The following is a 115,628-nucleotide window of genomic DNA, read 5'->3' on the forward strand; positions in this document are numbered from 1 at the left end:
GCGGTTTAACATTTATTTATGATATACCGTATTTTCTTGAAATAAAGTTGCACCTGAATATAAGTTACACTTGTTCAAAATCGCGTTGTTCAGAGAAACAAACACAGAGATATGTTGCATCTCAGTAGGCCTATAAGTCGCACTGACAGAGATTGTATCCGTCAGGCATTAGGACAAGGGAGCAGCCACCCAAGTCCCTACTTCCCTTTATCTGATTAGGCATAGCTCCAAAAATGGGTGTGAGCGGCATTAAAGATATAGGGAGTCCCTAACCTTACCCTTCCCTAACCTTATCATGCTTATCAGGCAAATGTTTTAAAGCATCCATGTATTACTAAGATAAATTATTATTGACACACCAATGTACTCTCTAGGTTTTGTGTAGTGTTTTACAAGACTGCTGCCATGAACACACTGGCTGAGCTCATTGAGGCTGTGCTGCAGAGAGCTACTGTAACAATGCAGCGACTGTGGGGCATCATTCACAGCCGCTGCTTTTCCTCATTCCACTGCTCCAAAGCCTCGAGCATATAAGCTTGGAGGCCTTGGAGCAAGTTAGCACTCGTTCCTGATTTTGAAAAAAAAGGACAGAAACAAATGTTCCTAAAAACACACCTAGGGATGAATGGGTGAAATCTAACTGGGTATGAAGCAGTTGAGGTGGTTATGGAAGGACCTCAAGGACATGGGCCCCCTAGCGCTGCGGTACATAAGAAGTGTGACCCCTTCCTTTTTTACACTTCCAGTCTCAGTGTACAGTTGCACTGGTCTTGGAAATAAGGAAGATGTTACCTTTGAGTCTTCCAGATCACTTCTATCCTCTCTTCATCCACCAAGGGAATGCCCGTAGTTTCCCTGGCATCCTTAAAGGCCTCCAGCATCTGGCTCCAGATCCCTCCTCTTCACCTCCCTCAGTAGGGCCACATCACCGACATCCCACTCAAATATGCAGGCAGAGAGCTGTGCCATGAACAGCTTGTAGAGCGGTGACTGTCCGTGTGGAGACCTGCAGTAAAGCAACACATGAAGTGCCACACATCAAGCCTTACCATCAGGTCATCCCAGCCAGTGAAAATGGCAACCACTTAGGACGTGCCCATGGATGAACAGCAGTGTCTGTCCACATTGTGAAGTGATTTCAGCCAGCATACACTCAGTAAGTAATGTAGTAATAATAATAATATAGTAATGATAAATAGTAGTAACTATTTTAACTACTATAATAACTACTATAACAGTTTTGCACTGAACTGAAATCTAAGGATCAAATACACCGTAGATGTACATTTGTTTATAAAATTATTATGTCAATTTTTTGGTGCAAGGGAGGTTCAAAAACAGATCTATGATGTAAGGAAATCACACAACTCTGACAAGGTGAGAAAGATCCACAGTGAATATCAAAGTTGTTAATAGTACCGGTCTGGCAGAGGTCAAAACCAAGATCAGAACACTACAAAGGTACAGCTGGAACTCCTGATACTATGTTGCCAGAAAATTCCAGCCGTCCAAGATCAACACCCGCCTCATTGTCTTTTACAGCCCACAAGAGTTGCTGGCCAGACCGTCTGCAATTCACTGAGGTGCAGAGCAGCCTGCAGGACCACATCCTGTAGGCAATCCACAAACATAATGGCCAGGTGAAGAACACATCTTGTGATGCTTGAGGCTGATGATACTGCAGACATGGCTGAGGAGGGTACCGCCACATCTGCAGGTTATCCGTCATCAATGCCCTTCCACCCTGCTGTCAGAATAGGGCATGACCAATCCACTCATGTTGTTCCAGACTAATTTAATGAGCATATGACATGTTATACTTTTAAAGGGAGAATCTTACTTCAGAAGCAGTTGATGCTCTTCTTTGAGTGGCACTCAGTTCCAGTTGAGATGAGCAGATTGATTGAGGAACTGTTAAAAACACAGCAGAAGTTAATATCAACAAAAATGTATAGAGGAAGACCATGATATCTGCTGAAAAGCACCACAGAACCAGGTCAGACAGCTTAGTGGTATTGTGGAACCAACAAGCCCTCTATTTGCTAAATGGCTTATTATTTACCTCTTTAGTGTGGTAAAGTTGGTTTTATGTTTGATATTCAGAATAAAACCCATGTAACACTTCATTGTTCACATCAAGAAGCAAATACAACTGAGATATGCACTGACACTGTATGTCCTTAGCATACCACAAGGCTTAAATTTCAAAATGGGTATTTTTTTCATACCATTTTTATTAACTCTATAAATCTATTAAACAATTTAACCATTTGAAGTAAGAAATATCCCTTTCATGAAACAAGACTGTTTGGGAACTATACATTTATATATTTTATTTAAAAAAATATAAATCAAAATTTAAAATATATTCTATGAACATTCATTAAGTCTATGAACGTTTGATCCAGAGATGTCAAACCAACTCAGAATATTATACCCTACATAGCACAAGGCTTCTTTTTGGGGGGATTTTAAACTTGGTATTATTCGTAGAGAAACATATCAAATGTCTTGTGTCATAAAAGGTTTATTTTTGTAAGTATTTTAAAATTGGTGTGATGTCATAACTTCACATTTTTAATAGATTTATAGAGCTGATAAAATTGTTGTGGAAAAAAATACAGTTTTGACATTTAAGCCTTGTGGTATGCTATGGACATCCGTTTATGTATATCTCAGTTGTTTTGGCTTCTTAATGTGAACAATGCAGAGAGTTAAATAGAACTTATTCACAGTAGTACCCTTTTTTATTTTTGACTGGAATGAAAACAAAGCTTTGAGCCGATGATGGAATGGTAAGTTTAACCCTCAAAGCTTTGTTTTCATTCCAGTCAAAACTAAAAAAAGGGTACTACTGGGAGCCACTGTGATGTCTTAGATTGTTTACGCATGTCTGGGTGGGGGAATCGATTATGCATGTCTATGGGACAGGCGTGTTTGTGTACTGTGCAGTTTAGATTCAACTTTAGTTAATAAAAACTGCTTAAGGAATCCTACGCTAACGTCTCGTTATATGAAAGACTCTATTAACTTTGCATTCTTAGCAAATAGTTTAGGATTAAATGCAGATTGTTTACCAAATTATGTAACTGCATGCTAAACATGTAGTTTAAAGCCTCAATTATTTCATCCTGCTTTGGTTTCTTTAGTTTATTCCCAATTATGTCCCACCATGTGAGAATTTGATCATCAGTATCTATGATTTTAACACCTCGTCCACTAAGTTTGCTCAGTGTAGGCATAACTTTTTTTGCGCTATAAATCAAACAATAGGTCATAACTTCTTTTATTTTTCCCTTATATCCCTGAGACAATCTGACATATACTGTACTCAGGTTCAGTAACAGGACTACTTAGGATATTTACAATCCTTCTAGTAGCTTATTCATATAATTCATTCAAATGGAGACTTGCCTACCATGCCATAAATCAATGAAAATAGACTTACACACTCCTGTGGTCAGAAGGCCAACTTTAATCCATACACAGAATTGACTGTGTGAAGTCCTCATTCTGATGACCAATTGCAAATAATTTCAGAAAACTCACTGCATGGGATCCTGGGTTTCGGCACCATCTGTAAGGTGGGTTTTTCAAACTACAGTGGTTCAAGCTGTTGGAATGCCAAGGTGACTAAAGAAATGTTAACAGCAAGATGGAATAAAACTGTCCAGAGTGCAAGTTACAATCTTGTTTTATACTTCCCTTGACCATGTGACCACAACCAGGTCTGATACTTTGAAACTGAACAATCAGCAGACCGACTTTAACCTCAAATATATTCAGGTTGCGAGTCCCAGTACACAATCACCTCTGCCACCACCTATATCCCCCATGAGAAAAAATAACTGCAACTTATTCTAACTTATAGCCACTCCAAAACTATAATTTTGCTTCTTTTGAGTCATTCATGGGTGGACTTACTCCTATGCTTTGGATCATTGTCTTGCTGCATAATCCAGTTGCGCTTGAGCTTCAATTCATGGACTGCTGATTTCCGTTTTCTGGTTGAGAGCAGAATTCATGTTTCCCTTAATTATTGCAAGTCACCCTGACCCTGAAGCAGCAACACATCCCCACACTATCACACTACCACCACCTTGATGGACCATAGGTATGAGGTTCTTTTAGTGGAATTATGTGTTTGATTTACGCCAGATGTAACGGGACCCTTGTCTTCCAAACAGTTCCACTTTCGACTCATCAGTCCACAGAACATTCTCCCAAAAGGTTTGAGGATCATCAAGGTGTGTTTTGGCAAAATTCAGACAAGACTTAATGTTCTTCTGTGTTAGCAGTGGTTTTCACCTTGCCACACTTCCATGGATGCCATTTTTTGCCTGAGTATTTCTGATAGTAAAGTCATGAACATTGACCTTTATTGATGTGAGAGAGGCCTGCAGTTCCTTGGATGGTGCTTTTTTTGTGACTTCCTGATGAGTTGTCACTGTGCTCTTGGAGGAATTTTGGAAGGTCGGCCACTTCTGGGAGGTTCACTACTGTTCCAAGTTTTCTCAATTTAGAGATGATGGAGATGTTTTTTTTTGAGTCCCAGAGCTTTGTAACCCTTCCCAAGACTGATGGATTTCAATCACCATTTTTGGAATTTCTTATGACCGTTGCATAGTGTGCTACTGGGTGAGACCTTTTAGCCAACTTCATGCTGCTGAAAAAGTTCTAATTAGGTGTTGATTTTATTGAACAGGGCTGGTAGCAATCAGGGCTGGGTGTCTAGTCCAGCTGAACCCCATTATCAATGCAGTTTCCAGTGGCGTCACGGTGTCATTATTTTGTGTGGGGCACAAACAATCACTTAATCAATTATTGGACCGATCTTTGAAACATTGACTCCAGATGACAAATAAAGTTCTTCTGAACCCAAACGATTGATTATTTTTTGAAATAAAGCAATACTTATATACTTTTTAACTACAAATGTTCACTTCCGTACATTTCTGTGATGTGTACTCATGAGAGGGATTTCATAGATTTGGGGATTTAGTAACTAAGAGGGCAAAAATGTTTTCCACACAGGCCCAGTTAGTATTGGATAACTTTTTTGCTTCAATAAATAACATTATCATTTAAAAAGTGTATTTTGTTTTTACTCAGATTGCCTTTGTATGATGTTAGATTTTGTTTGATTTGTTTTAAACAATTTAGTATGAGATATACACAAAAAGAGAAGAAACTGGGTGGGGGCAAATACTTGCTGCAGCCCACTTCTCTTCAAGCGGAAATGTATTGCTGCATCCCAATTCACCTACTTATATTATGCCATTGAAGTGTACACTGTTTTTGTGATGGAAAAGTGTCTACTTTTTAGTGTGTATCAAAAGAATGTGCAAGTATTGGGACATACAATTATGTAATAAAATCACATCTTGAAACCAAAGACAATTTGCAATAAAAGCAGTTTTTTGTCTCATTACTGGCATTGAACAGAGACCCACAGAATAGGCAAACAGAGAGAGCTTTATATGTGGAGGATCGAGGCTCACTGCTGGCAGTCTTACAGACACAGACTGAGAGAAGAAAGAGACAGCTAAATGAAAGTGAGAGGGTGACTTGTTCAGCAAGGGGAAACATAACTTCAGTTTTAAATCAGGGATGAAAGCTCATGTGATAATCTGTCAGGACCCTCCCAAACCTAATTATCAGGGATTTAACTTTAGACTTCGAGGGGGATACATACAGGGGGTATGTATACACCTTGAATTCTAAATTCAGAATAGTGATTGATCAATATGGGGTTTTCAATGACCGATTCTATGTAATGTTTTCATATTACTTTACATGTTTTTTTAATCTCTTGTTGGAAAATTCATATTGTATTATGTGCAGTGGTCAAAGATGTGCTGATAACACCAAGGTTGCAGGTTCAGTCCCCACTGTATAGTGACTCGCATAAAAGCTGTTAAAAAGTTTAACTCTCAAAGAGATTAATAATAATTTTGAAACACATATATAAAATTATTATCACTTTAACTCTTGGATTAAATAAATATTGTCACTGTGTGAATATTTAATTTCAACAATGCCATTGATAACAGAAAATTATAGAATGCAACAGTTGGGTTCCGGAACTGAGAATCACATTTATTTTTTCCATCCCAGCCAGCAAAGTCTGCCAAAAGAGCCCTGTAGAGACCACATTGTGAAAAATGCAATAAAGGCAGTGCCACTGCACTCTCATACTACTTATTTGTATATATATTTAAGCAATATCACACGAGCAAGAGTGTGATATGGCCCTACATCAGCACTGCTGTGATTCGGCCGCAGGCTGAGTGCCGTAGGTAATTACAGCAGTGCTGATGTAGGGCAATATAGCATGATTGTGAGTGTGATACTGCTTATATACAACAGTTCAATGAACAAGTACATTTAAAAAATTATGAATAACCGAGTACGGTCATAAAAACGCATTTGTGCATGGAACTACTTTCTTACGCAATGAATCAGAATCTGCCATTGCTGGTAAATGATGCGTCCAAGCCTCCAATAGTAATTCAAAAAGTTCACTTCAGAAATAATATCACAGCTTGTTCTGTTTTTAACAAGTCATTGGATAAACAAGGATAGACGGCTGGATGTGTGTGTGTGTGAGAGAGAGAGAGAGATGGAGTGTGTGCAATCACCTGTTGCCACACCCAATCAGAGATGCTGTCAGCTTTTTCAGTGGAAAATAGACATCCAAGCAGGGGTATTCCTCTCTATTTTGCGGTAGCCGGTGCGCAAGAGTCATTCCCTATAGAAACAGCGATGTCCTCCGCCATTTTAAACAGTATATCCAATGTGGAAACTCTGATAAAAAGTAAGCATTTGAGTTCTGTAATAAATCAGTCTGTTGTGTCTCTCAGCATGAGCCTTCATCCTGAAGTTGTGTTTACTTCCTAGCTTTGGTAATGTATTACAGTGATCACGGAGTGCAGTTCTATGTAAACAGTGACTTACGCCTTTTTCACACATACTCCGTTTGCAGTGCGTATGCGGTGCGTATTTTTTTCCGTACCCATGTTAACAGGTTAGAGCTTTTACACTGCATGCGGATGCAGTCCGTCGATCCGTTCCAGTTGCGGTGCGTATACAGCAGTGCAGCGATGGTTTACGGACCGAGTCTATTTTTGCTGTGCTGCACCGCACTGAATTAAAGTGGCAGCGCATTGTTCACATTAAAATAGACATAGATTGTCAAGAAACTGTAATAATTTGATCATATACGCATAATTACAGTTAATGTGTTCTACAGTTACTAAATTACAGGGTCAAGAAAAACAAAAAAGTATGATTATAGTCCCAAAAGTTGCAAAATGCCATCATATATTAATTTTTTACCCTAAAAAAAGACAGCGTGAACCCAAATGCGTCTCCTTATTAGCAACAGATATAGCGCGATAGCTTTACTTCTGTCAACAACTCGAACTAGGCTACATGTAAAACAAAGAATCACAATTATTAAAATTAATTGTCATACTGTTTCAATGCCTTAAACAATCTCAAAGTTAACGTTTGGATTTAAAATCAAAATTCCTTACACATTTTTTATTTTGTGGCACACAGTAACTGCGGATCAGTAGCGCACTGCAAACGCAACATATGTGAAAGCACTATAGCACGTGCTGCTCCTGTACCGCATACGCACTGCACACGGAGTATGTGTGAAACAGGCGTAACAGATTCACTTTACGTCACCAACTGGCTCATATTACACACAAATATATCTTTTGCCACCACCTGCTGGCTAACATATGTAATTTCAAAAATAAAGCCAGTAACTCCTAACAGATACACTTTAGTTTAGAAAGTGTGTATATATATATATATATATATATATATATATATATATACACACTGGCAGCCAAACAATTTTAACAATGTACAGATTTTGTTGTTTCAGAAGGAAATTGGTACTTTAATTCACCAAAGTGGCATTCAACTGATCACAAAGATAATCCATATAGTGAGGACATTAACAACGTGAAAATTTACTATTACAATTTGAGTTTAATTACTTTTTAAAAAAAATCTTTTTTACAATTTGGGGGGTGTACAGTTTACACATCTAACAAATGTGTAAACTGTGTTATTTGTAATTCAGATGTTTATTGTAATTGTCATACTGCTATGTTGCTTGGAACCGCACCCAAGTCTTTCACCCACTGTTGCAGTTGTGTATATGGTTGAGTGAAAATAAAGGGATTTGATTTGATTTAGAAAAGAGTGTTATTGATCTTAACCACATTGAGCATTTGTGGGATCAGCTAGACTGTAAGGTGCATGAGAAGTGCCCAACAAGACAGCCACATCTATGGCAAGTGCTACAGGAAGTGTGGGGTGAAATGTCACCTGAGTACCTGGATAAACTGACAGCTAGAATGCCAAGGATCTGCAAAGCTGATGTAGTTTAAGATTTTTTTTTTTAGTAATTTTTCATGTTATTAATGTCCTGACTATATATTGTGATCAGTTAAAAATGTTTTTATTATTATTATTATTTATAATGTAAGCCTTTTAAAATATATATTTTATAACGTCTACCTTTAAAAAAAAATATTTTATCTACTTTTTTATCGACCAGTCAGTCTATGAACCCAAGCAGCCTTGACTGTGGGTCTGTTCCTTCACCGTGTGCAGGGTGTTGAGCAATGTTTAAATATCACTCAAGCGACCTACACTGGGCGTGACTTCATGTACTTTCGTGCAAGTCCACTCATATTCGCCTTTTATCCCATCATTTCTTGTCATACTTCCTCTCATACGACTTCTGGGACAAATGCGCTCCTTTACTTACTAAGCTCACTAAAGAAGCGAAAGCTGGACATATGATCGATTGGAGTGCATTTGAACGTTTTTTCGTTGAATATTTGTACCTGTCTTCACTATGTTTTCACACAGAGAATTTTTCACAATGTTGCAGTATTTCTTGACGATATTTCTGGGCTGTATGTCCTGTTATATACTGTTCTGTGCGCTCTGCAGACGAAGGCGGTGAGTGTCGGTTTGACGGGACAGTAGTATGTTTTATATTTTAATAGGAATAGAGCTTAATGCGTTTTTACATACTAATGTGTGTAGTCGTGCTTATGTTGTGCATGAGGGTTGTGTTTAATTATTCACCATTTGACGGATGGATTTGTTCGTAATGACTTTCGGTTTTATTCACCACATCAAAAGATCCCAGATAAGTTGGGCAAACCAGGAATCCAAAAGATGAATTAGCTTTATTTGCATTTTAAACAAGCATGTGCATCGCCAAAAAGCTTAAATACACATGATAGGTGTTGACAGTTATGTTCTTTAAAAAAATAAAAAATAAAAGTTTAAAAAGATAATATTGTTTATATCAATTATTGTAGCGTTTTTGTTTTGCCAAGAGTGCTCTTTTATAACTTTTAATGGAAAGACTATAGTATAGGCAATCTACTAAAGTGCCCACATCAAGAGCTCTGCCTTTCGTAATGAGTAGGGCACAGGGATGATCACTTTCGACTGGAATCGCTCTTGATCTTTAACCACTGTGAGAACTTCCGGGTTGGTCAGGTGTTCTGCTATTTAGTATTTTCTGTTCAATGATAGATTATCCCCTTGTTTTGTGATGTCTGTAATCTTTATGTCTTCAGTGTTTTTTGTTTTGCTAAATACATTTGTTCTGAGTCTTTGTAAGTCTCTGAGTTAGATGCCCTTTGAAACTTTTAAATCTGAAAGCATTATGGCTGTATCTGCAATGTCTTTATTGGATTGTTCAATTCAATAATGGAGCTGCATACAACATTTTAAGCATAAATAATGAGGCTCACGCCATTTTAAATTTTTATAGCTCTTTTCACAACACACGTCATATCAAAGCAGCTGTACAGAAAATTCAAGTCATTGTCCGTTTTGATAAAAAAAAACGTGATTGTAGATTATGCCTTATAATTTATAGATGCAGTTTACTGAACATATACATTTTGGATTATGTGGATTAGTGCTTCCATTGACTAGAATTGTATGTATTTACATTACATTTAAGCATTTGGCAGATGCTTTCATCCAAAGCGACTAACAGTGCGTTCAAGGTATACATTTTTTAAATCAGTGTTGCATTGGCATTCTAGCTGTCAGTTTGTCCAGATACCCAGGTGACATTTTACCCCACGCTTCCTGTAGCTCTTGCCATAGATGTGGCTTGTCGGGCACTTCACACATACCTTACAGTCTAGCTGATTTTCTGTTTCAAAAGTGGTCTGCACCCCGAGTCTTCTCTTTACTGTTGTAAATCTTCAGTTTTCTGCCAATGATCAAAACAATGAACAGATGAGTTTATATAAAAAACTGTTTATTTTTTGCCATTTTTTAACTAATATTGACCTTAAGACATGCCAGTCTATTGCAAACTGTGGCAACTCAAAGACAAACACAAAGATAATGTTAAGCTTAATTTAACAAACCAAATAGCTTTTAGCTGCATTTGATATAATGGCAAGTGATTTTCTAGTAATTTGCAATTTAACATGATTACTTAAGGATAAAGTGTTGTGCTAATTTTATTTACATCAGTAATGTCCTGACTAAACTTTGTGATCAGTTGAATGCCACTTTTGGTGAATTACTGGGGCAGTGGTGGCTCAGTGGTTGAGGCTCAGGGTTACTGACCAGAAGGTTGGGGGTTCAAGCCCCAGCACCACCCAGCCACTGTTGGGCCCTTGAGCAAGGCACTTAACTCCAGGTTGCTCTGGGGGGATTGTCCCTGTAATAAGTGCACTGTAAGTTGCTTTGGATAAAAGTGTCTGCCAAATGCATAAATGTAAGTACTAATTTCCTTACGAAACAGCAAAATCTGTTTAAAAAAATTATTTAACTGAGTAAATGTTGGTGGCCAATGTTTAAACAAAATAATTTTGTGTGAACTGGACAGTTAATGACAAAAAGTCTCTGAAATCCATCCTGTATTAACTAGGGATGCACCGATACCTGGACTGGGATCGGCTCCGATACTGAAGCTTTTAGATGGTCCGATGAGCCTGATCGAAATCCGATACTGCGTGTTAGTCATGTTTGTTACTGTCAAGCTCCAAAAATGACAAAAGCACCATAAAAACACCATTAAAGCAGTTCATATGACTCGTGCATTTTATTAAAAGCCACTTGAAGATGTGCGACAGCTCTATGAAGCACAAAAGACTGTGTTTAATAAGTAAATATATAGTTTGTGCAGAGCCAGCGCGTTAGTGAATGGTGATGCTTTGTTGACAAAAATTCAAGCACAGGCTGGTGATGCACTTACAGCTATTTTTAGCCTTCACAGCGTGGCACAATATTTGAGCACTGCTTAAGAACAGCATTCAAGTCCAGTGCAGTATCACATGTCTTATGATTGGAGTTAGCAGCAGCTCATCCTCGTGAAGTCTATCGTAGTAGAGTGAAGTGATCTCAGGCTGGCACTGGCTTCTGTTAGTAGTCAGTACTCGGTGACACATAGCAGTGTTAACAGAATTAATTTTAAATTAATTAATCATTATAATTATAAAATTAATATGAAGGTTAACAGCTAGCCAATGTATTGATGATAATTGACTACAACCAAGGAATATAGTCATATTTCTTGGTTGTAGTCAGCACTCAGGCTGTTGTATTTTGAACCAATTAAAGTTTATTTATTGAAACTGTTGGACATCCTCCCAATAATGCATTACAATAGTCTTGAAGTCATCAATGATTTTCGGTATTAGAACAAAAAGCATGCGTCATAACTTAGCAATATTTCTGAGGTGGAAAAATGCTGTTCTACAAACATTCTAAATGTGTTTTTCAAAGGACAGATTGCTATCAAATATTACACCCAAGTTCTTGACTGTATAAGCGGATGTAAAAGTGCATCCATCGAGAGTCAAATTATATTGTAGTGACTTATTTTTAGAAGTTTTGGTCCAATAATTAGTACCTCTGTTTTGTCAGAATTAAGTAGTAGGAATTTTCTAGCCATCCAATCTTTTATATCATTGATACTCTGCTAACTTGGAGAATTGTGAAATTTCATCAGGATTCCTGGAAATATAAAGTTGTGTATCGTCAGTGTAACAGCGTAATTCCACGGTTCCTGATAATGTCTCCCAGGGAAAGCAGATATAAGAAGAAAAGCAGAGGTCTTACAGAAATAGTTCACCCAAAAATGTTAATTCTCTAATCATTCTCTCACCCTCATACCCTACCAGATGTGTATGACTTACTTTCTTCTGCAGAACACAAATTAAGATTTTTAGAAGAATATTTCAGCATTGTAGGTCCATATGGTGGTCAGAATTTTGAATCTCCAAAAATCACAAAGTCAGCATAAAAGTAATCCAGATGACTTAAATGGTTAAATCCATATCTTCTGTAGCGATATGATAGGTGTGGGTAATAAGCAAACAAAGTGGTTTTGGTCGGATAACTAGGACCTAAACCAAGCTTATGCCTGTCCACAAATGCCAACATAATTCTCAAGCCTATTCAAGAGAATTTCAGGATCTATGGCTTCAAAGGCAGCACTGAAATGTAAAAGCACTTGAAGAGAAATGAAGCTAGATTTAGATAATAAGAGCAAGTCATTTGTAAATCTGATAAGTGCAGTCTCTGTATTATGATGGGGCATAAACCCTGACTGAAATTTTTCACAGATACTATTTCTCTGTAAAAAATGAACATAGTTTGGAGGACACTACCTCTTCTAGTATTTTTGACGTAAGTGGGAGGTTTGAGATCGGCCCATAATTAACCAACTCTCCAGGATCAAGGATGCAACCTCAGTTGTAAGTCACAAAGGGCCGCTCCCATTCTGATCAGCCTGAATAAGTAGGGCATGGGAAACAGACAGGAACAGTAGATCAGAGAGTCATTAATGTAGGTATATGAAGGTATTTGATGTAATTAAGTCCTGGCTTAATCAAGCTGAAATGTATTAAAGGACTTTTTTTAATTTATTTTTTCAGAAAAATAAAACAAATCACTCTCATTTGCAGTACAATACAGCATGTTGGTATAAAGGACAGATCTATTGTTTATGTGTGTTAACAGGAAGGAGGGTGAGCCCCCACTCATCAAAGGCTGGATTCCGTTCCTCGGGAAAGCTTTGGAATTCAGAAAAGACTCTCATCAGTTTCTCGCTAAACTACAGCAGGAGCATGGAGACATTTTCACAGTACTTATAGCTGGTATCCATCCCACACATACACACACACTCACTTAAACTTGCAGAAATTCTCTTGTTCTTCCACTCAGACACTGATATTGTGCAATACATGCTCATGTAAAATTGCAAAGGAATACTTTTGGTACTAAAAGTCAGCTGCTGTGTGGATAAAAATAGTTTTTGAGTTGTCTACCAATAATGTGGACAAGATTTTAGGTTAAAATTCATACATATGTAAATGAGAACATGTATGTTTAAGTTACTATAAATGTAACTTAAATTTTTTATTATCTTTAATAATGAAACTTTTTGCAGGTATCTTTAGTCCTTCAGTGCGACATTAATATATAAAAGTAGAAATATCCAAGTCGGATAGGGTCCACGCACTATATGCATAAGAGTTAATGAGAGAAGTAGAGATGTTTGATTTGTACAAACAGATTTTTCTTTTGAGTTGGATCTTTTCAAAGAATGACCTGGTTGATCTGGCTCACAAAACTGGCCCAGTTCTCGAGTTCAGCTCACTCATTTTATGATCCGGTTGTAGCAGTTCTCGAGGGAAACCTGTAACAACTTTAGTCTGTTTTGAGCCAATGCTTTAATATGAGGTCATAAAATGGCATGCATTATAGTTATACAAGAATTAGAAAAAAAAATGTGTTTAAAATAGTTTTTAGATTAATTATAGCATGTTAAACTGGAGAACACTGCTGTAACCACTTGACATGTCAAATACCTATTTATAAAATGTAGAGATTTAAATGTGTGCACTGCATCTGTGCCTGTGTGTCTGTTTAGGGAGATACATAACATTTGTGATGAACCCTCTTCTGTACCCATCTGTGATCAAACATGGCAAACAGTTGGATTTCCACACATTTTCAGACAGTGCTGCATCAAAAGCATTTGGTTACCCACCAATGAGGACTGATCAATTCCCTGGAATGAGTGATAGCATTCATAGGACCTACACGCTGTTGCAGGGTCCCGCCCTCAACTCGCTCACGTTCAGCATGATGGGAAACCTGCAGCAGGTCCTGCGACGGCTTTTTCTGTCCAATAAGGGAGCAGAGCCCCATGGTTATTGGCAGGAGGCGGAGCTGTATGATTTCTGCAAATGTGTAATGTTTGAGGCCACGTTTAAAACACTGTACGGACAGTCACCACACCTGAATCTGAATCAGCTGCAAGAGGACTTTGAGAAATTTGACGCCTTTTTCCCTTTACTAATGGCCCATGTGCCCATCAGCTTGCTGGGGAAAACCAAAGAGATCCGTGAGAAGCTTACAAGATTTTTCTACCCTCATAGAGTGGCACAATGGAATGCTCCATGTGAATTCATACAGTCCAGAACAGCCCTGTTCCAACAATATGATACACTTAAAGACCAGGATAAAGCAGGTGACTCTCTCACACAAACACCCACATGCAAGCTCACCCACACAAACTAAAGGATATTGTGTATTTTAAATTGTGTCTTGTCAGATACATCAGTGTTGTGACAGCATCAAAGATGCAAAACCATTACATCTGGGTTGTAAAGATAAGACAGAAAACTCATCTATTGGCTATGTTATCGTAAGGAGGTTTCTGTGGGAACCCATTAACTGGGTTCTTATCAAGAAGTTCCTATGGATGCCACTTACTATTTTTCCTCTCAGGAGGTCCCTGTGGGAACTCCTGCATGTAGCACAGTCATCATCAGGTCAGATCTAACAATGCACTCAGTGAGAAAGCTACTGAGAGGTGGATGGGGCCCATGTGACTGTGGAGAGTATTGTTGATGTAGGTGGGACTTTCCTATTCCCATGGTTCTTTTGGTTCATGCTTTGCCATTTTTATGCAATTAAAGCAAGCTTCCCTCAGTGGTCTGTAGAGTGGTTTTCAAGTCTAGTGATTGTCCGTAATGTTTTTGGTAGATTATGTTAATGCATGACTATTGTTTCCCCTCATATGACTAATTATGAGTTGGAATAGACTTTCCTGTTGTTTTCCCCTTCCACAGCAAAATGAGGAGTCTGCAAAGGATGACAGCTAATTTTGTCAGGGCTTTTCATCCAAACGTTTATGTTTTGTCAATAAAAAATCATGTCAGCCAACATAAAGTGCAAAAATCGATATCGAACCTAGACATTAGATTATTTAGGTTAATGGCTTTATGCGATTAAAAGCACAAGGGAAGTAAAAAAAAAAAAACACTATAGCATGATTCATATTACTTCAAGATTTTACAGCTTTAGTAGAGTGTTGACTATGAAGGAAAGTGGAATGGATATAATCTAAACTCAGGATATGATGAAATTTCTGGATGGACTCCTTCTGAATCTGCTCGACATAGCAGGCCATAAGATGAAAATCGCACACACGCACGCACGAGGCGGCATTTAATAAAAAAATGGGGCTGCTATTTGACCTTTTTGAGGACTCCCCACTGCCCCTCCCTGAGAGTCCTCCAAAAAGGTCAAATAGCAGAACCATTTTTTTATTAAACGAATCTAAGTTGCCCTAGCCTTCTTCATGACATCTTCTCGAATGGTGCTACCCTGCCCATCTCTGTGCACCACTCTTGAAATTAGGGCGAATTTGTCTTCCATCCCCTAAGAATGTTCTGTCTGCCAATCGTAACACTGGCTTGGACCCAATTTGTTTTATGCATCCCTATATTAATGTCCGCCTGTCACCTAAAATACAGAGTCTGGGGCAAAATGAAAATTGTTTTTAAGGTCAAGCCTAAAACGTTAGGTCAAGCCTAATCTAGAGGGGGTCCAATAGAATTTATGTAAAATCTTAAATTGCATATTGCATATTTTTAAGAATATTTACTCCTTCCTCCAATACCAAGTTTAAATCTTTCTCCAATAATCTCTTGAGAGAAGCCAAAGCTCCATCCCCCAGATTCTGAATTAGCAGGGAGTAATGCACTGATGCCTCGTAACCTTTTCCAAAAGCAGTAATCACCACTCCTAGAGTATCTGCCGCTCTAGGGGAGGTGTATGCTACTCCCAAATATAGTACAAAGCAAGTGGCGCAGCTGTAAATACATGAAGAATTGAGATCTGGGATTCCCAAAATGTTGAACCATATTTTCAAAGGATCTCAACACTAGTTCACCAAGCATATTAACCTCCCTCACAATCCACTCTGTCCAGCAGGAAGGGGACTTATTAATACATAATTTTGGGGTTCAGCCATATGCTTGAAGCAACATTTAAATAAATGTCTGAATTAAACACTCTGGACACTTTTGTCCATATCGCGTGCAAATGCGAGATAACGGGGTGTAACTTCTCCGGTTAGTTTGATATAATTGCTTTACAATGGAGAAATAGGGGCAATAACTTCCTGTTCAATACAAAATCAGGGAGGAGCTCTCTCAGGTGGAAGTGACCAATGAGCCAAATGTCTGAGACCGAATGCATAAAAATAAAACAACATCTTGGGTAGGCCTAGCCAACCTTTATCAATCGGACTATGTAACTTCTCTATGCTATCAAATTGCTTGAAATAAGAGAGGGGGACATCTATAGGGAGAGATTGTAGCAGGTGGTTGAATTCTGGAATACAATTCATTTTAATAATATTATCCATGCCAGTCATAGATAAATTTAATAAGCCCACCTGTTCTCATCGCTCGAAAACCTTTTTATTAAAGGGTCAAAATTAACCCTAACTAAATCACACAAATTTGCTGGGAATAAAATACCCAAATACTTAATGCCCTGTTTGGGCAACTGGAAGGCGCCCGGCTTAAATCAATTCATTCTGTATCCTGAGAACTTAGAAAAGGAATTAATAAAAAATTCAGCGGCAAATCTGTCTGGCCCCAGAGTTTGCCTGTAGGCAAGGCCTTACTTACCTCACCAAGCTCCTCCAAGTTTATCTCAGAATCAAAAGAATTTGTTGCTCAGCTGTCAGTTTAGGAAGTTCTAATGGTTCCACAAAGTTTCTAATATCCTCTTCCGTAGACAAAGACGTGGAACTATAAAGATCAAGATTTTAATTGCATTGTTAATATCAATTGCTGAGGTAAATATTTTACCACCAGCAGATTTCACTGAGGGAATGGTAGAAAAAGGCTCTCTCTGTTTTATATATCTAGCCAGAGGTTTTCCTGCCTTGCCCCCTGACTCAATGTATGACTGTCTTGCCCTGAATAGCCAAAACTCCACTTTCTGCAACAATATAGTATTATATCTGTATTTCAATCGGGCCAATTCTCTGAGGCCATTGGATGACATTCAGTGCTTCAGTTCTGCCTATGCACTTTTAATATTCCCTTCCAATTCCAAGAGTTCTTGTACTTTGGATTTTTTTTGTGAATGCAGCAAACTGTATGATCCGGCCCCTAAGAACCGCCTTAAGTGCCTCCCAAGCCACACCCACAGAGGATACTGAGGACCAGGGATACATTAATGTGCCAACTATATGATTTCCTTTTCTCCGTGAAACTGAAGTTGACAGCGCCAACTGGCGTCCGACACTCTATACTCAAACAGTCCATGCATGCTTATGAGAACCCCCGCAACAACTTTGCCATCATGTCCGGTGATTCTATACAAATTTTGTCAGACAAAATTACATGGCAAGAGATAATCGGCACCAACTGGCGTCCGACACTCTATACTCAAACAGTCCATGCATGCTTATGAGAACCCCCGCAACAACTTTGCCATCATGTCCGGTGATTCTATACAAATTTTGTCAGACAAAATTACATGGCAAGAGTTAATCTATAAAACAAACTCCAGCCAATAAATACAAAGAGCATGTAGATTCATCCATAAAACTGTCCTGAAGGTGTGTTACTCTACAAAATAAACTCCTGCCGCTAGGCAGAACCAGCGCAAAAAAATGCTCAGATTTGTCAAACTAATGTTCAGTGAGCCGATCCACTCGACTGCAACATGAGTGCAATCAAATTACTTGATCATTTTAATGTCTTTGCTAGAAATACTCCACTAAACAAACTCCAGCCTATAGGATTCATCCATAAAACTGTCCTGAAGATTTGTTACTCTACAAAATAAACTCCAGCCACTAGGCAGAACCAGCACAAAACAAGTGCTCAGTTTCCTCAAACAGTCAAGTGAATGTTCAGTAAGCCGGTCCACTCGGCTGCAACATGAGTACCACAAGATGACATACTCACTCCATTGACTTTATGAAGGACATCGCTTGCTGTAGGCATGTAAAGGTTTTACGGCCATCCTTAGCATCTATTCTCAATTTGGCCAGGAATATCAGTGCAAAAGTGACTTTTCATGATGTAAATGTTTTTTGCATTCCTTGAATCGATCACATTTTTCTTTTGTCGAATTTGCAAAGACTGGGAACAGGAAAATGCTGTGTTTTTTCAAGAAAGCCTTCCTTTACTCCTCGCCTCATGTAACTCGAGATCTTTATTAGATGATCTCAGAAATTTGGTCAGAATTGATCAAGGCTTGCCTCCCCCTGCAGATTGCCAAGCAGGTACCCTGTGAGCTCACTCAATTTTCATCTTATGGCCTGCTATGTCAAGCAGATTCAGAAGGGGCCCATCCAGAAATTTCACCATATTCTGTCCCTCTTCATCCTCAGGAATTTTGACGATACAGATGTTATTCTGCCGACTACGGTTCTCCATGACCTACAACTTCTCCCAGACACGCGCTAAATCCACCTTGGTCGCTACAAGATTAGCAGATAATTCCCTCTCCTATGTCTCCAGATAATCTAACCGTTTCTCGACATCCCCCACTCTTGTAACCACCTCAGGGAATATATATATATGGTATATATATATATACCATTGTGTACTTCAGCAAGGCACTTAACGCCAGGTTGCTCCAGGGGGATTGTCCCTGTAATAAGTGCCCTGTAAGTCGCTTTGGATAAAAGCGTCTGCCAAATGCATAAATGTAAATGTAGTACCACCTAGCTTCCCATCAGCAGTAATACCGGTGTTCGTCAGTTTCCTTTGGAGGTTTTTTGTTTTTTTTTTGTTACATAACCGACCAATCAAAACATGGTCAACCAGACTCTTCTCATCGACTAACCTTTGGTTGACTATCAAGGGGCAGCGCTAAAATTCAGTGACAATTACCTGACAACTAAACACAAACATGTCAAAGAAGGTACTTATTTTTAAATTTGAGATTGATTAAGTTGTGGTTTTGAAGGGATTGTCAGAGACATCTCATAGCAACCAAACTGATACGATGCTGGAATGCTATTGTTACGAAAATCAAAAGAGAGTGTAATTAACTGTGTTTTGAACACCCGTCTCTGCAAAACGTTTGATAAACACGTTTTATCATTATATAATGTTAGATCTTTGACTTGTTAATGGATATTATTCAATAAAAGTGAATGTTTGTCACTGACTGTAAACCTCCCTGCCCAGGGTGCCGTTTGCATGATGTAACACACACCTGCATCTCGACGAAATGGGAGTTGAAGATTTCTGCACGAATTTCCAAGTTAGATGTCCAACACAATGTGTCATTCCGTTGCACTTTCCCCAGTTGAAAGGTGGAAATTCAGACTCTCTCTCATCACAGGAACAGCAATATGGAGCATCACGGCTTTCCCCACAGTAGCGATCACTTGGGTAGACACACATACCAGACGTATTGCAGTGGACTCAACACGCTGCAAGTTTTTCAAACAGCTTGACAGAATGCAGCTAAATGAAACCGAATGCAGCATCTTCAAAACTGAAGTTCAACTTAACGCGCATATTAAAAACACGATGGTTATTGCATCTCCTGTTAAGCCAACAACGATTTGAAAATAGACAATTCAGACCGTCACTAAATAAACTGGTGCGCGTTTACTAAGATTACTACAGTAATCTGAATGAAGACACACGTTGTGCACATTCTTTCATCGAGTTATGCAGCGAATCTTCACATAATGACAAAATATGATGCATTATTTTTTAACAGATTTTTTAAACTTTGTAACAGATTATTTTATAACAGCCTATAATAATGAATAGATTATACACTGGAACAACAAGACGCAATGCAGCAGCCAAAGATGTTTGTCAGACATGTTATTTAATATATACAGTTATGAACATGTCATTGCCCCATTTAGCTTTTGGCTAACCGGCCAATGTGGCTAGTGGTATTTCAAAATCACTAGCTACTCTGTATTTTCCAAAATAAAGCCAAAATCCCCTGTCCCACAAATAATTATGAAACCAAATGGAGACTGTAACTGCATGCATTTGTTTTGAACATTTTATTGATATATTTGGACATATTATATGAACAAGAATGATATGAGTTCAGCAGGACACAAGCCGAATGATTTAAGTAATCTCTTGAATATCTAAAGGCAAACTGGTGTAGGACAGAACTGGAGGAAAAATTTGGCAATAATTTGACATTTGGTCTATGGAAGTCCAGATTTGATCCCTTTTAACCATTATAAACTTGCCTTTATTAAAGTTTACCATTGTTCTTAAATTTTTTAACAGTGGCATTTGTAATGAAGAGGCCATTGCCACAGGTAAGACCATGGAAAGTTGGGTTTGGATCAAATTAAAGGTGACTGAATGATTACAGAATAATTATTAATAATACAAATCTTTTAGTCTTATAGATTCACCCTAATTAAATATGCATATACCAGTTACCAGTTAGTGTTACTGCAGTAAAAACATTTTAGTTTGGATTATGTGTATTTTAAAATGCGTATCGATGTTGATGCAGGGCGTACTGTCTCTACCTCTTCAGTGGCATTTATAATGTCAGGGCTATCTAACATTTTGAGATGTTCGACTTCCTCCATATAGAGCTTTTTCCTAGAACGTTCTTTGTAGAATTCAAATGTGTCACATAAGTTTTGTGGTTTCTATTAGCCACCGAGATATCGAAGCCCAACTGAATCACGCAAGTTTCGTTCTGCACACTCCCAGAGCTCTGGTTCAATCTCTGGAGGGTTATCTGTACCCAGTACAGCACATTCATGATTTGGTTTCAATGTGTGCTAATCTGTTACATGCAACTCTTCCTTTCAGCATTATTTTTGGCTTCCATACTCTTTTCAATGGAACTTCCTGACATCAACTTCCTTTGAAAAGTGTGTGGTTTAGACACACATTCAGTTTCTGTCTCTCTTTTTCTATAGCACATCATTTTGCCATGCTGTGGGCATCAGTGGGAAACACTATCCCAGCAGCTTTTTGGTGTCTTTACCACCTCCTTTCCTGTCCAGAAGCCCTTGCTGCAGTGCTGGTAGAGATTGTGGATGTGGTTGGAGAGGAGAAAATTCAGTCAATCTGTAAAGAGGACATCACGATAACACGGGAACAGCTAGAGCAAATGATTTATCTGGGTAACACACACACACACACATTCTAATTCACATCACAGAAACAATCATACTGTGAACACAAATGCATTGGTTGAGTAGACCAGGGGTTTTCAAACTAGGGTCAGGGGACCCTTAGGGAGTTAGGGAGCTAGGGAGTCTACAGAAAATATTGGAGGAAAAAAGTTGTTAAAAATTAAATAAAGGGAAACATTTACCTAATTTGACATTATTACGGTTTCATTCTAGAGCACTATACAAACAAATATGAATTGAAAATGTTTCTCTTCAAGTTATTACTGTACATCTCTTTTGCTATACACTCAAAGGGATTGTTCAACCAAAAATTCTCTCGTCATTTACTCAACCTCATGTCAGATATGTGCAGTATGACTTACTTTCTTCTGCCTTATGTAAATGAAGATTTTCTGAAGAATATTTTAGGTCTATAGGTTCACATAATACAACTGAATGGTGACTAAATCTCCAAAAGCTCCAAAAAGAGATTAGCAGCATAAAAGTAATCTATAAGAGTCCATTGGTGAAATCAATGTCTTCTGAAGTGATCCAGTTGGTTTTGGGTGAGAACAGACCAAACTATAACTCCTTGTTCTCATTAAATCTTGTCATTGCAGTCTCTATGCATGATAATGATTTCAAGCTCGAAGACACTTCCTAGCACTTAACACATGGGGCAGTGCGCTATATGGCCACTGGAAGTGTAATCGAGCTTGAAATCACTATTGCCAAGAAGACTGCTGTCAAGATGTGCAGTGAAAAAGGAGTTATATTTTGGTCTGTTCTCATCATTGGATTGCTTCAGAAGACATGGATTAAACCACTGGAGTCTTATGGATTACATTTATGATGCTTTTATCACCTTTCTGGAGCTTTTGAAGATTTGATCACCATTCACTTGCATGGGGAAAAAAATCATATACATCTGGGATGGCATGAGGGTGAATAAATTACTTTGTTTTATGAACTAACCTTTAATGCAAAGTAAATATTTGTCTTTATAATATCACTCTGTATAAATGGGTCTTTATATGTGAAAATGTATAACTGCCTTTATATTTTAAGATGGGCGTCCCTTGCAAGGGGACCATCACATTTGGGGATCCTTGGCATCAAAAAGTCTGCAACCCTTGTAGTAGACAATAACTACATTAACATTCAAGTGTCTAACATGTCACTGATTTAGCCTTTTCTCTATCTGCAGAGAGTTCAGTAAATGAGAGTTTGCGTCTCTCCTCTGTATCAATGAACATCCGTGTGGTTCAGGAAGATTTTTGTTTGCGTCTGGATGCCCAGTATTCCATCGCCCTGCGGAAAGAGGACATCATAGCTCTTTACCCCCAAACCACGCACCTTGACCCCGAAATATACGAACAGCCTCAGGTAACACACATCTTTCTAAAGCATGCATTTTTTTTATTATTTGATTATTGATTTATTGAGATGTCTTGTGTGTTTGCCTTTATGTAGCAGTTCCAATTTGACCGATTTGTGAAGGACGGGAAGGAGAAAACAGAGTTTTTTAAATCCGGCCAGAAAGTCCGGTACTACCTTATGCCATTCGGTTCCGGGGCCACGCAGTGTCCGGGGCGTTTTTTTGCATTGAATGAGCTGAAACAGTTTGTGTGTGTGATGCTGCTCATGTGTGATATGCACTTGCCACACAGCCAGCAGGAGGCGACACCGGACACAAACCGTGTGGGTCTTGGCATCATGCCACCTGCCAATCAAATCCCTTTCAGATACAAAACCAGATATTCACAGGAGAGCCTTCAGAGAGGAGTATGAACTGAATGGCGGGGTTGGGGGGAGAGATCTGAAATATATGAACAGCCTCAGGTAACACACATGAACTAATTCTGGGTTCATTAAAAATAATAAAATAATTCAATTTCTGTAGTGTACCTTTAAGAATATATGTTGGAATTTATATTTAGCTAAATGTAGAACTTTCTACACAACATTTAAAACTAATTTTCATATTTTATCTTGTTCCTGGGTGTAAATCACACATTGTAAACTCATAAAGCGACAAAAACTGCACATGGCAGACAATTGTGGCATGGGTAGCAGCTTCAGAGCTGCTTTTTAATACAAACTAACTGCTGTTTAACTGTGATTTTAGCACTTAAGCATACACCCCAGAATTTTATCAGAATTAATGGACTGTTTTAAAATGCATATTGAAGAGTAAATAAATAAGAACCAAGGATGTAAGCAAAGATTCTAGATTGGGGGAACAAAATGTAAACATTTCAAGAAACCCATCTCCATCTTAGATTTTATAGTGATTATGGCCCAGCCTAGAACCTCCACAAAACATATTTAACCCTCTTATTGCATATATATATATATATATGAGATATAACCATTTAAAAAAATAAAATGTTTACACCATTTTGTCCAGGGCATTAATTGTGGCTTTACACATTATATTATGTAGATGTTTTTGTTCATCTATGAATTAGATTTTTATTTAAAAACACTGTTCTTACATTTGGCCTCTTTCCCATACTCTCATACACTTTTTTTTGTCTCTCACTGGTACTGCATCTTGCTTACTAACGTGCACACATATACAGTCACACACACATTCCTGTACAAAACAGGCATGACAGATGCAACAAACACAAACAAAATCAAAGGTACTATGGCCTTGAACATTAGATTTGTTTGTTGATACTGTATGTAAAATGTAATTTTCTTTTGAATATTTACCAAAATGTTATTACATTTAATTTACATTTTCAGACTGAATAAATGTTTACAGCAAAAAAGCTATGAACAGAGACTATCAGAGACTGACCACTTCTATTAATATGTATGTGAAAAAATTGGAACGTTCATCAGTGTAGAAAAAGTCCTCAGCTTTTAGATCACCTGAAAAGAACGCGCATGAGCTTTAGCTGAATAAGCCTGAAAAATAGTGTTTTTTTAAGAGTGACCTGATCTAATGGAGAGCAATGTATGATACCATTGTTGTCAGATTTTACTGCTGATTAACTACTGATGTTCTTTGGTAGTAATTGTCCTGTTCTTTTTTGAGAAGACGAAGTCAAGTTTTCAAAATAAAAATTGTATTTATTAACAAGAAAGAATAAGTACAAAAATCATTCAGCCAGCTGGGGATCTAGTCTGCTTCACCCGTAAGCTCCGCACAAAAAGATCCCATTTGTCCTGTGTTCCCTTCTTTTCTACATCTCTGACCCAGGGTGTGTTCCTTTGTTCTCAGGTTTTTACTCTTTTGATTGGCTTATTTTTGCCACCGGGGCATCTCCAATATTCTAAGAGATAAATTCCACACATTCCGTTGGTTTGTTTTTGCTGCAGTGGGATTACTGGTTTTGCCTCCCATTGGTTCATTTATATCAGTTTTTTGCCTAAAGAATTTCCAATGTGGGTACTGTTTCAATGTTCCCCTGCCTAAAGAATTTCCAATGTATAAACTGTCTCTAGGTTCCCCTCACCTCCTGTGTCAAAGAAATGCAGCTGCAGTTTCCTTTTAGCATTTTTGGTTTTACATATATTTTCTAGTTAGTTACACACATCATTCATCATTTGTTAACAGGCATACTTTGTTTAAGATTTGTCACACACACATATATTCTGATTAAGATTGCAACACACAACATAATCCTGACCAACCATTTTGGAGATATTCCCAAATTCAAGTAAATTTATGAAGTGCAGAGAGGCAGAGGCAGACGGGGAGTTTGGATCTAAATGCGGTTTAATTGAACAACGGTGGAAATAAACAGACATGCACAAATGAAACAACCACGATGGGCAAACTGAAACTAAAACATGAAAACAACGATGGAACACGGACTGGATTAACACGGCACGATAACCAGGGCAAGACAGGCAGCAGAGCAAACATCGGAACATGGGAACATCAAAACAGTGGGAACATCAGCGACATCACAACAGTTGAGACAACGAACGACAAGGTAATGGAGGAACAGGCATGGTTTAAATACACAGACACATGAGGTGAGGATACAAACGAGAAACAGGTGCGAACAATGACACAATGATGGCAGTGATGAGGGCAGGGAACTATGGGAAATGTAGTGCATGACAGTGACGTGAAACACGGGGCAGACAACAGGGAATTGTAACATAAATACATTTATGGCACTTGTTTACAATAGCTGCTCAGCCTGCCTGGGAGCATTCCAAAGATGGCCGCCGAGTGAACTGACTTGCAAAAGTGACTTTGCTATTAAGCACCCTTGAAAATACTAGAATCTGGATACAAAAGTTGCTGAAAGCGATTTTAGCGTTTCTGGAATTTGCACAATCTGAGCCATTAGATTAGCCACGGCACCCTTTTTTTTTTGCTAAACCGGCAACTGACAACAGTTACAAACAGCATGCCATAAAAACAGCATTAAGCCTCAATTCTCGGAAACGCCAAAACTAATCGGTTACCTAATGTAACCTCGGTTCTCTCTAGATGAGGGAATGAGTATTGCGTAAGCTAGCTTACGCTACGGGAAAGATTCATCTTTTCTGAGATATTGAAGCCAAAAAATTATCCTTAATTTTGTATCCATTGTCAACGCAGTGCAGCAGCTGCATACCTTGAGCAGGCTAGCTAGCGAGCTCATTGGTTGTTCTGCGGCAACTGCTGCAGCCTATAGACGAACTTGAGTGAACTCGCGTCCAATGAGAGGTGCTCGCGCCGTCACTGTATCAAAGCCCGCCAGAATGGGCGTGGCTAGAGTGCATATAAGCGTAAGTTCGTAGGCTGGAACCCTGGTTTTCATTGAATGAAGCGAAAGTCGCTCGTGGCGCGAGCACGGCCGGCTACGCAATACTCGTTCCCTCATCTAGAGAGAACCGAGGTTACGTTAGGTAACCGATTCGTTCTCTTACGAGAGGTTCTCTCGTATTGCGTAAGCTAGCTTACGCTACGGGAACCCATTGTCAACGCCATGCGCGCCAAGCATCCACTGCATGAGCCCCGGGGTGGGGGACCCGGGGAGCCCTTGTGAGTGGGGAATAATATTTGGCCGGCAAGAGTGCGGGCCAGTGTGTGTGTAATACATAAGCACATAGTGGGAAGGGAAAAACAGAGCGGCGGTGCCGGTCTGTGTGGAATGTGTCCCGTCAGTGCAGCTCACCAGGGGAGCTGTAGCGGATTAAACCGCTAGTAGTTTTGCCTGCAGGGCGGGCACTTCCAGATTGTAAAATCTGACAAAGGTGGAGGGGGAAGCCCAGCCCGCTGCCACACATATGTCGTGAATGGAAATCCCGCTGGACCATGCCCACGAGGAGGCCATGCCTCTAGTGGAGTGAGCCCTAATGCCTAACGGGCATGGTAGGTCTTTTGACGCGTATGCGGCAGCAATAGCGTCCACTATCCATCTAGACAGTGTCTGTTTCGAGGCAGCGAAACCTTTGGTGCGCCCTCCGAACGAAACGAAAAGCTGCTCAGAGCGTCTGAAAGAGGCGGACTGTGCAGTATACAATCTCAGTGCTCTGACTGGGCAAAGGAGATTGGCGTCGCGTTCACTATCGGATGCTGGCAGCGCCGATAGGGAAATGATTTGTGCTCTGAAAGGAGTACCGATCACCTTGGGGACATAGCCGTGTCTAGGCTTTAAAATGACCTTGGAGTCACTTGGTCCAAACTCAAGACACGCAGCGCTGACAGACAGCGCGTGAAGGTCTCCCACACATTTAATTGATGACAGGGCAGTTAGAAAAACGGTTTTGAGTGAAAGGTATTTCAAATCTACGGATTGAAGCGGTTCGAAAGGGGGGGCTTTCATAGCTTCGAGAACTATAGAAAGATCCCAGATAGGAACCGATGGGGGGCGCGCGGGGTTCATCCTTCTAGCTCCCCTGAGGAAGCGGATGACCAGCTCCTTTTTTCCCAGTGACTGGCCGTGCAGGGGTTCAGTGAACGCCGCGACGGCCGCCACGTACACTTTGAGCGTGGATGGGGATCTGCCCTTATCCAGCAACTCTTGTAAAAACACGAGCAGCGACGACACCCCACATGTCCGTGGGTCCAGGTCTCTGTCGGTGCACCATTTTGAAAACACAGACCATTTGGACACATAGAGTCTTCTCATAGAAGGGGCTCTAGCGTGTATGATAGTGTTTATTACTCCTTCTGGCAAAGCGACGGGTAGTCGTTGATCACCCACGCGTGCAGCGCCCAGCGCTCTGGGTGGGGATGCCAGATCGTGCCGCGAGCTTGAGAGAGGAGATCTGCTCTCACTGGAATGGGCCACGGGGCTGTCAGTGACAGCTGCGTAAGCTCCGGGAACCATGTCTGATTCTCCCAGCGCGGGGCTATGAGGAGCACCAGTGACGCGTTTCCCTGATCCTCTGCATTACCTGTGGCAATAGCGAGATGGGAGGGAAGGCGTAAAGCAGACGGTTGGGCCAGTCCTGGGCCAGCGCATCCTCGCTTTTCGGGAAAAATACTGGGCAGTGAGAGTTCTCTTCTGACGCAAAGAGGTCTATCTCTGCTCTGCCGAATATGCTCCATAACTTCTGGACTGTTTGAGCGTGCAGGGACCATTCCCCTGGGGAAATATTGTCTCTGGACAGTCTGTCTGGGCCGTCGTTCAGGTGGCCTGGCACGTGTGTCGCCCTCAGCGAGCGCAGGTGGCACTGGGACCAACTCAGTTTGCGTTTTGTAAGATGGAAGAGGTTCCTGGATCTGACACCACCCTGACGGTCTGAAAGGATCTGAAAGGACGCGGCTAGTCGCTGAACACGGCGCGCGCGCTGTGTAGATAAGCGAGCCGTCATCGCCATGGAGTCTAGTTCTATTCCAAGGAAGGAAATTGCCTGACTGGGCTGTAGTGAGCTCTTGGTCCAATTGACTGCAAGACCCAAAGTGTTCAGATGACTGAGGAGAACTATCCTGTGAGACAGAAGCTCCGTATGTGACTGTGCCAAAATCAGCCAATCGTCCAAATAGTTCAGAATTCGCAAGCCCTGACTCCGCAGGGGTGCGAGCGCCGCATCCATGCACTTCGTGAAAGTACGGGGTGCTAAAGACAGGCCGAACAGAAGGACGGTGTATTGATAAACCTGGCCGTCAAGGCGAATCTCAAGAATGGCCTGTGACGGGATTTATCTGAATCTGAAAGTAGGCATCTTTCAGATCGAGAGAAATAAACCAGTCCCCTGGCGCACATGCGCGAGGAGTTTCCTGACTGTAAGCATTTTGAGCGGTCTTTTTGCGAGCACCTTGTTCAAAACCCTGAGATCTAATATTGGTCTGAGACCGCCGTCTTTCTTGGGGACAAGAAAATAATGGCTGTAAAACCCGACTCAGCTCAGAGAAGGTGGCACTCTCTCTATGGCCCTTTTGCACAGAAGGTTTGCTATTTCTGAACGAAGCATGCAGGCTGCTTCCGTGTTCACAGTAGTTTCGAGCCCCGCTCTGAAGCGGGGAGGGCGGCGATCGAACTGTAGCAAATAGCCCTGTTTTATTGTGCTTAACACCCATTTGGATATCCCTGGGATAGCTTTCCACACTTTGAAGCGTAACGCTAGAGGGTGAATGGCCAAGTCGCCCTGATTGCCGCATACAGCGAGCTGAACAGAATGTGTGAGTGCGCTTACTGTGCTTATGCATGACTGCTCGCAGACAGCAGGGACAGGCTGTTCTGTGAGTGACTTCCCGATTCAGGTGAATGGGGAAAGAGTCACATCTGTTAAGTGATGCGCGAGCATAGTCACGGGCATGGGACTTACATACAGAGAGGTGTTTGCTGGCCGTGTGACAGAGCGGGCAGAGAAGGGGCGCGCTCACGGATTCGTGGGCACGTTTATTGACTCTAACACTCGAGCTGGCTGTGCCCGCTTTATGTGAGAGGGCTCTGATAGGGACACGGGAAGTGTAATGCTTGTGTGTAGGGGTGAACACTGGATTGTGGGCACATTTTCTACACATAAGGCATGTTTGCGTTTTACAAGATTTCTTTGGGTCGCCGTGAAAACGGCATTTGAGTGCAGGCAAGCGGGCAGTATCACCGGCTTGTTGGCTGCTGAATCCACCACTGCAGTAGCCTGAGAGAAGGGGACTGACAGGGGGCGAAGCTTTGACGGTGGTCCGGCCGCGGCGGGACTGAGCCGTCGTTTCCTCAACAAAGCTAGGAGGACTTCGGTTGCTCAGGTTTCAGCGCAATCTTAGGCCGAGGCCCGCGGGGGGGCGGCGGTCTGCGGCGGCTGTCGACGCTGAGAAGTCTGGCTTTGCTGAGCTGGGCACTGTGAAGAGGCTCGTGCAGGAGGCTGGTCACGTGTGCGGCCTGCAGAGGAGCTAGCGCGACGAGGCAGGAAGAGATTCATGGCTTGGGTGGCTTTCTGGACTTCCGAGAAACGGTCAACAATGCCACTCACCGCAGAACCGAAGAGACCGGACGGAGAGAGCGGCGCGTTGAGGAATGTGGAGCGTTCAGCTTCTCCTATGTCAGCTAGCGTTAGCCATAAGTGTCTCTCGGTCACAGTCAGCGCGGCCATGCACTTCCCCAGGGCTTGAGCTGCAGCTTTGGTGGCACGAAGGGTGAGATCCATCACGCTCCTTAGATCTGAAACAGCCTCTGGGTGCCTGCCTTTCTCATTCCACTCTCGAAGAAGGTCCGCTTGGAGGATCTGTAAAACGGCCATGGAATGCAGAGCAGATGCGGCTTGGCCGGCGGCGGCATAGGCGCGGCCAACACAGGCGGAAGTAGTTCTGCAGGCCTTAGACGGGAGCACTGGCTTAGACCGCCATCTCGCGGAGGGCGGGCAAAGGTGTGCTGCTTCCGAATCCTCGACCGGGGGGATGGAAGAGTAGCCCCTCTCGGTGGCGCCGTCCACCGAAGCGAGAGAGGTGGAGACATGGGATCGGTTCCTGGCCGAGAGGCGCGTTCCACGATTTAGAGAGCTCGGCATGGAGTTCCGGCAGGAAGGGAGCGGCCCGGGCCGCGGGCGCCGCGACGGCTCTGAAGAAAGCAGCCGTTGAGTCTGTTGGGAGCCTGCTCAGAGGGCGGTGACCACTCGAGCCCGAGGCGGTCGACGGCCTGTGTGAGGAGGCACGTTAGTTCTTCTTCAACTCCGGCGCGGGTCCTGCTGGATTCCTGGGCCGAGGAGGACTCCTCGCTGACCACTCCTCGCTGTCCGTAGCCATGATGGAACAGCAGCCCTTATCCTCCACCTCGTCATCCAAGATGGCAACAGTGCGGCCGCTCGGCGGCAACTGTGCGTCCCGGGAGGGGCGGGGAGGGTGAAAGCGAGGCTCGAGGGAGAGGCTCCGGCGAGGTAGTCGCTTCTAACACCGGTTCCGGCAGCCTTTGGGAGCGGCGCTTCTTTCTGCGCAGCGAAAGGAAAGGCGGCGTGGCGGCTTCGGTCTTGAGTGCTTCGAGTCGAGCCCGCAGGGTCGACCACTCGAAGCTCCGCAGGCGGTCGATCGGCCTGTCGTGAGGAGGCACTGCATGTTCTATCCTAGGCAGAGCTCAGGTGGCGGGTCCTGGCTGAGATTCGCTGGCATGAGGCGCAGGTGGTGCGAGGCATCTTTAAAAAGACGCTCATTGCTCTTTTTGTGAAGTTCGCTGAGGAACTAGCTTGCTCTAAAAAGGATACGTCGCCGGATGGCGTAGCTCGCAGGATGGCTGAAGGTGTGAAGACGGCGGCTTCTTCGAGCGCTGTCCAAGCTTGCTAGATGCCCCTCGAACGGCGACACGGATTCTGCAGTTCAGAGATGCGAAGAGCTTCGCTGAATAGATGAAAATCAGGGTTCCAGCCTACGAACTTACGCTTATATGCACTCTAGCCACGCCCATTCTGGCGGGCTTTGATACAGTGACGGCGCGAGCGCCTCTCATTGGACGCGAGTTCACTCAAGTTCGTCTATAGGCTGCAGCAGTTGCCGCAGAGCAACCAATGAGCTCGCTAGCTAGCCCGCTCAAGGTATGCAGCTGCTGCACTGCGTTGACAATGGATACAAAATTAAGGATAATTTTTTGGCTTCAATATCTCAGAAAAGATGAATCTTTCCCGTAGCGTAAGCTAGCTTACGCAATACGAGAGAACCTCTCGTAAGAGAACTGAGAACACACAAAATGACTGGCAGGCAGAAAGTGTCAAGAGACCGTGGATCGTGGACACATTTTTGTTTGCCGTTTACAGAGACAAATTAGATATCTCATGACACTTGTTTCATTAATATCTCAGTATGTTGGAAATTTTTTGCATGCCTTTCCATGAAAAAAAAAAAAAAAAAAACACGATTAAAACACCTTTAAGCGACGGTGTTCTTTATTTTTAGAACGGAGTTTTACAGAGAAGGTACTTTGATATTCTTATCCAAAAATCCATTATTCCCAACCAGGATACAAAATTAACATTTGCCAACCCCAACTTGCCAAATGTGAGTAAATCTGTGTAAAACTAACTGTAAGAACGATAATCTGACCCTCGCTGATGTGCACGATTCAAACCAATCTGTCTGCTAAAGAATATGCGATTCACACGTCCGCAGCTTTTTCACCCAGTCAAATATTTACCATCAGAAGTTTATGCAGGGTGCCCTTTTTACCCCAGAAATCAATGGGGCGACACATGTGGAATACTGCTAACATTTATCCACAAAAACGAAAATAAGAGCAAAATTCCTGATGTGTGTTCAATGACAGGTGTGGTTTCACGAGAGACTAGCATCTTGAGAGACAAATTACCTATGATGTTGTCTCAAATATGAAAGGAATAAACTGTTTAATAAATACAAAAATAGTATTTGTTTTAAATCAAACAGAATGTCAGACGTCAAAAATAAAGCAAAAAAGTAGCAGTAGTAGTAATATTTACACAAATGGAGTTTCATCGCTGGCAAGGCATATTAATGACCAGTAAATTCTAATTTTATCCACTATCAATTGAGGCGGCAAAAGTTAATTTTGGACCCTGTTCCCAACCCAATAACATGCATGCTAATATTCTCATTGACTGGATCAAGCAGAGATTTGTCAGCGCAACTAATGCAAAGACACCAGTAATCAGACAAGTTTATCATGGGACACTTTTACTGGAATGTTGGTAGGTCAGCAAGTGCAAAATGAACATTCACCACCTCAAAAACTAATGTACAATACTGTTTAACAAAAAACACTGAGTAAAAAATCTACATAAAAAAAACCTACAATGTCCACAAGTTTCTCTTTTACACTGAAATTGTAACAGTCAATACTTTTAAATACTGTTTTTCCCCAAACAAGCCACAAATAAGATGAAAATTGCTTGTAAATACGGAGCTGCTGCCACCTGTTAAGACTACACAAGATCACGGGCATGTCAACAGATGGACGGGCAGGTCAACAGATGGGTGGCTGAAGTTAAGGGTTACTTTTCACAGAGCAGCATTTATATGGAGCGATGTCCTTATGCTTGAAAACATGACTGTACAGTCTTGGGTCAGAAACCAATGTCGAGTTGTATCCTGTGTTCAAAAACAGCGATGACGAGCATGATACCGAAGCCCAGGAGTATCCCAGCATTCTGCAGGAGGAAGAAGCCATAATGACTGAAGCCTGCTTCACTTGCATCATTGTGTAACATCTCAGGTACCTACAAATATACAAAGACTGATTTGAGATTATGGTTTTAGTGGGATAAACACCATTAGAATCACTTAGTATGCATACTTGCAATATGCAAACACACCACTATCCACACACTTTCCATCCAGCACTGGCAATCATATTTTTTCTAAGGATGCTGAGGAAAGCTGGTCTGCCCCAACAGATCGGTTCACCATAGAGAGCATTCTAACATACTGCATCTGTGTGTGGTTTTTCAGCTGCATAGCCAATGATAGAGAGGTACTCCAGAGGGTTGTCCTTAGAGCACAGAAGATAATCGGCGTTGAACTGCCATCACAGGAAGACATCTACTGAACACATTGTCTGAAGAAAACTATCAGCATCTACAAGGACCACACACACCCATGCCATCACATGTTTGAACTAATTCCGTCTGGCAGGCGTTATAAGATATTTTATGCCCGTACATCAAGATTGAGGAATAGCTTTATTCCCAGAGCTATAAATGCTCTGAACCAAGCCACCAATAACTGTGCCTTTTTAAATGTTTGTAGTCTTTTAAAACTGTTGGCATAATCAATGGAATTCACAGAGACTGTTTTCCTGTCCGGAATGGTGTGGAATGGCCAAAACTGTTACAGGGGTACTGTCTGAACAATTACATTGACATTGTTATTTATTGTACAATTGTGTACACTGGGTATATTGCTGTTACTTTTGTCATTACCATTTCCATATTGGATTGATTGCACATGTTTAAATAATTATTTATATATATAATCTTACTATTTCTTATTTTTTAATTTTATTTTTATTGTGCTTCAGCATCTAGTAAGGAAGCTGCCAGTGTAATTTCATTGTACAGGTGCAATGAGAGTTGTACATATACAATGAGAAAAAATTATTATGTTTTTTTTATAGAAACCATTGCAGTAATTAGATTAACAGGACGTGGGCTTACCATGTCAACTAGGGCGACGTACATAAATAATCCAGCTGTGAGAGCAAAGATCCACATGGCAACATTCTCTGCATAATGACCAATCAGAATACCTATGATCATGCCCAGATATCCCATTAGGGCCGACAGCAGATTGTACAGAATGGCCTGTCGTACCGACATACCGGCCTTCAGCAAGACTGCAAAATCACCTTCAAGAAGGGAAAGCCGAGGGCAAGTGAATGACAAGATTTTGAAGCGTACAGATGTAAAAAAAAACCTTTTTTATATATATTAATCATTTCAAATAAATTTCATACAATGGGTTAATACACTGGTACATTTCAAATGTCAAAACAAATTGTCATCATGATGATATAATTAAATTATATATATTTATCTTACCCAGCTCATGAGGAAGCTCATGGCAGAATACAGCGACTGAGGTACTAAGACCACTGGACAACCCTTCTGTAAATGCTGCGCCTGAAATAAAACCACACACATCTCTTCAGTAAACACTGCCTTTGAAAATGTTTAAGCTAGAGACATGAAACCACATGTAAAACACTCAGAATATTATTCTTTATACAGCACAAGACTTGTACAGATTCATTATCCATATAAAGCTATTAAACTCAATGACTATAGAATTAAGTCGGTTTAAAAATTACTTTTTATTATATTGTTTTTTATATGATATTTTTAATTTTTAATTAAATTTATTTTATAATTCTATATTAATTGAGTTTAATAGGGATAATTGAATCTGTAAAAAAGGACTGATCGTGTACTCACAAATACAAGTCTTGTGCTGTATAAAGAATAATATTCTGAGTGTTTTGCAGTTGGTTTCATGTCTCTAGGTCAGGGGTGGGGAATCTTTTTTCCATTAAGGTTCATTGGAGTATTTACGAAATTATTCGTGGGGCAAACAATTGCTTGCAATTTCTGATTGTGGGTTGAATAATGTGCGCATAGCGCATTCCGTTATGTGCTCACACCAAACACACTAAAAGTTCTGTCTATTATACAATATTTTATGTTGCTATAATTTTTTTTGTGATGTCATAATATCAAATGGTTACATTTTTTAAATGATTTATAGGGCTAATAAAATTTATCTGAAAAAAAATAATTATTTTTTAATTAATAGGCTATATAGTGCAAGTATTTTTCTGCATTGAGGTATTTTATTACAGTTATGGCTATGGCTATTTGGGCTTCCAGAGCCCTTTAAGTGTCAAAAGCTCCCAGTAAATAAACACACTTGACAAGGCAGGCATGAATACACTGTCTATAACGATTCTAAGGTTGTTTTAAGCTAGTCTTCCTCTGGCACGTGTAAATATAGGTCCGGAGTTTTGGACTTGGGCACATGCACAACAGCACCACAACTGAAAAAGATCCTAGAAGAAACACTGAAAGTCATAACAAAACTAGGATATATTAGTAATATATTAGAGTAAATTATGATAAAATGTGTGTCCTTAAAATTTACCTATGGCAAGTCCATCACTGAAGTTGTGAAGTCCATCTCCCATAATGACCATCCAAGCGAGTGTGGCCACACCAGCCTGCTGAAAGTGTTGTAACGAGTAGGAATGTGTGTGTCTATGCGAATGTGTGTGAGGGTGATGGTTTTGTGAGTGATGGTGATGCAGTATGTGATGGTAGTCATGGTGATGATGATGTTGCTCATCTGACTGGCCAACGGTATCATGGAAGTGGGAGTGGCATTTGTTCTCACAGTCCAGGTCGGTGTAGAGCTCCGCCCCCAACATCACTTCCTCTTCCTCTGCCACACCACGCCCAGATGCACTGCCACCATTTGTTTCGGCAACTTATGTAATCGACATAGGCATTTTAACTTTGACTGCATCTACATAATCATGCACAAACTTTTATATTTAGACAGACATGATTACCTTCAAGTGCTTTGACGTCATTTTCCTCCAGTGATGGCACTTTCTCAGATTCCAAAACCTCCAGATCCACTCTCTTCTGCACCTATGCACAAACACACACACAATAATACTTTCAAAATACTTAGTTCACAGAATACTTTGCCATGCAAAACCCTTAAAAGTGAGCTTACTGATTATTTTTAATTTTTTTGCTAATTGCTAAACTTTTAAACAGAAAGAAATAGTATATGTCAAATAGCACTTTTGAAAAATCGTCATAAAAACAATATTGTTGAGTATCTTAAAAAAGTGAAGCGAGTCATTTCTGCGGCATTAGCGGTACCCAATGGAAATGCACAAATATAGACTTGAGTTTTCAAATAAGTTTCTCAAACACTCCGTCTTTCATTGGTCAGACAACACAAGTAGCCCCACCACAAACTTACACCAGTGGTTGAGCTAATGTCAGGTCGCTCAAACAAAGCAGGGTTTACTAAATATACTAAATGGTTTATTTGCTGTATAGTTGACTCTAAATATTATTCAAGGATATGATTAAGTATTTTAACATTGAAAAAAACACACTTCACCTGTAAAGGGGCATCACGTTTTCCATAAAAGGCCAAAATAAGAATGTGAATGACTATTTTCTATATGACTATTTTAGTCTATATATCGGAGTCCTGCAGATTCAATGGCTAGCTTATAGTGTATGTCCGCACGTTTTGCTAACCTTCTGTTTTTTGTCTTTATACATTTTGCCGAGTGTCAGGAAGTGCTCAATAAGGAACATGATGTAGACTCCGCTCAGCACGGTCAACCCTATCCACACAGGTCGAAGGGAATCCTCATCTTCTCCATGGTTATGATGCTCTGAGTGGCTGTGCTGGTGATGGCCCTGTGACTAAGGGCAGCCAATTAGAAAAGATGATCAGAAATCTCCAATTGCATGATATTACTTTCATTCTGTAGAGTGTACAGAAACATCTACGCATGTACATGTGCATTCTACCTAACATCTCCTTTCATGTTCCATGGAAGAAATTCATACAGGATTAGAACATCACTTTAAAGCTGCACTACATAACTTTGTGCTCTCTAGTGACATATGTAATTGATGGTTAAAACTGTAAGGCAATTTGCAGTAGAACACATTACGCGAGTCGTGTTTCGGCACTGCTCTTCTGGCGGACGAATCTCAAGATTTGAGCTCACCTGGACATCGCATGTATGCGATCATGACTGAGAAATATTCAGAGCCGGAGTCATTAATGTGCTATTTTCATGTTGATATGTTATAAAATTAAACATTTAAAACTGAAATATTACTTTGATGAAGATAAAAAGAAACTCCCATTTACATATTTTGCATGAATGAATTTTACACTTGTGTCGCTTTTCTGAAACTACACTCAAAGATGGGGTTAAATTATAATTTATTAAACATGGAAATACAGTAATATGCTTAAATATGCAATATAACAATTACAAGAAGTACATTTCAGAAGTTATAAATATTAGTAAACATGTCGCAGTAACTTCCCCCGACAGCTTAGACACATTGTGATCGGTTAACACTCGATTTCTCTAGCAATATTAGCTTCAACAACCCTACCAAACAACATATCTATGCATTAAAGTAGGTAAACAACCAAACGGATAACAGATATACAGTGAGGGAAAAAAGTATTTGATCCCCTGCTGATATTGTACGTTTGCCCTCTGACAAACAAATGATCAGTCTATAATTTTAATGGTAGGTTAATTTGAACAGTGAGAGACAGAATAACAACAAAAAAATCCAGAAAACGCATGTCAAAAATGTTATAAATTGAATGGCATTTTAATGAGGAAATAAGTATTCGACCCCTCTGCAAAACATGACTTAGTACTTGGTGGCAAAACCCTTGTTGGCAATCACAGAGGTCAGACGTTTCTTGTAGTGGGCCACCAGGTTTGCACACATCTCAGGAGGGATTTTGTCCCACTCCTCTTTGCAGATCTTCTCCAAGTCATTAAGGTTTCGAGGCTGACGTTTGGCAACTCGAACCTTCAACTCCCTCCACAGATTTTCTATGGGATTAAGGTCTGGAGACTGGCTAGGCCACTCCAGGACCTTAATGTGCTTCTTCTTGAGCCACTCCCTTGTTGCCTTGGCCATGTGTTTTTGGTCATTGTCATGCTGGAATAACCATCCAAGACCCATTTTCAATGCCCTGGTTGAGGGAAGGAGGTTCTCACCCAAGATTTGACGGTACACGGCCCCTTCCATCGTCCCTTTGATGCGGTGAAGTTGTCCTGTCCCCTTAGCAGAAAAACACCCCCAAAGCATAACGTTTCCACCTCCATGTCTGACGGTGGGGATGGTGTTCTTGGGGTCATAGGCAGCATTCCTCCTCCTCCAAACACGGCGAGTTGAGTTGATGCCAAAGAGCTCGATTTTGGTCTCATCTGACCACAACACTTTCACCCAGTTCTCCTCTGAATCATTCAGATGTTCAATGGCAAACTTCAGACAGGCCTGTACATGTGCTTTCTTGATCAGGGGGACCTTGCGGGTGCCGCAGGATTTCAGTCCTTCACGGCGTAGTGTGTTACCAATTGTTTTCTTGGTGACTATGGTCCCAGTTGCCTTGAGATCATTGACAAGATCCTCCTGTGTAGTTCTGGGCTGATTCCTCACCGTTCTCTTAATCATTGCAACTCCACGTGGTGAGATCTTGCATGGAGCCCCAGACCGAGGGAGATTGACAGTTCTTTTGTGTTTCTTCCATTTGCAAATAATCGTACTAACAGTTGTCACCTTCTCACCAAGCTGCTTGGCGATGGTCTTGTAGCCCATTCCAGCCTTGTGTAGATCTACACTCTTGTCCCTGACATCCTTGGGCAGCTCTTTGGTCTTGGCCATGGTGGAGAGTTTGGAATCTGATTGATTGATTGCTTCTGTGAACAGGTGTCTTTTATACAGGTAACAAACTGAGATTAGGAGCACTCCCTTTAAGAGTGTGCTCCTAATCTCAGCTCATTACCTGTATAAAAGACACCTGGGAGCCAGAAATCTCTGATTGAGAGGGGGTCAAATACTTATTTCCTCATTAAAATGCAATTCAATTTATAAAATTTTTGACATGCATTTTTCTGGATTTTTTTGTTGTTATTCTGTCTCTCACTGTTCAAATTAACCTACCATTAAAATTATAGACTGATCATTTGTTTGTCAGTGGGCAAAATCAGCAAGGGATCAAATACATTTTTCCCCACACTGTATATCCATCCAAAATGCAGCGATGCTGTGAACTGCGTGAGTGTGACTAACTGAACAGCGTAGTTTCCCCAGCTGGAACACGTGACGGCTGGTACTTCTTTGCTGTGTTAACAGTCATGACGTAAAGACGAATGGATGTACGTCATAAGCCAGTGATTTTGTGCCAAATCCAACCTGACAGCTCAAAATACAAATCATTTTTATATGCTAACCACATGTGAATCAGGGTAAGGTAAGGACATTGTTTTGAAAAATGATGTGCTAAAACAATAATGGCAATTTGTTAATTGTTAACCAAAACATTTTATGTAGTGCAGCTTTATGTGGAAGCTGAATGTGTCTTACATGTGGTATGAGGTGGAGGAAAGCATCTCCACTGAGAGTGCCCACTGCAAGGGCCACCAGAAAGCTTAGCAGGAAATTGAAGCAAACTCTGTTCATGAGTGGAATCAACACCACACCAACCAACGCCAGCAAACTGATCAAAGTGATGGCGAGAAAGCCTCCGATCCATGCTGTAAAACATATACTTGTTAGAAACCAAAATGCAAACACGACCCAGGACACGTTATGTTCACATTTAGAGAGCACAGACATTAGTAACTCCACACTGAGGAAAAAAACACAAAAGTATTGAAGATGCACTAGTTATACTATATATATATATATATTAGGGCTGTCGATTTAATGAGTTAATAACGTGCGATTCATTTGACAAAAAATAACACGTTAAAAAAAATGTACGCATTTAAATCGCAATGCTTTCCTGAGAAATTCCTGAGAAATGCAAGCTTGTAGTACCACCTGTTTACTCCAGAGGGAGTAAACCTCTATTTTAACTAGTTTTCTTTGGTTTATAAAGACGTTTTATTTGGTTTCCACAGTTTTGATAACTTAAAGGGTAACTAAACACCTGCTCAGAGTCTGACTCCACCCACTAGAAATATTTGAAAATGCTGGAAAAGTGGGCAGACCCCGGCGGGGATAGAGGGAACGAACCGAGTGCGGGGCTGAGCGGGGGGGGGGCCCCTGAGACTCGTAGTGACGGATTAATTGACAGCTGCTGTCAGACTCTATGTTAATATTATTCCTCACACGGTCGCAAGACGACATGTACATGAATCTGGCGTGGTGAGCTGGAACCTGCTTACATCAGCTGTCACCGCTTACGTCACGAAGTACCGCTACAGCCAATAGGAAAATTCAACTGCAGTAGCCACCGTTCAACCTGAAGAGGGCAGCACTCAGACGTTTTTACACCATATATTGTAGAATTAAAACACTTTATACACAAATGTCAAAAAAATTACTTGAATCAATGACCAGTACTAATAAAGCCCCATGCTTACAGATCATTAACTAAAAAAAGTTGGTTTAGGGTTTAGTTACCCTTTAAGTTAATATATTCTGATTAATCTGTTTATTTTTCTTGCCAAGTTTTTTTATACATAAGTTTTATGTCTATAAAGCCCCTATTTGCACTTTTTTGTAAAGATTTAATATATGATTTAAATACTCTTTGTACCTCCAACAACTCCAAAGCACTGAAAACCATTGTACTATGTAATGAATATAATGTCTTATAATGGCATTATTGTAAATTATATCTGTAGTATTGAGTACTATGTATACCCCTGGCTTGTTTCTAAAAAAAAATTAAAAATGTCTGACGCAGGTGTAAATTGACGGGTCCTTAAACAAGCCCTCATAATAAATCTCCAACTGATTGACAAATTTACTTGTGAAATGGATTGCTGTATGTCAATGATTGACTTATGATCAATAATATGGTAGTAAACAATACATTGTATTCTAAAGCCGCTTTTAGAATGGTCTTATCAATGATAACTCTTCTGCTACAAGAATGTAATGCATTTTAATTATCCGAATATTTTTTTATTTTATATAATATATAATTTTTTAATATTTAAAGATAACTATGTATAATTATTTCATCATTATATATTGAATTATTGTTATATGAGGGGCTTTCTCAGCAAATATTTGTATATGCGATTAATTAATCGGGACACCGTGTAATTAATTCGATTAAAAATTTTCAGCGATTGACAGCCCTAATACACGCGCGCACACGCGCACGCACGCACACACCTGCAATATCTAGCCAATAAAATATCTTTAAGCAGAGCACAGCTAAAAAGAATTATAGTTTATTCAATATTTGTTTTGCGAATATTTGCCTGGAAATCACAATTTTAAGATTTCCTGATATTTCCAGGTTTTCCGTGATCATGATGTATTTGCCAGATGCAAAATTATATTCCATTAGCATAAATGGACACCACCATGGGGGTAAACTGGGGTGGAACGGTCCAAAATGGTGTTCCGGCACCTCAGATTCAAAACAGAAACAAATATTGGCAGTTTATTTGCCACTTCATTCTGTGTCCTGCAGGCAGTCTCCAGTTGTTTTCTTTACACATTAGGTCTCCATTTAGTAACTTTACATTTCTTAAAAGTTATTTAAATATGCACACACACAGTGTCTCACCCACTTCCCACAAATTACTATGCAACTTAGAGGTGGATGATATACCGGTATACATGATAAAATTTGGCAAACGGTATACATCTTGGATTATCGTCTATATTGCGGTAACCCAAAATCACCTTTGCGTGGCAAGAAATGTGCACCTCATTCTATTCACTTCACATGTATGCGGTACACGTTCTGTCGGAGAAAGGGAGTAGGAAGTCGGGGTGGCTTCACGTGAGAATGAGAGAATTAAAGAAACAGGGTTTTTCAGGTACTGACCATTTTTCAGTGGCCGCTCAAGCGAAATTTCGGGCAGACGAAGCAAATTCAATGACATTCTTCTCAGGTTCTGAATATGCTTCTCATCTCAGTTCACTCAGTTGTGTATCACGTGATTATCACGCACGAGTCCACTCCAGCAGGCTTCCCGATTGTGCTCCACAGACAGAAGAACAGAGCGTGTGATCACTGACGCTACTCAATCCAGTTTCTCTATCACCAACAAACATCAAAACTTGAGTGACCCATTTAAATTCTTTTTTGTTGTTTTTTACCTTAAAGCGATATGGAGGAAGTCAAACAACTCAAACGGCAAGCGAGCATGACATTCTAACCAACAATGATGAGGAAATCAGCTAAAACAATGTGTCATGCGGCAACAATTGTGTCATCTGTCATGCAGATTTTTTAAACGACATATCATCACCCTTAATAAAATTCAGTTCGAATTATGTTAGATATTAGAAAACAAACCGGCTTTGCTTTCAGATATTCAAATATTGTCTACAGAATTACTTAAGAGATAAATTAAGTGTTTTTTTTTTTTTAAATCAAGGATAGGAAGGATATTTTTTACTCATGAATCAGATGAATTATTTCCTTTGTTGCATTGCTTTCAGAAGATGTCAAGTTTCTTGAGGTAAAGTTTTATAATTAAAATAATAATTAGAGGTCATTTTTCTAATTATATTTTTCCTTTTGATATTGTATAGATATTTGCAGGCCAAGTATCGATATTATAATAAAAATTTTGGTGATGTGAAACATAATTTCTCTTTGCCAAATCAATCTAGGAATTCAACAACAGCCCCTTAGTAGGTGCAGTTATCATGCTTTACACAGAATCACAAACACTTACTAAAATGTTTTACAATTTTACAGAAGTAACATTAACGGAGGTATTTTGACAAAAACGTTAGTATCACATCGCTAGCCTTTTAGGTGAAAACTATTATACTTTGTGTAATGAAACTGTCTTGTAATAAATAATTATTTTAAAGTGTTTTGGCTACTATTGTAATCATAAAGACTATATTTATTTTTAGAAAGACTAGCTACATTGACCTAAGCACAGAAATAGATAGCCATTATGGGCTTTTGGCTTTGCATTGTACATCGATATTAGGAAATAAACTGGCCTTGTTTTGTAAACTGGTACTTATATATTAACAATTTTAACAATGCATTTGGTCATTTGGAAACAGTTCTCTGAAGTCCAATGGAGACGAACGAGAAACAATATAGAGTGAAATATCGCAATACACCAAAAATAAAGAATGGCAATAATATTTTATCGTGACCTAAATAGCAATACAATATCGTATCGCCAGTTACCTTGTTATTCCCACCCCTAATAATAACACTAGTCAACAACATCAGCCTGAAATGTGAAATGTATCACTGTGGTAAGTTTGATTACCACTTTTTGAATACTCCAATACATTTTTTTAAACTATGTTTGTCAAGTTCCTAATAAAGAGAAAAGTATTCATGAGTATTTAATTAAATTACTGGATTAAAAAAAAAATAGGCATTACAATATATTTATTTAATTAGTTTTGATTGATTTTTTTGAAAAATGTATCGTTAGCGGGATATTAAATTTGTGATATCACGATATAAGATTTTGGTCATATCACCCACCCCTAATGCAACTAGTGCTAGAAGTGGGAAGAAATGTGTGGTGGCGGACTCCCCCTCTCAAAAATCACAATTTAACCCCTGCTAATAACAAATATTAATGTTTCTTATATCACAGTTATTGATATTAACTATGCAACTTTATATTAAAAACTCAAACTATGTTTAAAGTTACTTTTACAGATTAACACTTACCAGATTTAATTGAGGATATCCTTGGACTGTCATTGGTGTGATTGTGTGGATGGTTATGATGATGATGATGGTTGTGATGATGGGGATGATCTGAAAATAAAAAATAAAAATACAAAAAGCAACTTGTTACACAGATTCTGCTGATCAGCTGTTACAACTTGAGCTCAAAAACACAAATAAATATCAATTATAGGCTCAAGACCTAACCTGATTGTTCATCATCCTGCAGGAGGCAAGACTTGGAATCAATTTGCATAAGAAGGGCAGGGCACAGATAATTGAAGTCCTTCACAGAGAGACCTGTTCCCTTTGTCATGCCATGTGACTGCAGGATTGTGGAGGCATTTTGACACTGAGAGAGGAAAAGCAGAACTTACTTGAGCTGAAAGTGTGGTAGTCTTTATGTAACTGTGTGTACATCGGTGTAATTGTGCATTTATGTACCTCTAGACTGGGATGGCCGTGTTCATGCTCATCATGATCGTCGTATAAATGGGTAGGTGTGTACTCAGACTGGTGGGTGTGGTTAGTGTGTGTTGCATTAGGCTTAAATGAGGCTTGGTCCTGCGTTAAATCATAGTCAGCGCTATGATTTGTCCGGAGTGATTTGGTGATGTATGACGCCATGGTCAAAGGTGTAGTCAATTCCGGATTTATCTTCATGTAAAGATTGTGTTGTGCATCTGATTTACTCTTCTTCCCAGGAGCAGGATCAGGATGCAATTTCGGGACAGGGTCACTCTTTTCCATGTTATGGTCAACGTCAACCTTCTTGCTGGTAACATGATGTGTAAGTGTGGTAGGTTTGTCCACATGTGCATGCGAGTGAGCATGTGAGAGTGTATGATTATGTGCATTTCCATGGTGATGCACCATCACCTTCCGGATGTGGTCCAGCCCCACCCCCTTTAAAAGGTTGTGCAAGCCTTCTAATGAGATACTACCATTTTGGCCATACTTATTGAACAGAGCCTGTAGATAGTGCTGTTGCACCTGTTCTGCTAAACGACTACCTGTCTCTATGGTGACAGACCTGCAGTCTGAACCTGCCTCCACTGAACACGCCCACAGCAGTGCCAGTGAAATCACTGGCCAGAGGCGTGGCCATCTGCCAATCATGCTGGTATCCTATTACATAGAAAATATTACTTTTGTAAGTTGCAAAAACACTGTAACAACAGAATGTCAACATTACAATTATTAAAATATATGAGTCAGTCCTACAATTTGGTGACTTTGGCTTTGAAACTTTTGAAAAATGAAACTACATGGCATGGACTACATGTTTCATCATTAAAGGGATTAAGGATTTTATAAATCATACAGGTCAAGCTAAATGATTTAGCAAATTCAGATGTCCGTTGGGTTAGGTGAGCAGGGTCAGGGTAGAAAAGTTATTTTTATTACATACATTTTTCCTATATCTTTCCATAACAGGGTGGACATGTTAAGGTTGAACATTTATGACTAACATCACAAAATATAAGGACAACACGATTACAAACCAGAGTTGTTACACACTGACTTCATATAACTCAAAAATTATTTTGCTTGATGGATCTCACTTCCAAAGTGTGACCTCATTTCATAACATAGATCTTCATTTAAAAGGAATAGTTCACTCAAATATTAAATTATCTTATTTACTTACCCTCATGCCATCCCAGATGTGTTTAACTTTCTGTCTTCAGCAGAACACCAACAAAGATCCTTAGCATATCTCAGCCTTGTGGATCAATACAATGCAAGTTAATGGTGACCAAATCTTTGAAGCTCCAAAAGCATATAAAGGCAGCATAAAAGTAATCCATTCGATGGATACCACCCTCCAGTGGTCTTCTGAAGGGATACAATTGGTTTTGGGTGAGATAAAACCAAATTATAACTCCTTTTTCACTATAAATCTTGCCATTTCAGTCACTAGGCAGGAGCATTATTTCAATCTCGATTACAATTCCCAGTGCTTGACATAGGAAGTGTAATTGAGCTTTAAATTATGATCACCAAGGAGACTACTTATGTCATTTTGGTCTTATCTAACCCAAAACCGTACATACACATCTGGAATTGGCATGAGGGGTGAGGGGTGATTAAATAATGAGATAATTTTAGTTCCTTTACACTTGACATTGCGTTCTAATGCATATGGGGAGTGTCCTTCCACACAACCTAGTTGAAACCTCTCTACAATAATGGCAATATTGTAATATTGGCTAAGGTGTTTGAAGCCCGCCCTTTTAGGAGTGAAGCTGTCCGCTATAAAAGCAGGCACGCAAACACCATTCCTCAGAATTTTCTTCCTTCAACACCGTATCCTTATGAGCAATTGTATACTGTTATATTGTGTGCATTATATATATATATATATATTTATTTATTAGGGCAGTTGATTTAACGCATTAACTCAGTGCGCTTAATTTTATTAAAAATAACACGTAAAAAAAAAAATAAAAATGACAATGCCCCGAACCATAATAAAGAAGATTCCTGAGAAATGCTTGTAGTACCACCTCTTTACTCCAGAGGGCAGTGAGTGAAACTTTAGCTGTATGGGCAACGCACAGTTTATGCAGTGAGATGCCTCACATGTCCTCAGCTGACAGCTTCATTGAATTCTACCTGCTCAACACCAGTTTCATGTACAACAGTAAAGAGAAGAATCAGTGGTGCAGGCCTTATGGGAAGAATTGAAGAGAAAAATAAACTTTTGAAACAGGAAAACCAAAAGAAAATGTTACAGTGGGCAACAGATAATTGGAAAAGTGTGTTATGGATCTTAACCCCATTGAGCTTTTGTGGGATCAGCTAGACTGTAAGGTGAGTGAGAAGTGCCCAACAAGACAGGAAGTGTGAGGTGAAATGTCACTCGAGTATCTGGACAAACTGACAGCTAGAATGCCAAGGATCTGCAAAGCTGTCATTGATGAGAACTCTTTGAAGTTTAAACTGTTATAGTAATTTTTCACGTTATTAATGTCCTGACTATATATTGTTATCAGATGAATGCCACTTTGGTGAATATAAGTACCAATTTCTTTCCATAAGAGCAAAATCTGTACATTATTCCAAACTTTTGGCCACCAGTGTATCTGCGTATCACACACCTGAAGCCGGCGCCACTATAAGCAACCATGATTTAATCAAAGTTCCTTAGAGGAGCCAGAGGATTAAATCCACCATGGCCAGCTACAGTCCTGACTTGGGACCTAACTTTGGTTGGCGCTGGTTTTGCGGCATGAGGGTAACCTACACAATATTAGGCAGGTGGTTTTAATGTTGTGGCTGATTGGTGTGTGTGTGTGTGTGTGTGTGTGTGTATATATGTTTGCAACATCTTCATAACGAATAACGAGTCATGAAAATGATTGTCCACGAATTCTATTATTATTATTATTATTTTAGATAACTGATCGTTTACATTATACTGTATATTAATAACGGTGAACAAACATCGGTCGTTTTTGATAAGTTGTATTTTTTCCCCTAATGCATTTCCATAGGTGTTTCTGGCTCACTGCGCATCAATGACATCCGTTCACACACTGCTCCAACAGCTGCTTAGGAGCACGACACGAACGTCGTTTTGACATAAAAGCATTACATATATTATGTACACAGATCCGATTTTGTTTATCTTTTTTTGAGACACCCAGTGCGCACACATTTGACAGATGCGTCATACGAGGATGGACAACAGGCTTTACGCGGCCTTCAGTCGGTACGTTCCGCACACCATGTCCTAATCGTAAATCCATGCATGCTAAACGGACTTGTTTACACATCAACACCAACAACTGCTTACCGGGACTCCACACGCGCACCACTCTCAAAATTAAGCGCGTTCAAAACGACGATTCTGCACACAACACCAGATGCTCCTCCACCAGACCGTGTGCAAAATAAGCGTCATCATAACACAGGAAACCAATGAGTGCCTTTTGTTCCAGATGGGAGCACACTGAAACCGGCCTGACACTCCCGTATCAATAATGACATAAAGCACAAACAAAAGGACTTGCCGATTCGGTGTGACTATAGACCTTTTGAAAACGAATATCGACACTTTGCGATAAACCTGGCTGATTTTTAAAGAAGCGTTGGAAGCGCTTTCCTGTCAATGAAGCTGGCTGCTATTGGTTTAGATGTAGTCACATGACCATTCTACCGGATCATTCAGTAGCGTTGGGAAGTCTGAGTCATTGTAGCGAGTCTGTTCGTTCGGACGGTTTGTTAGTCAGAGGTGGCCAAACTAGGGCCCACGGGCCAAAGTAAAACTTTGATTTAGCCCGCCTTGCCATAGATGACAAAAGGGAAAAATAATAAAATTGTCCTGTGTCTATTGTCCTGTTCCTTTTAGTAATTTATTGTACTGTCTCGTACTTTTTTTGCACACGTTTTCACGTGCACTTTATGTCGAAATATTATGTAGAAATAGGATTTATTCTGTGTAGTCTCATGTGGTTCTGTGTTTGTCCTATGTTGTTTTATGTAGCACCATGGTCCTGGAGGTACGTTGTCTCGTTTCGCTGTGTACTAACTGTAGGCCTATATGGTTGAACGACAATAAAAACCACTTGACTTTATATGGCATTGATGCAGCTCTACGTATTTAATATTTTTGTTTTAACATTTTTTGGTTTGTTTTTGCATTACAAAAACTGTAGCTTATTTGAAAAGTATAGACTATCATTTTTTATTTTTTTTGTATATGTATTTGTAGTATATTGTGCTGAAATAAGTGCTGTCGGAAAGTTCACTCCATTGGCCAACTCCATTTTGGCACGCCAAAATCTTCACTATGATTGGCCATCTCCAAAGTCGGAGGTGGGCATTCAATACCGCCAGACAGAACCTAGTTGGTTTAAAATGGAGCGGGAACTGAAGCAGTGCCAAGAAATGACAGGTAGGACTAATCTGAAATGAAATATGGCTTGAACGTGCACTATACGTTGTGCAGCATTTAATATCCGCGTGAACGCGACCACTGAAGTGCACCCGTGAAGCGGGCTTGATAAGTCAGGTGAGGGAGCATTTCAATATAAACAATTGGTCTATTCACTCCAAACACCGCACAACATTACAAGCACTATAAACCAGTACTGAACAGACCAGTACTCTCATAAATCCCTTTTCTGCCCCGCCGGCTTGACAAAAACGGTAATGCAGTACACTAATTCTTCATATATCATCTTATTCTGAGTGCGGTAAAGTTCTTATTACTCATTAAACTCTCCGTGCCTATAACATTTTCAAGCCAAACCAATTTATACATGCATGAAGAGGTTCTCTTACGAGAGGTTCTCTCGTATTGCGTAAGCTAGCTTACGCTACAGGAAAGACTAATCTTTTCTGAGATATTGAAGCCAAAAAATTATCCTTAATTTTGTATCATTTGTCAACGCAGTGCAGCAACTGCAGACCTTGAGCGGGCTAGCTAGCGAGCTCATTGGTTGCTCTGCAGCAACTGCTGCAGCCTATAGATCTAACTTGGGCTAACTCGCGCCCAATGAGAGGCGCCCGCGACTTACTGCATCAAAGCCCGCCAAAATGGGCGTGGCTAGAGTGCATATAAGCGTAGTTCAGTAGGCTGGAACCCTGATTTTCATCTCTTCAGCTGAAGCTCTTGCGATCTCTGAACTGGAAGCCGCTCGCCGTTCGAGGGGCATCTAGCAAGCTTGGACAGCCTCGAAGAAGCCGGCCGCCTTCGCCACCTTCAGCCATCCTGCGAAGCTACGCCATCCGGCGACGTATCCTTTTTAGAGCAAGCTAAGTTCCTCAGCTTAACTTCACAAAAAGAGTATCGAAGCGCCTTTTTAAAGATGCCTCGCGACTTCCTGCGCGCTCATGCCGCGCCTCTCTCAGCACCGGAGACCGCCACCTCATCTGGCGCTCTCTGCCTGGGACGGGAACATGCAGAGCTCGCCGCTGACGGGCGGATGCGACCTCTGCGAGGAGCTTCGATGTCGCACCCTGCGGGCTCGACTCGAAGCATGCAAAACCGAGCCGCCGCGCCGCTTTCGCTTCACAAGCAATAAGAAGCCGCCTCCCAAAGGCTGCCGGAACCGGTGTTAGAAGCGACTGCCTCGCCGAGCCTCTCCTCGAAGTCTTGCTCACCCTCCCCGCCTCGGACGCCGCGAGTTGCCGCCGAGCGCCGCGACTGCTGCCATCTGGGATGACGAGGCGGAGGATAAGGGTTGCTGTTCCATCATGGCTTCGACAGCGAGGAGTGGTCAGGCTCCCAAGCCTCCTCCTCGCCCAGGAATCCAGAGGATTCGGTAGCAGCACACCTTTGCCCGCCCTCCACGAGATGGCGGTCTAAACCGGTGCTCCCGCCTAGGCCTGCAGAACTACTTCCGCCTGTGTTGGCCGCGCTTATGCCGGCCGCCAAGCCGCATCTGCTCTGCATTCCATGGCCGCCTTACAGATCCTCCAAGCGGACCTCCTTCGAGAATGGGATGAGAAAGGCAGACACCCAGAGGCTGTTTCAGATCTAAGGAGCGCGACGGACAACGCGCCGCTTCTCCGTCCGGTCTCTTCGGTTCCGCGGTGAGTGGCATTGTTGACCGCTTCACGGAAGTCCAGAAAGCCACCCAAGCCATGAATCTCTTCCTGCCTCGTCGCGCTAGCTCCTCTGCAGGCCGCCCACGTGACCAGCCTCCTGCACGCAGCCTCTTCACAGCGCCCAGCTCAGCAAAGCCAGACTTTTCAGCGTCGACAGGGCGGCCGCTCTAGGTCGCGCTCAGACAGCCGCCGAGACCGCCGCCTCGCGGGCCTCGGCCTAAGATTGCGCTTGAAACCTGAGCAACCGAAGTCCTCCTAGCTTTGTTGAGAAAACGACGGCTCAGTCCCGCCAGCCGACAGCCGCCAAAGCTTCGCCCTCTGTCAGTCCCCTTCTCTCAGGCTACTGCAGTGGTGGATTCAGCAGCCAACAAGCCGGGTGATACTGCCCGCTTGCCTGCACTCAAACGCCGCTTTCACGGCAATCCAAAGAAATCTTGTAAAGAGCAAACATGCCTTATGTGTAGAAAATGTGCCCACAATCCAGTGTTCACCCCTACACACAAGCATTACACTTCCCGTGTTCCTATCAGAGCCCACTCACATAAAGCGGACACAGCCCGCCGAAAGTGTTAGAGTCAATAAACGCTCCACCTAATCCGCAAGCGCTGCCTCTTCTCTGGCCAGCTCTGTCACACGACCAGCCTTGTGTAGAAAATGTGCCCACAATCCAGTGTTCACCTCTACACACAAGCATTACACTTCCCGTGTCCCGATCAGAGCCCACTCACATAAAGCGGACACAGCCCGCCGAGTGTTAGAGTCAATAAACGCGCTCACGTAATACGCGCGCTGCTCATTCTCTGCCCGCTCTGTCACACGGCCAGCAAACACTTCTCTGTATGTAAGTCCCGTGCTCGTGACTATGCTCGCAAGATCACTTAACAGATGTGACTCTTTCCCCATTCACCTCAATCGGGAAGTCACTCACAGAACAGCCTGTCCCTGCTGTCTGCGAGCAGTCATGCATAAGCACAGTAAGCGGCCACACATTCTGTTCAGCTGCTGTAGCGGCAATCAGGGCGATTTGGCCATTCACCCTCTAGCTGCTACGCTTCAAAGCGTGGGAAGCTATCCCAGGATATCCAAATGGGTGTTAAGCACAATAAAACAGGGCTATTTGCTACAGTTCGATCGCCGCCTCCCCGCTTCAGAGCGCGGCTCGAAACTATTGTGAACACGGAAGCAGCCTGCATGCTTCGCTCAGAAATAGCAAACCTTCTGTGCAAAAGGGCCATAGAGAAAGTGCCGCTCGCTGAGCTGAAGTCGGGTTTTACAGCCGCTATTTTCTTGTTCCCAAGAAAGACGGCGGCCTCAGACCAATATTAGATCTCAGGGTTTTGAACAAGGTGCTTGCAAAAAGACCGCTCAAAATGCTTACAATCAGGAAACTCCTCGCAAGATACGCCAGGGGGACTGGTTTATCTCTCTCGATCTGAAAGATGCCTATTTTCAGATTCAGATAAATCCCCGTCACAGGCCATTCTTGAGATTCGCTCGACGGCCAGGTTTATCAATACACCGCCCTTCCGCTCGCCTGTCTTTAGCACCTCGTACTTTCACGGCGCATGGATGCGGGCGCCGCACTCCTCGCGGAGTCAGGGCTTGCGAATTCTGAACTATTTGGACGACTGGCTGATTATGGCACAGTCACATACGGAGCTTCTGTCTCACAGAACAGTTCTCCTCAGCCATCTGAACAGTTTGGGTCTTGCAGTCAATTGGACCAAGAGCTCACTACAGCCCAGTCAGGCAATTTCCTTCCTTGAATAGAACTAGACTCGCGGGCAATGACGGCTCGCTATCTACACAGCGCAGGCGCCGTGTTCAGCTGACTAGCCGGCCCTTTCAGATGAACAGCCTCACGCTTCTGAAAAAATTTCAGAGAGTGCTAGGTTACATGGCCTCAGCCGCAGCAGTACTTCAGCTGGGTTTACTGCGATGCTCCGCTTCAGCATTGGCTAAACACCGCTGCCTCGCCGGCTTGGGCCACAGGCCGCCAGCCGATCAAGGTGACTCAGACCTGTATTTCAGCTCTGCAGCCCTGGACAGTGGCCGAATGGTATCAGCGGGAGTGACGATGGGAGCTGTATCTCGCCGAAAGTCATCTCGACAGACGCGCCCAACACGGGTTGGGGCGCGGTCTGCGAGGGCTCTCCGGTTTTTTGGCCTATGGTCAGTTCAGGAAAAGCTCCTTCACATAAATTGTCTGGAAATGATAGCGGTCGAGTACGCTGCAGCGCTTTCTCCCGGTCATTCAGGGTCACCACGCCCTGGTCCGCTCGACAACAGATCTGTGGTATCCTACCTAAACCGGCCAGGGCGGTGTCAGATCCAGGAACCTCTTCCATCTGACCTAAACGCATACTGAGTTGGTCCCAGTGCCACCTGCGCCGCTGAGGGCGACGCGACGCGCCAGGCCACCTGAACGACGGCCCAGACAGACTGTCCAGAGACAATATTCCCCAGGGGAATGGTCCCTGCACGCCAAACAGTCCAGAAGTTATGGCGCATATTCGCAGAGCAGAGATAGACCTCTTTGCGCCAGAAGAGAACTCTCACTGCCCAATATTTTTCTCGAAGCTTAGGACGCCGCTGGCCCAGGACTGGCCCAACCGCCGCTTTACGCCTTCCCTCCCGCCTCGCTATTGCCACAGGTAATGCAGAGGATCAGGGAAACGGCCACCGGTGCTCCTCATAGCCCCGCTGGGAGAATCAGACATGGTTCCCGGAGCTTACGCAGCTGTCACTGACAGCCGCGTGGCCCATCCCAGTGAGAGCAGATCTCCTCTCTCAAGCTCATGGCACGATCTGGCATCCCCACCCAGAGCGCTGGGCGCTGCACGCTGCGGTGATCAACGACTACCCGCCGCTCTGCCAGAAGGGGTAATAAACACCATCATACACGCCAGAGCCCCTTCCACGAGAAGACTCTATGCGCCAAAATGGTCTGTGTTTTCAAAATGGTGCACCGACAGAGACCTGGACCCACGGACATGTGGGGTGTCGCCGCTGCTCGTGTTTTTACAAAGAGCTGCTGGATAAGGGCAGATCCCCATCCACGCCAAAGTGTATGTGGCGGCCGTCGCGGCGCTCGCTGAACCCCTGCACGGCCAGTCACTGGGAAAAACGAGCTGGTCATCCGCTTCTCAGGGGAGCTAGAAGGATGAACCCCTCACGCCTCCATCGGTTCCTATCTGGGATCTTTCTATAGTTCTCAAACTATGAAAGCCCCCTTTCGAACCGCTTCAATCCGTGGATTTGAAATACCTTTCACTCAAAACCGTTTTTCTGACTGCCCTGTCATCAGTCAAACGCTGTGGGAGACCTTCACGCGCTGTCTGTCAGCGCCATGCGGTCTTGAGTTTGGACCAAGTGACTCCAAGGTCATTTTAAAGCCTAGACACGGCTATGTTCCCAAGGTGATCGGTACTCCTTTCAGAGCACAGGTCATTTCCTATCGGCGCTGCCAGCATCCGATAGCGAACGCGACGCCAATCTCCTTTGCCCAGTCAGAGCACTGAGATTGTATACTGCGCGCCCGCCTCTTTCAGACGCTCTGAGCAGCTTTTCGCTTCGCTCGGAGGGCGCACTCAAAGGTCTCGACCACTCAAACAGACACTGTCTAGATGGATAGTGGACGCTATTGCTGCCGCGATACGCGCCAAAGATCTGCCATGCCCGTTGGGCATTAGGGCTCACTCCACTAGAGGCATGGCCTCATCGTGGAGCATGGTCCAGCGGGATTTCCATTCACGACATATGTGTGGCAGCTGGCTGGGCTTCCTCCACCTTTGTCAGATTTTACAATCTGGAAGTGCCCGCCCTGCAGGCAAAACTACTAGCGGTTTATCACGCTACAGCTCCCCTGGTGAGCTGCACTGATGGGACTCATTCCACACAGACCGCACCGCCGCTTGTCGCTCCTTCCCACAATGTGCTTATGTATTACACACACACTGGCCCGCGACTCTTGCCGGCCAAATATTATTTCCCCACTCACAAGGGCTCCCCGGTCCCCCCACCCCGGGCTCATGCAGTGGATGCTTGAGCACGACGGCGCTGACAATGGGTTCCTGTAGCGTAAGCTAGCTTACGCAATACGAGAGAACCTCTCGTAAGAGAACGAATCGGTTACCTAACGTAACCTCGGTTCTCTCTAGACGAGGAACGAGTATTGCGTAGCTGCCGCGCTCACGCCAGCTTACTTTCGCTTCATTCAATGAAAACCAGGGTTCCAGCCTCACGTAACTATGCTTATATGCACTCTAGCCACGCCCATTTTGGCGGGCTTTGATGCAGTAGCGGCGGACGCCTCTCATTGGACGCGAGTTCGCCCAAGTTCGCTCTATAGGCTGCAGCAGTTGCCGCAGAGCAACCAATGAGCTCGCTAGCTAGCCCGGCCAAGGTCTGCAGTTGCTGCACTGCGTTGACAAATGATACAAAATTAAGGATAATTTTTTGGCTTCAATATCTCAGAAAAGATGAATCTTTCCCGTAGCGTAAGCTAGCTTACGCAATACTCGTTCCCTCATCTAGAGAGAACCGAGGTTACGTTAGGTAACCGATTCGTTTTCTTTGCCCAGCACAAAGCTGAATAAAAACAAAAGATTTCATTTTTCATATCAATTTTATTAGCCCTATAATTCATACAACAATTTAACCATTTCATAATATTATGACATCACAAAACATACAAAATGATCTTAAAAATATCCTTTTCATGACACAAGGCTCTGTTTGTGGAATTTACATTCTTTTCAAATAAATACAGTAATGTAAATGTTTGTAATAATCGAATTCCATTAAACTCAATGACTGTTTGAGCTAGAGACATGAAACCACATGTAAAACACTCAGAATATTATTCTTCATATAGCACAAGACTTATTTTTGGGAGAAAATTTTCATGCTCTGCTTATACTCAAATCATTTCACCATATCAGTCATTTTTAGTGTTTTCTCTTATGTCCACTTACAAAAAGTTTTCCTTTATCTTCTGGGATATATTTTTATGGATAATGTACTTATGTTCCTTAGTGACCCTAAATGTCACTTAAAAACCAAAGAGCATCCTGGGAGATGCAGTTTTTTAATGTCTGGTTGCCACAATGTGAGGTCAGAGGTGTACGTGTGTGTTTGAGCTGTTGGCTTCAGTTTAATTTATAATACAAATGCTCATTTGTTTTCTAGATCAACTGAGAAGCAATGCCACTTCTATTTTATATATTTTAGAGGTGAGAAAGCAACGAATATTATCAGCCACCCTAACACACAGATTACAGGAATGTATGAATTATGAGGCTTTCTATCGCTTCTGTGATGTAGCTTCCACAAATGTCTTAGTATCGCATTACAGTTGTATTTATATCCATGCATATATATATGTGTGTGTGTGTGCACACTGGGAGGAGTTAGTCAAATTCCAATGGGGTGTCTCTCTGGAGTGTCGATTTCTCTCTGTACTTTTTCTGTGATTCTGTCTGGCACCTTACCCATATCTGACCCTGTGGCTTTACTTTTGGGGACATTGGGGAAAGACAGAGTCAGAGATGGAAAAGAGAGGAGATGTCATTCTTGGGGTGGAGGATGAGTTTGGGCAGCCCATCTCTGCCTTGTCGATTCTCTCTCTGCTGGAACGTGTGTCTACAATCATCGATGGTGTCCAGGCGAGCCAGCAGCGCATGGAGGAACGACAGCAGCAGCTTGAGAGCTCGGTCAGCGCCGTCCAATCTGAGCTGCTCAAGCTGGCTCACAACCATGGCTCCACAGCAACCACTGTTGACAAACTGCTCCAGAAAGCCCGCCGTGTGAGTGCACACGTTAAAGAAGTGCGTTCACGTGTGGAGAAACAGAATGTACGTGTGAAGAAGGTGGAAACTACACAGGATGAGCTGCTCACACGCAACAAGTTCAGAGTTGTTATCTACCAGGTATACACACAACGACACATACACCTTCACTATGTGACATACTGTATGTGCGTGTGAGCTATTAAGGGTGTGGCTTTATGGTTATTGAGTTAACTGTAAATTGGCTCTGTAATTCCACACTGACAGCTGCTGCACTACCAATAAGGGGCACACTTGAAAGTATTTATTTCTTGAGCTGATTGGCTATCTATTTCTGTTAGTGTGCCAGATGAGTAGCATAAAGATATTTTTATTATGTCTATTCAAGAGACTTCCAGAAAGAGACTTAAGTAGAGTGTGAAACAGGGCCTTAACCATCATTGACAGGGGAACACGCCCCCCTGAATGTTCAAATTAGTAGTCAACCAATAATGATTTTTCAATAGCTGATTATTTAACTATTACATTATTCACCCAATTCAGAATATGTGGTTAGTTACGGCCTTGGAGTCGCACAAATGAGTCAAATTCATTTGACTGTGTACCAACAAAACAAAATACTCACAGTGCTGTAAAGCATTTAAACATGGACGGGAAATTATAAAATAAAGAAAAATATGTGACCGTATGTAACAGTGCCATAATAAATTAGGACAAAATTAAGAGTGTGTGTGTGTGAGAGAGAGAGTTTATGTTTGGGTATAGATATTCTGAGCTTTCCTAATATAGAGCTGCTCACACAGCTGTAAAGAGTCTTTAAGGTTACTTCCAGAATAGGTAGTTTATACAAGCTGAACTGTTAGAGCAGGGGAAGGCAGGCAGTGATGTCAAGCCTCTTCTGTCTGATCTGGAGAACAAGTTAAGACAGAAAAGCTCAGATCAAACATGGCTGCGAGTGTTGCACTACCCAGAATCCAAGTGTCCCACAATAGGTTTTCACTGCCTCATTTGTTCGGAAACGATAGCTTGTGGTGGTGTAGTGACTCGCCTCAATCGGTGTATCAGATCAAGTGGCTTGTTGAGTGCATTTCCATGGAGACCTAGCACGTGTGGAGGCTTCATGCTATTCTCCGCGGCGTCAACGCACAACTCACCACGTGCCCCACCGAGAGCAACCACATTATAGCAACCAAGAGGAGGTTACCCCATGTGACTCTACCCTCCCTAGCAACCGGGCCAATTTGGTTGCTTAGGAGACCTGGCTGGAGTCACTTAGCACATCCTGGATTCGAACTTGTGACAGTCTTTACTTGCTGAGCTACCCAGGCCCCATGCACTAATGTCCTTAAGTCCCGAGGTGTGAGAAAAGTTACTTAAAATACGCAAGTTCATCTATTTAAACTACTCGCCCACCTAATGGGGAAATTTGCCAATCTAAATCCAAAATATATCACTTACATCAGGACTACTCATCTTTGGAAAGCTCAGGGACCATAAGCATTTAAAAAAAACAAGACAGATATTTCCAATATTAACTCTGCTTGAGTAAGAAGTCAAAAGGTGTGTTTACCCTCGTTTTGTGATAAAGTTACGCAGATTGTGCAAAAGGAGCACCGACCAAGTATTGAGTGCATAAATTAACATAATTTTCAGAAGGTCGACATTTCTATATTATAAATTCTTTATTGTAATATTTTGAGATACTGGATTTTCTTTTAGCTGCCAGTGTATACAGTATATACTGTATGTATGTGTATGTATGTGTATATATATATATATATATATATATATATATATATATATATATATATATATATATATATATATATATTTACATTTACCTTTATGCATTTGGCAGACGCTTTTATCCAAAGCGACTTACAGTGCACTTATTACAGGGACAATCCCCCCGGAGCAACCTGGAGTTAAGTGCCTTGCTCAAGGACATAATGGTGGCTGTGGGGATTGAACCAGCGACCTTCTGATTAACAGTTATGTGCTTAAGCCCACTATGCCACCACCACTCCAACCACTCCATATATATATATATATATATATATATATATATATATATATATATATATATATATATACACACACACACACACACACACACATACAGTATATACTGTATACACTGGCAGCTAAAAGTTTGGAATAATGTACAGGTTTTGCTCTTATGGAAAGATATTGGTACTTTTGTTCACCAAAGTGGCATTCAACAGATAACAATGTATAGCCAAGACATTAATAACATGAAAAATTGCTATTACAATTTATTTTTAAATGTTTTCTTTCTCTTTTTGAATTTTTTATTTTATACCCTTTTCTCCCAGATTTGGAATGCCCAGTTCCCACTATTTAGTAGGTCCTCGTGATGGCACGGTTACTCAACTCAATCCGGGTGGCGGAGGACAAGTCTCAGTTGCCTCTGAGAAAGTCAATCCGTGCATCTTATCACGTGGCTTACTGTGCATGACACCGTGGAAATTCACAGCACGTGGGGGCTCATGCTACTCTCCGTGATCCACACACAACTTACCACGCGCCCATTTGAGAGAGAGAACCACTAATTGCGATCACAAGGAGGTTACCCCATGTGGCTCTACCCTCCCTAGCAACCGGGCCAATTTGGTTGCTTAGGAGACTTGGAGTCACTCAGCAGACACTGGATTCGAACTCGTAACTCCAGGGGTGGTAGTCAGTGTCAATACTCTAGACCCCCCTACCTAGGCCCCCCTTCTTAAACTACTTCAAAAAGGTTATCATAAAAAAAATCCTCCACATGCAGCAATGTCAGCTTTGCAGATCCTTGGCATTCTAGCTGTCAGTTTCTCCAGATACTCAGGTGACATTTCATCCCACACTTCCTGTAGCACTGGCCATAGATGCAGCTGTCTTGTCGGGCACTTCTCACACACCTTACAGTCTAGCTGATCCCACAAAAGCTCAATGGGGTTAAGATCCATAACACTCTTTTCCAATTATCTGTTGTCAAATGTCTGTGTTTCTTTGCCCACTCTAACATTTTCCTTTAATTTTTCTGTTTCAAAAGTGGCTTTTTCTTTGCCATTCTTCACATAAGGCCTGCACCCCTGATTCTTCTCTTTACTGTTGTACATGAAACTGGTGTTGAGCGGGTAGAATTCAATGAAGCTGTCAGCTGAGGACATGTGAGGTGTCTATTTCTCAAACTAGAGACTCTGATGTACTTATCCTATTTAGTTGTACATCTGGCCTTCCACATCTCTTTCTGTCCTTGTTAGAGACAGTTGTCCTTTGCCTTTGAAGACTGTAGTGTACACCTTTGTATAAAATCTTCAGTTTTTAGGCAATTTCAAGAATTGTATAACATTCATTCTTCAAAACAATGATTGACTGACGAATTTCTAGAGAAAGCTGTTTCTTTTTTTGCCATTTGTGACCTAATATTTACCTTAAGACAAGCTAGCTTTTTGCATATTGTGGCAACTCAAAACAAACACAAAGACAATGTTAAGATTCATTTAACAAATCAAATATCTTTCAACTGTGTTTGATATAATGGCAAGTGATTTTCTAGCAATTTAGCATGATTACTCTAGGATAAGGTGTTGGAGTGATGGCCGCTACTGCTGTCAAAAAATTGTTGATGTGAAACACAACAGCGTTTTGCATGTTCGTGGAGAAATTGACAGACAGGAATTTGGCCAATAGTTGCTGCAAGCCTCTTATAAAATTCCAATTGGTGTGCGAGAAGGAGGGACTTACAAAAAGGGTTTTAAGCAATGCAAATATGCGCGCACACACAATGAAGTGTTAGACCTGATGCACATCATAATGCACCTAAAGCCGAATTCTGGACATTTTCACAACTTTAGAAATTCCGGCCGGATGCTTTTATTATGTTCCGAAAAAGAGGACATGTCTGGGGAAGAGGACGATTGGTCACCCAATAATCAGAATCAGCTTTATTGCCAAGTATGCTTGCACATACAAGGAATTTGTCTTGGTGACTGGAGCTTCCAGTGCACAACAATACAAAAACAGCAGCAAGACATAGATAATAAAAAAAATTATTAAAAAAAAAAGAAGAAGAAAAATAAATAATTATACATATACATACATACACTCAGACACACACATGGTGCAAATCTAATAAAAATCTGTTATATAAAGAACAAAAATGCAGTATATTATGTACAGTGCAATGTATGTAATGGCAGAAGTGGATGTGTTAGATAATATAAATAGACTTAAACTGTGTATTGCACATAATTATTGCTCAATGGGGTGACTTTAACAGTTTATGAGATGGATCGCCTGAGGGGATAACTGTTCCTGTGACTGACAGTTCTGGTACTCAGAGCTCTGAAGCGTCAGCCAGAAGGCAACAGTTCAAAAAGGTAATGGGCTGGGTGAGTGGGGTCCAGAGTGATTTTGGAAGTGTATAGTTCTTGAAGGGGGGGAAGGGGGCAACCAATAATCCACTCAGCAGTCCGAACGTCCTTTGTAGTCTTCTGATATCCGATTTCGTAGCTGCACCAAACCAGACAGTTATTGAAGTGCAGAGGACAGACTAAATGACTGCTGAGTAGAACTGTTTCAGCAGCACCTGTGTCTGATCACAAGTGACTGATTATAGTTTCAAAATGGCGAATTTCTCCGTAAGGTGAGAAGTTTGGATCCCTGAAATTATAATTTTTTTCATGCATTTATTTATTTTGTGGAATTTCATAATTTTCCATGGCACACCTGACGATCTTTCACGGCACACTAATGTGCCACAGCACACAGTGGTTGGGAAACACTGTGTTATATAATCCAGGCATTATAAAAAGAGAAGTTAGGTTCGGGAGTCCGTTTGGAATATACTCATAGCAAAATACATGTGCAAAAATAAATATGCTAAAGTGACATATATAGATATTTACGAGTTGTATCGATAAAATTAGATCGTTGGTTATTGGATCGATGCATCGATCTAGATCGATGGATCGTTACACCCATAGTATGCAGACTCATTACCATCGCAGATGAGACCGATGACCATCGTGTCATCTGTAAACTTAATTTGCAGTGCAGTCATTCATGTACAGGGAGAAGAGCAGTGGAGAGAGAACGCGTCCTTGAGGAGCACCAGTGCTGATAGTGGGTGTCCCGGATGTGATTTTCCCCTGTCTCACTAACTGCTGCCTATCTGTCAGAAAGCTATTGGTCTACTGACAGATTGTGGTTGGCATGAAGAGCTGTGTCAGTTTGGTTGAGTAGATCAAGCATGATGGTATTAAAGGCTGAACTGAAGTCCACAAATAGGATCCTTGCAGAATATGTACAACTAAACGAGGATAATTACATCAGAGTCTCTAGTTTGAGAAATGGATGCCTCACATGTCCTCAGCTGATAGCTTCATTGAATTCTAGCTGCTCAACACCAGTTTCATGTACAACAGTAAAGAGAAGACTCAGGGTTGGAGGTCTTTTGGTAAGAATTGCAAAGAAAAAGCCATTTTTGAAACGGAGAAACAGAATGTTAGAGTGGGGAGAGAAACACAGACATTGGACAACAGATAATTGGAAAAGAGTGTTATGGATCTTAACCCCATTGAGTTTTTGGGATCAGCTTGACTGCATGGTGCATGAGACTTGCCTGACAAAACCACATCTACAGTATGGCAAGTGCTACAGGAAACGTGGGATGAAATGTCACCTGTGTATCTGGACAAACTGACAGCTGGAATGCCAAGGATCTACAAAGCTGAAATTGCTGCATGTGGCAGATTTTTTTATGAGATCTCTTTGAAGTAGTTTAAGGTACCCATTTCTTTCTATAAGAGCAAAATCTGTACTTTATTCTTAACTTTTGGCCGCCAGTGTATGAATACTTGAAATGTGTGTGATGCTCTTTGTGTGGGTTTTTCTAGTGAATAATTGTCTTCATTTTCTGTCTGCCATGGCAGGGTGAAACTATTGTGCCCTCTGTTGCTGTCACCAAGACACCCAAGGGGGCGGGGCTAGCTAACCTGAAGGTGGAACCAGATGAGTATGACATCCCTGCTGACCTATCATCTGATGAAGAATACATGGTGGTGGAAGAGCTGGAGTCATCCCGAGGTACACGTCTAAAACAGACAGGGTTAAAGGGCATTGAGAACATCAAAGCTGCGTTCTCCAAAGAGAACATGAGCAAGACTCGTGAGAAAACAAGAGAGAACCTCAGCAAGACCAAGGAGAGCCTGAGTAAGTCTGGCCAAATGCTTGGAACCAAAATCAACACCTTCAGTGAGAAGATTGTGCCCCCTGAGCAGCGAGAGAAGATACGTCAGAGCGGAGAGCGGCTGAGGGACAACATCGCTAAGAAAGCACCCAATAAAGAATCGTTCCGCATCAAACTGAAGAAGGAACGCACTGTCGCTGAGGGGCAAGAGGGTGCAGAGGTGGAACTTACTGTGACTCCACCCAAAGGCAGGAAGTCCAGCCCAGATGTGACCTACACAGAGGTGATTACTGAGAGCAAGAGGGAGGTTCCAGTGTCAGAAGTGGGAGAGACTTGAATCCAAGAAGACTGAAAAAAGTCAATTCACCACACAAACTGTGGAGATGTGAAATGAAAAAATGAAGAGAAAAGTGATTAACTGAAAATGAGAAAGTAGTTTGTAAGGAGAAAGTGGAAGAAAAAAAAGAGGGATTTATTTTGTCAAATGTGCTCTAAAATGTGAGTGTGTCAGTATGTGTGTGTTGGGTAGCCAAATGAATTAATTTTGCAAGCATTAGATGTGTTTGTATAATTTATGCAACCATAAACCTCATGTTCAGTGTATCAAAATACAAAAATGTCTCCTGTTACTCTGCATTGTGTCTTTATTTTCATATTTACTTTTTATTTTTTACTTCAAAGTTCAGTATCCAGCTGTCTGCATCTGCAGAACGAGCTGGCAACTCTGTCCATAACACCTCGATGACAGAAGCAAAAGAGAACTCCCAGAGAAAATTAAAGAGTGAAAGAGAGATTGATCCATCAACCAAAAAAATTATCTTGGAATTAATCTCAACAGCTGAAATGCTCTGTCTGCTACACACACAGTCTGCACACTCCATAGCAACCTAAAATGAAGCATAATGTTTCTGTTTGTTTACTGAATTCTGTTTTTATGTTCACAGATATACAACCAGACATAAACAAAATATGGCCTCTAAAAATGTAGAGAATTTCTTTAAAAGTATAGCAATGACTATGTGCCTTGTATGTGCAGGGATTAAGAACACAGACAGATGGCAGGAATGGCAGTAGTTTGAAGCTGACACAAGAAAAGCAGTAGATTTCTGAGGGTCGCAGTATCTTCTTTACACCAACAGGTGGCAGCACATTAAGGTTCTCATAAGACCAAAGCGCAAAACCTAACATCAGTTTCATATTTCACATTTTATTTAATTTTCCATTATTGCTCAGTACCAAGGAGCTGTTTTTATTCAATAAACCACATTTTATATATATATATTTTTTTATAGTTACAAATATTAAACATCCAGCAAGGTATGTATAAAAATACACTCACTAAAGTAGGGGAGGTCAGGGTTGGTTGCAGGGCCATTTTTGAGCATATGGGGGGGACCTAACAGAAACCCAACTTGTTAAAGGTCACAAATATTTTTAAATAAACTCTTTATAGCTTTTTTATTCAGAGAGAGCAATGTACAGACTTACTTCACTTTATAAAACCATAACGTATGTTTTTTAATTAGTAAATTTGCATTTATTAATATAAAATTTGGTCAGAATTATAATTAGATTAATAAATTATTTAAAAATCAGATTCTTTTAGATAATCTGTGAAGTACATTAGTGAATTTAGTAAATTTTCCTACAACAGTTGAAAGGGTTTTGAATAGAGAATATTTTCTTTAATACATTTCTGTAAACATGGGTTTTGGGGTCCGAGGTTAACAAATCTTTTTTTAGAAATAGTAAAACTATTTTTTACTATATACAATTTTTCTCACACAGGGGGTCCATCATAATAGCAGTCGCATATTTAGGGGTCCTTGGCATCAAAAAGTTTGAAATCCCTTGCATTACACCACATTGTAACTGACTAATTTTATGCAACGTTAAAATAAATTCAAAATAGTTCCATGATAGTCGAAACAATTTATTCCAAAGGGATGTTCAGTACTGTATTTTGTTTCCCATCATGTTGACCACCGGGCGTGACACCATTCCCGGTGACAGTAAACACAACATCCTGTAGCCGGTTTTCCTGCCTCCAGAAAACGAGTGATAAACACACACAGAGACAGAGAAAGAGAAAATAAATATGTATCTTAAACCCTTTTAACCTTGATGAATGTGAATTTGATAAAGATAGAATGGTGGCGGAGGAAGAGCGCGGTACCAGTGTTACAGTTCTTCAACTGGTTTTCACGTTAACTGGTGACCTTCTTCTGTTTTACATCAGATGTGAATGACTGGTGTTCTGTCGAAGTCTGTTCCCCCTATGTTTCCCCTTAAGGTTAGTGTCGAAGTCTGTTTCCTATGTTTCCTCTTAGGTTAGTGTTGAAGTCTGTTCCCCCTATGTTTCCCCTTTTTCGAAGTCTGTTTCCCCTATGCTTCCCCTTAAGGTTAGTGTCAAAGTCTGTTTCCCCTATGCTTCCCCTTAAGGTTAGTGTCGAAGTCTGTTTCCTATGTTTCCTCTTAGGTTAGTGTTGAAGTCTGTTCCCCCTATGTTTCCCCTTAAGGTTAGTGTCGAAGTCTGTTTCCTATGTTTCCTCTTAGGTTAGTGTTGAAGTCTGTTCCCCCTATGTTTCCCCTTAAGATTAGTGTCGAAGTCTGTTTCCTATGTTCCCCCTATGTTTCCCCTTTTTCGAAGTCTGTTTCCCCTATGCTTCCCCTTAAGGTTAGTGTCAAAGTCTGTTTCCCCTATGCTTCCCCTTAAGGTTAGTGTCAAAGTCTGTTTCCCCTATGTTTAATGTTTACTGGTGCTGTCGAAGTCTGTTCCCCAATGTTTCCTCTTAGGTTGGTGTCAAAGTCTGTTCCCCCTATGTTTCCTCTTAGGTTAGTATCAAAGTCTGTTTTGCCTATGTTTCCCCTTAAGGTTTGTGTCGAAGTCTGTTTTACCTATGTTTCCCCTTAAGGTTAGTGCTGAAGTCTGTTCCCCCTATGTTTCCCCTTAAGTCTGTTCCCCCTATGTTTCCCCTTAAGTCTGTTCTCCCTATGTTTAATTATGTTCTCCTTCTGTTTGATGGGTATATCATAAATCAATCAGTAATTGAATGACCAAACTTCCAACATGAATAAAGCCATACTGTTTGTTATTAGTGTGGACATATGCACAGTAGGTTTCTGTCTAAATAGTGACATAAATGTAGATCAACATAATAAGATCAGAAAAACAAGTAGGCAAAATTACCCATTGTTGCCCATTGACAACAAGTTTATTTTACGGTCCTTCTCAGCGTTTGATGAAATGGCTTGTGATGTTGGTATGCAATAGGTAATTGTGTCTAAAAGTGTAACTAACTGTACCAGACTACAGACTACCAGACTATAACTTTGTTCAAACAGCAAAAATGGAGATTGATTAATTTTATACTCGGATGACCTTTCAAAGCTCTGAAGGGCCTGTGGTGAACATTCTAATCTTACTGAGGTCAAACATGGTAAAGCTAGCGCTCACGTCATTTTGCGGTAAGCGTATATACTTTGCATTACAGTATGATCGTGTAAGAACTGTCAGTCAATCAATAACTACATGAAACAAAATTTAAATATATATAAAAAATAAACTAATTTAATAAAAACAAAATGCCTGCAAACTTAATAAATTCATAATAAAGAATACATTTCCAAAGACCATCTGACTTTTAAGCACCAGAATGTCATTAAGAAACTTCAAATTTCTTCAATTTCAAAATTAAAAGCCTTTAAAATGTCATATACATGCAGTTTTTTTCTATAAACTCAGATAATTAAAGGAAACTCCCTGTTTCCAAAAAACTATTTCACTTTCAGAATGATAGCACATTTGGGACAGATGGGACAAAGGACCCAAAAGCAGAGATGACGGTTCACTGGTTTTATTAAAAGTTCTCGATGTCAAGATAAGGTGCACCCGGCGCCAGCTGCAGAAGGCTGAAATCCAGCGAGCTGCAATGGGCTAGAGAAGGCCATGTTCGTATGATAAATGTGTGCGTTGTGGAAATCAGGAGCAATCCGAAGAGAGTCTGTTGAAGCTGGTGTGATACGAAGCAAAGTCTAGATGATATACTCCCTGAGACACGGGCAGAAACCGAGAAATCCTCCTCCACATGAACTGGACACAGAACTGGCGAGGGCGACAGCAAACAGAAAGTTAACCACACCTCTTCAGACAGGCAACCAACAAACAGATGCGTGCACTCCAGCTACACAAGAGACCACAGTTAACAGTGAACAATAAACAGGAAAATAATCACAAGGAATAAGTAGGGAGTGCAATCAGAGTGAAGCAGATGGTAACGAGTGAGTAAAACATTGCCATGATCAGCGTCTCCCCGAGATTGATCAGCATTCCCATGGAAACGCTGATCGCATACCGGCTCCACCTGTGAGACATGAGGGAGATAGATAAACAAACAACAGTATGAGCCAGGACAAATGATGGAAACTTGACAAATAGTTGTTTGTTAGTAATCAGTTAGTAATTTTTGCTTTTAAGAATTATTCTATAGGCTGACATGCAGTATTCTAATCTAACTTATGTCCTTATTTGCCCAACATGAATTTAGAGGCTATTTAAACAGTTAGGGTTAGGGTTAAACCTCGTTTGAATAATGATTGAAGACTCAAAGTTAATGTTCTTAATGTGAAAGAAATGCAACAATAAAAGAAATTGAAACCTATTGCCACAGAATTGCAACGAAATTACAACCCTAATTGTCTCATCTGTGCTCATTTTATCAACTAATGCCTTGAATTACATTTGTTAATTTAATTTAAAGCCATCTTAAAGATAAATAAAAAAAATGGTAAATGACTTACAATATAGTCTTTAGATCTACATAAATGGGAATCTGGAAGTGTCTCAGATTTTCTGCCTGTATTGTGTAATTTAGATAAAAACTGAGCTGTATGTTTTGTAATGGGGCTGATCACATGGATATGGCTACTGTGGGTCACGGTCATAGCACCATCAACAGGAAAACGGTTTTGAAACAATTTTTAACAATAATGTCAAGAAACCACTGATGTAAAATTGTGAAGGGATTCTTGAAATCTTGAAAATTGTTGTAATGGCAACAGATCAAATTCTATAAAGTTGAAGTGTATTCGAGTATATTGGACAAACTATGCCATATGTTTAATAACGCAGTCAATGACATGAATGTGGCTATGGTGGGTCATGGTCATAGGGCCTCCAGCTGGCAACAATAGATGTTCCAAAACTTGCCATAATTACACATTTATTTCATTTGCCACACACATCAAAGTTGTTAACCATTATGAGTGAGCAGAAGGTAAGACATGGTGTCTAACTTGTTTACTCTACCAAATGCATGTGTCCATCATGCATTGTTTTCAGAAAGCCACAGGGTGGAAATGGACCCATGGTGCTTGGGCCCATCATCGCTGCTTGCAGAGATATTTAACATTATGGTTATGGTTATTATTATTAAATAAATTGTCAAATTTGTTTACATTATATTTTGTAATTTCTCATACTTTCTTTATATAACATCCATCCCTTGCACAATTTTGGCCTCTATCGGGTGAGGCTTTTCAGATAGATAAACAGCAGCACAGGGCAGGGAAGTACAGTACAGCACAGAAGTTTGGTTTAGACATATAGTAGCAAGTAAACAAGATATCCCCACATATATGTCAAACTGCATTATGTTAAAGTTTGACACAGTTAAAACATTGCCTACCTTAAAAACAAGTGAAGTATGATCAGTGGTTAAACATGTTCAGACGGTTCCCACAGCACATACCTGAATGAATGGATTCTTTCCAGAATAAAATTGCATAATTTATGAAAGCTGCTGTGCTCATGATGCTGTGCCCTTCAGGCTCCCACTGAACTTTACTATCCCCAAAAATTCAGAAATATTTTGTAATTTTTTGTACTTTGTAATTGTGGTGAAAAATAACTGTAGCTAAGTTGAATACTTCATTTTTAATCAACTCAAGTAAATGGAAAAGTACTATTATTTATTTATACAAATAAAGTAGAAAAATGTAAAACAAAATTCTCAAGTACTGTAGCGAGAGTAGTTGTATTTCGCTACTTTCCACCTCTGCTCTAAACCAAGAATGTCTCTTTGACGTCAATCAGACTGGTCAATTGTGTGGTGCAGTGGTTAGACTTGGACTTCAGTTCAAAGGGTTGGGTGAACCCGGTTCCATACCCGCTTCAGCTGGTATAAATGTTGTGACTCTGTTGTTCCGGAGCTCTTTGCAATGTGCTTAGGGATTGGCTTTAGGGCTTGGCCCCGGTCATTGCTTCTTGCAGCTATTTTTTAAATATTATTATTCTGAGAGTAATGTTTGCTCCTCAGACAATAGAGGCTTGTTCAAAGGGTTTTCTCTCTCTTATTATTTTGTCTCTAGCCCTCATGTGTTGTCAAGTCAAGTCAATTTAATTTGTATAGCGCCTTTCACAACACACATAATTTCAAAGCAGCTTTACAGAAGATCAGGCATTAACAGACGATAAAACTAATATCAATAATGTTGATGAATCATCATTGTGTAATTAGATAAAATACGATTGTTTATCATGTTTAAAAATAAGTAATTAAATAGTAATTGTATTAATAACCCCAGTGAGTAAGCTGAAAGCGACTATTTGACAATTGTCAAATTGCTGCTTGCTTAATTTCCCAGTGCGGATGGCCGGTTGACACACCGCAGGAGTGCGACGACCCTAACGCCGACGTCTCCAACATCCTGTCAGAACTGCATGCATTAGTAAGACATTTCCATGCTGATGACATCAAAATTGTGTGTAGATGCATCTGGATCTGCTGAGCATGTTTGTTATTTTCTGGACCAGCTGGTAGAAAAGGCACTAAAGAACAAAGGATTCACATGGAAAAGGAACACATACACACAATGACATGCATCTCATGAGCAATAACTATGATATTTCCATCACATTTGTTAAGTGTGGAATAAAGTTGTGCATTGGGGTCCCTTAGAAATCTCAATTGGGACTTCACAAACTTGCTTTCCCCACTTTACACATACATAATCAATAATAAAGTTGTATTCTCTTTCACAGGCCGTTGTACCCATCTGTAGGGGTGGAAGATGAGTGTGTGCAGGAAGGTAATGCTGAACTCACACTCAGTAAAGTAGAAGAAGAGATGACAGTAAGTCACGCACAAACATTCATACAGATGCATTTACACTAAGAAGTAAGATATGACAGTGAATCACACACACACGTGTGTGTGTGTGTGTGTGTGTGTGTGTGTGTGTGTGTGTGTGTGTGTGTGTGTGTTAAAGGAATAGTTAACCCAAAATGAATTTTCTGTCATTATTTACTCACCCTCTTGTCATTCCAAACCCTTATGACTTTCTTTCCTCTGCAGAAGACAAAAGTAAATACTTTAATGAACAGGGTTGGGAGGGTTACTTTTGAAATGTATTCCATTACAGATTACAGAATACATGCTGTAAAATGTCATTTGTAATGTATTCCATTAGGTCAGTAACTTATTCTAAATGCTTTGGATTACTTCTTCAGCACTGGTAGACTTTTTCACTTGTTTTGACTATAAAACCTCTGCCAGTACAGTAAGACTAAATACACATGTTAAAAACACATTCTCTGAAAAACCTAAATATCTTATGCAGTGTTGTTTCTTCAACAAGATTAATCAAATTGATCTTGTTTTAAGAATTTTTAGAAATTTTTATAGGAAAACAATACAACAATTATTATCAAGAATATGATTTTTGCCCAAATATCAAAGGTCTTACAAGAAAAAAGAAATTATTATGTAATGTGAATTTTCTTGATAAAAAAATATGATCGTGCCTGGTAACATGAGCATGTAAAATGGCTAGAAATAGCATTTTAGCTTAGTGTAATGTTGACAATTTACATAAGGTTTATTTCTATTTCTTCTGCTCCAAACTTACTTCAAAATTACTTCTCTGTCTGCTCGTGTGAATGTAACACATTGTCACGAACCCCGCTCCTCTGCCCCATCCCCACTTCCTCGAGCACGCACACGCGCTCCCCTTCGTCCAGCTCACGCGCACGCTCGGCTTCACCGAGCACACACACACGCACTCCGCGAGCGTACTCTCGCATATTGCAGAGAAACACTTGAGATCATTTGAATCTGCTTTTCTCGCTCGCTTCCCGCTCCCTCGCTCCGCCCCCTGAGCTTCTACGCTCGTTTTGCTCGCTCGAGCTTGCACGCTCGTTTTACTCCTACGAGCTCACATGCTCATACAATATCCCCCCCCCCTCGGGCTCACATGCCCACTTCTATCGCCAGAACATTATGTACACCTGCACTCGCGTCATCTGCACTCCTGTTCATTGTATACACCTGCACTCGTCCCTATCACCTGTCATTGTTTACACCTGCACTCGTCTCTATAAATATCACAGCACATTCGTCTCCCGCTGGTTGTCTTTGCCCCCCGCTAGTCTCGTCTAGTTTTGAACTCCTCTTGTCTTCCTCTTAGCTTGCCAGCTCCCCTTGCCCCCCTGTTTATTCTACTTGTTAGATTACTCTACGTCTTGATTCTGATTACCCCGGCTTTGACCCCTTGCTTTCCTTGACCACTCTATTTGTAGATTTGCCCTTTTGTTATATCCTGATTCCCCGGCTCTCGACCCTACGCTTACCTCGACCATTCTCCCTCTGGATTTTCCCCACTGTACCTTCGCCTGCTCTTTAAAATAAAAAGCAGTTTGGATTTACATTGTGACTGTCTCATCTTGTGTGTGTGTGTGCGGGTTACACACATCATGAGAAAGTGTTTCACCACTGTTCAAATGCACTTTGGATCACATAATTTATATGTATAAATGTTTTCCATCTGAAAGGGCTTAATATTAAATGAAAAAAATTACAATAAAATGCAAAGTAATCTCTTCGGTAATCAAAATACATTTTGAATGTAACTGTATTCTAATTACCAATTATTTAAATTGTAACCGTAGTAGAATACAGTTACTTATATTTTGTATTTTAAATATGTAATCCTGTTACATGTATTCTGTTACTCCCCAACCCTGTTAATTAATGCCATTGTGGCTAAATTCAGTACAATGGCATTACATTGAGTCTATTGATATTTGGCCATTTTAGCGATTATCGGACAATAAATGTGTTTGCTTGGTCAATTAACATTAATTACAGATCTGCTTCTCAGTCAAAACATGGCAGCATAAATCTGTATTAATGCATCATATCTAACAATAATTCAATGAAGACTTGGAAACAACAGAGAAATGTACTTTTAACATTTAATTATGTTTTCCTTGTATCTGGATTAGGCATGCATGTACATGTAGTAACTTTTATGTCATGGACATCACGCAAGCTCTATGAACTATTGGGTATTAAATCGATTCACACCAGCGTTTACCATCCGCAGACAGATGGCCTGGTGGAGCAATTTAATAAAACCCTCAAAAATATGATTTGTATGTTTGTGCACAAGGATGCTAGGTATTGGGATAAATGGCTCGACCCCCTGTTATTTACAGACTATAATAATATTGGCATTATATTCATGATGTTAGCCAGAGGGGAACTGGACCTCACAGTGAGTCTGGTTTCTCCCAAAGTTATATTTCTCCCATTAACCAACATCTTATGGAGTTTTGTGTTCCTTGCCACAGTTGCCTTCAGCTTGCACACTGGGGTTATAAATACAATTATTATTGAATTACTTATTTTTAAACACAATTCACAATCGTATTTTATCTAATTACACAATGATGACTCATAGGCATTATAGACATTACAGTTTTATCTCCTGTCAATTCCTGAGCTTCTGTAAAGCTGCTTTGAAACAATGTGTGTTGTGAAAGGCGCTATACAAATAAAAATGACTTGACTTGACTCTGGATGTTGTTGTTACCTGTCTGCGGTTTACCCTGACCATTTGCCTGTTACTGAGCATGATTATTGCCCTGTCTTCATTAATGTTGTTTTTCCTGGTATTTAGTAATAAGTAGGTGTACAGGTCTTCCTAATAAAGTGCTCATTGAGTGTTTGTTTATGTGTGTTTTGCAAATTATGTTTGTTCACAATATGTTATTGCATGCTGTAGGTTATTTATAGATTAGTTTGTGCGTGTAGTAGTTTATTAATTTTTTGCATAGAGTATGTATACTGAAGTTTGTATACGGTGCAGTTTGTTTTATGTGCTGAGTAGTTTGCTTATAATTATGATTTGTTTTTTATACAGTGCCGTTTGTTCTTTAATGCTTAATGTTTAAGAATTTGTTTTGCAGCTCCAGTGGTAAAGATCCGTTAAAGTTTTACCAAGCTGAAGCTACACACGCTACAGGCCTCTTAGAGCCCAACACATAGACTCACAGACACTGATATTGTATGTAGTGGTTATATTTATGCACATATAAATATAAGGTTTTGTATGTGTTTTTAAGTGTAAATGATAAAACATCTGCTATAGAGCAATTAAATAAACATTCTCTCTAGATCCCCCACTCCTGAATGCTGCAACAACTCTCCTAAACAATTATATTCCAGTTTCAAACCAACCAAATACTTACTTTACATTTTTTATAAATACTGAAATTTAGTGACTTCTTCAAAGATTTAAGATCTGACTCACGTGATCCTCACACCCACAAGAATTGCACTGACATCAGCCTTCCCATAACTGAAAAGATTTAAGTCGCAGTACTTTTGAAGTTTTAACGTGTAATATTTCCCAGAGGAAGAAAGAAGGGTGTATAGGTCAGGGGTGGGGAACGTCAGGCCTCAGGGTTTTATAAGGCCCGCGAGACCATTTGAGAAATAATTTGAAAAGCAAAAAATGGCCTTGATTCAATTAACCTGAAAAAAATTCCTTTCAAAATATTTTTAGAAATTATTTTAAATGATAACAATAATAGACAGACCTTTTAGTGTTTTTGGTGTGTGAGCACATAACAGATTGCGTACATTAATTTTAACCCACAATCAGAAATGCAAGCAATTGTATGGCCCATGAATAATTTCGTAAACACTCAAATGGCCCTTAATGGAAAAAAGGTTCTCCACCCCTGGTGTAGGTAGTTGTTACTCAACAGTCCTAAAATGTGCAATAACACATTAGTTCCAAGACTTCCACATAACACACACATGTAAACTGTTCCATGATGTCATTCTCGCATATTGCAGAGAAACACTTGAGATCATTTGAATCTGCTTTTCTCAAGTTATTAGTCTACACCCTGAGGAAACACTCATGTAGTGTCTGTGTTCAGTTTAGGAACAATGCACTTTTTGTATTATGCATTTGACAGATGCTTGAATTCAAAGCATTTACAGTGCACACAAGCTGTACATTTTGTCAGTATCTACATTCCCTGGGAACTGAACCTGTGACTATTGCCATGCCCTGCCAGTTGAGCTACAGGCAATATACAATTCTCTCTACTTAATTACAATATTTACCAAAACAGTCTAAAATGAGGGATAACAAGTGCTAGTGACACTTCCAGAACTACTTCTGTGATTAAAACCTGCAGCCTCTCTGCTGGTGTACAGTGCCAGGTTTGTGTCAGTATTTTAGAGGTACTGAGTATTACAGTCCATGATAGTCCAAAGTGTTTGGACTAGTCCAGACCAGCAGTTCACATCATACTTGTTCACAACAGACCCTCTCATCCACTATGCCTTATAAAAGGTGCTTTCATTTTCATTAATCTCAAATACTAATGCATTCCATTAATAAATTGTATATGAATCAGTCATTTGATCATTATATACACAGTGTTGGGTGTAATGCATTACTAAGTCATTAATTATGATAATTTTCATTGGGGGAAAAGTAAAGTAAGGGATTACTCTTAATTTTTCAGTAATTTAATTTCAGTTACTTCTGATGTAATTGTGTTAAATACTGTATAGACTACAATTCTATATATAAGACAATAGTTAATTTAAAATCGAAATTGAATGTCTTAATGTTAAAATGTATGTTTTCTAATTAATTTCAGCCCCCTTAAATTCTTTGGCCAGTTCATGAATAATTTATTAGATTTTATATGATTTATTTGAAAGAATTAAAAGAACAATTTCATGTATATCCTTGTATTTTTCATCTGGTCGAGGTTGATAAGAGTTTTAGAAAGTAATTAGTAATAAGGAATGCAATTACTTTTCAGACAGAGTAATTAGTACAGTAATTGAATTACACTGTTGAATATGTAATTAGTAGTTAGTTAAAAATCAATTAAATGTTTTAGAGAAACCTACAACACTGGTTATATATTGTTTACGTGACTGGTGCATATTGCTCTACTGCTGTATTCTTGAGTAAAGTTTTGTTTTGAACAGAGCCCCATCCCCTCTCTCTCTCGCTCTCTCTCTCTCTCTCTCTCTCTCTCTCTCTCTCTCTCTCTCTCTCTCTCTCTCTCTCTCTCTCTCTCTCTCTCTCTCAGTAGGCGCGGCTCTTCTTCATGTCTGTCAGTGTTTTTAACTGTACCAGCGGACGTCCTTGATCCACTCGGAAAAGCTGTGTAATCGCATTCTCTGTGATTAAGGTGAGTCTTATTTCTAACGTTTCTGGATCTCTGGCGTTTTATTTGTTTTGTACAATCGATGCGGAACAGATACAGCGGTGAGGAATGTTGCAAGAAGTGCGAGAAGAAAGCGGATGTTTGTATTACGCAGCGTAATGTCTATTCAGTTCATTGTTTTCTACGTTTGGTATTTTTAAATGTGTGAAACCGTACACTTACAAAGGGAGAATAAACTCTCGTAACCGCTCGATATGTTTTCGACTTGTTTCTGATACAAAGACAGGAGGAGCGTTGCGTCTGTACAAAACTAACCGACTGCTTATATAATAAAAATGATCTTAATGCCAGATTTTGTGGGATAAAAATAAAACAGGGTATTTATTATGATATTTTGATTTAAATTAGCAATCATTAGATGTTATTATTAGCCTATTATTGGTCTTGTTCTTATATAATATATACACAATAATAGTAACAATCTCCATCATAATAAAGGTAAGAAAATACCATAACTAGGAACTATTTTTGATCTTCCTCTGCCACTTTTGGGTTAAATAACACATTTTCTTATTAAGTAATTAAATACAGAAAGAAAGCAATGAAAATAAAAAGAAACAATTAGTAAACGTAATTATTATTTTGTATTCATATTTATATTTTGAGCTTATTTATGAGGATGTTTTTGTGGTTAGTGTACACTTGTTGACTGGTTTTGTGGTGTAAATGTGTTTCAATAAGGAACTTTTGTACTGCAGCTGCTTTCAGATCAGTTCACTATCACTGTTCAAATCTTTACATGCTTTATTTTTGTCTGTATTTACAACTGTAAAGTCTGATGGTGTTGGAATTTTTCCAGTTATTGTTCTTATGGTCATTTCATGTTTCTTACCCCACTGAGAGACTACAGGAAATGTGTGTGTGTGTGTGTGTGTGTGTGTGTGTGTGTGTGTGTGTGTGTGTGTGTGTATGTGTGAGCGTGTATTTATCACTTTGTGGGGACCAAATGTCCCCATAAGGATAGTAAAACCCGAAATTTTTGACCTTGTGGGGACATTTTGTCGGTCCCCATGAGGAAAACAGCTTATAAATCATACTAAATTATGTTTTTTGAAAATGTAAAAATGCAGAAAGTTTTCTGTGAGGGTTAGGTTTAGGGGTAGGGTTAGGTTTAGGGGATAGAATATAAAGTTTGTACAGTATAAAAACCATTATGTCTATGGAAAGTCCCCATAAAACATGGAAACACAACATGTGTGTGTGTGTGTGTGTGTGTGTGTGTGTGTGTGTGTGTGTGAGTGTGAGTGTGAGTGTGTGTGTGTGTGTGTGTGTGTGTGTGTGTGTGTGTGTGTGTGTGTGTGTGTGTGTGTGTGTGTGTGTGTGTGTGTGTGTGTGTGTGTGTGTGTGAAAGAAAGAGAGAGAGAGTTGTGTCATGGGATTACTCTGGGAACAGATTTCTGAACAAAAACAAATGGGTGCTGCTGTGTGTGAGCGTTTGTTATTGTATTCCCTCATTCTTTGCCGTTGAACTCCTTGGCTTCACTTTCTAGGCTGTGTAATAGCAGCTGCACAGCGCACTCGTACACACAGTGACACTCTGTTCAGCCAATCAGTTTATCCCCAGACAGGAAGTGGTTAACAGGAAGTACAGTAACTGGTATCCACCCACTTTGCCAGCATCATCCCCATCTAGATCATAATGGCTCCCTTATCCCCCCTCCTCATCCCACTCCCTTTGTATCCTGCTAAACATTCCTCTCTGATGCTCTCCCCATTTAAATTATTCCATTTATTTCATGAAAATGTAGATACATAAAAATAAAAAAAATACATGAAAAGGAACAGTAAAAAACAAGAAATGCTTTTAAAATTGTATTGCATTTTACTTTATTACTGTATGAATTAATCACAAATATATATATATGTCAGAATCAGGTTTATTGCCAGGTATGATTACACATACAAGGAATTTGTCTTGGTGACAGGAGCTTCCAGTGTACAACAATACACAACAGCAACAAGACATAGATAATAATAAAAAATTATTACAAATTAAATAAAAAATTATAATAATAAATAAATAAAAATTTAATAGAAAAAAAGTATATATAAAATACACAATAAGACTAATATATAAATATATATATACACACACCCAAATACATACACATACACATATAATGCACATATATATATATATATATATATATACACATACGTAGTGCAAATCTAATAAATGTTAGATACCGTGCAAGGGAATGTAATGGCAGAAGAGGTTGGATGTTTTGGATAAATATAAAAAGACTAAACTGTGTATTGCACATAATTATTGCTCAATGTGGCAGTTTTGACTGTTCATGAGATTGATAGCCTGAGGGGAAAAAACGGGCTATATTCTTATTTAGTTTAACATTTTTAACAACTTAAGTTTAATTTTAATTTATGATATATGAAATTGGAAATTTAATTATATAGTTTTATTATTATTATTATTGTGCATGTGAGGTGATTTTTAGTCATTGTTTCATGGGAAAAGCTATATTTTTAAATAAACGGTGAATTACACTGCCTGGCCAAAAAACAAAAGTTGCATACTCTAATGTTTCAGGGGCTCGCCTTGAGCGTTGATTAAGGCTCAAATTGGTTGTGGCATTGTTTTGACAAACTTCTGCAATGTCACAACATTTTGGCATTGTTGTCCTCAAATATGCCTGAGCCCTCAGGGAAGAAAAAATCCATTGATGGGATAACCTGCTCATTCAGTACATTCAGGTAATCAGCTGACTTAATTTTATTGTCACATAAGGTTGCTGAGCCTAGACCTGACCAATTGAAGCAACCCCAGATCATAACACTTCCTCCAGAGGCTTGTACAGTGGGAACTATGCATGATGGGTGCATCGCCTCATGCTCTGCCCTTCTTACCCTGACGTGCACATCTCTTTGGATAGGGTAATTCTGGACTCATCAGACCACATGAGCTTTATCCATTGCTCCACAGTCTAATCTTTATGCTTCCTAGCAAAATGAAGTTTCCGATTAGCCTCACTAACAAGTGGCTTTCTTGTGGCCACACAGCTGTTTAGTCCCAATCCTGTTAGTTCTCATCGCATTGTGCATGTGGAAATGCTTTTACTTTCACTATTAAACATAGACGTGAGTTCTACTGTCGATTTTTTTGACAGTGTTTTTCGACCACATTTCTTCCGTGAAGCTGAAGGTTCACCACTGTACTTTCCTTGCTTGATGCAGGCCAATAATTTGCCCCTTCTGAAACACAGTAACATCTTTTTAATGATCACGGGATATGTCTTTGGGACATGGTTGTTTAAGAAATGAGAAACTACACACTGCATCAGTTATGGTTAAAAGAATTGTTGCCACCTGAAACATATTAATCACTGCAATAATGATCCAATCATTGGCTCTAAAGTATTTGCTTATTTAAATCCAAACAGCAATTTATTTTAAAAAAAATTATAATTTTTTTATTTGGATTATTTGATAACTGTTGTATTAAATCAATGGTGTGTGTGTCTGACTCATGCCAAGAGAGCAGAGCAGTGAACATTTGTTCACTTACAGGATGTGCCAGGGTGGTCGACTAACCAACTAGTTGTCCAACAACAAACTAGTCGATTATGAAAGTTAGTTCTGCACATTCCTAGTTCATTTGTTTATCTGCCTACATCTTGAGAGCAAATGTACACTTGTGTTAATTTTTCATATATCGTGGTCTTTCTTTTTCAAGCCTCACATCATGGTACATTGCACATTTACATGTACACTTACATATATACTTGTTTATTCATATATCCATATAGTAAAGTATAACAATTCACATTTATAATATTTCCTATTTCTTCTGCTATGATGGAGAGTTATTCCAAATTTTATAACAAGATTTTATCACACCCACCTTGTTATTGGCTAATGTATATATAGTACAAATAGTCAACATGTATTATTGTGATGAATTTTCATGATAATATATTGTTTTATCACAGTTTTTTCTGTATATTGTCTTCAAAGTTAGCCACAGACACTATGAATTCTTTGTTTCTTGTGAGCTATAAAGAGTTTTTATTTTTTCATCTTTTGGAACTCTCAAAATAAAGAAAGCTTTGCATCACTATACTCGGTTTTGGAAATTTGACTTAAATAAAGGGAAAAAGGTAGATGAACATTTAGTTGAATGTGATGTAGGATTCACTATTTATTTAACCAAAATGTTATTGTGTTACAGGTTTGGCAACAGTGTGATCCATGGCTTTGTTCTTCAGAGGAGCTGTTACAAGTAAGTATGCCTTTATATCATCGCTCTCTCTCATTCTCCCTTTATCTTACACACACATTCCATGATAAGACTTTTGTAATGATGACTTGATGTTTGTCATAGGTTCTCCAATTAAGACCAGGAGCTTGGAGGCTGAACACATTTGTCACAGGTATAGACATGCAGCTCCAACATATATTCATAACCTCTTGCATGTTATGTTCTTTAAGTATATGTGTGATGCTTGTTTGTGCATCAGTAACAATGTGTGTTCCTGTGCACGTGCATGCAAGTTAATGCTATTTTTTCTTTCAGTCTTGACTCCTCCCACCTCTCTGACTCCTCCTATGAGTGTTTCTCCACCAATCCGCTGACCGGCTCAGTCTGTGCATACCGGCGAAGTCCCCGTCTACTAGCCAACGGTTACTATGTACTGACAGAGGACAGTTTTAGTACAGACGAGGAGGGTAATGTCACCCTGACTCCCTCACAAACAAGCGTCTCATACAAAGAGAATCTCGTCCGGTGAGTTTTATGTTTGTGTGTATGTGTTCTGATTTATAAAATAAATATGTGATGCCATGCGAGGATCATATGTGTGAGCGACGATATATATATATATATATATATATGTTTTGCTTTTCTTTGTTATTGTAAGATTTAATAAAAATTGTAAATTATAAAAAAAGTGTGATGCAATGCATAAATTGACTCAATGGCATTTTAAAACTTGAAATGTTCAGTTATTCTAAAGTTGCAAAGTAACTAGAGATCTTAAACATTTCTAAAGTGTTCATGTTACATATATTACTGTAATAAATGACTACTATAATAATAATAATACAAAGTGTAATTTAAGGCAGCTTCACAAAAGAAGTACATGTTAGTCATTATCAGTGTATTATTCAGTACTTACTTACGTAAATACACAATAACATAAACGCTGTAATGTAAAATGTGACTAAGTGTGTTTTTGTGTGTGTGCATGTAGAATATTCAGACGACGGCGCCGGGCAAAAAGGTCATTAGCCAGCCTTCTGAGTGATATGAGCCAATCGTGCCAGTCCTGGCTAGAAGGAAGTGTCTTTAGAAGATCTGACCCCATCACTCCCCTCCAGTCATCGTTATGGGAGATGGAAGAGCTGGACCATAGCTATGAGAGAGACACACCTATCTGCTTCACCTACGGTTAGGTGGTTTCTAGCTTTGGAGTGCAACTAAATCTTTAAAACAGCCTGTTTAAAGCAACTGAACATAAAATGATGAAGTGTGCTTTTATGAAAATGCATATGTGTTTTTTGCATTTTTATTTATGCAGATCCCACAGATCCTGTTCCTTCCCCTGATAAAGTGGCTCCTCAAACTCAGCTTGAAGAGGAGGAGCCTCAGTCTGAGGCATGCTCTGCCCATGAACAATTTAGCCAATCAGTGAGCGGTCTTCTAGATGTTCCTCCTACATCCATGTGTCACCTCAACAGTTACAGTCCATCCAGCAAGAACTCATCAGGTGAGAGAGATAGAATGAAGACTTTACTGATTAGGTTTACATGGACACCTGAAAGCGGCTTATTGCGAGAAAGTAGCGTTCCAGTGGCGTACTCTTTACACCAGTATACATGCAGCTGTGTCAGTAAGCAGCTTTCTCCACAGCAACGTATTATTACTGCGCTGCTTGTATAAATAACTAACATGGTATCCGAGGAAGACTTCCCTGTTGCATCACTTTATTTCCAGATATTACAGAGTTGTTGCTGTGTTTGTTTTCTATCAACAACTTTCAATCGTGTCCTGCAGCGGAATTGTGCTTTAATAGTGCCGTTTCCCTCTTACGTAAAACTAGGGGATTTCCCCTATGTACGAGCGCTTATGCTTGAATGTGAGGGACCATCGATATTTTACATTGGCGTGTATAAATGGTATAGTTTATAGTCTATGTCCTTTCCCACTGCACTCACAGAGTCAACAAAGCGAAAATAATTCAATATTTCAATGAATTCTTTTCAAGTTGCTAAAAGAATTCATTGAAAAATGTAATTCTATTGGCTTTGTTGACTCTTCAAAAACCTGTTGCAACAACGCTTATGCGTTTATATGACCACATAAGCCGCGTTCTCTGGGAGAAACCTGGATGTGTTAAAAAAGGTGTAAGGAAATTGCCGTTCCTGTTTACATGATGTTTAAGAATTGCATTTACTGCAAAAACCCTGGACTAAACCATTTTCTTAACTGCATGTAAACATGGTCAATGTCCCAACCAGTGGCAGCACAGTTCCTCAATTAATAGCTCTTCTTGATGATTGTGGAATATTAAAGGTGCTGTAAGTGATTTCAGCCATGCTGATACTTTCAATTATTTGCCCTCTCTCTAAAACCCTGCCCTCCGCCAAGTTGATATTAGCAATCATGCCAAACATGCAACATGCTAAATGCAGTAAGTGTTTTTTCCTTCTAAGGGCAGGTGTGATATCTCAGTGCACCTATTTCATTGATATCTGTCTGGAAGTAGGGACATAGATGTGTGGTATACCCCAAGAAATGTTCATAGGTCTGTTGAAGATTTTGATCATTTTTGTTTATTTCAGACACTGTGCTGTTGAAAGTCCTCTTGTTGACCATCACTCTGTGCCTCTGCATTGCCATCTCCTCTAGGTAACAAGAGCATGTGTTTGTTTGTTTGTGTGTGTGTGTGTGAGAGAGAGAGAGAGAGAGAGAGAGAGAGAGAGAGAAAGAGAGGGAGAGAGAGATTTCTTTCTCCTCTGGCTCATTATTAATGAAACTTGGCGGAACTCTTTTCCCAGACTAATGATGTCATAATCCCTACAGGTGGCTGCTTGGAGGAGTTTCTGTAGCAGTGGCGTTCTTTGTTCTGCTTTCATCCTTATGTGAGTAATCAAAATAAATCGTAAATAATGTAAAGGAAGTAGTATTACAAGTTTAAAATCAACATGAAATCAATGCAACCCATTTTATTTCTGTAATCTTCTGACGCATTTCTGAGTGAAACAGGATATTCGATGAGAAAAAAATGTAAGGTGGAACTTTATTTTATGCATTGGAAAATCGATTGAATTATCTGTAAGACAGGTGGTTGGAGGGAAGGGCTTGAAAAATATGAGGACTTGATAATTACATTTTGATGAAAGATTACTGTATGAAGACAAATATTGTTTGAAATAATATGCACTGATGAATGATGCACAATAAAACCAGTGGCATGTATTAAAAAGGTAAACATTTTGCTCTCATGTTGGCTTTAGTATGATTTACCCAAGTTGATTTACCCATGTTCCACTTCCAACATCATCATCCTTGTTAAACAACATTCTTATAAATCAATCAGATTTTAAGAATAGGTTTAGGAATAGGGATAGTCTTTATGCTGGCGTCAGGGGCTTGAACAACATTCTTATCAATCTATTATTTCCCTATGATTTAAGGGGTAGGTAATCATTTGGTTTAGGTTACAACAACAACATCATCATCTCTCATTTTGTCCTCTCTATTAGGTATGTCTAAATCTGGGTCAGTCCGCTGGAGGAAAGCAAAGGCTGAGGTGAGTATCTCCATACTGCATTGTGTTTCTGCACCTAGAGACCAAAGTAGCACTAAAGCATGACAATTAATACTTTAAAGAGTCTAATAGCAGCCCTGTGTCTCTAAAACAGGATATCACCTCTAGAAACGAGTGAGGAGGGGCCATCCAGACACATATATACACCTGTGTGAAGTCTGTCCAAGAAAAGTGGAAGAGCGAGTACTGTATGTGAATGCACATCCTGCATTAGCATTACAGTTTAATTATAGATGAGTTTATTATGTTGGTGTTTTCACTTATCAGCTGCAGAATTCTAAATATTAGTCATTAGAGAAAGTTCAGGCAGGACCAGTGATGGAAAATGTCACAGTAAATCTTACATGCTAATAATAGCATGCATTTTATTCAAATGGATTTTGAACATATCAGTGCAGGACGATCATTTAGGAAAGGTTTAGTAAGTTTCCTTAATGAAAGACTGGATTGGATTCTTAAGGATTCTCTGCGATTCAGTGAAGGTGCCCTGCATTATGTTTGTGAATATGTTACCTTGGCTTGGCTGGGCTCTTCAACATGGTGACTGGGGCATCATTTGCTTGATAGTCTGATTAGATGATCAGATGCCCATATCATTTAAATAGCTTGCTGCAACACCCAGAGTGTTTTAATATCATTGAGGAAATATTAAGCTTGTTAATAGTTAATCGTTAGTAGCAAATTCTGTATCTTAAAAAGTACAATTTTGCTTAGCGGAGATGCCTCATATTTGTCAAGTGCCTTCGTATACAAAACTTGAGTGTTTGTTATTGCCATTTGCCAGGGTTATGCACACACCCATGTGTTGTGTGATGCAAGAGGGCTACAATTTTGAGCACAAAAGTGCTGCTAGTAGAAGTACAATAATTAATATTAGTGTATTGCATATTGTTATTGATACTTATAAAGCTCTTATAATACAGGGATTTTCTCTAGATAGTGAAGATAATTAAATTCAGTTTTCAGAGGATTAGTGCTGCCAAAGGAACCATGTTCTAGATTTACTGTATATTATGTGTATTATTCTGTCAAATTCGTACAAGGCAGCTTCTCTCACAGAAAGAGCCTTACAAGAAGTTAGGACTTTACAGTGTTACCTGTCAAATATTATATATTTACAATAAATATACAATAAATAAGAAAAAGAGAAGGGACCAAGTCTTCTGAGTTTTATGTCTGCTAATGGAACCTACAGGTCTAATAGAAGCCATCGGGAGGAACTGAAATGGATTATTTAAAAAATATATATATTACAAAGACTCAAAGCGTTTATAGGAGTTGGTTGAATTGTGTCTTTAAAGGCAGCTCAGTTTTGAAGAAAGGCATTCACGAGGAAACAAAAGCAAAGCAAAAGTGTTTAAAGTAGATCAATTTTAGAGGTTAAAGGTACTAAAAATCTGAAAACAAACATGTTACAGAGCCAGCCAAGATGAAGTGAATTATCCAGATGTTTTTAGCTTTTAGCCAATAGATATGTGTTATATTCATTGTATCATGCCTTCAATGTTTAAAGAAACTCTTTTTGTAGTGCCCATGAACAATGAAACATTCAAGTGCAATGAATATTATTGTATAAAATAGTCCAAATTCAATGTAAAGTGTGTTACTATTATAGCAATGATTATTACAACAATCTGTTAGATGAGGGTGATAAGCGATTAATCAAGTTAGGAAAAAAGGCCCAAAAGAAAATGTATATGTATTTTTTTGTTTGTTTACTTCAAATTGCAATTTGTAGTATTCAGAAATATTTTCAAAATATGATTAGATTATATTTAATATGGAAGAATGGATTAAAATTATACAAAAAGTGCAAGAGAGATAACTGGTGTAACAGAACGGTTGTACTAAACAGTCCTCATAAAAAATGTGTTCAGTGTACATTAAACTGTTTTGTAATTATTGTAATTCTTTTGTAATTATTGTCCTGCCATTAAGCTCTGGTGACTGCAGTGAAACTGTAACTCCACATAGACAACAATCTGTGTCACAATTACTGTAAATACTAAAAAGTATTGTCTGTATTCCACTGCATTTGAAAGTGAAAGTTTTAAATGTATCTTCTTCATAAATACACTGTAAAATGTAATCTAAAATGAAATGCATTTGCACAGATAGATTTTAAAAAGGATATGATTAAAAGACCTTTAAAAGATAAGTCTTTTTTTTTTAAGATTTATATTTTGACAGTGTATTTTGAAAAGAAAATGTATTAATTATACAGTTTTATATTTCATCAATAAAGCTTTTTATATGTACTTTTTTGTTGTTTTTGTTACTGAACATTTAAATATTCGACGAAACTGGGGTAAGATGTGCCATTAAATTAATGTTATATATATATATATGTGCAGTGATTCAAAACATAATATGCTGTCCTGCGCGTACTGCCAAAACAGCGCGATCTGCTGAAGCACGACTCTACAAGACCCCTGAAGGTTTCCTGTGGTATCTGGCACCAAAACATTAGCAGCAGATCCTTTAAGTCCTGAAAGTTGTGAGGTGGAGCCACCGTGGGTCGGACTTGTTGGTCCAGCACATCCCACAGATGCTCAATCAGATTGAGATTTGGGAAATTTGGGGGCCATGGCAACACCTTTAACTCTTCATCATGTTTCCCAAACATACCCAAACAATGTGTGCAGTGTGGCAGGGCGTATTATCCTGCTCAAAGAGGCCACTGCCATCAGGGAATACCATTGACATAAAGGTGTGTACCTGGTCTGCAACAATGTTTAGGTAGGTGGCACGTGTCAAATTGACGTCCATATTTACATTTATGCATTTATGCATATGGCAGGACCCAGGGTTTCCCAGCAGAACATTGCTCAGAGCATCACACTCCCTCCACCGGCTTGTCGTCTTCTCACAGTGCATCCTGGTGCCATCACTTCCCCAGTTTAATGATAGTGATATCCCGATGCATACGATAGCGTTAGATAGCCCCAGCCGAATCTAATACTCTGTGGAGAGAAAACATAGAGAGAAAAGGCAGCGGCTGGTCCCATGCTAGTTACGTCGTTTCCCCCCCCCCCTCCTCAGGGATGTGGGGAATTACATGATGACTTTTGGGGCATTGGGGGAGGTTACGTGCAGTCTGATGCACCTGCTATTACGCACACAGCAGCTTGCTTGCATCTGCATCGGTAGTTCACGTAAAATGGTTCAGCTGTTGTGACATTTTTCGACTGGGACCCCTAGTGTCACTACATTGACACAACGTCGAGTGAGTGACAGAAGGGGAACGTCTCGGTAACTGTCGTAACCTCCGTTGTGTCCCTCTTGCCACAATGCTTTACTGACCATGTCTCGGCTCCTCAGCTCAAAACCTAAATGAATCCGTATTCCAGCTCCCTTTTATACCCATAAGTCCTGGGGAGTGGCATGCAAATTCCACTCGCCAATTTTTATTGGCCTTTTCTCAAAGATCCGAGGTGATCGGGGCTCACAAGTGTCACTACATCGACACAACGTCGCGTTCCCTCCATCATGGAACGGAGGTTACGACAGTAACCGAGACGTTTCTTTGGGACAGGGATGATGGTAGAGTGTTTGAAGCAGCAGGGAACTTCACACTGCCCTAGTGATCTGTTGAAGATCTGTGTGAAGATGGGGGCCAGCTGGTCAGCACAGGATTTTACACAAGTGGGTGAAACACCATCTGGGCCCTAAAAGTGAGCTTTACTGCAGCTGATGTTGGTTAGATCTACCAGCTTGCAGCACTTTGCAGCATTTCCTGTCAGGTTTCTGTTCCACTTTACTGGTAGCCTTAGGGCACATTATAGTTTGGATCTGTAACTGTGTGCACATACAGTAAAATGTTTCTTTATCTCAGGACCAATTCAGCTGTTCAATCTGCCTAAATGTACTGAAGGTGCCAGTGACCATTCCCTTGCACTGTACATAACAGATTTGTATTTTGCACTGTACATAACAGATAATAGATTTGTTTTAGATTTGCACTATGTATGTGTATGTGTGTATGTAAATGTGTGTCTGTGTGTGTATGTGCATATGTCTAATTATTTTATTTGTATTTTTTTATTATTATTATCTATGTCTTGCTGCTGTTTTTGTATTGTTGTGCACTGGAAGCTCCAGTCACCAAGATAAATTCCTTGTATGTGTAAGCATACTTGGCAAAAAGCTGATTCTGATTCTGTGGACACAGTTACTGTATGAGCTGTATTACAGGCTACTGGTATCAGGACGATCAGAAGAGAGTCTACAGCTGCCCTCAGGGCAGAAAGACCTTCACCCCAAGACCTGTTTAGGTAAAAAGACAACGCTGGCTGATCTGGTGAAGAAACTGAAGAGAACAAACCTACAAGCTGTGAGCCTCAAATCTATGCTGGACCTGAAGATGTGGTGTGTAAAGTCTGTACTGAGATAAAATACAAAGCTTTCAAATCCTGTCTTTTGTGTCTGAATCTCTTCAAAAGTAAGTGACACTTCTTGATGGATGCCACTGGATGAATACAGGAGATGATCTGCCCTCAACATGATAAACTGATGTCATACAGATGAGAAGTGTATCTGTATCCTGTGTATGGTGGATGAGCACAAAAACCATGACATTGTATCAGCTGTAGCTGCAAGGACAGAGAAACAGGTATGAACTTATAGCAGAGACTGATATGCTAATGCTAAAAGTTATGTTCATTCATAAATGCGTATTATTATAGATCACTCTGTAGGATGTTTTGCATAACAGTAGTCCTTGCTTAGGACCAAATGGTAGGGCTGAAATGACATTAACATTAACAAGATTGTGATATTTCTCCACAGCCACAATTTCCTGTTTGTGACCACCACCCTCTGCTACTAAGCGTAGGATTGATTATAAGAGAGTGATTATTTTTAAAATATTAGAATTGCTGTGACCATATTTTTGATGCAATAAATAACATTTAACAGTTTTACCTTTAATTAACCCAGATTATAACTAGTTAATGCCATTTGTCTACACATTATAGAAAGAGGTTTTTATCAACAGTAGTGCATTAAACATTACATAACTGAAGACAATCCAAATTAGATGTACATATACTGTACAATTATAGCCAATTTGTGTTATATATGAAATACTCACTAAAAGATATTAAAAGAGAGACAGTGGCCCAGTCCCAAATGGCACCCTCAGCCCTTGCTGCCCTCATCTTAGTAAAGTCTTTTGTTATGTAAGTGAGAGCAGACAGATGGGGCAATAGATAGCAAGTTCATGCGGGTGCATTAGTTATACAAGTATGAGTTAAGGACAGACTTCAAGACTTCAGTCAGATAACAGCATTTTCATACATTACATTTTCCACATGGCGTTTTACAAATTATTATTTGAAAAGTCATGGCATTGATAGAAAGGGTGTAGTAACACACTTTAACACTTGGTTACTTGTTTATTATTAAATAATTCCTAGCAACACACTGACAATAAAGAATTAGATCATTTAATCAAAAACCTGCAAAAAGTGCACATATAACAACCACAAAACCCCATCTTTTTAAATGTTTAGAGAAGAAATAAACATGATTCAGACACCTGATTGAAGGCAGGTGCTGAGAACAGTCAAATGTATTATAGAAGGGAGAACAAATATCTCACACAACTCAATAGATTGCCACCTGATGGGCAGGGAGGAGAATATAAAAAGGACTTAAATATTGATATTTAAATATTTCTCACCCACCCCTATCATATCGCTTCTGAAGATATGGATTTAACCTCTGGAGTCTTATGGATTACTTTTGAGCTGCCTTCATATGCTTTTTGAAGCTTCAAAGTTCTGGCCACCATTCACTTGCATTGTTAGGAACTACATTTGTGTTCAGCAGAAGAAAGAAATTCATGCACATCTGAGATGGTATAAGGACGAGTAAATGATGAGAGAATGTTCATTTTTGGGTGAAATGCCTGTTAAAGTGCTTGGTTTTGAATCTCTTGTGCAATGTTTGGATAAAATCTAGATCAAATCCATTTAAATTAATACTTTTTAGTTGAAATAATGTCATTTTTAAATGTAGCACATTTTTGCTCAATTTTATGATGTTCTTTCAACTTAATACATTTAAACAATTATTAATTTTTGATTGTTGGGGTTTTCTAGTGTGAAGAGCGGTAACCTGCAATTGTTACCTTAAGGAGCTATTTCGACCTGATTTAGCCTTTAAATTAGTTTTGAGGTTGTAACTTAATTCAGGTTGATTCAGTGATATTTTTTTACAAGCTGAATACTAGTCTATATGTATTCTCCAACTCCATGACCCTCATCCAGGGTCCACACCACATTCACTCAGCCTCTCTTTCCTGGGTTTTGGGTTTATTATGAAACAAACGGGATACTGTGTGACCTAACAGTGTAGACAAGTCAAGTACAGTAAACAAGTGTTTACCACTGTGAAACATCACCATCTCTTCTAATAACACTTATCAAGCATTTGGGCACTGAAGACACAACCGAGATTTGACCAGATTCCTTGAATCTTTTAACTATATTGTGCACTGTAGAGGGTAAAATGCCCAAAATCTTTCCAATTTGTCTTTGGGGAACATTGCTCACAAAGTGCTGGATTACTAACAATTAAACTGCCTTCAAGACTCCTCCATAGTGCAATAATGTAAATAAATACACATTTAATTCAATAACTGTACATAACCCTACCTTGCACCTACATTACCACTTGCACATGTGCATACGCCATTCTATGTAATATGTCCTATTATTTGTATGTCGGTTTACATTCTTACCTTGTTTTATATTCTGTGTCTCACTGTAATATACTGTGTACACTTGTTTCTCCTATCACCTAAATACAATTCCTTGTGTAAGTGAGATCGCTTGGCAATAAAGACACGATTGCCTCACCCGTTTAACAACTCTTCAAATTGTTATTAGTCTTAAATTGCCCCAATCTAAACTTTTTTGGAGCATAAATGTAAAACAAATCATATGGTAAAACATTTTATGTGTATTTGTGGTGCTTTTAATATAGCAAAGGGTGAATGTAATTTACAAATCACTCCTTTTTGTTTTTATTATCATTTTTCATACAGTCCCAACTGTTCATACTGTGGAATTGGGGTTGTATTAATGGTTTTAGTGTAAAATTGTATCAAGATTATATAAATGTTCTCAACATGATTGTAATGTGTTGAAAATACACATTCGTTATTAGTCAATAATGCCAATGTGCAAACTGTGTTTAAAAGTACAGTATTTATACTTTTCTTCATAGAGAGCTGAAGCTGTTTAAAGCTGTGTGGTGGTTGTGTACTCAAGGTGCAGTCAGAAAAAATAAATGTCTTTGCTGGCTCTATGTACTTGTTTTCATTTTTGATACAATGCTGCTTAGAAAATGTATTAAACATTTAACTTGTACACAGGCTTTCCTCACAGTATCATGTTAAATAATCATCACTTTATTATCATGATCGTTGCAGTGACTATCATAATTATTAATATCAATAATAAAAATGTTGGTTTCCACCAGTATTATATTGAAATATTTATTCTGTTTCTATAAAGCAATATCACCTGAGATAATATCTAATATCTAATAATGTAATTAAGAGATCAGTCCTTGCATCAAAAGCTGAACCATAAACAGTGATTTATTATGTACTGACTGTGAAGATCTCTGCATCTGTTGGTGATCTATGGGTGTGAGAAATTGAATCATAACAGTACAATGTGAAAATGTGTAATTTTCAGTAGAAACAGACTGTTTGGAACTTGTTTAGTTTCTACTCACCTCTGTATTTTATGCAGTGTCAACAGTGTCATCATTTACGATAACTTAAAAAAAGACATTTTGGATGAACTGTTAATAAACCTGATATGACTTGAACTACATTGTTATACTTTAGTTACTTTGTTACGAAATATTACAAGAAATGAGAGGCAGACAAAAAGTCAAACTTTTGTCAGAGGGGCCTTAAAAACATCGTCCATCTTCCATAAGAGCACACTCCATTTTAGATTTAAATTCCTGCATCGCTTCATCTGGTGAGGTGTCAATACGATCTGGAATGGACGATGGGCATAACTCTTGAATCTGTATTAAAAACAGAAAACACATATTTAAAAAATATTTAATGTAAATCTCACTTTAAAACTGCCCCATGCTTTGTTGCTAACCGGATCAAATCAACTAGTATGTGGCAACTTTAAGACACTTAAAATGTTTGAAAGTCCTTGAATTAGAGAAGAAAATATCTTCCTTTAAAATAAATGCCACTTGTTTTAATATTTTATTTCATAATGCCAAAGCCTTTATACATTTTTGGTGTGGTTTAAGTGTCCAAAAACTGTATTTTATTTGGGCCGTTGTACCAAAACCTTTTGACTAAACATTCATTTTAGTGGTTTTATACAACATAAATTTAATGTTAAATGTTTTGTTTTCATTGCTGTCTGGTTTAGCATGTGGCTCTAATAACGTAGGACGACGTATACGACAATCAAGGATGATTCTGACTGAAGAGCAAAATGCTGACTTCATCCTTTGCATTCACCATCAATATTATGATGCATGAGGGGCAGTTTAACCAGTTGCCATCTCAAATCTGCCTAGAAAACAGTGACAATGTTTAAAGTATGTTAAAAAAAAATAATTCAACCTAAAATTAAAATTGTCATAATTTACACACCCTCATGTTGTTTCAAACCCATATTACTTTCTTTCAAGGTGCACAAAAAGAGATAGGCAGAATGTTAGTCTCAGTCACCATTCACTTTCATTGGATGAAAAAAATGCAATTAAAGGGAAAGTTGACTGACTCTGACTAACATTTCCTTTTGTGTGCCACGGAACAGAGAAATTAATATAGGTTTGAAACAACATGAGTGTGATTAAATGATGACAGAATTTTCATTTTTTTGGTGAGCTATACCTTTAAAAACATGAATGACCAATAAGAAAAGATTGTGGCAGAAATCAGTTCTATGTTTGCTCTCGTTCAATTATTGTGCTTTTAGCAATTGAACATCACCTACCTGTTCTAGACAGGAATGGGTATGTTGCAGTGCAAGCAAAGTACTTCCAAGGTTTTGTTTGATACTCCTCTCCACTGTGATGTCATAAACAAAATTGGTCCACATGTACTTGAATCACACAGAAAATTATAGGACAGCTTATATGTGAATATAAGGCTGTGAATACTTATGTACATGTGATTTTTTTTCGTTTTTTATTTTTAATACATTTGCAAAGATTTCAAACAAACTTCTTTCATGTTGTCATTATGGGGTATTGTTTGTAGAATTTTTAGGAAAATAATGAATAATGCTGTAACATAACAAAATGTGGAAAAAGTGAAGCGCTGTGAATACTTTCCGGATGCATTATATAAATATATATAAAGATTTTTTTGTTTTTTTAGATATAGCAGTCACAACGACTTAAAAATAGACACTTGGGAGACACAAACACTCTTCCTTGAATTTGTTTATTTTAAATAAAACAAATTAATGCAGTTAGTGTTTCTCCTCAGACCATCTGTAAGTATAAATGTAAAATCTATAGTTCTATCTAATTTAGATCATAACAAACCTCTTCATTGAAATAGCCACACATTATCCTGTACACTGTCAGCACATCTACTCTATGTGCAACTGTGTATTCAAGTTGAACATGTTAGTGGGTATCTGACTTTGTGTACATGCTCTTTTTAAGAGTCTTTGTTTCTTCCAATATTGATGTACTAATGTACAACTGTTGGCTTTCATATGGTTTCCCTGCAGTGTGTATAATGTACACAGGTGTTCTCGCTGACAGTGCTTTAATTTTTCCATAACCTGTTTGAGAATACAGGCCTCACCACTGCATAACTACAATCAGGACTGGCATGTTAACTCTTCAAACATTTTAAAAAATTAATGACTTTCATTAATACTCTTCTGTATAATGCAAGATACAGGACACCTCCACCAAACAACTTTCCAACTGAATAAATAAGAAAAAAATCTTAATAATCAACAAAACTTGTTTCCAGCTTTCTCCGTGTTGTGAGCACGTGTACGCTCTAGGGATGCGTTTCATTTCACTCAGGGTGGTGTTTCCTGCTGTGTGTTTGTAGCTATATGTGAGAGCATGTGTAAGTCAGGGTGGTGTTTCTTGGCATGTATGCGTAGGTACTGTTTTCCTGCAAATCGTTTTCCGCAGTGGGTGCACTCGTATGGTCTCTCGCCAGTATGGACAGTCTGGTGAGCCGTGAGGTGGCCAGACTGCGTGAAACGCTTCCCGCACTGCTCACAACGGTACGGCCGTTCACCAGTGTGTATGCGCATGTGCGTGTCCAAACTCTGTGACGTGGTGAAACTCTTCCCACAGATTGAGCAAATGAAGTGTCTTTTGCCGGCTTCAACTCCCCGTAGAGCTCCCAACCGCCCATAGAGACTCAGCCCTGAGATGTTCCCCAGAGCAACCAGTTGCTGTGCAGCAAACAATGGTGAATTATGGGATACAAGAGGATCTGAGCCACCAACCGTCTGTGGGGAGGTTTGTGAATGCTTGAGTGTGTTACAGACAGAATGTGTGGTCCAGTCGGAGACTGTGTCCTGATCAGCCATCACACAAAAGTCTTCCTGAAACACTCGATGGAGATGGGAGGGACGAGTCTCTGACTTACTGCGTGCGAGGGAAAAGGAGACATCATCGGCATCCGTCAAATCGATACTGGAGTGCTGGGATTCATCAGCACCAGAGTGTGTGTCTGCAAATGCATGTGTGTGAGAGTTTGTGCCATTGTCAGGGGAATGTGGGAGTGTATGTGTGTTTGTGTCATGCACAGGGGAATGTGCAAATGTGTAAGAGTCCTGACAAGACAGTTCAGCAACATCTGGTTTAGGAGAGTCACAAGTTACTGCAGAGACGCTTTCAACATCATCATCGTCATCATCTGTAAAAACACACACACACACACACACACACACACACACACACACAGTGTTACACACCACATTCATCTGGAAGGATTAGGTATTAAGGTCAGGTGGATCATTCCTACTATGCAGAATATATTCATGTCCCCATCATATGTGTTAATACAGTATATTGGATAACAAATGTATCTCACATTTTTCAAAGACAGAAATTATCAGTAATCAATCAATAGTTCTTTTCACCCCAACTACTCATATCACAACACTTCTTCCACTAAGTTATAACTGATTTCACAACTTAGGTTTGAGAGGATGTTGCCATTTTAAACAAACATACAGTACTGTGCAAAAGTCTTAGGCACATAAGGTGTTTCACAAAAGCATGTGTCTTAATATTGATATTTAAATCTTCAGCTTTAGTGTGTCAATAGGAAATCTAAATGTTATTCTCCCAAACATTACTTAAAGAAAAGATTAGAATAGAAGAACAGGGAGCCCTGCAACAGATGTTATGGCCCCCACAATGCCCCCCACTGAACATTGAGTCAGTCTAAGATTACATAAAGAGACAGAAGCAATTGAGACAGCCTAAATAGATAGAAGAACTGTGGCAAATTCTCCAAGAAGCTTGGAACATCTTATTTGCCAACAACCAAGAAAAACTGTTTCCAGGTGTACCTAGGAGATTTGGTGCTGTTTATTGATTTAGCTTTTGTATGTGCACTGGACTTTGTATGACATTAAGTGATAAATGAAAATTATTTATTTTTGAAGACATCCTCACTATGCAACATTTTTCACAAGTGTACAGTACTGCAAGTTCTTATGACATCATCTTCCAGGAAAAGGCATCAAGTCGAGTAGGAAATTAGCAGCACAAACATCAATTATTTGGAATTAATGGAACAAGGAGTTTTTTTTTTATGTTTACAAATGGGCCCTATTCACTTTTGTTGTTAAGTGCCCCACTGATTTTTAAGAAAAGGAGGGACAAATGAAAATTATTTTTTGTAATAATCAACATTATGCCACAAATACTTTACATTGAGCTTAAAGCTTAAGTATGTAACTTTTTTTTTTTTTTTTGTTAAAATAATTTCCTATCCTAGCTTAATATGAAGAAACAACTAGAAGTCATTCATCTGTTAATTTTCTTGAAAACTGTAAACACTGTCTCTCTGTGGCACTAAAATATTCCCGTTTGTTTTGAGCGATGCACTTAGACCACACCCAACAATGTTAGTCAACCAATGGCGTGAGTTGGGGGCGGGACTATTAGACCGTGTCAACAACAGCAGATGAGAGGTGAATTCGCAAAGCTGTTCTGAAAACATTGTTTATTTTTGTAATTCCGTTTGGTGGCGCTAGTATCACAGAAAATTACATCAGCTTTAATTTGTATAATATACCTTTAAATAAAATAAAAAAACATAACCATTCATTCATGAGTACAAACAATACAGTATAACAGAAATGACTGTGTGACTCGCCTGCCAGCGGCTGCTGCTCGAGACCTTCCACTTTGATCTGCATCTGAATCAGATCTACTTCCTCGCGGGACTAGAAACAGATCAACAAGAAAGAAACGTAAACCTTGAGGAGTTTTACACACATCGTTTTACAACCACAAAATCACAACAAAACAAGTGATCATCTCACCTCCGCCGCGGAGCTCCGGCTCGTGGATTCTCCGCATCCGAACGTTTTTCTGCTCACAGGCGCTTCGCCAATATTACTGTCACACTGACCGTCTCGCAGTGTCGTGTTCTCGTCGCTGTAGCCCCGCGCCGCAACGATGGACTCTATGAGCTGAAGTTTCCGTCTTAGCTCCTCGTTCTCCTTCTGATGGCGCGAAATCTCGATGTTTAAAACGGCATAACCGTCGTCCACGAGCTCGCAGATCTCTGCCACCGCCGCGCGCGTCAGCGTCTCCATGATGGTCGCGAGCTGGGTGTGAAACGCCCGGTAACTCGCCATCCTTGCCATACCTCTGCGTTTGGGCCACCAGAAGGTCCCTCGGGCAAGTGTATTTCAGTGCCAATTTAGATTACGGCAAGTGTTTTAGTCTCTGCTCGTAACGTGATATTTTCTTGTTTTGTTTTTCACTTCTAAACGGTGTAACGCTTTTAGACTGTTGCTAGTGGAGGCTGATGTCGGTTCCGGGAGTGGAGCTTTGCTCAGATATTGTGTCAAAATAAAAGTCCTAGTAGCATTAAATAAATATTCCGGGTCCAATACAAGTTAAACTCAATACACAGCATTTGGCATAATACTGATTTTCTAAAAAAAAAAAACTACTACTTTATAACTGTGTTAAACTTATTATTGTCCTACTTCCCATGCCTGTGATCAGCACATTAACTAGTCTTTTTTCATGGTCATCTGCAGCACAGGTTTCACCAAACCAGTTGACCAAAAAGTGCCTGAAATGTCAATAGGTTGATATCAGCTTCTTGTTAATAGAACGGTTGTGTATAGACAATCACACACACTCAATTGTTCTGTTGTACAATGCAAAAGCACTTTTGCTCAAGCAATATTGCTTAAATGTATCAGACTAGTAAATTTCCACATTACAAGAGTGATTTTGACTAAACATTTTAATGTGGGCAATTACAGAACTGTTATGACTTATTGGTTAAAACAGAGAATGCTAAATGTAATGTGGGTGGTACCTTAGCATCTCTGACTCCTGATTGGTCCTGTGGAGGCTTAGAGGCACTCTGGCTGCGAGTGAGAGATGTCGGTGGTGCTGACATGTCCCTCTTCCTCTTTTGGACCAGAGAGCAAGATCTCCGAGCGTAATGACTCTACAGGGACAAAATGTGAACACAAAAATGCTTCGAGAACTAGTGGACGACCAATATGGGTTTTTAATATAGTAAATAACATGCATAAAATTGCTAAATAAAATAATAAACTCTTATTTAGCACTCTATTTACTCAATTTCACACAAAAATAAAAAATTTTTTATTTAAAACATTGTTTTTTTTTTTTAAATAAATGTGTTTTTTTTTTGCACATTAAGACATTGTTAATATATTAGGGGAAAACTAATCGGCTGATGCGATAATTAAAGAAGTCAGAATATTGTCCGTTTTATCAGCCTGGGCGATATATCGGTCAACCACAATATAGAACACAAGTCATCGTTATGAACAAATAACTAACAGAATCAACCAACCAAAGTATGGAAAGAGTATGTGAGTTGTTCTTACATCATCTTCATCTTTGTCATGTCCAAACCTTGATCGCCCAGCTCCTTCTCCAGAGTCGCTCTCTCCATCTGCAAACACATATCAATCAAAACACATCTAGAAACCAGCTAAATAATTAACATTTAGTTTCTTAAAAGGTGCACTCAGTCCTTTTTAAAAATAGGATTTAAAATGATGTACTTAAGACTCATGTTATACCTGTAGAATTATTCTTAATGGCACTGGCACATTAGGATCACATCACCAGAAAAATACAACTCGCCTTATCTCGGAAACCCCCGTATTATTGAACCCTTTTGCTCACAGAATATATTAATTAGGGCTGACTGCGAATAGTGATTTTCTACAATGGCATCAGTAAAAGAAATGTTTGCCCGATTATAACTTAGATTGGATTAAAAACCAGTATTAAACCATTTGCTCTAAATTCACTATTTAGCAATGAAATGAGATATTCTGGAAAGAGAGGCTGACCTTCTTGGCTGTGCAGGGCATCCTGGGTCCCTGAGTGTCTTTCTCTTTGGACTCAAGAATCTTCAGTTTCCTTTTCTCTCGAATCTGACTGGCCAGCTGCCAGATTTCCTTCATCTCCTCATCCTCACTCTCTTCCTCAGAGTCATATTCTCCGGCACTGCTTGCGCAGTTCCCCTTCATGTTTCAAATACACCAGCCTCTGATATAGAGAGAAAAAGACAGAAATTCAGAACATATCATCTGAAATAAGAGGTGTATTATGACATCATGACGTCTGATTGGGTTTCAAACCTTCATGATCTCAGGGTCTATGTGGTCATCAATATTGTGTCCCTCCCAAACCTCAGGAATCTTATCCTCCTCCTCATGTGGATTAAAGGTGGGGTATGTGATTTGCAAAACGGCCGGCAGATTTTGAAAATACACAACTCTAAGGTCCTACCTTCTCTCCTCCAACGCTGGCCCTGACTCCACCCATTCGAAAAACATGGACGCGCAATCATGCATGAGCGAAAACTCAGATGCGCAGTGTTCTAGCAGTGTTCTAGACTCACTAGTCAAACAGTGCATTCACCTGTCAGACAATTTTTCAGAGCAAATTGTTGACACAGCAGGAGGAGGGGGTCGCATACCACTCTTGAAAGGTGTAGAGCTGATTTTCTCATAACTGTAAAAAAAAAGAACATCGCCAGCCCTGGCGTCTGTACAGCGGTCTTCTATTCAAAACAGGATTCATAGAAATGTGGAACAACCCCACTAGCACTATAAAAGCTCTATTCTCCATACATAAATACAATCGCTTCCTGTTACTGGGTCACGAGCTTTGAGTATGCGCACGAACGGGACACGCGCGCCAGGGTGGTGGGGGGAGGGGGGCATGGTACGACCGTTTGATTGACACATTTTCTGTCTAATGATTCTAGATGGTCTTGAAAATGATTGGCTGGAGTTTGAGTCCTGCCCGTTCCACAGATGATTAAATTGCTTAATTTTCATTTCAGTGCTTCTAATTTACAGCCAGTAAGTGGGTTAGGAATAGGATTTCAAGTTATTTTGAAAAAATGGTCAAAAAAGAAAATCACATACCCCACCTTTAATCAAATCCCAGTATTCTAAACACATCCACAAACATCCTTTTAGCCATGATTGCAGCATGAATATGTATGTGTGTACATATAGGCTATACATTTTATACTCTGTAGGTCCAGCTTGTAGTCGTCTCCCAGCTCCATATCTAGTTTGCGTTTGGGAGCATCTGTCTCCATTGCCTTCCTACAGAGCACTGCACCCTCAGGAATAAAAGGAGGCCTTTCCTGGATAAAAGATAACCAGTGCTTTTATTATGAGACATGCTAATACTGAACACTTGTCTATCTCAGTCATAGTGGGAATCGCTATGTAAGGAGTCTGTGTTTGTACCTTCTGGTCTCTCTTGGTAGGCACTGCCAGGTGGAATCCGTTCAAAACATCACGGACCTTTTTGCCTTTCTTCTTTGTGTCCACGCGGTGAGCCAATAGACGATGACATGCCTGTAAATAAACACAAGCAATCACACTCTTAAGGCCAGTTAACAATAAACAGTTTTTTCTGTGTGATTGTTCGTTATAAACGAGCTATTGAACAGGAACATTGGATTCCCATGGCGCTATTCAAACCGGGTTTGTTAAATCTTTCATTAACAATCAGAAGGTTTTATTAAGGAAAGTGGTTCGATTTTTTCTTTGTTCTGCAAAACCTGGTCTGTTTTTGGAAGTCTGCTTATGGCTTTTAGTCTTAATGTACATTACTTTATATGTTTTTCACTGTGCCTGTTAAATTCACATGGGATTAAAAATAGCAGCGAATTTCAGCAAATGTTTGCACCAAGCTCGTAGCAAAATATCTCGCAGTTGCTTTGATAGCAGAAAGTAATAAAAGGACTTGTTTATGTTTAGGTCTAAGTGTTTTCTTGGTGAATTTAAATTAGTTAAATAACTGAGGTCTCTGATAAGGTAATATTTAATAAAAAGAAATTATGAGACATTCAATGTCTCTTCACAAATTTGGAAAGTTTTTAAATATTTCTTGTTGTCTAGTACTCTCAAAGACATTATTAGTGAAGCAAAAACTTGTGTGAAAAACACTTTGGTGAAAAGTCACTTCATAGACAACAATGTATTCTGCAGCGCCAATGCGAGTCATGTGAAAGCCCCTAAAATATAAAAATCTGTCACTTTTGCACATTAATCATTGCGCTTCACAACCACAATCAGAATCAGGTTTATAGCCAAGTATGATTACACATACAAGGATTTTTTCTTTGTGATATGAGCTTCCAGTGTACAACAATACAAAAACAGCAGCAAGACACAGATAATTAAAAACAATATATATAATAATAATAAAAATAAACAATTATACATATATGTATATACACTCAGACACACACCTACATACATACCCACATACACACGTAGTGCAAGTCTAATAAACATCTGTTATATAAAGAACAAAAATGCAGTATATTATGTACAGTGCAATGTATGTAATGGCAGAAGTGGATGTGTTGGATAATATAAATATACTTCAACTGTGTATTGCACATAATTATTGCTCAATGGGGTGGCTTTAACCGTTTATGTGATGGATCGCCTGAGGGGATAACTGTTCCTGTGTCTGACGGTTCTGGTGTTCAGAGCTCTGAAGCGCCGGCCAGAAGGCAACAGTTCAAAAAGGTAGTGGGCAGGGTGAGTGGGGTCCAGAGTGATTTTTACAGCCTTTTTCCTCACTCTTGAAGTGTATAGTTCTTGAAGGGGGGGCGGGGGGCAACCAACAATCCTCTCAGCAGTATGAACTGTCCTCTGTAGTCCGATTTCATAGCTGCACCAAACCAGACAGTTATTGAAGTGCAGAGGACAGACTAAATGACTGCTGAGTAGAACTGTTTCAGCAGCACCGATGTGCAATCACAAGTGACCGATTATGGTTTCAAAATGGCAAATTTCTCTGTAAGGTGAGAAGTTTGGATCCCTGAAATTATAATTTTTTTCATGCATTTATTTATTTTGTGGAATTTGATAATTTTCCACGGCACACCTGACGATCTTTCACGGCACACTAATGTGCCACAGCACACAGTGGTTGGGAAACACGGTGTTATATTATCCAGGCATTATAAAAAAAGAGAAGGAGGGAGTCCGTTTGGAATATACTCGTAGCAAAATATATGTGCAAAAATAAATATGCTACAGTGCTCTTTATTTATCTCACTCACATAAAAAAACACTATATATGCACTCCTTAAAATGCATCAACACCATGGAAAGAACATTTAGACATGTTAACATTTAACATAAAGAACAGTTATGCCAAATTAGGTAAATAAATGCCTATTGCTAGCAAACATATTAATCCCTAACTGCTGGAGGCAAGAGGTCCTCGCTGCGGACTGTAGCACGATGACGTAATGGATTTCATCGACTAAGTCATGGACATCCATTACGTAGTGGAGCCGGTAGCCGTGATATACTGGATGTTTTAATGCAAAAAAATTCAGCATGTACAGTATATAGCATTATGTGTAAATAAAATGTGAGAGTGCAATAATGATTGTATTTCCTTAACCTTTTTTTTTTTTAAATCTTAGTAGTATAGTATAGCGTAGGTCTACTAATAACTTTTGAGCATTGGAGATTTTAGTCTTCAAAAGAACACGAGATGTTATTGAATTATGGATGATGACCATTATATGTTTTTTTATATGTTTTGTTCAATTTCTTTAATTTGATTTAGGATTAAAATCTTATTTTATACTCTTTTATGTATATCACAGAGGGACAAAGTCATATATAGCCTTCATTTGATTCACACATATATTATTATAACACGCTTCTATACATCTATGAAACAACGTCTCTAAGACGAGAGAATAATTATAGTTACAGATGGATATTTTCAGTCTCTAAACCTTACAAAACAAAAAGGACAAATAATAATAAAATAAAATTTAGGCTAGTAGATTGAGCTTGGGATGACAAGAATAAAATGAAGAAAATGGTCGATATGGCAAAAGTAGAGCAGTTTCGTGGGAATAAAATACAAAACATTTAATATATCCAGTCCTTAAAATAAACTCCAAAGTTTGAAGCTGCCAGAGAGAAACAAACATTTATTAGGCCTATATGGACGAATTTATTAAACATTAAAGCTTATAAAGACACAGATCTACTTTGGCAGAAGTTTAACTACTCACTTTTAATTATCCACTAGGCTAATATAACCTGTCAACACTAAATATCATAATATTGTAAAGAGAATCCCATATAAATGCACGTTGAATCCACAACGTCATCGCGCTAGTCATCAGCGAGTATCGCTGAAGGTGCGACACGTTTGTATATAGAAGAGCAACAGCGCCGCCTACTGTACGCAAAGTGAAATAGAGGTCTCATGTGTGAACAGACATTTCGTCGGAAATTCGTCCCGCAAAATCGTTACAGATTTGGTGAGAAATGGCATTTACTCTTTACATCTCATGCATGAATCTGATTGGCTGGTTTCAGGGAGCGTGTGATAGATTAAATCTGATTGGCTGGTCTTACCTCCATCTTCACCTGCATCACTCCCCCTTCTGTCAGAGAGCTGGTTTCAATCACTGTAATCCCATCAGCAGAAATATCCGCAAAGATTTTCTATACAAACACAGACCTCAGTTTCAGCACCACTCCAGAATGTCTTAAAGGAATATTCTGGGTTCAAAACAAGGTAAGCTAAATCGACAGCTTTTGTGGCATAATGCTGATTACTACAAAAAACGATTTCCTTTTTCCTTATTTCCAAAACAATTTTTGGAGGGTTTAAAAACAAATGTAAAGCTTATAATTTTATAAAAGCACTCAAATTAATTCTTCATTTAAATTAATATATTATTTGAGCCGTAAAGTTGTTTAAATCATAATTTTTTACACTTTTTAGGGTTTGAAGTCATTACATCGCAATTGCAACTAGGCTGTAAAATTGTCTATAACTTTACACAGAAATGGTTAGCATGTGATTTTATCACACTAAAATCATATTAACACGCATATTGTTCACGTCTTGTGGCTATAATTTTTAAATGGAGAGTATTTTTTACACGTTTACAGATTGGCCACATTTACTTCCATTGAAAGTGCCTCACTCAAACCCAGATTTTTGCTTTTCAAAGGGATCATAAAACCAGTCTATGGGACTTCATGTTTGTCATATTCCAAGTCTTCTAAAGGCATAAAATAATTTTTGGTGAGAAACAACCCACAATCTTTCTGTGAAAATCTTGACATCCATTGTGCACTCAGAAGGGCAGCAAAATTAAAACATCCGTTTGTATTTCTAAATTTAGTCAAACATGTTTTGAACACATGAGGACGAGTAAATTGACAGAATTTTCATTTTCAGGAACTATTCCTTTAACTATGAAGATCATCAAATATCATTAAGAGAAAAAAAACATTGACTGTTGGAGATAAAATTTCCTTTAAATTTCTTTCAGCTGGAGGAATTCTAGATCCTGACTTTAATAAAATGATAAAGAATTTAGGCCCGGCATTATGCTAAAAGTAGCTCCTAAACCCACAACACTTTAAAAGTTGTCCTGAGGACTTCTAACTCCCTAAGAGTGACTCAAACAATCTGAATCATGTCTACTGTCGTCAATCCACATTCAAAATTATATATTAGAATATTAGTTTGACATTGATCATTTTAAAAAGGCATGAATCACAATTGAGTTGATGCATTTTAATAGTATAATATTATAAATATTACAATGTTGACATTGACTTTAAAAATCGCGAGGGTGTTCATTATTGTAAACTTATATACAGTTACCTCTCCTATAAACCGAAACAAACCAATTACACCGGAGATAACGGTTTTGACAACTCTGCGCCGTGGATGAATTGGTAATTTGTCAACTCAGCAGAATCATCTATCAAACTATATATGCCCTCTTCAGACCGTATATCACCTGCATACACACTCGCTGCACTGCTCTTTAGTGTCCAAGTTTTTATAACGGTTACCTTAATTGCCTACAGTCTGTAAGCTGTTAGTGCCTTATGACTGTTCCACAGGTGCATGTTCATTTAATGTTTATGGTTCATTGAACAAGCATGGAAAACATTGTTTAAACCCTTTACAATAAAGATCTTTAAAAGTTATTTAGATTTTTACAAAATTATCTTTAAAATACAGTGTCCTGAAAAAGGGACGTTTCTTTTTTCGCTGAGTTTATATCGTTGTCTGTCTCCCCTGACAAATAGTGGTTACCCGTCTACCAATCACTGTGTGCGATTTAAAAGAGCGCACTCATAAAAGGTGACATCAACACTTATCTTAAGTTTTCTCTAGTAAAAGTTGCTCTTAGCAGTTTTGTGAACAGGCTTTAAGCAAAAACTCTTGTGAATACGGGCCCTGGGGTGCATAAAACTTCTCAGAATGCATAAAACTTCTCAAATGTTCGTAAGAATAGTCTTAAGCTTTGACTTACGTGTTAAAAAATTATTCGCAAAGAGAAGTACTTGTGTAAGAGTGGGAGCTTTTTATAAAGATGCTAAAAGCAACTTTCAGCAAAGTCTAAGACGTTGACTGAGAGTCTAGGTGCTGACTGAGGTGACACTTAAGTGTTGTAAAATAAGGACTACAGTGATGCCTACCCAAAACGGCCACCCTCAACCACTGAATCAGCCAAAAGTGAGCCTGCAAGGGTAACATGTCCCAGCTGGTACGACATCATTAAATCACTCATGATTTAATACAATACATTATAAAACAATGTTTTGATGATAGGTTCTTTTCTGTGGATTAATGCTTTGGTTAATCCAATAAGAAATCCAAACTGAATTTCCTGTATTTTAAAACATTATTCCTCATTTTGCCAAATGTTGTCCTCAAACAATCTGCAAATTGAAGGCTACAAAAAATCTAAATGCAAAATCTTTCAGTATAAATATAAATAAAAGAAATATACATTTAAAATCACAAAATGAATTAATAAACTAAACTGTTATAATCCCATTACAGTACATATAATATTTCAGGGAAACACGGTTCAATTTAATGCTAAATTTGACATTCAACATATCAACAATATGTTATTGTGGCAATCTGTTTGTTTACTTCTCTCCATGAATATTTGTTAATTATTTGTTAATGTATTTTTAATTTTTGACTTATTTGAAATAATAATGACTTGCTGTTTTGGACAAGTTGTTTTGCAAACTGGGAATGTAAACTTACATGACACTGAGTTTATAATATTGTCAAATCAGAATAAATCAGTAAGAATAAATGCAAGTTATGAGCTGGGGTTAAACATCTCTGAGCACACTGAACAGCAGAAGGAATCTGTTAAAGCACCTGACAACCCACACAAAACTATGAGCTGATCAAATGTTTTATATAGTGCTTGTGTTGGGCTCTTTTCAGATGCAGCTTTGTATAATTTTTCAAATGTCTTTTTGTCCTATCGAAATACGTTTTCACCAGGGATTCTCAGATAGTCCGATACTGAAGCTTTTAGACGGATCAGGTATCGGTCCGTCGAGCCCGATCCAAATCAGTTAATGTGTGTTAATCATGTTCGTACTGTCAAGCTCCAAAAAATGACATAAAAGCACCAGTTCATATAACTCATGCATCATCACACTTGAATCACAAGGCTGTGTTAATATATATATCAGCCTTCACGCATTGAATGCTGCTGTTCACCACACACACACACACACACATATTTGCAGCTTACGCTACTCACAAACAACATCTCAGATGTAGATGCTCAAAATGTTCACATATAATATGAATTTAGAACGGTACTGGAGGTACTTTTTTTTTTTTTTTTTTTAACCAGAATTTGAATGAATAGCGAATTAAACTACTGTGAACTAACTTGCCTACAAACAGACACACGGGACTTCCTGGAGAGTTCAGAATGCCAAAATAAAAGCCTGAGGGTTAAAAAGGTGGAGGTTTGTCATGCAAGTGCAAAGATATTCAACTAATCATACATTAATTTATTGTAGATTATTTTCATCATTCTAGTGATATTTAGATTTTATTAATTAGTTGTTGCAGCCCTTTGAAAGCTTAAACAGGTGACCCATCAAATTTTTCAAATGCTTCACAACTATGAGTTTCAGTGTATTCATTCAATAATTTTTTTTGCTGCATTAAATTAATTGTAAAAATTATACACACATATACATATATATATATGTGTGTGTGTGTGTGTGTGTGTGTGTGTGTGTGTGTGTGTGTGTGTGTGTATATATATATATATATTACACATATATACTGATGGATTTAATTTAGCTTAGCTACAATTTCCACTGCCATACGTCCAACACATTCTTTCTTTGTTGTAGAGTGTGTTGTCTCTGTAGAACACAGTCATTGTGCTACTCCTAACTAGGTTAGAAGACCTCTCAGCACTCTAAAACAATTTAGGAGCTGAGACCAAACCTCAACACTTATGAAACTTTATGAATCACACTTATTCTTAAGTCTAGGAATAAGAGTAAATTGACATCATTCTCAATTACCTGATTCTCCTCTGAGAGTTCACTCATCTACCTCACGTCACACTTATTGGCCATCATGATCAGAGGCTGCAGGAAACAAACATTATTGCTGCATGTAGGCTTTGTATGTTCTTCTTAAATACATTGACTATGTTTATGTACCTAGTTGGCAAACAGTGGACATATATTGTTAAAAATCTCTAACTGTTGGAAGAGGGTGTCCACACTGCTCGGAGAGATCCATGATGTAGTGTACAGCGGCACGCAGGTGAGCCAGAGCTGTGATGGCCTACATTTTTATAGTATTCCTTTCCTCAAGAGGGTGATCCAGAATACCAGGAGTATCAACAACCTACAAAGACAAGAGCACACACGTGCACATGCATACACACACACACACACACACACACACACACAAACAGATCAATGAGTTTGGTTCATTTTAAATGTTATGTTCATAGATGTTATAATTGTTTCAAACTCACTTGCTAGCGCAGGTATTTGTAATCCATGTGACCTACAAACAAAGATTTGGTGGTGAAGGCATACGGCTGGACCTCAACATCAGCAAGGTTCACCTCGCACACACACACAAATCCCATTAAACCCACACATATACTTAACAATAAACCTATATAAACAATCAAACCTTGTTGATAAAGCTGGAATTCCTGACATTGGGGTAGCCACACAGCAGGAGGGTTCTGGTGTTTGGGTCAAACAGGACAGCTGCCACACTGAGACAAACAAAAACATCCATTTACTGTGTGTAAATGCGTACAGTGCATCCAGAAAGTATTCACAGAGCTCCACTTTTTCAAAATTTTGTTATGTTACAGCCTTAATCCAAAATTGATTAGATTGATTATTTTCCTCAAAATTCTACAAACAACACCCCATAATAACAATGTGAAAGAAGTTTGTTTCAAATCTTTGCAGATGTATTAAAAATGAAAAAAAATCACATAAGTATCAGACATAAGTATCAGCCTTTACCATGACACTCAAAATTGAGCTCAGGTGCATCCTGTTTCCACTGATCATCCTTGAGATGTTTCTACAATTTGATTGGAGTCCACCTGTGGTAAATTCAGTTGATTGGACATGATTTGGAAAGGCACACACCTGTCTATATAAGGTCCCACAGTTAACAGTGCATGTCAGAGCACAAACCAAGCAATGAAGTCCAAGTACTTGTCTGCAGACCGCTGAGACAGGATTGTATGGAGGTACAGGTCTGGGGAAGGGTACAGAAAATGTTCTGCAGTATTGAAGGTCCCAATGAGCACAGTGTCCTCCATCCATAAATGGAAGTTTGGAACTACCAGGACTCTTTCTAGAGCTGGCCGCCATAAGGCCTGCACCTCTGAGTCTTCTCTTAACTGTTGTACATGAAACTGGTGTTGAGCGGGTAGAATTCAATGAAGTCAGCTGAGGACATGTGATGTATCTATTTCTCAAACTAGAGACGCTGCTGCACTTATCCTCTTGTTTAGTTTTATCTGGGCCTTCCATGTTGCTTTCTGTCCTTGTTCGAGTCAGTTGTCCTTTGTGTACACCTTTTGTATTAAATCTTCAGTTTTTTTTTTGGCAATTTCAAGCATTGTATAGCCTACATTCCTCAAAACAATGATTGAGTTTCTAGAGAAAGCTTTTTATTTTTTTGACCAAATATTGACCTTAAGACAAGCCAGTCTATTGCATGGCTCAAAGACAATGTTAAGCTTAATGTAACAAACCAAATAGTTTTCAGCTGTGTTCGATATAATGGCATGTGATTTTTCTAGTACCAAATATGCATGATTACTCAAGGATAAGGTGTTGGAGTGATGACTGCTAAAAACAGGGCCTGTCAAGATTTAATCAAAAATTGCCTTTTTCAAATAGTGATGGTGCTGTTTTTTACATCAATAATGTCCTGACTATACTTTGTGCTCAGCTGAATGCCACTATGGTGAATTAAATTACCAATGTCCTTCCGAAACAGCAAAATCTGTACATTTGATTATTTTTACACACACAGACAGCCTATCTCCGGTGTTGCATTTGATGAAATGACCCCATTCACAATTTACATAAATACAAATGAGTATTAAGAAGACAGTGATGGCTATTACAATGAGCCCAACAACTGACATAAATACAGTGGTCTTGTGTAGGAGTCTATAGTGTTTCTCCTAATGGAATACTTTTACAATCAAGTTGAGGACTGCCGGATTTTAAATGAACAAAATATGTTGGTTGGGTGACTAAACTACATATGGTGTTACCATGTGCAATTGGTGAATGGAGACTGAGACTGCAGACATACAGCAGGTGAACGCAGACATCCCAAGTCTCCCGGAAGTTCCGGGAGTCTCCCGCGTATTGATAGCGGCTCCCTGATGCCCGCAAATTAGTTAAAATCTCCCGGAATCAAGAGCGAGCGAGCAAGAGCGGTTAGATATGGAGGACTAAACATGCAAAAATAATAAATAAATAAATAAATGTAATAATAAGAAAATAAATAAAGGATAAATGTCTTGATAAAACAAATATAATTCGTTTTTTAATGAAAGTTATTCCTGAATTTATTTTTGTATTACTTTTTTTCCTTTATTTATTATTTTCTCTTTTTATTTTTATTCTTTAAAAAAAAAAAAAAAATATTCTTTCATTTTTTTTTTTTTATTATTTATTTATGCATTCATTCATTTATTTTTAGATTTATTTATTCCCACATGTATTTATTTCTATATTTAAATATTCCCACATGTATTTATTTTTGTATTTATTCTTACATTTCTGTCTCTTGTATGATAATGATGTGGGCGGGTCCTGCTTACCATTGGCTTATTGCAGATTGAAGCGTGTGCTCGATTACTCTTGACTTGTTTTGATGTGACGTTAGGTCACAGACATATCACGTGTAAACTATAGCTATTTGTGGGGCTATAAATATAAGAGCTTCAGTCAAGTCAAGATTTATTGGTTATACTACAATCACAAAATAAATGGGGAGCTGTTTCTTCAACAAATCCACAAAATGAGCAAGTTTCATAAATGATATGATTTAACCTTGTCCTTTTATTTTTTTCTGTGTATATAACTTAATATTTTGATGTCTGCAAATACATAATATTGTTTTCTGTTATTATGATTGTTCATTGTAAAAGATACAACCTTGCTTCATTTCCCTGATCGTTTATGCATGTATATAAATCTATAGCTGACGCTTCACATATATCTAGTTGCGCGCCATGCTAATGAAGTGGATAATCACGCATCAAATAAATGTTTCATTTAGAGTAGAGGTGCTTATTGATGGTTTAGGAGAGCTGTATGCCGGTATGAATTTAGAAGCACATCCTGGATTGTTAAACTCTCTGCAAAACGTTCCCTGCATATTCTAAATCTGTGCGAGTCAGGGGGTGCTGAGGTGGGACATCCATCTGCTTCCGATAATACTATTGAGCTCTCGACCAATGATGCACTGGAGCTCCGCAAGGACCGCCTCCCTCATTTACATGTTGCACACAGAAAAGTAAAAATAAATACATGTATAAATAAATAAATATATATGGGAATATATAAATATGGATATAAATATATGTGGGAATAAATAAATATAAAAAATTAATTAACACATAAATAAAAAAAATATGCAAAATAAATGAATAAATAATTAAAAGCTAAAAAGAATAAAAATCAAGTTAAAAATAAATATAGAAAATAATAAAGGAATAAAGTCATACAATAATAAATTCAGGAATAAATTTAATTAAAAACTAATTTTATTTGTTTTATCAAGACATTTATTCCTTTATTTATTTTTGTATTATTACATTTATTCATTTATTATTTATGCATGTTTAGTCCTCCATACACAGGAGCGCCATGGCAGAGGGAGAGTGCCCCAAAAAGCGAAAATATAAGACACATTTTACGCCAGACTACACGAAGGTGTACCCCTGTCTAATAAGAGTGAAACATAATGACAGTCTTGCACGCTGTACAGTTTGTAACAGTGACTTCAGCATTGCCCATGGCGGGTTAAATGATTGTAAAAGACATGTTGAGGTGAGTTAAACAAGTTTCATTTCATGTGCATATTATTCAGGCCGGCTAGTTACCTAGGCTACATGAAAACAATAAACTCCTTAGACCTGTTTAAAGTTGCAATGGAATATAAATAAAAGCAGTTTACATAAATAGTATAAGTATACAAGTAAACTCTTGTTCTGTGTGTGGGGGGGGGGCGTGTAATGTGAACGTGTAATGTTATTACAAGAGTAGGTCACACTGAAAGCTTTAGTTTACATTCCTGACAAGATATTAGCAGGTTAGACAGACAAACCATGACATTTTCCCCCATTCTGAAGTCCCCACATCATGCATTGAGCTAAAAGTTATCTTACCTTACATTCGCTATAAAGTAGTGGGTGGTGGTCACAGAGATGACTCAAGATATTTGAAGTGTTGCATGTTCTGCAGACAGGGTGACCATCTTCGATCGAGTTTCCCTTAGCACTCTTGTAAAACCCAAAATACGACCACACTTCAGATTTGGTCCTCTAGAAGGCTGAAAAGTCTCCCGAGTGATGTCAATGCCTTCCGCCATGTTTTCACACAAAACCAAAGCCACGCTGTGCCTGTGTCAGACTGTTGCGAACTTTGGTTGTTGCTGGAGGTGAGGTTTTCAAACAACCTTCAAACACGGTTTTAATGATAATTAAAATTTGAAACGGTAATACTAACCGTCGGGAATTTTAACATGGTTTACGGTAACGTTTTCATCCCTAGTTTTGTTTTTGATTTTTTTTGACAGAAACCATGGTTTTACTATAGTAATATTGTACTAACTATGAAAAGTCTGTCAAGTAACCATGTTTTTATTAAACACAGTATACTGCATCCATACAGTAACCATGGTAATTATTGTGGTTACTATGGTTATACTACACACCATGGTATTTGTGGTAAAACCATAATCCCAAAATGTTGATTTTAAATTACCATAGTTTTAATATTCTGTATTATTTTTACTGTGGTTTTACTACAAATATCAAGGTTAAAATATGGTTACTATAGTAAAACCATTGTAAATGTATTGTGAGGGAGCGAAAAACACAAAATTTATTTCAGAAAATAATTCCCAACCTCTCATCTAAGGGACATAGTACTTTGGAGCTGCAAGTTTGGCCATATCATAAATATTTTCATCAAGAATCGTAACACCTTTTTAATTAAATCAACAAAAGTGCATTTTAAAGTTAGTACAGAAGGGAAAGGGAGTTTTTTGTAAAAGTGCCCCAGAGACGATTAATACATTATTTTGGGGGTTGTCCTATATAGTGCAAGTCTTTTGGAAAGAGTAGAAAAATATTTCCAAAAAGAAACCAAGATTGCTGTTAATATGGAAGAATTTGATGTTCTCTTACGAGAGGTTCTCTCGTATTGCGTAAGCTAGCTTACGCTACGGGAAAGATTCATCTTTTCTGAGATATTGAAGCCAAAAAATTATCCTTAATTTTTGTATCCATTGTCAACGCAGTGCGGCAGCTGCAGCCCTTGAGCGGGCTAGCTAGCGAGCTCATAGGTTGCTCTGCGGCAACTGCTGCAGCCTATAGACGAGCTTGGGCGAACTCGCATCCAATGAGAGGCGTCCGCGCGCTCACTGCATCAAAGCCCGCCAAAAAGGGCGTGACTAGAGTGCATATAAGCGTAGTTCGTAGGCTGGAACCCTGATTTTCATCTCTTCAGCGAAGCTCTCCGCATCGCTGACCTGGAAGCCGCGTCGCCGTTTGAGGGGCATCTAGCAAGCGTGGACAGCGCTAGAAGAAGCCGGCCGTCTCAGCCACCTTCAGCCATCCTGCGAGCTACGCCATCCGACGACGTATCCTTTTATTAAGCAAGCTAGTTCTCACGAACTATTCACAAAAGAGTACGAGCGTCTTTTTCAAGATGCCTCGCTCCACTTGCGCCTCATGTCGCGCCCTTCTCAGCACAGGAGACCGCCACATCATCTGCGCTCTCTGCCTGGGACTGGGGCACGCAGAGCTCGCCCTCACTGAGGGCGGATGCGATTTCTGCGAGGAGCTACCGATGTCGACCCTGCGGGCTCGACTCGAGCGGTCAAAGCAGAAACCGCCGCGCCGCCTTACCCTCAGCCGCGCAGGAAGAAGCGCCGCTCACAAAGGCTGCCGGAAACTGTGGTTGAAGCGACTGCCTCGCCGGAGCCTCTCCCTCGAGCATCGCTTTCACCCTCCCCGCCCCGGGACGCCGCGAGTTGCCGCAGAGCGGCCGCACTGCTGCCATCTCGGATGACGGCGGAGGATAAGGGCTGCTGTTCCATCATGGCTTCGGACAGCGAGGAGTGGACAGGCTCCCAAGCCTCCTCCTCAGCCCAGGAATCCAGCAGGACCCGCGCCGGAGTCGAAGGGGAGTTAACACGCCTCCTCACACAGGCCGTCGACCGCCTCGGGCTCGAGTGGTCACCGCCCCTGAGCAGGCACCCAACAGACTCGACGGCTGCTTTCTTCAAAGCCATCGCCGCTCTACACCCGCGGCCCGGGCCGCTCCCTTCCTGCCGGAATTACATACGGAGCTTGCAAAGTCGTGGAACGCTCCGTTTTCAGCCAGGACCCGTTCACACGTCTCCACCTCTCTCGCGTCGGTGGACGGCGCCACTGAGAGAGGCTACTCCTCCATCCCCCGGTCGAGGACTCGGTAGCAGCACACCTTTGTCCGCCCTCCGCGAGATGGCGTTCCAAGCCTGTGCTCCCGTCTAAGGCCTGCAGAGCGACTTCCGCCTATGTTGGCCGCGCCTATTCCGCCGCCGGCCAAGCCGCATCTGCTCTGCACTCAATGGCCGTTTTACAGATCCTACAAGCAGACCTTCTTCGGGAGTGGGATGAGAAAGGCAGGCACCCAGAGGCTGTTACTGATCTACGGCGCGACAGACCTCGCCCTTCGCGCTACCAAAGCTGCAGCCCAAGCTCTAGGGAAGTGCATGGCCTCGCTGACTGTGACCGAGAGACACTTATGGCTAACACTAGCCGACATGGGAGAAGCAGAGCGCTCCACGTTCCTCAACGCACCGCTCTCTCCAACCGGTCTCTTCGGCTCCGCTGTGAGTGGCATTGTTGACCGCTTCTCAGAAGTCCAGAAAGCCACCCAAGCCATGAACCTCTTCCTGCCGCGTCGCGCTAGCTCCTCTGCAGGCCGCTCACGTGATCAGCCTCCTGCACGAGCCTCTTCACAGCGCCCAGTTCAACAATCTCAGACTTCTCAGCGTCGACAGGGCGGCCGCCCTCGATCAGCGCTCAGACAGCCGCCGCAGACCGCCTCCCCGCGGGCCTCGATCTAAGGTAATGCTGAAACCCGAGCAGCCGAAGTCTTCCTAACTGTGTTGAACAAACGACGGCTCAGTCCCGCCGGCCGGACCACTGTCAAAGCTTTACCCCCTGTCAGTCCCCTTCTCTCAGGCTACTACAGTGGTGAATTTAGCAGCCAACAAGCCGGTGACACTGCCCACTTGCTCTGCACTCAAACGCCGTTTTCACGGCGACCCAAATAAATCTTGTAAAGAGCAAACATGTCTTATGTGTAGAAAAAGTGCCCACAACCCAGTGTTCGCCCCTACACACAAGCATAACACATCCCGTGCCCCTATCAGAGCACGCTCTCAAAGCGGTTACTGAACCGCTCTAGCGTCAGAGTCAATGAAGGCGCCCACAAATGCGTGCGTGCGCCCATTCTCTGCCCGCTCTGTCACACGACCAGCCCTATGTGTAGAAAATGTGCCCACAATCCAGTGTTCACTTCTGCACACAAGCACTGCATGTCTCGTGTCCCCACCAGAGCACGCTCACATAAAGCGGTTACTGAACCGCTCGAGCGCTAGAGTCAATAAATGCGCCCACAAATGCGTGCGTGCGCCCATTCTCTGCCCGCTCTGTTACACGGCCAGCAACCATTCCTCTGTGTGTAAGTCCCGTGCCCATGACTATGCTTGCGCATCACGTAACAGATGTGACTCTTTCCCCATTCATTCCAATCGGAAGTCACTCACAAAACAGCCTGTTCATGCTGTCTGCGAGCAATCATGCATGAACACACTAAACGCGCTCACACATTTTGTTCAGCGCTCTGTGTGCGGCAATCAGAGCGAATTGGCCATTCACCCTCTAGCGTTACGCTTCAAAGCGTGGGAAGCTATTCCAGGGATATCCAAGTGGGTGTTAAGCACAATACAACAGGGCTATTTGCTACAGTTCGATCGCCGCCCCTCGCTTCAGAGCGCGGCTCGAAACCACTGTGAACACGGAAGCAGCGTGCATGCTTCATTCAGAAATAGCAAGCCTTCTGTGCAAAAGGGCCATAGAAAAGTGCCACCCTCTCTGAGCGAGTCGGGCTTTACAGCCGTTATTTTCTTGTTCCCAAGAAAGACGGCGGCCTCAGACCCATATTAGATCTCAGGGTTTTGAACAAGGTGCTTGCAAAAAGACCGTTCAAAATGCTTACAATCAGGAAACTCCTCGCGCATGTGCGCCAGGGGACTGGTTTATTTCTCTCGATCTGAAAGATGCATACTTTCAGATTCAGATAAATCCCGTCACAGGCCATTCTTGAGATTCGCCTCGACGGCCAGGTTTATCAATACACCGTCCTTCCGTTCGGCCTGTCCTTAGCACCCCGTACTTTCACGAAGTGCATGGATGCGGCGCTCGCGCCCCTCGCGGAGTCAGGGTTTGCGAATTCTGAACTATTTGGACGACTGGCTGATTATGGCTCAGTCACATATGGAGCTTCTGTCTCACAGAGCAGTTCTCCTCAGCCATCTGAACAGTTTGGGTCTTGCAGTCAATTGGACCAAGAGCTCACTACAGCCCAGTCAGACCATTTCCTTCCTGGGAATAGAACTAGACTCCGTGGCAATGACGGCTCGCTTATCTACACAGCGCGCACGCCGTGTTCAGCTGACTAGCCGCATCTTTTCAGATGAACAGCCTCACGCCTCTGAAGAAATTCCAGAGAGTGCTAGGTTAGATGGCCTCAGCCGCAGCAGTACTTCAGCTGGGTTTACTGCACATGCGCCGCTTCAGCATTGGCTAAACACCGCGCGTCTCGCCGGGCTTGGGCCACAGGCCGCCAGCCCATCAAGGTGACTCAGACCTGCATATCAGCTCTGCAGCCCTGGACAGTGGCCGAATGGTATCAGCGGGGAGTGACAATGGGAGCTGTATCTCGCCGAAAAGTCATCTCGACAGACGCGTCCAACACGGGTTGGGGCGCGGTCTCGCGAGGGCTCTCCGGTTTTCGGCCTATGGTCAGTTCAGGAAAAGCTCCTTCACATAAATTGTCTGGAAATGATAGCGGTCGAGCACGCCGCGTGCGCTTTCTCCCGGTCATTCAGGGTCACCACGTCCTGGTCCGTTCGGACAACAGATCTGTGGTATCCTACCTAAACCGTCAGGGCGGTGTCAGATCCAGGAACCTCTTCCATCTGACAAAACGCATACTGAGTTGGTCCCAGTGCCACCTGCGCCGCTGAGGGCGACGCACGTGCCAGGCCACCTGAACGACGGCCCGGACAGACTGTCCAGAGACAATATTCCCCAGGGGAATGGTCCCTGCACGCTCAAACAGTCCAGACGTTATGGCACCTATTCGGCAGAGCAGAGATAGACCTCTTTGCGTCCAAAGAGAACTCTCACTGCCCAGTATTTTTCTCGAAAGCGAGGACGCGCTGGCCCAGGACTGGCCCAGACGCCCGCTTTACGCCTTCCCTCCCGCCTCGCTATTGCCACAGGTAATGCAGAGGATCAGGGAAACGCGTCACTCGGTGCTCCTCATAGCCCCGCGTTGGGAGAATCAGACATGGTTCCCGGAGCTTACGCAGCTGTCACTG

General features: G+C 40.1%; 5 protein-coding genes across 6 annotated transcripts; 3 read left to right on the plus strand and 2 right to left on the minus strand.

Annotated features, from left to right (window-relative positions):
- The first annotated feature begins 8,745 nt into the window (after positions 1–8,745).
- On the plus strand, positions 8,746–24,526 carry LOC127649205 (cytochrome P450 7B1-like). The gene is made up of 6 exons (XM_052134206.1): positions 8,746–8,991; positions 13,039–13,175; positions 13,952–14,554; positions 21,272–21,478; positions 22,677–22,855; positions 22,943–24,526. The coding sequence occupies exons 1-6, from the start codon at positions 8,885–8,887 to the stop codon at positions 23,258–23,260; spliced, it is 1,551 nt and encodes a 516-aa protein (XP_051990166.1). The 5' UTR covers positions 8,746–8,884; the 3' UTR covers positions 23,261–24,526.
- Positions 24,527–32,174: 7,648 nt separating this feature from the next.
- LOC127649299 (zinc transporter ZIP6-like) lies at positions 32,175–47,867 on the minus strand. 2 transcript variants are annotated; one of them, XM_052134346.1, is made up of 12 exons: positions 47,548–47,867; positions 45,397–45,471; positions 44,190–44,873; positions 43,953–44,097; positions 43,746–43,835; positions 39,479–39,648; positions 36,602–36,772; positions 35,890–35,971; positions 35,463–35,804; positions 34,367–34,447; positions 33,983–34,173; positions 32,175–33,046 (listed from the first exon to the last, which is right to left on the minus strand). In XM_052134346.1, exons 2-12 carry the CDS (start codon positions 45,400–45,402, stop codon positions 32,894–32,896), a joined length of 2,115 nt encoding a protein of 704 aa, XP_051990306.1. In that variant the 5' UTR covers positions 45,403–45,471; positions 47,548–47,867; the 3' UTR covers positions 32,175–32,893. The 2 variants fall into 2 exon arrangements, with proteins under 2 accessions (XP_051990306.1, XP_051990307.1); XM_052134347.1 differs by lacking the exon at positions 45,397–45,471.
- Positions 47,868–55,727: 7,860 nt separating this feature from the next.
- LOC127649530 (caveolae-associated protein 4a-like) lies at positions 55,728–63,133 on the plus strand. The gene is made up of 2 exons (XM_052134683.1): positions 55,728–56,236; positions 62,035–63,133. The coding sequence occupies exons 1-2, from the start codon at positions 55,856–55,858 to the stop codon at positions 62,626–62,628; spliced, it is 975 nt and encodes a 324-aa protein (XP_051990643.1). The 5' UTR covers positions 55,728–55,855; the 3' UTR covers positions 62,629–63,133.
- Positions 63,134–74,686: 11,553 nt separating this feature from the next.
- Positions 74,687–84,365, plus strand: LOC127649604 (transmembrane protein 71-like). Its single transcript, XM_052134799.1, has 10 exons — positions 74,687–74,802; positions 79,025–79,075; positions 79,178–79,226; positions 79,370–79,579; positions 80,046–80,242; positions 80,373–80,561; positions 81,637–81,703; positions 81,878–81,936; positions 82,561–82,607; positions 82,720–84,365. The coding sequence occupies exons 2-10, from the start codon at positions 79,045–79,047 to the stop codon at positions 82,741–82,743; spliced, it is 873 nt and encodes a 290-aa protein (XP_051990759.1). The 5' UTR covers positions 74,687–74,802; positions 79,025–79,044; the 3' UTR covers positions 82,744–84,365.
- Positions 84,366–91,164: 6,799 nt separating this feature from the next.
- Positions 91,165–96,296, minus strand: LOC127649204 (zinc finger protein 664-like). The gene is made up of 4 exons (XM_052134205.1): positions 96,181–96,296; positions 95,165–95,928; positions 94,996–95,065; positions 91,165–93,522 (listed from the first exon to the last, which is right to left on the minus strand). Exons 2-4 carry the CDS (start codon positions 95,489–95,491, stop codon positions 92,669–92,671), a joined length of 1,251 nt encoding a protein of 416 aa, XP_051990165.1. The 5' UTR covers positions 95,492–95,928; positions 96,181–96,296; the 3' UTR covers positions 91,165–92,668.
- Between the last annotated feature and the right edge of the window lie 19,332 nt (positions 96,297–115,628).

The sequence above is a fragment of the Xyrauchen texanus genome, chromosome 9, assembly GCF_025860055.1.
Source record: "Xyrauchen texanus isolate HMW12.3.18 chromosome 9, RBS_HiC_50CHRs, whole genome shotgun sequence".
In the NCBI taxonomy this organism is placed as follows: domain Eukaryota; kingdom Metazoa; phylum Chordata; class Actinopteri; order Cypriniformes; family Catostomidae; genus Xyrauchen; species Xyrauchen texanus.

Coding starts and splice junctions, on each gene's coding strand:
- LOC127649205 (XM_052134206.1), top strand. CDS start 8,885: ATGTTTTCACACAGAGAATTTTTCACAATGTTGCAGTATTTCTTGACG. Junction 8,992..13,038: donor GCGCTCTGCAGACGAAGGCG/GTGAGTGTCGGT, acceptor GTGTGTTAACAG/GAAGGAGGGTGAGCCCCCAC. Junction 13,176..13,951: donor TTTCACAGTACTTATAGCTG/GTATCCATCCCA, acceptor GTGTCTGTTTAG/GGAGATACATAACATTTGTG.
- LOC127649604 (XM_052134799.1), top strand. CDS start 79,045: ATGGCTTTGTTCTTCAGAGGAGCTGTTACAA. Junction 79,076..79,177: donor CTTCAGAGGAGCTGTTACAA/GTAAGTATGCCT, acceptor TGTTTGTCATAG/GTTCTCCAATTAAGACCAGG. Junction 79,580..80,045: donor TACAAAGAGAATCTCGTCCG/GTGAGTTTTATG, acceptor GTGTGCATGTAG/AATATTCAGACGACGGCGCC.
- LOC127649204 (XM_052134205.1), bottom strand. CDS start 95,491: ATGGCAAGGATGGCGAGTTACCGGGCGTTTCACACCCAGCTCGCGACC. Junction 95,066..95,164: donor GCCGGAGCTCCGCGGCGGAG/GTGAGATGATCA, acceptor ATCTGTTTCTAG/TCCCGCGAGGAAGTAGATCT. Junction 93,523..94,995: donor CGAGCAGCAGCCGCTGGCAG/GCGAGTCACACA, acceptor GTGTTTTTACAG/ATGATGACGATGATGATGTT.
- LOC127649530 (XM_052134683.1), top strand. CDS start 55,856: ATGGAAAAGAGAGGAGATGTCATTCTTGGGGTGGAGGATGAGTTTGGG. Junction 56,237..62,034: donor TCAGAGTTGTTATCTACCAG/GTATACACACAA, acceptor CTGCCATGGCAG/GGTGAAACTATTGTGCCCTC.
- LOC127649299 (XM_052134346.1), bottom strand. Junction 44,098..44,189: donor ACGGCCATCCCAGTCTAGAG/GTACATAAATGC, acceptor TTCCTCTCTCAG/TGTCAAAATGCCTCCACAAT. Junction 34,448..35,462: donor CAGTGATGGACTTGCCATAG/GTAAATTTTAAG, acceptor GTTTTATTTCAG/GCGCAGCATTTACAGAAGGG.